Genomic DNA, 135,120 nt, shown 5'->3' on the forward strand with positions numbered 1-135,120 from the left:
AGTTGAGTGCTTGGCAGATTCAGTTTAGATTTAATGTCATATAGTGGAATATAATATAGAATAATATAGTATATATTATAGATATAGAATAATATTGTAAATATATAATATATAATAATATTTAATATTATATTAATATATATAATATATTATATATTATATATTATATATTATATATTATATATTATATATTATATATTATATTATATGTTATTAGATATAATTAGATATAATAAATATAATAAATAATATATATATTAGAATAATACAATATAATAAAGTGATTAATATAGAATAACTTAGGATAAGAAAGTGATTAATTAGCCTTCTGATATCAGTCGAGTTCCCCTCATCATTTCTCCCTGCCATGAGGGTCCGCCCATTTCAATACACGTCTGCCTTCCTTCTCTGCTTCTCAAACACAGCTTTTACTGCCTTTCTTTGTAGAGACAGAATATAAAGGACAGAGGTCCTGGTTTCCACCTAGCTCTTGAACACAAGAGCCCTTGGAGAGGATCTATTTTGAGAGAGGAGAGCCTTCCCACTGCTGGCAGAGCGGCCAGCAAGGGCAGGCTCAGTGCCGTGCCCTCCAGTCGGGCACTTGAGACACCTGCTAACAGCCTCTCCAGCTGCCAAATGCTCCTCCAGAGTGGCACAAATCACTGCCTCCACCACAGACCCTGGCAGGATCCATGGGGAAGAGGGGGGAAGGCAAAGCCCCCACTGCACACCTTCTGCACTGGCTCATGGCACGGGTGGCAGCAATGCCACCTTTCCCCTGCTGGGGGGCTCAGGACCCCTCCAAGGCTGAACATGTTGTGCTTTCAATCCACAGGGCTGGAAGAGCTGCCCAGGCTCCCCTTGCTGAGGGCAATCATTTTTTCCTCAGCATGAAAAACCCTGAAGCTGATTTTATGTCAGATGCAGAAGATCCCACAGAAGCCACTTGGCACATTTTGTTCTGTGCTCAGAATCATAGAATCATTTAGGTTGGAGGAGACCTTTAAGATGATGGAGTCCAACTGTTAACCCAGCACTGCCAAGCCCACCACTAAAGCAGCTTGTGCTCCACGGTCACATCTCATTTTAGAAAGCCCCAGTGTGCCCACTCCAGCCTTGCCTGGTAGGTAATTCCCTGCTTTTTTGATTCTTCACTTGGGAAGGTTCTTCTTGACATCTGTTCCGAATTTGATTCTCCTCTATTTAGGTTTTATAGCCCTTTTTCCTCTCCCCTTGGTAATTCAGATGATATTATCCCTATCACTTAAGTTTTTAATCACTTCACCTAAATTTTCTTATAATCAGCTTTATTTTTCCCTTTCCATATTTTTTTAGTGGTGGGTTACGCATCTTTATCCTGATTTCCCCTTTCTACATGGTTATTTTTTATTGGTGTAAACAGAGTCTATCACACTTAGCAAATAATCTGTTAAAAGAGAGCTTGAGCATATAGGCATTCTGATCCACTGCAGATCCACCCTAAAGAAGACTTTGGACCCCAGTGATGTTCCTGTCACCCCAAAATGCATCCAGCAAGCTGGAAGAAGAGCAGGCCTATCCTCCAGGTTCAGCTCAGTGATGTAGAAATGAACCCTGCTCAGAGTAAAGCTGCAAACCTCCATTGAAACCAGCTCTTTGTTGCTCTCACATATTGGAGAGTGCCTTTAAATTCCTCCTTGTCAAAACCATGCGAGCCCTTGGCATGCCTATTCTAAGAGCTGGTACCTGTTCCAAGCACTAATGCTGCTTCAGGGAACAGAAAAGCAAGGCTGAAGGCTACGATGTTCAAAGCTGCCTTAATTATTAGAGCGTGAGCTTCCAACCCCCTTGAGAAGCACAAGTTGAGTGTTGGCCTCAAAATTCACAGCGTGCTCAGAGCAGCCAGGGATCCAGGGAGGTTTGGGGACATCTTGACTGCAGTCTGTCTGCCTGGCTCCACCAGCCTTGGATTGAGTCCTGTTCATTGCAGCAGCTCTGAATTCAGAGCAGAGGGAGCAGACAAGGCTCATTGCCTATTCCAGCCAGAGAGACTGCAACAACATTTGTGGTTTTTGGTTTTTTTTTTTTTTTTTCTTTAAAATAAGGTTACTTGAGTAGACAGCCAGGAATAGACACTCAGTCTCCTCGTTCCTACACTGAGCCCGACTGATAATTATGCACAAACTGTTAGGGCTGCTTTGGGAAAGCAGTTCTAGAACTGAAGCAGCCTGACATGCAAAGCTTTGCCTGGAGAAGTGGTGTCCTCAATGACCACCAAAGTCCAGCAGGGAGAGCTGGGACCATTCAGACCCTGCACAGTGCAGCGAGAGCTTTTTCTCTTGGCCACCACTGTTCCTGAACTTGGGCAGCCTGGCCAACAGGGGCATGGATTCATGTTTGTCCTGAGGAAAAATATATTCCTGTGCAAAGGAAATCTGTGGATATGTAGGATATGTATCTGTTTGCAATGTGGAATGCGTGAGGCTCCCTCCTTGCTTCATACTCTGCTCTGGTATTTATCCTCCCAGCAAGCCATCACTGCCTCATCTTCCAGGACGGTGCTTCAACTTAGACATCAGCAATTTCCCCTGCCACGGGCAATCAGTGAAATTACCTGATTTAAGGCCAGAAGAGTCAAAAATGTTACACTTTGGAAACCTCTTTGCACAGCTTCATTGCTTTTGCACATCTCCAGGCTGCAGACAGATCCAGTCACTTCTTCCATTTTGCACCAGGCTGGAGCAATGACCACTGGTGATGGCACTGCTTTCCAAGAAGGACCCTGAGCATCTTCCACCAGCATCCAGCTTCAGCCACCCTCCCCTGCCCTGCACTGCTGGGCTCTGCTTGTCCAAAGTAAATTCAGGCAGATTTCCCTGTTGACCGTGGGGATTTTGCTTGCTCAGGTGGATCACCATTTTTATTTTATTTATTTTTCTGCTAAAAGTCTGTTCTATGTGGATAAAACCCCAGGTCAGTCACGCCACAGGTAACTCCCAACCAGGGCACAAGGATTCATGGATGTTGGTGCTGTCTCTTCATTTCTTGGGAGGGATGGGGAGAGGGTTGGATGCTCTCCCGCAGTGACAAGGTTTGCAATTTCTTTTTAAAAGCCTGTAATCATCTCACTTCTGTGAGCTATTCAAGCATTTACATTGTTTTTCAGCATCTTGAGTGCTGGCTGGAGGCAGCTCCAGGGTTTGGGGGAGTGCAGCAGGGTGGCTGTGGGGGGCTCTGCTGACAGGCACCCCCATACTGAGCAGAGCAGGGCTGTGCTCCTGCCCACAGGTGAGCAGGTTCCTCTGCATTGGCTTTTATCAGGAAAGAAAAAAGGGGGGAAAAAACCCCAACAAATCAATTCTGCTCACATGAAATATGAGCTGAACTTCCAACTAATAAACACCGAAGGATAAAGAAATGCCACGAAAACAAAAGTCCTGTTGTGACACAGCCATGGCTGAGCTTCATTCATTTTTTAGAGATTGTTTTTCCTTTTCTCCTCCTGGCTAAAAATGAGATTTTCAGAGAAGAGAAAGCATCACCAGCATACAAACACATCTCAAAAAAGGAGCTGACTTTCCCTGTGGGTGCAGCCATCTGACACAGGACACAGGGTGGACACAGAGACCTGGATGGAGCTCCCTGCAATGTGTACCTGCAGCACTGGGAACCCAAGGGAAAAACCTAGCAGGCTCTTGGGTGATATTCTTCCCCATTTATCCCATTGCAGATATGCCATCCCTCTGGCAGCGTTTTCTCCCCTAACCCATGCTGTGAGGCTGGCACAGCAGTGGGAGCATGGAAAGCCAGCTCTTGTCTCACTTATGACCACTTGGCAGGAGAGGGGGGGTCCCATAACCATTCACCTCACTTGCAGGGGTCCAAAGGACTCCCTGCTTTCCTTTAGCCACCCTACAGAAGCGCCAAGGTCGAAATGCAGCCCTTGACAGGAGTCAGTCCCTGCCCTGAGGAGCTGCAGGCAGAGACCAGAAGGCAGGAGAGCACTGATTCCCTCAGCCTGTGCCATCTCATCTCCGTGCTGTCGTGCCATCTGTGGGCTCTATCCCAGCAACTCCTGTCACATCCACTCCCATTAGCATTTCTCAGTGCTCTCCTGCCCTTTCCCAGTATCTGCTGACCAAGTCCCTCCGGTCAACCCTGCTCCTCGTCCTTCATCAAGGCTTTTCATTTCCATGCTGCTGTTTCCCACTTTTGCTGCACTCTGCCCTGCAGCTGCTCAGCACACGAGCTGCAAACCAGGCAACCCAGCTTGCTAGCAAAGAGAGCTTCCAGACAGGGATTGAGCTGCTATTAATTTATCCTATATTTGTTTTGAAAAGATGCCTGGGGAAGGTACACCATTTCCTTTTCCAGTTAGAGGCTTAACAGCCACAGGCTTTCTCCTTTCTCAGAAATGGAAATCCATGTTTATTTTGCATGTACTCTGTCAATCCCCAAGGCATTGCATCCAACAGGCCAAAATCAGAGCTCTGTCTCCACCAAAACACTTCAGGAGAAGTGCAGAGGGAGACATGCTCTACCTTTACTAGAAGAAACATCTATTTATTTGGGACCAAGGCAGCTGCACAGAGTATGAATTATTTTAATTAGTAAACCCAACAGGACTCACTCCCTCTTAAAGCAAAAAGTAAGACCTGGAACATCCATTTGCAGAGTCATCACTGAGGAGCAGCCAGACTGCAATTCCTAAGAGGCTCTTCAGAGGGTTTGATCATTCAGGATGCTCTCACATGTACAAAGTACTAATCTACCTGCGGCACCAGCCATAATCTGCTCCCTGCTAAAACTTGTGCAACTCTGCTGAAGCCAATTTATGAAGCAAACATTTAATTTAGCGAGCAGGCTCACAATCCTAAATTTAAACATATGTCGAGCCAGCGAGTGGCTTTGTTTTAATTAACTCTCAAACTTTGTGGCTGTCATTTCTTTATAAAAATGAGGATGTTCTGCCAAGGGCAGCCTGTTAGCATCCCTAGGAAACCTCCTGCTATTTCACAGCCACTTTTCAAAGAGCTCTCGCAGAGGTAAGGGGATGTGGATGTTATTATAAGGGTCCATATGGCAGTACACTGGCACTGCAGCATTAAATCAGAGGTATTGTAGCTTTCCAGCCCGGATTCTCGCAGCACCAGGTAATGTATATGTAGCTTTATTGTTGTACAATTTTAGCGGCTATGCATTATTCAGGAGCAGCCCGAGTCTCTGCACTGCCGGAGGTGATTCAGCGATGATAAAGGGAATACGCTTTGCTCTAAAGCAGGAGTGAAGGGATTTCACGGGTCGCTATCTGCTCCACCCACGGAGAAACAATGGAAGCGTTAACACTTCTGCTAAGGAAATCAGCTGGCGACAAATTCTCGTCGATAATTAAAATGAAAGCGCAAGCTGCCTTAACGCGTAGTTAGACTTAGGAACCCTAACCTGCTTTCTAAATTAAAAGCTTTCCTTGATAATTTGCCTCTCGCAGCAGGCGCTGAAATCTGCTAGAAGATGCCATCTAGTGGGTTATGGAAGTTTATTTAAGTTTAGAGCCACTTGCTGATGTGGGGCGAGGGTGGCAAGAGCTGCAAATGCTGGGGTGCGTGATGGTTTCTTTTTGTTGTCGCTCCAGGAAATTCGGCATTTCCCCGCGGGGGTTTGCATTGGAAGAGAACTAATGTTTATTTTCCCCGTGCCCAGAAGGGCAGTGAATTGTCAGAGCTTTGCTGTTGACACAGCCGAGCCTCACGGCTGTTCTGCTGGCAGAGCATCTTCCCGAGCGAGCGCCGGGGCTGCTGCTCCTCACTGAGGACACGGATCCGCTCCCAATTCTTGGGAAAGCTGGGCCGCCATTGCTTTTTTCCCTAAAACAACCCTTCAAACACTAACCCGTGCCTCTAAATTGTGTCGTTTTCATTATAGTTGAAGCCACTTAATTGCTATCCGGCTAAACAGCAGTGTTTTTGAAAGCGAACTAGGGATGGGGATGGATTTGGAGGGATGCTTCGATGGCATCTCCATCCCTGCTGGAGACTGCCTTGGTGTCCCCCGGTTATTGTGTGCCCATGGGGGCCACCCGGACCCTTTGGGGAGCATTTGCAGCCCTAATCCTTCAGCCTGCCCCGCTTCTCCCAGCCCCACTCCCATGTAAGGGGTCCCTCCCTCATTAAGGCGTTTTAAGCCAATTAACCACTGTGACCCCCTCCCCACCACCGACGGCCGCTTCGAATGCCGCTCCGCCAGACACCCCGCCGTGCCGCTGCACCCTGGGAGCGCCGTTCTTAGAGAGTCATTAGCGGGGAGTCATTAGCAGGGAGTCATTACCGGGGCTCATTAGCGGAGGGTCATTAGCGCAGGGTAATGAGCGGGGAGCGGGGCGGGGCCTCCCCGGGCGGTGGGCGGGGTCTCGGCGGCCCCGCCCCCCGCGCGAGCGGAGCGGAAGTACCGGAGTTGCCGCCCGGCGCCGCCGCCGAGCGCGGGCGAAAGTTGCGCTCCGGGAGCGCGGCGGGGGCGGCCGGACCGCGCTCCCTGCTCAGCCCGCGGCTCCTCGGCCCCTTCCCGCCGCTCGGCCCGCTCCCGGCAGCCGCTCCGATGCGGCGGAAGCAGAAGCGGCTGCTGCAGGCGGTGGGGCTGGCGCTGGCCGCCCTCGTCTTCTTGCCCAACGTGGGGCTCTGGTCCCTGTACCGCGAGCGGCAGCTGGAGGGCGGCGGCGCGGCCGGCGGGGACGGGGCGGCCGCCGCGGGGGCAGCGGCCGGGGAGGCGCCGGTGAGTGGCGGGGCTAGGGGGGCTGAGCGGCCCCGGGTGTGCCGGGGGTCTCCGGTGGGATCCGCCGGGCGAGGGTCGGGCGGCTCTCATGGGATCCGCTGTGGCACGGGGCGTGTGCGGGGCTGGGCGCGACCCTTCCCATCACGGGAGGCAGCGAGAAGCGGCAGGCGCCCCCATAAGAGGATGGAGCAGGGCAGGGAAGCCGGGTGGGCTCAGTGGACCCCGGGAAGGAGCTGGTTTGTGTATCCTGTGCCTGCGGAGGAGGAGCAGCGCGAGTACTTTCTTGGCAATTCACGGGAGGGTCTCCTCGCCTTTTTTCGGCTGAGCGTGGTAAGGGAATAATAAAGCAAGGTCTTTGCTTCTTGCGCCAGGGAGCGAGGCAGGGCTGGTCCCAGCCGTGCACAGAAAAGAACGCCGATTCCGCTTCCCAAGGGTGTGTGCCTCCGTGCCATTTCTCCTTACCTGCCCTGGAAGGGTGTGGGAAGCAAACATCACCTGTTACTCTGCCTCCCGCAGAGCTCAGGGCGAGGCCTCGCAGGGAGGACCGGGTGAAGCTGGCGGATTGTGCCCGAGCAGCGATGCTCCTTTGGGAAAAGCGGAAAACTCTTCCTGAGAGGCAGAGGATGCCCGCCGGATATGTGGCCTGAGGTTGTTGCAACACATGGCTGCTTTCCTTTCCTGTCCCACTAGTGTATAGTAAATTTCACAGCCAAACCTGTCTGTGCGGCGTGTGAGTCAGGAAGGCTGGATCACCCAAATTAGACGTTTTGGAAGCACAGTTTAGCTGCATTTACTTTTGGCTGTGTAATAGCTTTGTCCCCTTCTGGGTTTAGCTTTGTGCCATTAAGAATGATTGGGACTTGAAAGCTTGAAATGTCATTGTGTAACTATCAGTTCAGCTGCCACTCTGAAAGGCTCTGCTTGTTCAAAACCACTTAAAACTCTTATTCGTCTAAATCTTTTCCTCCTTGGAGACTTCCTGCTGTAACTGCACCGTAAAGGTGGAGAAACCTGCTGTGACAATTTCTGCTCTGAGGGAGAGAAGGCTCTCAAAGAGCTGTACTCAAACTGGGACTGAGCTCTTCTTTCCCCCAAGAAACGCTTTTTCAAATTCAAGCTTTTTAGTGTAAGTCTGGAGAAAACCATGTTCATGTCCCATGCTGCTGGGGAAAGGGATCAGCTGTTGCCTGTCACAAAACATTAATTTGCAGCAGATCCTCAAATCTGTGCAGAAATCCTTTTGACTTGACCACACACTGATCATTACATGCCTGGAGTTCCTGATGTTGCTGCCTTATGCTTGTATTTCTGTGGGATGCAGGGAGTCGATTTTGCATGACGGGTAAAAACCAAGCCCTGCTCCATAGCTTCATGTGTTAGGGCAGAATGAAGACCTTTGTAAAATCGTGTGTCCTCCAGAGTAACGAGGAGAAAGTTGGTAATTATTCTTAGGAGGTTTCAAAGTGGCAAGTTGGCTTTTATGTTTTTGGTCTTCCAAAATTGTCCTTGCACTGTAGGCTTTGGGTGGATGTAAGCCAGGCAGCATCTCTGCTGATTTCTGTGTCCTTGCAGTGATCTCAGTGCTCGGCTATCCTGAGCTGCCTGTGTTGTACACAATGCCTGCTCCATTTTTCTTTATGTCTCTGTAAAGTATGGCAGCTGTCAGTGACCTGAGATCTGCTTTTGTTTTGATGGTGTGTGGAGCTGGGCAGGAAACGCCTGTGCAACTCGCAGGAAAATTCGCAGTAAAACCTCTCTGCACTTGTGTAAATCAGAGCTGCTGGGTTTCAGGCTGAAGGCTTCATCTTCCAGTCTAATTAACGTGGAGTTATGGGCTGCAGGGGGTCTGTGAGTGAAGATATATTTGTGTTGTGAGCTTATTTTTTGAATGATTTGGCCCTGCAATGATAGCTCCAGTTACATTGAGCTAGGGAAAACATAGCCTTAAGGACAACAGGCTGTCTTGGTAAAAATAATTTCAGATGAAGCAGGATAAAAACAACTCAAATGTGATTTTGTTTTTCTGTTTAGTTGTGTGGGTTTGTTTTACTGTTGTCATAGAGGTATCTGCCAGCTGACTGCAGAGAGTTTTTTGGGTATCCTCACAATTAATTGTTCCAGCCTCCCTTCCTTGGTCCCAACAAGCATTCATGGGTTTTGTACTTAATAATCAACTTCCAGCTTGTAAATGAATATGCTGTTTGTCTGAATATTCTTCTTGTTCCTGAAGCCTTTTGAAAGAGCTGACTTCTTAATACAAAAACTCCAGATGATAGGAGAGAATATAATGAAAAAATATATTCAGAGCAGTCAGAAAAGATTTTCTTCTGTTTCTGGCTTTAATTTGCCTTTTTGTGCAGGCTAATCTTTGAATTGAGGACATTTCCTATGTACTTCAGAATTGAGCTTTTCAATGAAATCTCTGTCCAGGCTCATTCTTTCTCTTTAAATGGTGTCTGCTGTTTCAGTCAGTAGTTCTATTCCTCAGAGTAAAAGCAGAAGAGGGGGAAATGTTTTAAGAAACAGCTGAATTAAAGCTATAAAACAATTCCTAGAACCTTGTTGTATTGCTAAAATTTTGAAGTTTGAAACCAGGCAGGAGTTTCTGTTGTCTGCCTGTGCTGCATGTTACCTTCAATAACATGGCAATATATGCATCACTATAGGTGATTTGGCTTTATTTAATCTTTCTAGTGCCCGAAACAAATGTGTCAGAAAATTAAGCAATCAGAAACGATGTAAATATATTCCAGGGAAGATTATTCTAAACAGTTTCTGCGGAAGTGCCTAGGCAGCTAATTGCTTCTGTATTTACATGTTCAGGGGAAACATTATGGTGGCTGAAAATAGTGTCTTGCTTTAATAAGGAGGGTGAGGTATCTGCTCTTTCCTCTGCCTTTGGGTTTGTTCTTTTGCAGCTCTGTGGGTGTTTCTCCCTGCACAGAGGAGAGATGGAGAGAAGTCAGCAAGGTCCTGGCCTCAAGGTCGTGCTGCAGATCTGCGTGGAAAAGCTGGAGCTCTGAGTTAGTCCTTGCTTAACTGCTGTGTGCTAGAAGTGGCCTCTGTCACTCTGTGCAGTGCTCAGCAGAGGAGATGATCTGGGAAGTTCTTTTCTTCCCTTTTTTCCTGGGGTGTGTAACAGGTCTGGCATTAAATGGGGCCGGTGGCACTGAACGGTTTCTGCTGACAGCCTAGAAGCTGCTTTGACTTCGTGACTGTGCTGTTTGCTCATCACTATGTGAGTCTCAGCGTGCTCACGGAATGCAGATTGACTTTTCTGTAGATTCATCTTTTTCTTTTTTTAACAACTATTCAATAAGTAAAAGCATACGATCTGTGGGTGTGGGGGTAGGAAGAAGCAGAAGGAATGCAGCTATTCCTTTTGTCTCTTGGATCTCTGCTGTCTGCCTCAGAGGCTGCTGAGCATCCTCAGCCCAAATGTTTAATTGATGTGGATGTAGCTTTGCAGTGTGTAAACCCTGGGTGAGTTAGGCTGTGGGCTGGTGGCTTGTGCTTGGGCTAATGCAAGTGTTTATGTGGCTTTCAGTGCCCTGCAGAGCTGCTGCTCTGCTCCTCTGTGGTCAGGCTGGAGATCCTTGCTGTGTGAAACCTGCAGTTCTGGGAATGTGGCTTTTGAGCTCGCAGAGATGCTAAGCTGGAAGGTTTTTCTTTGAATTGCTGGCTGAAAGCACTGTAGCAAATGAGCTGCCTTTGGTGGCAGTGCGTTTTTATCTGATATGATGAATGCTTTATGGAGTCGCCCTGTAGCTTGTTGTAGCAGTAATTTGTGCTCAATAAATTAACTCGGGAGCATGATGGAAGTGTATAAATCACATCGGTGATTGTGTGGTGCCCTCTGCTGCCGGCTGGCTGGAGTGATGTGGGGTACACCCTCCTGCTGCTTCCTCGGCAATCAGAAACCAACTGCAAACTCGGGGTTGAAAAATGCCTGGGCAGGGTGCTGCTGTTGGAAAGTTTGGGGTGATAAACTTTGGCTTTAGTGCCAGTGAGCCTAAAGTTTCCAGCTAGCATGGCTGAAAATGCAGCCCTGGTGATGGGTGAGTGGGGAATGATGCTGCTTGTGTCCTCCTCATCTGAGGAAGAGGATGGGCTTTGCTGTTCTGACCTGGGGGCAGCTGGGAGCTTGTCAAGGTTTGTCAGCATTGTGGTGTTGTTGGAAAAAACTAATAAGGAAGACCTAAAGCACATTCCAGATGCCAGGAGCCAAAAAGTTTTGCAGTAGAAATCTTCCTACCACAAAGAAACGTCACCATTGCAGGAATTAAGCGCATATGAAGCATGTTTGAACAGCAAAACAGAACCACTTTTCCAATAACAGAAGGGAGGAGAAGGACTTGGGAAAAATTAGAGGAACCCTGTTGTGCTCTCTGCCAGCCAGAAGGGAATTGGGCAGCCAGCTTGCTGAGCTTCACAGGTTCCTCTGGTCCTGTCCCAGACCCTGCTGCTGCCCCACAGAGCTCTTGGGCACTGCTGTGTGTGCCAGGCACTTGACAGCTGATGTAAAGGGAAACTTTGAAAAGCTTGTTTTGTAAGTAAGCATAAAACAATTGGCATCTAAGGACTGGAGTGCAAGTGCTACAGCTGAACAAGTCTGTTTTAATTTAAGAGTGACTGATTGAGTGTGGGCTGCTCTGGAGTTTATCACTTCAGTGAGTGCACTTGTGAAATGAGCAGGGTTTCCTGAGCTAGGTAAGCATGTCCTGCACTTGTGGTTGGCAAAGGGAGCTGAAGTGGAGTGTCTAAACCATCTCACAGCTGTAAAGTGCAAAGTAAAATCTGAAAATATGCTTATAAAGAAAGTGGAGCTTTCAGTGGCCTTCACTCAAGGTCTCATTGTGGTGATCTTTGTTGTAATGGCAACACAGAGCTGGATGAACAAATGGGCTGTGTTGTAGGTCTCCTATGCTGTGTGAAAATAAATGGTTTATTGTACTTTGTTCATCATTGAGCAGGTCCTTCTGTTATTGGAAAAGTGGTTCTGTTTCACTGTTCAAACATGCTTCGTATGCACTTAATTGCTGCAATGGTGACCTTTCTTTGTGGTAGGAAAATTTCTACTGCAAAACTTTTTGGTTCCTGGCATCTGGACTGTGCTGTAAGTCACTGTTGAAAACCATAATCATGTGGTGATCTCCAGAGCTGTGTGCTTTTGCTGAAAGAATATTAATCAAATTGCAAGAGACAACTGATTTAAGAGCAACCACAGTTGTAAATTTCCTGGCAGATAACTACCAGGTATTTGACTTAAGAGGACTAGAAAAACTAACAGGAATTTACTTATTACCAGTGAGGAGGGTTGGTGAAATTAGGCAGAAAAATGTTATCAACCAGACTTTGTTATATAGTGCCACCTTCCACTCCCTGTTTGAATACAGGTACAGGTGTCACTAGAAAAAGTAAAAGGGCTGCAGTTTCCCTTCCTGTCACTCTGTATTTGCTTCCTTGTGTATAGAAAACTGGCAAGGCTGAATGGATTAAAAATTGTCTGCTGTGATGGCAAGCAGACATTTAATGATTATTTTAACAGTCATTCATTTAAATATTATTTCAATGTTGCTTCAGTCAGACTGAGCTAGATTGGGAATAGTTACTTTCTGTTAATTTAATTTGCTCTCTGTTCCTATTCTGAAATCAAATCAGGAAAAGCCTTTCTGCCTGGCATTTGCACTTTGTCTTAGCCTGATCTCCTGTCCCTGGACAGAAGGATTTTGGTCAGTGCTAGTGCAGTTTGGCCACTTGGATATTTCTTCTGGATACAGCTTGGCCTGGGATTCCTGTGCTTCTAGGGAGCTGTATAAATGACATTCTATCTTGCCTTCAGGCCCCAGATTGTTTGCAGAACCAAAGCTGTCGGTGGGGATTTTTAGCAGTTCAGGGATAGTGTGAATCTGTTTATCATGTTTCACAGACTCCTGAACAAATTCTGGTGCCTGAGTCACTTCCAAGAGTGTAACAGTGTGATGCTTAATTTCCAAATCCAGGGATAATAGCCCTCACTTTCTAATTTTAAAAATTCATGTTCTACTTTTGGACTGCCTTTTGTCTTGGTGGTGGTGAAAAAACTTCATTATTCTCTGTTATCTCTTAAAGAGTGTGCTTGTGGTTTTCCCTTCAGGTCATGGCTTCTTACAGCTCAGGGAGCCAGTAAGTGCTGCTGGTCTTGCTTTATTCCACATGAAGCCTGGCCCCTCAGTGGCAATGGTATCTTTTATATCAGTGTAACCAACACCTGTGGTGCTATTTCCTGCATTTGTGTTATCCTGCATGGGTGATGGATAGGCAACAAGGAATGGAGTGTTTATCTACACAGCTTTGTTAAGAATATAAGTAGTAGTGGATATCAAATTATGGCTGACTTGTCAGACTCTGCCTCTTTTGTTAGATTTACAGGGCCTGGCAAACGATTGGAGAAAGCTGCAGATCAGTAAATCAATACCAGCACAAAGAGTTGCCAGGCAGTCCTCCTTTTCAAATGCCTGGGTAGAAGAGTTAACTTCTGCTGTGTCTGAGATCTGCTGGCAGCTCTGCACCCCCTAAAATACAAGAAATTAGTTGTTTGACATGTCTCCTTATTGTTCCTTGTATAAACTTGATAAAGCTTTAACTTGCGGCTTCAAAGAAGGGAGGTCTACCAGTTTTTGGTGCTTAAGTTTGCTTTTCTTTCTAAATAATTACCTCTCTTCCCTTTTGCAGTTCCTCCATTTTCTCTAATCTTAGCTCTAGGTTATAAGAGAGCTCCCTGGAGCATATATCCATAATTAAGGCTTTTAAACCACAATTACAGTGGAGCATCAGCGGTGCTCTGCTGTGACCAATATCCAAGGGAGGAACTTGCTTCAGAAGAAAAGTTGCTGATTTTATTACAAACAAAATCTCTCCTGTCCCACTCACAGAGTTTCCTCTGATACTTTCATGCCTTCCCACTTTGCTGAGTTATCTTCCTAAAGCTGATGTCCATTAATGGCACGTCTTCTGTAGCTCACGATAAAAAGGTTTTATTTAGTCCCTGTGTCATTTTCTGGAAACACAGGCTGCCAGCTCTACTGCAAATCATTCCCTCATGAGTACATTCAGAGAACTCCAGGGTTTAAAATGGAAACCCTGTTTTAAGCAAACTCATGTAACTCATGTGGATATTTTGATTCTTCCTTTGGCCAGAAACAGAAAGCAAAGGAAGGGAGGGAGGATGGAGTTCAGGAAGGCTTGACTGTGTTGTGCTGCCCAGCTTGGTGGAGAAGCTCACTCTTAATATCACCAAATAAAATGACTATGTCTTCCAGTCTCAACTTCTTATTGATTTCTCAGCTTTAATACCTTTTTCCTTTGCAATTAGCACAAGTAGCAGAAAGCAACTTCTAAACCCTGTCTTTGAAAAAACAGTGAATGCTGACATCCTCCCCGTTAGGCTGTAAATTGCTTCTGCCCAGAGGAAACTAATTCCTGATCAAAGCATCTCCCCTCACCACTAATGTGTATTTCTCATGTGTGTGCCATGTGTAGCTGATCTAACAGTGACCTGACACCTTTCCCTGATGTAGCTTTCAAAGGGAGAACTTGTCCTGTTCTTTGTGGTTGCAGATCACAAGGCAACTGCTGAAGTGGAACTTCCAAAAGGCATATCAGATTTTTTTTTTTTAATATACAAAAAATGCAGCTGTTTACTAAAATAATGACCAGCAAAGGGGTTAAATTTCAAACAAAAAGAACTCGTGTCTTAAACTTGGATGCCTGTAAATGAAGCCTGTCTTCCTGCTGCAGACTATTTGGTCATAAAAATAAAAGATTCACAGAATAACAGTTAATCAGTCTGTCTCCTGCAAGAGTTCATTTTCTGGATGCATGGAATTTCTTGTTTGAATACTCTCCCTTTCAAAAACTCTGGTTAGATTGGCATTTTGTGTTTGTTAGTCAAGGTCTTGTGATGTTTTGGGACTTCACTAGATCTTATCTGTAAACACTGTCAGCTGTTCCTCCTCCACACGGAGCTGCCTTGCCTCAGCCCTCCTGAACAACTGGGGCTTTTTTACAAGCTTAAGTTGCTATGAAAAGTTCTGCTCTGCTTGATCCCTAAAGCCTGAAATCCTCTGCTTGCAGCTATGTGTGCAAGCTGAGGTGACTTTGCAAAGCAAAGTCATTTCATTCTCTGTCTGCTTATGATTATTCAGAAGACCTAATATTTAAATCCCCCTAGTAGCCAGTCTTGTTTTTTTCTCAGTGGGAGATCACATAGGCTTGTTTTTCTGTAAGTTGTCTTTGTGTTCAGATTCATTTGGGAGGTTGCTTTTACCAAATTGATCACACTAGCAAGGAAAGAATTTTTCTCTATGATGGCAAAGAACTATTTTTTTTCTTTCTTGAGCTTCCCTAATGTTTCCCATCCTTCAGATGGAGTCCAAGGAAGAAATGTTCACAGGGATTAGTAAGCATGAGCTGTTTCTTAATAAATAAAACAGGTGAAACAAAGTTGGAGTGTTCTTAACACTTAGACCAAAGTTTTCAAAGATGTCTTAGAGTATGATGTTGCTTTGAAAAATAAGAGTCTTAGTGACTTTGATCTAGGGTATGGGATAAAAATAACCACAACCAGGACTGGCATCCCGTAAGATTTCTTTTTGTTTGTTTTTTGGAGGTTTTTATAATATTTTTAAAAGAGTAAGCAGCTCCTTCACTTCTGCTCAGACTGACTTTAATCTTCACTCTGCTTCTTGGAAGTGGCTCTCTTTAGAGACTGTAATTTCAGCGCAGATAAATACAAGCAAAATATATTCCATCACTGAAGAAAATCTGAACCCCAAAAACTAGATAAATAAGACATAATGATGTTGTAAAAGGCTTCCATTGGGCAAGGAAGTAATTTTCTGTAACATTACAGAAGGTCACTTAAATTTATCCTGTCCATCCATGTTAGCCACTGTGTAACAGGCTTGTTCAGGATCTCAAAAAGAAGTGAACCCTGTGATTATCTTCTGTTTTCTCATTTATCTCCCTGGTGGCCTGTTGCCAGTGTTTTATGTGTGATAGCCAAGTAAGAAGGAATAACTCCTTTTTTCCACTCCTGCATGTTGGTTTTGCTGATCCACCAAATACACTCTGGGCTGTCACTTCCCTTTGATTCTCAGGCTGTGTCAGAAATATTTAAAACTCCTATGGATATCTTGCTGCTACATGCTGCCTATTTTTTTATGTGTGTTGCTGTTTTGGAAACTGATTCAAGGTACTAATTTAGCCTAGGAAAAAAAAAATCTCCCTTCAGAAAACCAGCATCTGCTCACAGGTCTTATTTGCAGCAGTGAAGAAGTTATATTGGTACTGTTAAAGTGTTTGGAGTGAAATTTCTCAAGATTATTTTGCTTGGTTGGTACTGAGGGCATGGAAGTAAACTAAAAATATCTGCAAAGTATTGGAAGACCTGGGATATTGACATAGAAACTGGCAGAATTGTATCTGGTTTTGTGTATGGAGACCAGAGAACTATCCAGGTTATCATTGTTGCTGTTGCAGCTGATTTTTGGAAATGTGATTCTTGACCCATTGTGCCCCAGATTGTGTCTGATCTTCAGATGTGAACTGTGTGCTCCGCTATGGGAGATGGGGAAAGTCTTATCTGCAATGTGTGAAGGTCCTACTTGTTATCCTTGATTTTGACTGCTGCAGAGAATCTGCGTAAAATCTGTATAAAACATAACAAGTCCTCATTCATCGTACTGCCATATTTTCTGCAAGTAGGAACTTGGGCCTGCTGATTACAGAAAGAGTCTTTGGCAAAGGAATTACAAACTAAAAAGAAAGTGTCTTGAATTGCAATTTGTGCCAACATCCTTTTCTGTGCATCTTGGCCAAAGCTGTTATCAGCATAAACTTACACCAATCACCCTGGGTGAAAGGCCTATGCTGTGGAAACAACTGATGGTTTGTGGCTTTTCAAGTGCTGATATTTTTATAATAAGTGGCTGCTGCTGGTAGAAATGCATCTGAGAAGTTATGAATTGTCATGAATACATGAGCAGAGAGCACTGGCATTGCTGATAAATTAGCTGGGAATTGTCAGTTGTGTAGTAGAACTCAAATATTGGCTTAACCTGAAAATGTGAAATTAAATAGAAAAGAACAGATTTTCTCTCTGGATACTCGAAAACAATAACAAGTCATGTGAAAACTTGTTTTAGAAATTATTTCTAGAGGGTATGAGTTTCCAAGCCTAATGCAGTGAAGTCTATTTTTATAGTCCTTGAAAACAAAACCTGACAGACCATATTTGCCAGCACTTATATTGCTCTGGTGACAGTGCTTCTTTTTAGAGCATGCCAGAGGAAATACTCTGTGCTGGAGCATATGTCAGTGATTAGTGGGACCAGTGCTGCAGGATGAAGTGGAAGAAATATGGCTGTGTGAAGAAAAAGCTGAATGGACAGAACGTGAGAAATGTAGTGGTTTATGGGTCAGGTTTAGGGTAGGAATGGAAAATAGTTATTTTTAGGGATGTCTGTATGTGGCTGACATGCTGTCTTCCAAATCACTGAGGTTTGACTCAGAGGATGACTGCTGTCTTTCTCTGTGTGTTCCCCTTAATTTCTTCTTCATGTAGAAAACTGTTTTCCCTTTGAATCGATCCCTGTTTGCATTCTGCAGGTGTTACATAATGCAGGTATTTGTATGCTCACGGTGAACTGGAAACCTCAGGAAGTGAGAGACTTTGGCACCCACCCCTTTTTGTGGATTTGAGGGCTGAGGCAGAGAATGATGCCCAGAAACCAGCCGAGTCTCTCCAGACCTGACACCCTGGCTCCAGTCAAGCCCATGAGGTGTGTGCTCATGTTTGGGTTTGGGATGGGATTTGCAGGTCCTGCTGCCGCCAGAGCCACCTTGTGAAGGGTGCTGAGGTCAAAACACAGCTCTCAGCCCCAAGTTCTGGGTCTCTGGGTATTTGTGTTCAACTCCTGGGCTGGAGGAAGAGGAGGAGGATGGAGCCCTGCAGTCCTTCTCCAGCATCACTGACTGCTTTTACTCCAGAGCTGCAGTGCAGCAGCTACAGCCCTCAGTTGACTTTGCCTCCCTGCTTTGACCATCAAGAATAACAAATATCTGTGTTCTTTGCAGGCACCAAAACGTGCAAACAGCTACAAGTGATTTGTGTGCAGTATAGAGGCACCACTGTACATAAATGTACACCAGGTGAAAAGACTGTCACAGACATCTTTTATGAAAAATCCTTTCCTTAGGATTTTTTTCCCCTGAAAAGCTGAGAGGCCTCAGGAACAAAATGTAAACATTGATTATCTGCTGCTGTGGAATGCAACAGGTGCATCTGTGTTTGCTCTCATGTGGTTGTTTCTAATTAATGGCCAATCACAGTCAGCTGGCTCGGACAGAGAGTCCGAGCCACAAGCCTTTGTTATCATTCTTTCTTTTTCTATTCTTAGCTAGCCTTGTGATGAAATCCTTTCTTCTTTTCTTTTAGTACAGTTTTAATATAATATATATCATAAAATAATAAATCAAGCCTTCTGAAACATGGAGTCAGATCCTCCTCTCTTCCCTCATCCTCAGACCCCTGTGAACACGGTCACACCTGTCATACCCAGTTGTTTTGATGGGATCCTGGAAGTCCCCACAGACCCCACTGTGGGAAACAAAGCTGGAAGTTGAGCTGCAAGATGCACAGCCTTGTGATTTTCAAGTTTCTTGTATATTTAGCCCTTGACATCATAGGTTAGTCATCAGTCAAGTGCTGTAAAAATGTTCTGCTGCCTCACCCTGCTTTTCATATCTTGTCACTCGACATTGGAGTGCTCCAAAATTTTTGCTATTCGACATAAATGGGAAGAAAATGAAAATGCTCTGTTCCCTTTATCACAATTGATGCCTGTACTTGAACTTTGCCAGTATTTGTTTATGAAAACTGCTTGTTTTTCCCTCTGAAATGTTTTTGTCAGAGCAGCTCAATACAATTTGTATTAGGGGAAGTCAGAAGAGGTTAGAGAATCCTTGAAAACTGGAAAAATAATAGATTAGATTGCCACATAGAATTACCTAACTGGTATCAAAATTAGACTGCTGCTGCAAACTAGGTATTTGGCTATTGATATTTAAAGAAATAATGCAAGAAGCCAAGCAACATTCATAAATGCAAGTTATAAAATAACTGTCTTCAGCTCACTACGCTTGTGATTTACCTGATTTAGACCTTTTTTTTGCAAAGTTTTCCCTCATATTTAAGTGTTTTAAAGATATTTTAGGTCTGGTTTTTCTAAAAAACATGTAAAGTTCTTGCTTTTGAATAACTCTTGAGATAACTGGAAAAGCAGAATTAAATTATTTGGGCCCTTTAGGGAAAAGTGAAGGCTTCATGAGATTTGATTTGTATTTCTGTAGCACACAGGAGGCCTAGTCAGAAGTCTGCAAGGAGAAAATAAGGCACCCAAAGGCAGACTGTTTCCCATAATGTAACCCAAACTGAAAGTATATATTTATTTTCCTTCCCTAAATTTGCTCTGTAGAAAATATCTTAAAAATTTGATTGTTTGGTGGTATTTGTACCAAAAAAGAGGAGCTTCTCAGCAGTGCAATAATTAGATTTTTGTACTGTGTCACCAGTACTGCATGGATTCTGAAAGAGACATCTGGATTTTCACTGGTGACGGAATCCAGTGTTTAAAGATCTTGATGTGTTCAGTCTGATATGTGGTGTCTCTAAGTTCTGTCATTGTTTCCTACTTGAATCTGCTGGCTCAGGCATGAGATTCTTGGATCCAGTTTCCTCTTAGTTTGTCAGAGCTGTGAAAGGAACTGACTTTGAAACCTTGATTACAATTCATTTTTTGCTTCCTTACAATTGTTAAAGATGTCAACATTTAGGCGGAGCAGCAGTTTACCTCATTTGGGAGTCACAGCTTCACAATGACTTGGGGTCTTCAGCAAAATGTTTTCAAGCTCGTGGAAATTGGATCCATCTGAAATGGAGTCACATTGTGTCTGCAGACACAGTCTAGGGTTTTTCTGTTCTGCTGGAGGGTGGTGGAAGCTGTGGCTCTTGGTGAAGTGTTGTGGTGTTACTGTGGACTTGTTCATCACCTGCACTGATCTCTGCTCAGGAGGTGGAAGAGAATTCCAAAGGAAATTTCCTTCCATCCTGCTTGGGAACTTCATCAGCTTAACATGAACGAGTTTGGGTTTGTGCTCAGTGCTGCTGCATTATGCAACTGGGATTCTGTCCTGCCTCCCTAAACAGGAGCAGCCTGTAAACCATCACCATTCAGTGTGTGTGCAACCTGCCTGGGCTCTGTGCAGGCAGCAAGGGGCAGGATTTAAATAATGGGATCAGATCATGCACCTGGATCTTGTTTGAAATCACAGGGTGAAAAGCTTCTAAAGCCTCTAAAACATTCTCAGAAGAGGAGAATGGTTGGCACACAAGACCCTGAAATCTGATGGGTTATAGTGTGCTCTTAAAATTTAATGAAATGTAATCCAAGGTTTTAATTGCATGTCTGGGTTTGTGCATTTCATGTTGACTTTAGCAATTCTGCTCAGTACCTAATGAGGCTGAACTCTTTGTGTAACAGTGAACCTCCTCCAAAAGATCTTTAGATGAAGAAATATTTGAAAGAGCAGGGAGGGAGAGACAGCAGTGGCAGATATCACCTAGTTTCTTGAAGCTCCTTGAGTTTTAAGTGTCCTTTGTGGTTCAAAGTAATCTTGACTTCAGTTTGTTATGAAAATTTCCTCCTTGCTGGTCTGCAGGATGGCTTGGGTGACCCATGGCAAGTGTGTCAGAGATTTCTGTGATCTGCAGCCAGAGCAGTGGAAGCATCAAACAGGCTCTGCAGCAAACATACTGCAGAACAGCTTTCCAGGGGGATTTAGAAACATCCATTTCTTCATCTGCTCCTCAGGCAGCATCCTAATCCCAAACCCAGCAGCCAGAGTGGGCTGTGATGGGCAAACACTTGGCACTGACTCCAGGAAAGCTGATGTGCTAGGAGCTGGCATCCTGTGGATCTGACACAGTGCTTGACAAAACTCTGATCTGTGCTAGTGGAATTGCCTGAGTGGCCTCAGTTTCTTCACTGTGGAGTCACCAAGGGGGATGTTTCAAGTCTGTGGGGTTGAATATTTGAATATTTGCTCCCAAGGCTCCCACCCAGCTCCAGGGTGGGAATTGTGTTCTCAGCAGGTCAGTGTGCAGCTGATGCACAAGGTGGCTGCACTAAAGCAGCACTCTGAGGTTAAAATGCATCAGGAGAATAAAGTTGTCTGGCCTTAGCACCAGTGATCATCTGAGGTGATCATTGTGTGTCCTCTCTCTTGCTTTCATGTGTCAGAATTGCTCTGGTTTCTCTCCTGGTCTGCAGCTTGAGAGGAAATGTCTGTCATGTAAACATTTTTGTTTATGTATAATAAACTGTAAACACTGAGGTGTTTTGGTATCTGCCAGTGTAAGGCACCATCCAGAAACAGTGGCATGGGTTGGATGGGCAGCTTTCAGAAAGAGAAAGTTGTCTCTGCCGTAGCTTCTGCTGCTCCATCTATTTCTATCATCATTTCTATTGCTGGAAGGGGACTGGCTGTACTTTGGAAAGGTTACAGTTGAAAGAAGTTACAAAACAGCACCCAGCAGGGTATAATCTCCTCTAAATAAGTACTTGATAAGGCATTTCAAGACATAAGCCTTCTTTAAAGAGTAAATGAAAGTTCATTGGTGTCCAGACAAAGACCCTTTGGCCATCTGGACTTGACTTACTGTTGTCTGCTCCTGGGTGAGGAAGGGCTGTCTGAGCTCTGGATATAAGGTGCTATGCAACACTTAAGCTCCCCTGACCTAATTCACTTGCTTTTTTGCTAGGGCATGGATTGGCAGTGGCTTGCTGGTGCAAAAGTAAGCAGCAGTTAATTCTTGTAAGTCAAGTCCTGTGTGGCTGTGATTTGGCTAACGCCATCTTTGTGGAAAAAGCAGGGCAGATTCCTGAAATGAAGTGATAAAAGAGTGGCAGGGGTGATCCTGGAGGCAAATACCAGCACAGCAGATGAGTTGTGTGTTCAGGTTTGGATGATGCTGGCTGCTTCTGACTGCTGCTTTCCCTTTCTAAGTCATGACTGATCTCAGCTCAGGCAGAACATGCTCCCTTGGAGGCCTTAACACATTCCACAGGATTCCAGATTGTTCTGAAAATGCTTTCTAAACACTCTGGTAATTAAAGATTTCTCTAAGTCAGAATTAAGTTATTAAAATGTTCCAGGCATTTTGTAGAAGTCTTTTCAAAGCTGGCTGTACATTCCTTTCAAAGTTGATCTACTGCCTGTTATGAGTTACGAAGTAATACTGTGCTGTTTGTGGGTTACAGATAAGTTCAAATAAACAAATGGTTTGGGGTTTTTGCAGTGGCTTGCCGTTTTGTGAACTGACATTGCTATTGAGTCATTCTTTAGGATTTTGCAATGGTGTAGCTGTAGTTCTTCAGCAGTAATGGAAGCAAAAGTTTCATGTGCCAGGGAGGGCACTTCTAAAATCCCTGGGTATGTCAGAACAGGTAGTGCTGCACAGGACAATGGGCTAACATCCATCTAAAATGCTTTTGTTTTGTTTTGCAGAACCTGTGTCTGCCTCTAAAAGACTGGGTGATCATAGGTGATAGATTTTGTATCATACAGAACAATTGCACTGTGTGGCGAGTTTGCTCCCTCAGCTGTGGTTCTGCAAGAACTCAGTGTGCTGCTGAGGTGATCTGAAGGGGACAAATGCCAAAGAGAGAAGCTGTGCTGTCTTGGGTCTGTCCCTGCCAAGCTCTGTGAGAAGAGAGGGTTCTCTGCCACCAAAATAGCAGTGACAGCCTCAAACCCTGCCCTGACTGTGGGTGTGTGTACTGACATGGATTGAGTGCTGTTGTCTGGGTTTGAATCAGGCTGTTAGTGTTTTAAAGGCACACTGCAACCAGAAATATTCTGTGTATCAACCTGAAAAGGCTGTGTATTGGAGGGAAGTGGATTTCTGTAGCCGTAAAGTGAAGTCCTTAGCTTAAAATACATGTTTGTAAGAGAGCTCTGCTTCTGCTTCCTTTGCAAATCCAAGTTCTGCATAGATTATTTTGCAGGTATTTTGGAGGAGCTTCAGTGGAGTTGTCACCTTTTCCTGGCTGGTGTGGTTAACTTCTGCAGGAAGATGATAATCAGTGTCCCCTTGACTCAGTGTTAGGAAACCTTGGCTGCTGGTTCCAGGGTAAAGTCAGGGCACTGGTGTCTTCCTGAGCTTGCAGTTTGCTTTGGCATTTTGCTGCTCAGCTCTATGAAGTTACAAAAGGTTTAAAAAAAAATTGAATGAGAACCTTGTCAGTTTATGTTGCTTTTGCCAGGACCCAGGAGCAGCTGTGAAAGAGCTGATAAAGTTGATGTTCCAGTTTGTGAGTGGAATTTGGAAGGGCATTTCAGGTTAGAAATTGGCCTGAAAACAAACGTGTGGTTATAGAGAGCACTCTTGTCATGTACATCATACAAAAATCTTTTACAGTGAGTGAAATGTGAATTGTTTTCTGTTTGCTCTGCAATCTTCTGCTGGATCAAAAGCTGTGCAATTATCTCTCCTTATTAAAAGTTCAGCAGAGGGAATGGATGACTGTGTCCATGTTTGCTGTGCAATTACTGTTAAGGAATGGGAAAGCCTGCTGAGAGGTCAGTCAGCAAAAGCATTACTGGGAAACTGCATCTGTGGAGCACATGGGAGCAGAAGACAAATCTTTAAATGTCTTTTGTGTTTTCAAAGAAGGATGGGAGGCAGCTCTTACAAACTTTGCACTGAGATCAGAGTCTAAGCAGTGAAGGCAGTGAGTGCATTAATCCATGGCGCTGAGAAAATGTTTCTTTTCCTAAGATAACAAAGTTTGACAGGGCTGTTTATCTCCCTTAAGTTTCACAGGAGGTATGAACTCAAAATACATTGTGCTCAGCCTCTTCTATCACTGTGCTAGATAATTCCTTTGTAAAATATCTTGCCCAGAGAGGTCAAGTTTTTAGCACAAGCCTTGCTCCCCTGTTCCTGCTCTGGTTTTCAGAGTGTTTTACAGATGTGCCTAGTTTGTGAGAGGTGCTTTCTCCAGGGCACCAGAGGTAAAAATGAAGTTTAGAGCTGCTTGCATTTAAAAGACAAGGCAGCATCATGGCTGTGTGAACAGTTGCTGCTTTCTGACCCACAAAACAACAGTTATTGGGGAGATGGAGTTTTTGGGGAAGGTTTACATGGTTTTTAACCACTTCACTGCAACCTGGAGCGCAAGCTGTGTTTGTTTAGAGGATTTCCATCACTCTCCCAGTGCTCTTGGTCTAGATCTGGTTGGTGGAGTGTCCTTAGTGATGCTGAGCTGGGCTCAGAGGCCACAAAATTGTGCTGAACATTTGCCATTTAAATTGAACATTTTTGACTGCCTGTAGCACAAGTTATTTAAGCTGGCTTTAGCCTTTACGTTCAGGAGTGCCTGTTTAGGGCCATAGGGGCAGCAGCTCAAGGACCTTTGCAGCAGGAAAATCCCATCACCTTGTTTGAATGGCTTTCATTCAGAGGGAATGGAAACCTGGGTCAGCACTGGGTTCCTGACTGATTTCAAACCCCTGCCCTCATGTACTTCTTTGGAAGCAGTAAGCCACTATTTATTTGAGATGAAGGTTAAATTTAAAACCCACAATGTAAATTACTTGGGAAGGGATGTCATTTTGTGCACCCATAATGGTGATAAGCTGAATAAAACAATTGCAGGAAACTTATTTCTGGGGGAGCGGCCAAGGGAGGTATTTCAGCCATGGCACTTTTATGATAACTTCTGGAGCTTGCTCCTCTTGCCAGAAAGATTATGGATATTTGACTGGTACAATCAAAACCAGCTGGATTTGGGGAATTTTAAGGGGTTGTTTTTTAAAGCATTTTTATAAAAACCCAAGAAGTCCAATTAGTAGAATTCAATTCATAGGAGTTTAAAAATTAATGGCAGCTTACCTTATGAAATATGAATCACTTGAGACTAAACTAAGAGCAGACATATGGTTTTGATTTTTTTTTTTCCTTTAAACATGGGCACGGTGCTAAGGCCAGACAACTTTATTTTCCTGATGCATTATAACCAGCTGCAGATGTTTTAGAAGTTATCGCTTCTAAATGGGCTCTGACAAATGTCTCCTGGAAGCCAGCAGCTCTAAATATTACACACACTGAATTCCAAGGAAATGTTGAAAATAAAGTTTTAGGAATTAAATGTTCAGTGTCTGAATCAAGAAAATTTACTTTCTGCCTCTCTCAGGGGGATTTGCTAGCTGAGAACATTATTTTGTGAGACAGGCACAGATGTTAGTCAAGGCACACATGGAGAGTGGAACACATATTGCCACAGATGGTTTTGCATGGTGTTATTTACTGGCCCTCTACTGCTAATACTGGAAGGTGGACACCTGAAAAGCTACCTTGGCATATAACTAATGCTGACCTGGAATTTGTAACAGGTGTACAGCTATTCAGCACTAAGGCAAAAAAAATTGAAGTATTTATTAAACCATATGGAAACGTTGTGTTTCGTGCATCAGTGAGCAGGGCATGGCCCTCTGCTACAAAAACTTGTGATATTTCACTTGCTCTGTTCATGATAGAAGTAAATAGTTTTAACTGAAGATTTTTGTGTGCTTGTCTTTTCTGCATAGCTTTGAATCACCCAGAAGGACATTTTCCCATATATATGGCATACAAAACGTTGCTTCTGTATCAGGTGTGTGGCTTTGTGGGGAGAGAGGGACCATATGAATATTGACATGGGAATTGCATCTGATGCCCTTGACTTGCAAAATTAAGACAGCTTGATTCATCACTGCATAAACCATTCACATTCATTTTTCCATACCCTCAGAGAGAGTGGGAAAATATCTGTGCTTTGCTGGAGACACCTCATTACCATGTGATTCCATATGCAGCTCTCAGGTCAATAGAAGAGGAAGGAGGTGTCCTGAGGGGACAGGCTGAGTGACTAAAGGCTGAAAACTGGGTAGCAGAAATACCTCTTCAGGCAGGGATGTGCCAAACAGGCACTGCATCTGACAGGGTTTGTTCATGTGTTAGCAGCTCACCAAGTAATGGTGGTCCTTGAAATTTTATTGAGAGTCATGCAAAAAATCTTTATGGTGTTTTAAAGGAAAATGGGAATTGCTGAAGTGTTATCAGTAACTTTTACCTTTTTTTGCGTGTGTGAGAGCTGTTTTGGTAAAAAGATATTTCAGAACGTGGTATGTACTGATTATATGTATGAAAGGGTAATGATGCATCTAGTTTGTACCACACAAGGTGACCAAAGGGAATCTCCTCGCCTGTCTGTGTTGCCCCTTTGCTCCAGCTTTGGTCTGGTTTAAATATAAGGCAGCTTGTGCTCCCTGGAATCCCTGGAGCCTGCCTGGCACTGGGGAGCCATTCCAAGAGCAGATTAGGGCTGGAAGCATCAATGGGACCTGCCTGCTCTGCTGGGAGGGACATGGCACCGTGCCCTGGGTGGGAGCAGAGCCCAGCAAATGCAGGTCTAATGATTTGGATTTTGCTATTTCACATTAGTGTTTAAAACTGCTTAGATATAATCCCCCCAGCAAATCTCTGCATGCTGTGGGATGGTGAACGTTGGCTGCTGCACGCTGGTTTTTAAGTATGAACTGGTTACTCTGAATTCTTGTGCAGCTGAACAAAGGCTCTCTCTGGTGCCTGGCAAAGAGGAGAAGTTTTCATGTCTGATTCTGTTTGTACAGCAGCATGAAATGGCTCTTTGTATCGACATGCTATAACAAATGAAACATTCAGGCAGAGGTTTGGTTTGATGCTTGCCAGTTGTGTGCTGGCTCTGGAAAGTCACAGAATGTAAGCATAAAATCCTTGGCAGGGAGGAGAACTTGTGCTGAGTTCAGAGTCCAGAGCTACTGGTTGCATGTGTTGAGTTGGACATTTTGGACATTTTTCCTTGGCTTACAAATCATTACTAAGAAAGTTTATACATTGAAAGTTGATGTTTGTAATATGAATCTTTTCTTAGTGGTTGCTCACCTAAGCCACAAAGAAGTTTCTTCTTTTGGTCACCCAGGATATTTCCACCATCTCTTGAGCTTGCTCTGGTGTCATGCCATAACTCCATCAGAAAAAAAAAAATCTCAAAGATAGAATGTGCCCCTCAGCTGCAGCTGTCTCAACATAATTATGCTCAGAGGTCCTTTTTCTCTACTGTGTGTGGAGCCTGAATCCCTCACATTCCAGATAAAAGACAAGCCACAGTTCATTTTCTGAAACATCAGTCAAAAGCACACAGTATTTTTGTAGAGCTCTTAGAAGATTGATCTGAATACTCTGAAATCCATAGAAGCTATGAACTTTGGCTTGCATCTTCTTAAGGAAAAGAAAATGATCCTACCTTTGATGGAATCTAGCAGAAGGTTGGCTTCCATTTAACTTGAAGGAATTTGGGGTGGTTTCTCATCTCTGTGGTCTAAGTGGAATATCTTGGCTTGTTCGAAACAACTGCTGCTTTTTAAAAAATGCATTTAAAGGAATTTTGGAGGTTAAAGTATTTGATTTTCCCATGTCACTCATCATGCAGTGCAGTTTCTTCACACTTTCCCCCTCTTGGAGGAAATATTCAGCTTACTGCAGTGAGAGCTGCTGCAGAAAGGGTTCCAGGAGAGTTCTTACAGAGGATAGAGGATTAAGTGATGAAAGCTTTTATAACTACATGAGCATTGGGTTAGTTTTGGGTTTTTTGGGTTTGTTTTTTGTTTTTTTTTTTTTTTTTAATGCAAAGGTCTTTCTGAAGCTTGCAAAGAAGATTAAATAGAACAGTGTTACTGTGGAGTTGTTTAATCGGGCTCTTCTTTGACTGTCACTGAGATTAAAAATGTTAACACAGGTTGGATGCAGTTCTAGAAACTAAAGCAACTGCCTGTTTAAAGTTTCATCTAGGGAAGGTGACTTAATTTGAGCAAATAATTAGATTCAACTGTTTGGAGATGTTAAAATAGGTGTACTAAGCAGACAAAAATGTGTGGAATTTCTCACCTACTAATAATTATTTGTTGATTCCTTTAAGGCTGGCACTGAGGTTTCCCTTCTCTTTTGACAGAAACAACTTTCTGCTTCAAAAGGTTTTTAACCTCTTTGGTTTGATGAGCCTAAAAGTTAGGGAGAGGTGGAGGTTGATACATGTTCCTCTATGAGGGAGTTTGATTTTTGGAGTGGTAGAAATGGCAGGAAGAATAGTAAATTGATTGCCTGAATGTGCTCTGCTGCCTGAAAAGTAAGGATGGAGTAACCAGGTCTGCTAATGAGGACTGTGATGGGGGTTGTCTCAGTAATAGAGGCAATTTGATGATCTTGCCCCCATCTTCCAGTTTACTTTTCCCTCCACTGCCCTGGTACAGCCCTGGATGGGGACTTACTGCAAGCAGATCGATGAGAGAAGGTGGGTTTGAGACAAGAAAAAAGCCTTAAACTGAGCTCTGCTTCCCAAGATGATGAGTGTAGAACAGCACTGTAATTCAGCAAACTGGTTTTGCTCAGCTGTGTAGAGTAAAAAAATTGTTGGTCTCACCCCTCCAAGGAATTTGCAAGGATTTACTTCAGACCATGGACAAAAGTGTCAGGATTTATCAATCTAAGATTAGCTTTACTTGAAAGTACAGAGCAGCCTTGATTTTTGTTTTGTTATGCAAATTGGACACTAATTCCACTGAATTGCATGTACTAAGAATCTTTCTTTTTGCTTTTTGGCAAGATTGACATCTCATCATTACAGTAAGTGTTATGGTCCTCCCTCCAGTAATGTAATTTGTGAAAATCCAGTCCTATGTAGGCTCTTCTGAGCAGCTGTCCTAAATGGGATTACTGAAACACAGACATTTATCTGAGCTTTTTGCTTTTATAATTCATAATAGTCAACTGCTCTGGCTTAGGCTTTATGGGATGGTGAACTTGTCTTGCCTCTTTGCACAATGGTAAATTTATGGAAATATATAAATATTTCCTAATCTGGGAGCATCATGTGGACGCTTAAATCTCGAAGTCTCTTTGCTTACTTCAAGTTTCAGAAGCTGTTCTTAGAAATAAAAAAGACTAGTTCACTTTATGTGTGGCCTCTGGAGTGTTCTGTGACATGAGGCATTGGAAAGTAGGTCTGGTTGAAGTCATCTGTGAAGAAGTACTGAGAGAGAAGTGGCACTTCTGTCTGAGGTGGATACTGAGGAAGGGTGAAAGTGTTTCCTGCTCTGTCTGCATGGTGAAGTGAATTTAGATGCCTCTGAAAGACCACTCTGCTTGGCATCTTGCTGCGAAATGCCAAGGCTGACTTTTAGTATGTGTTAGATATGAATTATGAAGTGATCTGGGTCCATATTCAATGTGCATCTCTTAATAGCATAAAATTATTCAAAGCTGACTTGTTTCCATGCATTAAATGTCTGGCATATTTATGATTCTCTTGCCTTTCTAGGAAAGGTGGCAACTTCCACATCTAACATTTAACATTTAGCTTGTGTTTTGGGAAGGCAGTTGCTCAGTTGCTTTTCCTTTTTTTTTTTTTTTTTTTTTGTTTTTTCATGTTACCTTAAAATATGTAGCTTGTCTCCCAGTGGTTTTGCATGTGCTGACACCCAAAACCGGCACTGTATGGAATGGATTTGGGATTCAGACTAATGTTCTTGGGCAAAACACACTTGCCATGTAGCATCATGTTTCATGATCTCATGGGGAGAGACTGCTCTCAGGATTAGGTGTGGCTGCCTGTGGTTTGGGCTGAATAATCTGCCTGCTGATTACTGCTGGTTTTGGTAACCAGTGTGGTGCCTTTTTCCCCCTGAAGCTTGACAAGCACCCATCCTGCTGCAGTTCCACCTTTATTTAAAAAGCCATCTTTCTTACCACAGCCTGTGTCATCCATGAATCCTTACCCTGAGAGCAGCACTGCAGAGGAGATGTTTTCCACAAGAGGTTAGTTGATTAAATGCTATGACAAATTATTACAGCTACTTGAAAGCAGTTGCTTCTGTCTTTAATTTTACAGTGTCAAGTTACTCTGTCTTACTCAAGTGCCAACACTCTCCAGCTGCTTTTTGTCAAGGTCATTGTCCATGGCTCACCTGTTAACGTGTTCTCTTCTCTGGGAGGGGGGAACAGATGTTTCTGCCTCCAAAAGATGCTGCAGGAGATGGTCAGCAGGCTGTCAGAAGCAATCTTTATGGGCAGGCTGGTCTTTCACAAGGAGATGTGTTTACAGAGCATGAAATGAACATTTTTGCACAGAAGCAAATAATTGCTTACAACGGAGACTTTAGTAGCAGATTTGAAGCTTGGATGATCATTAGTAAGGTCAGCTGGAGCACACACAGTGTCCATCTCCTGAGCAAAGTCATCCAGGACTTTTTAGCTGTTCTTTTGTGCTGAAAGGTTTTAAGACATCGAAATGTCCACGCCATGAGCTTGTCACTTTTGATAAAAACTTGTGATAGGCTGTGCTGCTACATGTATATCTGTAGTATAGTTTCTTGCAAAGCATTCTTGAATGGAAAACTATTTTTTGACTAGCAGGAAGAGAGGAAGGAAGCCCATGCCCATTATGTCAGTCTTAAATTAATATTTAATAGTATTCCAGCATTGGCAAGGTTTTTAAGATTCTCTGCATGAAGTGTGTGTGAAACAGGCTGTTGTCACAAGCAAAAGGGATCTCTGTGAAAGCTTTCTGTGGTCAGGAGATGGGTCTGAAGGGCAGCAGCTCCCAGGCAGTGTTGGCTGCCCCAAAATGCTCTGGTTAATGCTCTCACTCCTCAGGTCAGAGCTCTTCCTTGGGCAGTAATGAAAAATGGTTTCCGAAAAATGGCTATTGGCAAAATTAACCAGATTGATTCTTCACTTATGACACAGATCAAGACTTGAACTTCAGTCTTCTATGGTAATAAGACCAGTTCATCATCAGTAATTGCATCTCTTTGTTCCCAGCAGCTTCTTCAGCCTCCTTACTCTCCTCCAAGGTCACTTCCTCACTCAACAGATGTGCAAGTCTGGCAGAGCATTTAAAAACCACAGGGCTTGAAGGAGATGAAGTTTTTTTGTTAAAGCAGTTCTGTTTGATTGCAGTTCACCACGTTACAGGACTGAGGAAGTCTGGCTGATGTGAGCTGTGAGTGCAGACAAAAGTCAGAGCAGGGGGAGCCTCTCCCCTCTGCCCACCACAGCTGGAAATGCTTGAGGCTTGGAGTGCTCCATTTTCCAGACATCTGCACTGCTTCAGGGAGGATAAAAATTGCCAGTGTCACAAAGGCTGTTCTGAAAACCTCTTTAAAATGCTGTGTGTTACACCCATGATCTTCCCATTGCTCTTCTATAGGACATCATTCTCCAGAGGGCAGTGGCCCTTCTTCCTTCCTTCACAGCATTAACCATAACCCCTTTCAGCACAGTTATCCTTGTCTGTGCTGAAAGCCAATGAATGTGGCTCTTAAAAGGAACGTCTGAGCATTGCCTGAATACTCCCAGAACAACTGTCCTTTAGTCCAGGGAACACACAAAATCCAGGATACAAGTTGTGTCTCACTCCCTGTCCCCATTAAAAGGAGGCTTTAAAATAGTTTATGCTGCTCTGTACAGGGCTGAACAGAGATTCACCTTCAGAATTCCTCCAAAGAGCTGAAGTGGAGCTCCCTGTGTGAGCTGAGCAGCCAGCACTGTTTTGCCAGTGCTGTTTTTGCCATGAGGTGTTACACCATCAATTTTCAGAGGACTCCAGAGAGATGAACACACAATGAATTAGTCAGGCACTCTGTAACACGACCTGCTAATAGCCTGTCCTCTCTGAAACAATCCCAGCAGTGGGAACTTAATTCTTTTCTCCTGTTTAATGAGACTTGGTAGAACAAACACCTAAGCAAATCTGAGGGGTTTGTAGCTGTCATTCTCTGCTGCATCTCATGTATAACCATGCGTTTTATTTCTTCATTGATTTTTTTCCCCTTTTTGTCGATGTCTAAGCAGTATTCTTTCAATACCAGATATAACAAATTCTAGTCAAATCGGGTGCTTCTTTATCCTGGTATGAGAAGCTACAAAAACTGTATTTCAGTGAATGTCCTGCTGTACAGCAATTTTTCTCAGTCCCATGGAGCTTCATTATAGCGAGGTCAGACTATGCCGTAGAGAAGAGAATTTATATTTTATCATAGGGCTAACTTCTATGCTCTTGTAATGACCCTGAAGGACAGTAAATGCTCTAAATAATTCAGCTTCTTTGGAATTTAGTTCTGCTGTGCTATAGGAGCTAGGATAGATCTAGGAAAATATAAAATATTGTGAATATTTTAATGTGATGCCTAAAGGATGCTCATGAGGATGTTTGGCTGCTATAACTCTATCCAGGAAGTGGACATGTAAAATATCAGGAATTCAGTGCATTCTCAAGGGAGAGACCTCCCTTAAGATGCTTGTGGTGAAATGAAACTCCTCAAAGTCTAATTACCTCTTGGACCAGGATGGAATATATTAATTTCGCTTCCATAATTCCATGTGTGGTACTTCTAATTTCATGGCTTGGCCTTTTCTTCTTTGCAGCAGTATGGAAAAGTGTGAGGGCTGTTTGTAATGCATGCCTTTCCTTTTCTGCCCAGTCATCTCTGCCCTCATCAGCATCCATTATTCATCCATTATTTTGCATTTTCCTGCGTGTGATGTTTTTGTAAATATCTCAGGATGAAATTAGCTTTTTTCAAACAGCAGGACAGGGTTCCATACAGTCATGATGATAGAACAGCTGCTGAACAGCTGCATAAAAAATCATTGAAGTCTCACATTTGTGCAGCTAATGTCTTCTTTACCCTTTGGATTGTATCCTAAATTTTTGATGCTTTTTTCTGTGGCCAGGACTGCTTTTGAATTTTAATTCCATTCTCCAGTTAGCGACATCAGCAGATTTAACAAGCCTGTTTTCCATTCCACGATTGAAATCGATAGATAATTTCACAGGGTCTAGAAAGATTCTGGCAAAGATTATTTTGACACACGACCTGAATGTTTGCATCAGAATTTGTAAGTTTTTATTAGATTTGAGTGAATTCCAATCTGGATATTAACAATAACAAGACTCAGCCTGCTCAGTTTTACATCACTGAGTGGCACCTCTGTTTTCTCTCCTGCCTGCCTGGTCTGCTTGTTTCTTCCCTTTTAATCCTGACACTGCTGTAGTTAGCAGCAGTTTGTCACTTTTAAGATGACATCCAGAAGTGATTTGTCACCTTTTAGACATATACAATGTTTTGGTGTCTGCATCCCCATCCCTGCTCTTCCTCAATTCCCCAGGAGCGTTCAGCATCTTTCAGTTATTGCAAATACAATCTGCCTTCCACAGGCAGCCTAACGCTGCCAACCAGCTTCTTCCCACACCCAATTAATTGGTTTTTCCAGCCACTTTTTCCCCTATTACAGGCTCAGTGGTCACTACTGAGGGCATCTCTAGAAGGAACTTGATCCTTCCCTGTCCTTGTTTCAGCCTCACCTCATCCCCAGGCTGCAGGCATGGACAGTTCAGCCTTGGGGTGGCATAAAGATGTGTGATATTCCCAATTCCAGTGTGATATTCCCGGTTCCTTGCAGTGCTTGAGAAAAGGGCTGGAGTGAAGCCTCGTGAGCAGGTTGCTTGGGAGAGGAGTATGAGCCTTGGGAAATGTGAGGAGATGATGCACACAGGGTGCCCAGGAGTGCTGCAGGGAGCTGTGCCAGCTTTCCATGGGGAGGGAGGAGTGGGGAAGGGGTGCCAGACATTCTCCCTGGCTGGGTGCTGTGCTTGGCACTCAGCTTTTAACTGCTCACAGCCCTCTGAACATTGCTCTAAATGCAATTTATTTTTAAGCACTGGTCCATGGGATAACCTTCCCTGAGTGCTTCCTGGTGGGTTTTTTATCCATAATTCTGTGATGTGTGTGTCCTTTCAGTCATTTTTGCCACCCATCAGTGGTGACCTGGTCTCCTAGAAGAGGTTGATGACTGAGTTTGGGATTTTTGTGCACTCTGATCTTTAAGAATTTGGGAATTTGCATTTGCTGGGTGAGCAACAGTTAAATAAATAACTCCTTGGGAAGAAGAGCCCTGTTCAATGTTCCTTTTCAGTGCTGATGTTTTCAGTTTAACATTTAACATAACACTGTCAGGAAGCATCAAGTTTGCCAGGAAGGTGGTAAGGAATTCATTCAAAATCTTTAAACAGCTAAAAGGGAAATAGGAGTATTCTGTTGATGAAAGCCAGAAAATTGTGGTTTTTCTGCATTGCTGCTCAGAAAAAGCTGTGCTGAGGGTGATGCTGTTGGTGGGGATCAGGGAGTGAACCTGTTTTGGAGCACCACCTGAAGTAATAGTAAAAGTTTATTGGAAACAATGATTTTTTGCCCCTAAACTAAAGCTGTCAGAGTGGTTGTTGATTTCCCAGTGTCTGCAAGGCAAGTGAGCACTGTCAGCACTGAACGTACTGCCTGAAGAGTGTGGAAAATCAAACAGAAAAATAATTGTGGTTCTTTTTGCTTTATTGTAGAGGATCTGCGTGGTTCAAGGTGTTTGTAAGTGTTATGTAGGCAGATTAATTGTTCCTGGTAACAGGAGATAAATGGGGGAAAAGTCCACTCTGAAAATATCTGTAGGTCTCTTTATGGCTCAAGTTCTCCCTAAAATCCTTTTGGCTGAGTATTTATTGTGCACCTGTCTGCATTTCCAGGGGCAGTTTAGGGTTAAGCTGAGCAAGGTGAGCTGGCAGAGCAGCTCTGGGGAGCATTCCTGTGCTGGTGGATGCTGTTCATAGACGTTCTGCCATCCTCTGGTTTTGGGTCTGACTCTTCCACAGATGACAGTCAGATTCTGCCTCCTCTCAAATATCTGTCTAGAGATACTTCATTAATTTTATGTAACTCCTAATGATGGGTCAAGGCTCAAGGAAAAAACCCTAAAATACAGATTTTTTTTTTTCCTAGTAGCTTTCAAAATTCAGAGGAGAAACAGTTTCTAAGCATGACATGCAGCTTGCTGTTGGAAGCACTGTGCTGACATAAAACACATTCTCAGTACCTGGCACACAACAAAGTGGCAGCTACAGTTCTTATTCCAGTTTTTGAGTCATATCTGTCACGTAGGTTTTGCATGTATTGAATATATTTTTCCATAGCACTTGAACATTGGGTCTTTTTTTACCATTTTGGAGATTTTGGAGATTTCTGAAGAGCAGTATTAACCTTTCTGAAGCCAGTGTACTGTGTTTGCTGACCAATCTTTGCCCCTCACTAGGCATCAAACCTTCCATAACATGCCCTTGAATTTTGTTTGTGTAAGTTTGGCAGCAGCCCAGTTTCCATGAGGAAAGGTAAATATCTGATCTACACTGTCAGCTGTTGCAGACTGCAGCAGCTCTCTCAGGCTTATGGATGCCTTATGGTGCTCTGCCTGCTTTTTTGGGCAAAATCCTGAGCTTTTCTGTTTACTATTATGAACTATAACTGTTGGCAAGCTTTCAGACTGCCTCGCTCATCTTACCTCAGAAAACATGTTCTAGTGCAGTCTCACTTGTGCCTTTATCACAAAGTGCAGAGTGTCCTGGTAGGATACTTTGCACATTGCTAAGTCCCCAAAATTAAGTGTTTTTCTCTTGAAATGTCTGTCTCTGTGGAAAGTACTTAGAATTCTTCTTTTTCTTGTCTAGCAGCTAGATTTTTTCCTGTCCTTGCTTTAGTGATTATTGAAGCATTGGCAGCCTTATCTTTTTTTATAATTTGATTTCTTTTTTCATACCCATTATGCCAGTTTATACCAGGACCCAATCCAGTGGATTCCACTGAATGAAAGGCACAAATTACCATGTTTTATCAGTCAAATAGTAATAAATGTTGTACATTTTTCCCTGTAAGCTGAACAGGTCAAATTTGCAGTCACAGCTTTGGCAGGTCCACCTACATGCAGCACCACCTGAGTTGTCATCTTGTATTGGTTGAGTGCTAGGAATTTCACCTCTGTGTAGTATTTATGTGTTGAGAATATTCAGGATGCTATTTCGATGTATTTTTAGTGAGATTTCTGCTAATATTATACAGTGTGCTTCTATGCTTGTGTATAAAATATTTGGAAGTTGTGTTCATCTCAGCAGTCCTTTATTGGCTTAACATTCCTGTAATCTGATCTGGAGTTTATAGAGTACAGGGAATTCACCAAAATGATGGAATTAATAGGTTTTGTGTCCTGCATCTTTATTAAATCTTAATACAGATTATTCACTATTTTTTTTGCATATGCAGCAAAATCTGTAAGTCTTCCTGGAAAGTCAGATTTCAGAAACAGTGCTCAAAATTTTGCCTTTGTAGGAAGCCACTGCACCTTGTGGGCTGTTCAGCTGAGTTAAATGGAGTGTGGGTATCTGCAGACGTGTGCCAGGTTCTGCTTCAAATGGTCAAAACCAGCTTGCTCCCTCCTTCTATATGCAAGGCTGTATTTTAGACAGCTTCAGCTAGCACTGGATTCTGTGCAAAACAAAGTGCATCTCTCTGGATTTCATGCCCTTAGCTTCTGCCAGGAGTTCAGTCCTAAAGCAGCCCTTGGACATGTGATAAAACACTAAATGTGCCCTGGTTCCTTGGGAGAGCTCATCCAGTTTTATGTTTCCAGCAGAAAGGGAAGGTGGGAGGGGTGGGAAGTCTAATCTCATTTGGAATGGCAGTTGAGAGATTACTTTGTCTGCATCTTCATTTTGTGTGTTTATTGTCCAAGCCTCTCCTGCTGTTGTACCTCAGGCAAGGTGAGGAGGGGGCTGTCTCCATCAACCAGAGGCTACCAAGGGTATGAAATACTCTTTGGGAATTTTATAGGGTGTTGCTGTGTCTTAGAGCAAGGTCAAAGAATTATTCCTATTGCTTGAGGGGAAAACAGGGTGGTTTACCCCAGCTAAATGCCTGCAGGAGCTTTTTCCAGGGTGTTCCGCAGATTCCTGAAGCTCAGTGTGGGAGGTGGAGCAGTTCTGGAGATGGAGAGGGCTGTAAACATTTTAGTGAGCAGAAAAGATGAGAAAGCTCTTGTGGGCAAATGAATTCTAAAACTAGGCCAGCTGGGGTTTTAACAGCTGAAAGGAAAGTCTGAGAGTGAAACTGCTGTGCTATCACAAGATGTGCTTAAATTCAGGGAGGAGAATGCTGCTTGGTGCTCTGTGCTGACCTTGGAAGGGGCTGTGCCTCTGCAGGCCTGGGCTGAATTAGTCAAACAGTAATTTCAGAACAGCAGACATCACCAAACTATAATATCTAAAGGTAAGCAAAGAACAAAGTGTGAGGGGTTTGGCAGAGACAGATGACTAAGCTGGATGTCATGTCACTGTCCTCAGCTGATGTCTGCAGCCTTTAATCCACTGATGATCCAGGACGTTTTACAAGATGAAATTTTTTTTTGTGCTAAGGGATTTTCAGCACTTGATGTTGAATAAAACTTGTTAACCAAAGGAATTTAAAGGGAGGGGGGAAGTTTCATTTCAAACAAGTACTGTTCTAGCACTTGATCCAAAACCCTTACTGCATTAAAAAGCAGAGTCAGCTGAAAGCAGCAGGCTGTCCCATCCACTGAGTGTTCTGCAAGGAACATATTCTTTAATAACTCCAGCTCCCAAATGTCCCTGGGTGTTCTGCACCAAAGGCTCTGCTTTGTGCCTGTCTGCCCTGATCCCCTCAGCTGGTTCTGGTCCAGCTGTGGTTTCATTCTCTGACACAGGGTAAGGACTGATCCTGGAGTGCCCACAGTTATCTGGGGCTCTGCTGCTGAAGGAATCAGGATATTTCCATGCTCCAAAGCCCGGCCTCCTCAAAAACAAAGCAGAAATCTGAATTTCAATTTTTAACTGGTGTCACAGCTAGTAAAGAAAATTATGGCCAAGGTATAGCATTCTGCAGGAAAAATTCACGTCTGGTTCAAGCCTGTTGCTTGGATGTGAGTCCCAACAAGCTGTGAAGATGAACTTGGCTTTTTAGTCTTTGAAAGCATTTAAAAATTCTGCATGATGGGATACCATTTAGTCCTGCGTGTCCTTATAATAGTTCCTGAAATGTTGGAGGTATGAATTATGTTAATGTACCTTTTAAATTTTTTATGGACTGAAATAGCTTCAAAAATTAACCTTCTGAAAACACTTGGGTAGATCACACAACAGGCTTTTAGCAGCCTTTTTTTCCAGTAGTGTGCTGCCTCCTGTTCCAGTAAATGAGGAGCTTTGATTGACTGAGGTTATGCTCAGCTTCCTGACCCAGGAGCAGCCTCCAGCTGATGTTGGTGATATTTTTATTTTTCATTAGCTCATCTGAAAGTCTCAGCTGTTTTCCTGCCAGTGAAAAGGATGGAGTCTGTTTGTGCTGCGTGAGTGCTGTACCAGTTTGTTGTTCAACACTTGCTGATAGAGCTCTGACAAACCAAAAAGAGAATTTAATTTCTTCATGGTGCAGTGACACTTGCAATCTATTTATTTATGAAAAGGTTACTTATATTTGGCATGGATGGCTCCACAATCATTAAAACCTGAGTTTGCTGCAGTGAGAGGGAGGATTCCTCCTGTTTTCTCCTAGATCTGGCTTCCCTCATGTTTTGCTTCCTGAAACACTTCAGGTCCTGTAGGTTTTGGAAGACTGGAAGGAATCTGCCCATGGATGTTTTCTCTTTCTGCTTTGCCATGTCACAGAATGTGACAACTGGGTTGTTCCCAGGTGTGTGCTCTTGAGTGTTCCACTGAGTTCACCTCAGGTTGCAAGTTCCTTTAATAAATAGAGGAATGGTTCTTATTTGCTGCTTTCTCTCTCCCTGTTATTTTCCTTGAATTATTTTGGCATCTTCAATATCTTGTTTCAGGATATAAGTGCAAGACAGACTTGCTGAGGTGCTGGGATAAGTGAAGAGATCTGGAGTGAAGCAGATGCCCTGTTGGACACAATCTCCAAAAATCATGGGTCTGATTATTGTTCCTTGATTTGAAATAAAATAATAAATCAGCAAAACAAATGTTTGGAGAGAGTTTGAGATCTGTACAGCATTATGGTTAACATAAATGCTTCAGCAAATCTTTTTTCCTCATGTGTAGAAAACTCTTGGCTTATGTCTCGATCCGCACTTCCTTTTTTCTTTTATTTTGGCTGCAGCCAGACACACTAAATAGTGATTAAACAAAAAATTAAAATTCTGGTTTTGTGCATTTGGCGTTTGAACGCCGATCAATTGCTTTGGCGGCGTGTTCAGTAACAGTGTGGTAGACAACAGAAGGGGCTTATTTACAGCAATCTGTCTAAATCCATTTTCAGTGTATTGCTTAATATGCCTTTCTAGTTTAGTTCATTTTCAGTTTTTAAAAAATGAAGGCTGGAAACAGGCAGGAGAATGGTTTAAGATATTGCTGGAGAAGTAATCACTCCTTAGTGGTAAACAACTTTCAGTTCTTAAGGGAAAGAAAATGTGCTTGAGCTGAAATAGAACTTATGGGCTTGTTGGAGGAGTTACTGGATGGAATTCAATGGTGCACTTATATAGCCTGAGTAGATGATCATAATGAAACCTTCACGCTTTAAAATCTGATTTTTACGTGTTGTTTACAATTGACCATTTAAAAAACAGCAATATTTTTGCAAAATGGGAAGCTAACACAGAGCAGAAGTGAAAATTGCTGACCTCTTTTATAGGGATAGAAATTTACCTTAGCCGTGCAGAATTGGCAGCTCCAATGTTCAAACAATGGTCACTGCATTCCATAGATAAAATGCACATAAGGGGGGATGTGGTGGAGGGTTTGGACAAAAATGTTCCACCTCCTGCTATGCAGTTAGAGTTAATGAGAAATTAGGATGAGAGTGTAAATTGAGATGAAATACAGCATTGCATGTATGACATAACTCCCCATAAATGAGATGCTTGTTTAAGAGTTAAAGAAAAAGTCAATCCTAGGAAACTTGCTGTGTTTTGCAGATTGCTCTGATATCACAGTCTAGAGCATTTGTTGAAGGAGTATCATCAAGTTATGTAATTTGCATAATTGAGTCAAATCCCATGCAGCATCCCTGAAGGAAAACTCTAAAAAAAGCAACATTCTGGTCTCTGTATGCTGTGTCTGGATTTCTAGAGCTTCAGACATCTTTTACAAATAGGGGGCTGGGGGAAGAAAGCAAGAAAGAAGAAGAGCTTCCAGAATTCCCATCAATGTCAGCAACCTGCCCATTTTCCCAGGGAGAGGGACTTTGAGGACATATGTGCCCATCCTTCCTCTGCCCGTGGTGGCACCGTGCCTGCAGCCTCACACAGCTCTGCTCAGAGTGATGGCATCAGATAACTGCAGGCAGGCAGGGGGAAGGCAAATGCTTTATAGTTCACACTGACTGTTTTTGGTGGTCTGCTGAAATTAAATTGGTGTTGAAAGTGGTTTTTAACCAGAAATACAACACTGATCTGGCTGCTGCAGCTGCACCTTCCCTCCAGGGCTGTGTGGATGGGGAGGGCTGGCAAGGTCACCGAGGCAAAGACACTGATGTTCCTTTTCTAGCACTGAAAGTCACTTCAACATTAATGTTTAGACACTGTTGACAGAACTTGTCAGTGACTCACAGCAGACTCTTCAGTTACGGTGTTTTAACAGCGACCTGCAGAACCAGTGTAAGCATTGTGTGTTTGCTTGCAAGGGATACAGTAAGAAATATTCCAACCTCTTAACATTTACCCAGGCTGAATTAAATGTAATGGAGGACTCCAGTGTTGGATGAACTAAGGTAACTTCTCTGCCAAAGACCAAAAAAAGCTGCAGAATGCAGCATGACTGCCATGACCTGGAACTGTCTCTACCCTTCAGGATTCTAAAAGCCACTTGGAGGTTTGTGTACACCCAGCAGAGGTTCAGGTTGTGCTGCCCTGTGTGAATAGGACAGTTTGGTGTGAGCTGTACAGGGCAGGAGCACCATGAGCAGTGCAGGCAGAGGAGCTGGGAATGACTCACCCTGCACAGTCCTCATTTCATTCTGTCAGTGCCAGCATCAAGAAGTGTTGATCCTTGTAAGTCTCCAGACTGAGAGCAGTACAGAGCCTGTTCCCAGCACTTCAGCATCAATAACTCTCACTCTGGGCACCTCTGAAGTCCCACACTGCAGTTCAGAGAGCTCTGGGTAACTGATGCATGTGCTTCATCGTTTTCCCTCTTGCTTAATTTAAAGTTTACAAATTACTGACATGTGTGGCCCTGACAGGGTTAGCTTAACCCAGCTCACAGATGCTTTTGTGTGTAAATTTATCTAGGACTGAGAGAAATACATCTATGTGCTTGACTTTCTACTGTCTGTGTCTGGTTGGTGCAGTGGGTAATGCAGTGGCGGTCTCTGTGATTTTGTTTTTTCCTGTTTTTGTTTTCCTTTATTTTCACAGCCCTGGAGGATGGTGTGCTGCTGCCTGCTTTCCTTCTATCTCAGGGTTTAAATTGCTTGCATTAGGTTGTTGCTTGCTCTGAGGATGTTTACATGCACATTGCTGACCCCTCTGAATAATGGCTCGAAGCTGTGCAGAAAATTTACTTCCCTGTACACATTATCCTGCACTGAGCACACAAACACAAGGAGCAGCCAGCTCAGAGCCTGGGGCTGCACACACTGAGCAGGGATGGCTGTGAGTGCTTTTTAATGGCTTTTAGGCTGCTGCTGTGCTGGGACAGCTGTGTGAGGGTGAGAGATGCTCCTCCTGACCCAGCCCAGTGCTGTGGCCTCCCTCAGAGGGGTCTGGAGATGTTGGTGTGAATCTTTTGGGGTGTATTTCCAACTTCTCTCCTGGGAGCTGTTGTGGAGGACATCTCCAGATTCATCCCCTGTGCATTTCAGTGTGTTTCAGAAGGAATGTGTCTTGCTTGTGTCCCAGCTGGCAGCTCACCCCCGCCGTGGGGTGAGAGCTGGCAGAGTTACAATTGAGAAAACTCATGGGTTGAGAGAAAGAGTTGAAAAAGTAAAGCAAAAACCCCACTAAGCAAAACAAACCAGGGAATCCATTCCTTAGCACAGGCAAGTGTTCAGTCTCCCCCGACAAAGCAGGGAAGATAAATGTCATCACTGCAAAAAACCATGCTTCCTCCTCTTCCCCCAGCTTTATGCACTCCTTGTGACACCACATGGTTGGGATGTCCCTGGGAACAGCTGTCCTGCCTGTGTCCCCTCCCAGCCTCCCATGCTCTGCCACCTTCCTTGACTCTGGCTAAGCCCTGCCCAGCAGCCATAAAACCATCCCTGTTTTATCAACACTTCCCAGCACAAAGCCAAGTCACAGCCCCACAGCAGCTCCTGTGGAGAAAATTAACTCTACCCCAGCCAAAACCAGCACAGAGAGCAGTCCCCATGGGTGCCTGCAGCAATGCACAGGGGATGTTTTCAGAGGTGCCTCTGCAATTCTAATTTTAAGTTGCCCAAGTCTCAGAAAGAGATGAGATTTGAGCCCCCTTAGCAATGCTCTGTTAGGTTGGATTTTGCTGTTTGCTGGTGGGTCTGGGTTTTTCTCTTTTTCTCCAGCTTGCCTCCATTCCCTGCTCACTTTTTATGGGTTTTGGGGTGCTGGGCTCGCACAATCACAGTGGGTATTGTGAGGTTCAGGGTTGCACTGTGTGTTCTTCCTTCTGGATCCAGTCCCTGGACACTCTGGCCATGCTCTCCTCTGCAGGGGTGGGTGAGGTTTCCACAGCAGCTGCTTTTAAGGGATTTTCACACTTTTAATGCCAGCAAATGGGACAGTGGCATTGTCAGTGATTCTCCTGGTGTGCTTTCAGTCCAGAACACTACAAACAAGAGACAAAGAGACCTAAAATATAAAAATTTCAGACCTGCCAGTTGTTCCTGTGCCCATTATGATCCTTGTGCAGAAGGCTAGTGCTGAGAAAGTTGGCAAAACTCTCCTGGCAAGGAGGTGCTCTGGGCTGGGAGAGCTTTCCAGGGCTTTTCCTGGCAGAGGAGGAGACTGGTCAGTGAGCTGGCCTGGCAAATAATTGTTCTTGTAAAACAGAGGCAAAAATTTCACAGCATGGCAGCGTGCTCTGGTGTGGGTTATTTGGTGGGAGTGATGAGAAGGGGTGGCGTTATCACCAGACAGGAATTTGCAGGAGAACAGTGGTGTTAAATAGGACAGCTGGAAAACCACAAGGCAGGTTAAGCAAATTAGTTTGGTATTTCTGTGTGGTGAGTCCAGGTGAGCCCTTCCATGGCAGGAGTGTGTGGTTTTTCACCAGCTCAGCTGCTCTGGGGCTGCACTGGCCTTCCCCTGCATGATGTGAAACAATATCAGGCTTTTGCAGTGCCTCTCATGACTCCTCTTCCCTTCAGCAAATGTCAGTCTCCATCCTGAGCAGTCAGAGGGGAGCTGGAGACATTGGATTTCTGGGGATCTTCATTTGCTGACTTGTTTTCAAAGCACCCCTGGCTTGAATTTCAGGAACAACACAATGAAATAGAATCTCTAATTGGGTTCACCAGCAAGAGTCTTAATAAATGACCTTTTAAATCTTATTTTGATCTTATTCAGGTGTGGTAGTGTCTCATTAATAATGATCCTGCAGTAGGTCTCCCAGTACATCCTATTTAATTAACAAAAAGACTGTAAGATGTATTGGAGGTTTTCAAAATGAAAATGGGAGTTTTTAATAGATTCTCTGATTAAGAAATAATGTTCTGCATATGTGATGGTGCCTGGAAAAATATCACTTAACAGACACAGATAAAGTTCTGAGACAAGCAAAACTCACTTCCTCCCTCACCCCTTTCAGGCTAAAAGTCACTTGCTTGTGATGATCTTACCTTAAGGGAGATATTTAATTTCCTCTTACAGGAAGGGGAGGCTGCTGAGGAAAGATTTCATTTGTTGTGTATTTATTATATATCCAATTTTTTGTTTAAAAGGCACCACACGTGAGGCAAAAGAAAGACCCTTACTTTGCTGATGGACAAAGGAAAAAGGACTGGCACAACAAAGAAGCCATAAGGAGGGACTCAGAGCGTGTAGGTAAGATTGCTATTAAAACCTTTTAATACAGATTGTAACTTTGATTTTATTTGGTAGGCTGAGTGTAGAATAACATGTTCAACTTTAGGGTCAAGGTAATGTTCTTGACATGATGCAGCATTAAATTAAAGTTCATAATTAAAGCCAATTAACCTGTTAATATTTTAACTGTGTTAATCCCAGTTAAATTCGTTTTTCCTTGACTCCACAATAACTGTTTTGAGGTGCAAATGTATCACTTAAATCTTGGTGGTTTTATGACAAGTGAAAAATTGATTTTTAAGAACTTACACCCCCTCCCTCAAAAAAGTGTGCATGCACCTCTCCCAAAAATGGGAAATCCAGAAAGAAAGAATAAGAAAAAAATTCTGGACTATAACATTCGTGCAGGTCCATTCCATAATTCTGAGGTTTGTCTTGCATTGCAAATAAGGCTCATTTTGAATGTCACAGCTTTACAGTGATGTGTTTGCAAGGGCTCTGCCCCTCAGTGCAAGAGCACAAATCCATCTGTGCTGAGCATTCCAACAGTGCTGAGATTTTCAAACCACATGGATTCTTCCCACTGTGAAACAAAAGGCATTCTGGAGATCTTCCACAGCATTGCCAAAACCCCTTCATCTGTTTCTGGTGTTAGGAGGAAGATTTTTACCTTGGATTTGCACAGCTGAGTGGTTTGTAGCAAAACTGCTTATCAGATAAAACTGTTAAATTGACGTGGTTGACCTGGTGCTAAATGACACAGAGCACAAAACTCATAAAGTAATGTTCAAAGGACTCTAAGATGCTATTTTTTTCTGCTGTATGGATTGGTTTCTGGCCCGTTAAGCACTAATTAGCAGCAGTGATCTGTATTTACTTTCTGTCTATCCACAGGAAATGGAGAACAGGGAAAGCCTTACCCAATGACTGATGCAGAGCGAGTGGACCAGGCATACAGGGAAAATGGCTTTAATATCTTTGTGAGTGATAAAATTTCTCTGAATCGTTCCCTTCCAGACATCAGGCATCCAAAGTGAGTATACAGTTTGCATTTCTAGGAGTGAAGCTTTGCAAGCCCTAAATTACCACCTCTACAGGAATGTGTTCTTTTTTATTATGGACTCTTGTACCTTTGTTCATAAAATCCAATCTTTGCACAGCTGGGTCCTGGTATTTCCTTAATATAGGACGGTGTACAGTAATTTCAGTGGGAAATAGAAGAGATCAAATCTGGGGGAAAAAATTGTTTTTTGATTTCAAAAGACTTAAAATTACCACAAACTTGCAACCCTGCTCATAAGAAATCTTTAATGTAATCCTGAGGTTCCACTTATGTTGGCCACTAGCTGGAAATGACTGCGGAATGCTCAGGAGCAGAAAAAGATGTGAATAGCTTCACTCAACTATGTATGAAGAGTTTTACCAGGTTTATGGATTATTTTTGTGGACATCTTCCTCATAAAAGCAGCCTCATCAGGGTTTAGAAGTAGAAACGAGTTCCAATTGAATACTGACTTTAGAGTTCATCTGATTTTGGACATTATGCTGTAGGATGGTGTTGAACTGGATTTTGGTCAAGCCAGAAGTTTTTCTCTTGCACAAGAGCATCAGTTATGACTTAGCCCTTGTTTATACAAAGCTGAGAGGTTTTTAAATACTGTTTCTGAGGTTCTTAATCTGAAAGCATTGTTAGACATTTGAATATAAGATTCTTTTGTGTAAAGCTGTGTTTATCACAGTTTAATAAATCTGAATTCAACATCTACGTTATTCACGAGATACAAGTTCCAGAAGTCAGGTTTTATAATTTGTTAACTGCACAATTGAAATATTACCTCTTCAGCTGTCACACCAAACTAATCAAATACACTGGCTTGACACCCTTTCTCAATATAAACACATAAAAAAGGTAGTGAGTATAGCTCCATAAATATTTTAGGCATGCAGCTGAAATGTTTAAACATAGAGATAAATCAGGTAACTGAAGATGTTTGTGGATAGGCCCATTTACAAGTTCTAGGAAACACATTTTGAGTTTACTAATCTGAATTCTACCTGGCTTCCATTTACAGGGTCTGCCTTGGGCTGTGGGAACTTAAACATCAGATAATGCCAGTATTTTGTTATCTGAGGGTTTAATGTGTAACCTCACATGCTCCAGTGTTTCCTGAAATTGCCAACTCAATGTTGCTGATTCTGCTATTTAAACTTTTGTAGAATTATTAATTTTTTTTTTTAATTTACAATTTTTTGAAAATTACAATTTTTTGAAACGTCTAACTCCAGCCTCAGATAAAATTAACAAGTGAAGCGTCTGGGACAACTTAATCTGTGATTAATGTGCTGCTGCAGTGGTTTGCTTGTTGCCTGACAAATCCTTTCCCCCAGCACAGCAAACTGTAATTGTGGGGGTCTCAAGGAGTGGATAAACAGCACAGTGCCCAAAGGGTGCTGGGATTAGCTGGGCAGGCAGCAGGGTTTCCTATAATGGGGATGTGCAGAGAAGAATTCACAACTGGAAGGATCTGCTGTGCATTCTCTGTACCCATTAAAAATACATACATGAAATGGTGTGGTTTGTGTTACTGGAGAGGTTGAGGAGGGCAGTTTGTAACAAAGTTAGGCTGAGACCCAGCCATAGAGTTATAAGTCCATAAAGAGTATTGCAGAAAGAAGGGAGCTGTGGTTTAGAGCCCCTTACATGCAGTGAGGAGTGTGAGGAGAAGGTGTGCTGGGGGAAAATGCATCATCTGCCTTGCCCTGAGCTTTGGGGCCACACCTGGGCTTCTCCCCAGTGGCTGTCCTGGCTGGGGAAGGGCACAGAAGCAGCTGATGTGTGAGATGGTTTGTGTGGATTTAGATATACCAACCAGTGTGTCTGCTTTCTGTTAATTGTGGGACTCAGGGAGCCTGGGCACAGCATGTACTGGATCTGCCTGGTGCACACATACAATTGTTTGTTTCAACAGTCATGTCTTCCCCTGATAACAGTTCCTTTAGGCTCCTCTAGGGTTTTTAATATTAAATACTAATTTTGCAGGTCTTGTAAAGCAATTGTAGATACAGTAGCTGGAGGGAAGCAATTTCTCTCCATGCTTAATGGTTAAACTTAATAGCTAAAGTTTTCCACTTGTTTAAGTTAGCCAGAAAATGAGGATTCCAGTGTAAGAAGAGTTAGAAACAATTCAAGGGCTCTTGGTTCATATTGGAGCAGAACTGTAGCTAGTAGCTGTTGGAAGAAGGTTAGGGTGGCGATGCCAAGGGCTGGATGAAAGCAATCCCTGCAGCTTCAGTTTGCATCTTGCATCTGTGCATTGCAGCCACAGCCTGCAGGCTCTTGGCAGCACCCCAGGACAATTCATTACACCCAGAATAAGTCACTGTCCTCTCACACAGGCACCAGGGTAACTTCCTGTAGGCATAGATGTGTTGAGCTTGTATAACATAGGTACATCCTTCTCTGTGCCCTGGGAAAGGTACCAGGATAAAGCTGCCAGAGCTGCTCTCATTTCTGTCTGTCCTTCTGGGGGCCAGGGCAGGGAATTGCTGCCTGTGTGCATGGGATTGTGCACAGTGACAGCCCCCAGGGCAGAGTGACAGCCTGGGGGCTGTGCAAGGGACAGGGAGCACAGTGGCACCTCCCTGCCCTGCTCCTGGGCACAGGGCAGCTTGTCCATGGTACCCCCACACACCTCCATTCACACAGCACACGCTGGTTTGTTCTGGACACGGGGGGCTCCAGGGATGGAATACAATTTTTGGCCCCTAATGAAAAGCTACTGAGTGGTTTTGAACTACCTTGGGTCACTGTGTGGCCTTAGAGGTTACCTGTTTAACCAGGTGTAAAGTCCACTTATGGCCACACCTGCAGGAAAGTAAACACTGCACTTCATACTGCAGAATTTTATTAATGAAGCTACCTTGAAACCAACCGTACAAGGCAAGAGTTTGTTAGCCCTGTTTCAAAATCAAGAAAATTAATGCGCTCTGCGTCATTTTGAGGAATAAAGAAGTTTACTAAATTTACTTTACTAAGTTGCTTACTGGTAATTAATATGGACGTGCTGGTGTGTTTTGGTGTGTCTGGTGTGTTCTGGCAGCACCTTTTGACTTGCCCTGTGTGTGTCCAGCTGCAAGAACAAGCTGTACCTGGAGAAGCTGCCCAACACCAGTGTGATAATCCCATTCCACAACAGTTTGTTACCCCTTTTTCAAAATCAAGAAAACTAATGCACTCTGCATCATTTCGAGGACTAAAGAAGTTTACTGAATTTACTAAGCTGCTTGCTGGTAATTAATACGGAAGCGCTGGTGTGTTTCGGGTGTTTTTTGGTGTGCCTGGTGCGTTCTGGCAGCACCTTTTGACTTGTTCTCTCTGTGTCCAGCTGCAAGAACAAGCTGTACCTGGAGAAGCTGCCCAACACCAGTGTGATAATCCCCTTCCACAACGAGGGCTGGTCCTCGCTGCTGCGGACGGTGCACAGCGTCCTGAACCGCTCCCCGCCCGAGCTGGTGGCAGAGATCGTGCTGGTGGATGACTTCAGTGACAGAGGTAGGGTGGCTTCATGTGACATCCCCATCCCTGCCTAAGGGGCCAGTGCACTTGTAAATACGTGTGTCTTGACCTGAGGGGTTTTACTTGCCAGCAGCAGAGCTCAGGGCAATCTTGCTCCGGTGCATTTGAAAGCAGAAAATTCATGGTACAAATTCAGGGTGTGCTGGTGTAGCTGCTGCTGGCATGGGCTGTCCTGTGTTCTGGGCAGTATCAAAAGGCAGAGAAGCTGGTTTTAATATTCAGCTAAGGGCCTGTGTAGCCCTTAATGTAAAATGTTAAATGTTGACTCTTGAAATAACAAAAAAAAAAAAGCCAAGAGGTGGGAAGGTGGGAATAGCTCACTCCTTACATTCTACTTTATTTTTCCTTTCTTGATGCAGAACATGTAAAAGAATCCTTGATAAAAGGTTTCCATCTGGGACTGCCTATGACTTGGCTTGCCTTTCTCATGAATTTTGTGCTCCTGAAAAGTAAATGTGCAGCATCCAAACCTTTTCTCTCCCTTGCTCGGAACTTCCCTCAATATTCTGTACTGCATTGCCTGGAGTAGTTACTTTGGGTTGGGTTGCAGTCTGCAGAGGTGTGGAGTCACTGGCACACACATCACCACAAATGGAACAGCCACTTGGCATTGCAGCACCAATGTGTGCATGTAGTTGCTGAGATCTTTTTCTCTGAGCCACAAATCCACACAGGATTGCCATTTAAATGGTGCCTGATGCAAATTAAGCTGCACTTTTCCTTGTGTTTTGTACTCCTGCTGTGATGGAAAAGGCAAGGGAAGGAGGAATCAATGCCCCTGTCCTGTAGATGTTGCATAGGTGCAGAAATCCCATGGGAAGTCCTCTGACTGGTGTTGAAGAGGGCACAGTGACCTTGAGGGGTTATGGTCAGATCTAGTAACTCAGTTTTCTCCTTTAAAGTTACTATTTAGCTTTATGAGCTGCAGAGTTCAAGCCACTGATGTTACTCAAGTGAGGCAAAAGAGCTTTCTGTACAGGATACATCTCCAGAAACCTGACATCTAGGAAGCTCCTAAATGAGTTTGGAAACAAGCTTGTGGATATTTGGTGTTCTGCCCTATTTTGGCTTCCAAACAGCTGTAGTGCTTGGCCTGAAGTTCTTCTCTCATTAGTTTGCAAGCAAGGCATGCTGCATTGAACAAATCAATGTTACATGATACAAGTATTTCTTTGGAGAATTTTCAGGCTAAGGTGGGGAGAAGGAAAACCCACCTTCCTTACAAGGTCTTTTTATTGCTACTCAGTCTAGAAGCAAATTAGACAAGCTCATGCTGTAACCACAAGTGAATTGTACAAATGGATTTCTTTTCAGAGAAGTGGAAGGAATGAAATTTAGTTTCCTGTGGGTCTGTTTTCCTTGTTCTATAGATGTGCCCTAACCACGTGAAAGAGAGCCTCAATCTGTACCTGTGCTGTTTGTCCATCTCACTCTTCTCTATCCCACCTGCCTCTGATAAGACAAAAACTCTCCTCCCTTGGTCATCCATCTTTCATGCAAAGGTTGCAAGGAGTAGCTGGGATTCATTTGTGTGCAGCATCTATTTATAAATGGATATAAAAGACTCCAGATGCTGGACAGTAGGCTAAATTGTCAAGGGAAGAGAATAACACTCGTGCAAAGAGAGTATGTTAATAAAAACTGGTGTGGGGTTTCTCTTTGGGGTGGATTTTTCTTGTTTGTTTTTTTTTTTTTTAAACCAGTATTTTCCTGCTAGCAGCGTTGATTTCTGCACACTGGGACAATTGCTGGTTAGGATGAAACATCTTTCCTTCAGTGCTGTCAGTTCTGTATCTGCACTTTTCTTCCTTACTCACACTGAGGTTGGCTTGCACATCCCTCAATGGGCTTAAATAGATCCTTAGTCTTAGGGGGCTCTTAAATCCTAATTACATGATCTTGACTTGAAAGGATGATGCCTACAAACTTCTGGTTGTAATTTATCCATTGTTAAAAAAAAAGAAAAAAACAAAACCAAAACAAAACCCTAAACAACAAACACTTCAGCCCAGTAACTGAGAATTGATCATTTAATGCATCAAACTGAAATGCATGAAGGAGCAGAAGTTCCAGGAAAACTTTTACTTGTATCTTATATGTTTGAAAAGAGCACATTTTTATATTTGGACTGTTAGGCAACTGCTGTGGTTATCTGTTTCTTATTATTAAATTGGGAAGATAATAAGAGCTCCATGTCCAAGCTGATGATCATCACAGCTGTGCCACAGAACTGGAGAGCAGTAAAAAGAATGAGAAGAAATTTCTTGATTTTTCTTTGCAAATCTTAAATGATTGGTCCTCTGCATTGTCTGCAAAGCATTCTGTATTGTCCTCAAGAATTCTGTGCTTCTGTTTGAAATAACAGCCCCCTAAATTTGTAGCAGCATCTTTTAAAGTTACAGAATCGCTGTTGGATGCAGTGACAGCAGAGGCCATGGCTGAGATCAGAGGGGCATAGGAGGAACAGTAAATGTCATCTCCTTCCCTGAAGAGATCAGTAAATAGTCACCATAAACTCCAGTGAAGAGCCAAGGATGGAAAGGATAATCACTCAATAAAAATCTATTATTAAATTTTTTGTGGAGATGTTACTCTGACAGGATAAAACATTGGATATCTCTGCTGTACCTCATGCTGGCCTTTCACTCGAGGGTTGTCTAAACAGACCTCCAGAACTTTAATAACTCTTTAAAGAATATTCTTCAATAGCTTGACCTTCCCTGGCAAGGAGATTCTCTCTGTCTCCCTCCTGCCAGCATTTCTTGTGTGCTGACCTGTGCTGGGGTTAAATGTGCTGGGCTTTGCTGCCCTTGAGGTGCTGGAATATTTCTCTCTTATTCTGCTGTTTCACTGCTTTCTGGGAATGTTGGTGCTGATCCATCAGCCTCTTTCATCCCCGTGTCTCATACATGGAGATTCTTTGCTGCACATGAAGGAAAGGGGACTTTGGTAATAATGGAAAAAGTAAGTGTGGAAACCTGGCTACTGAAAGCAGTGTTTTTCCTGACAGATGTTATTTTCATGTGTTTTTCATCTGGTTTTAAGCTTGAGTGTAAGGAATTTTTGGTGTGTCTATGCAGAGGGCTGAGAAGTTGGCTAACAGAGTGGCAGGAGAGTGAAGACAGATTTCTGGGTTAGTTGGTGGCTGCTGTGGCCTGCAGCACACCTGAGGGGCAGCTGTGGCTGTGCATTATTGGAGCTCCTGGACAGATGAATCATATTCTGGAAGTGTCAGCAGCCATTTATTTCTTAATTTGTTCGAAAGAGACAACTCTGTGACCTTTAGCAATAAACATTTTTCATCCAAAAAATGCTGTCCTGATGACAGCAAATCTTAACAGGGAGCAGCAAAAGCTTTACAAGACATGTTTTTTAAATGTTTCCTTTGCTTTCTACTTGGAAAGTCAAAATGTGCTGGAACAACTTGCTGTCTGGAATGGTGTGGGGTTTTTTGTATGCCTGCAGTATAATGCAAATGGTCCAAATCTAAAAAAAGCCTAGAGCCTTACCTCACCCAAATTTTGTGCAGGATTCTGTGTCAGGCAGAGTGCTGTGGGAAAGGCTGCCTGTCCATGGGTGTGGTGGCTCCATCCCTTTGCCTTGAGCTGCAGTTTTTGTCACCTCCAGCAGCTCCTTCTGACACTCAAATCTTCCTCTCTGGGGTTTTTGGTAGGTTGGGTTGATTTAAAAGGAGCTGCTTTCCATCATGTGCCATTGGTCACAGCAGAGGGAATATTGCAAGGCTGGTTTTTACCTTCTCTACTGGTAATCTCTGCTGTCAGTGTAGCACTGCATTAAGACTGCTATAATGCTTTTCTTTTCCCCACAAACTTGATTGAGAGTGATGTAAGAACTTTCTCCCCAGTTCAGAACACTTGTCGGTATTTTCTGTGCAGAAGAAAATAGTTGAATATATAATAGTATAATAAGTTGAATATATGGTATAATAGTTCAATATATTGAAGAGGGAGGCACCAATTCAGCAAACTGTTGTTGGAGAGTAAGAATTAACCTGCCCAGCACTGGCTGCTTCTTCCTGCATGGAACAGAGAACTGCCAGAGCCACAGGCTGACCTCCAGGGTTTGATGAACCCCAGCTTCTCCAGGGTGGTCCAAAATAATGCCTCCCCTTCTGGATAAGCAGAATTCTGAATGCAACACATGTGAATAACCACTCTACAATTCCTGATTATAAAAACTCCTAGCTGTGGCAGTCCTGTGTGGATTTGTGGCTTCACTTTTAATTTCTATAGCTATTCTTTCAGTCTGGTAGGTTAAATTAAACCTTTTCATATGCTGGCTTGCAGGATACTAATTACATCCCCCCAAGCCTGTTGTTACCAGAATGGCCCTAAGTAAACTAAAATGTTTTTTCCATGTATATCAGTTTTCTCCTGGGGACTGTCATGTGAAATTTGTTTGCTTTTTGAATATCTAATTACCATGCTGCTGAGTGGGAATTTGGTTGTATTTTATCACAGAAATGGGAGGAGGAGAGCTGAAGTGGAATTGCAGGTCAGTTTGTAACACTGCAGGTTTTTCTATCAGCTCTGGTGGCATTTTGTTATTGATAGCTGGGAACAAGTCACAGGCAGGCAGTTCATGGTTCTTCAGGGTCTGCTTCAGCCCCTGGGCCTGCAGCTGAATTGCTGTGCTGAGAAATGGAGCTGTTCAGCTCTAGTGTCTGTCCTGTACTAAATGAACTGTTGGTCTCCACCTCATTCCTTGTGGACACCTCTGCTGTAAAATCTGTGTCTGTGTCTGCATGAACAGATGTAAAGCTGTTCTCTGTGTCAGCAATAAATGATCAGCCCTGAGCTGGGGGAGCAGGGATGGCACATCCCTTTGTAGGATGCTTATCACAATGTTCTTTGCTTTTCACCTATTTGGTAGCCCAGCACAGCAGTGGAACATCAAATACTCCTGCTGAAAGGCAGAAGGCAAACTCCTCTGTTTTGGAGGTGAGGTCTCTTACAGGTGCAGGTGGGACTGGAACAGGTGCAGAATCACAAATAGCTGAGTTTGGAAAGGAAATCTGGAGATCATCTAACCCAGCCCCTCTGCTCAGCTACAGCAGGTTTCTGCAGATCTTATTATTCACTCAAATTTTGAAAATCCCCAAGGATTGAGAATCCCTGATGTCCCTGGGGAACCTGTTCTGCTGTTCAGTCACTCTGTCAGTGACCTAGTTTAAAAAAAAAAAAAAAGTAATTAAAAAATACCTTATGCTTAACCAGCACTTCCTGTGCTTCAGTTTGTGCCCAAGGACTCACAGGTCCTTTTCTGCAGAGCTCCCATAACTTATCTAGGAAACACCTGCAAAATAATACCTCTAAAACAAACTAATTGTTTGCATTTATGTGCTTCTGGAGCAAACTGATATCATGGATTTTTCAGCCTTTCCCTTAATGTCAGGCATGGTAGGATTTTTGCCTTTTCACCCTTTGCAGCAATGGAAATTTAAAAATTATTCAAGACATTTGAAGCTTACTGTGTGCAGGAGGCTGTGACTTAATTGCTGAATGTCATTAAAAGAAACATCTTGTGGTGTACTTGGGGCTGGCTGTGTGCTCAGAGAAAAGGCTACACACCACACAGGGTTTATCTTATTTTATGGCTGAGCTTGACAGAAATCAGTGATTGTGGCAAAGTGCTTGAATTCCCCATAAAACTCACGTTTCAGCATTCATTTATTTGCATATTGAGTGACAGCCTGTTCTTACTTGTTTTTAAGATTACTTTGGTAGAAATGACAGTGTTTTAGAACAAATGTTGTCCCTTGTTGAAGAGGAGAACTGCAGCATCAGTCATCTCCAAAGCATGAGTTACATGCAAAGCACTCTGTTGGTACAACAATCAAGCTGGATGTGGCAGCACTGAAAATACTGCAGTCTCCAAACATCAGGATTGTTCTGGAAGTGGTAACCCAGCTGGGCCCTGTGCCCAGGGTGTTGCATGTCTGTCCGTGGCAAGATGTGAAATCTGAGCATCCCTCTCAGAGCAGCCAGGCAGAATCTGCACCTGGCAATGGGAGGCAACAAAGCTTTGGGCCCAAGTGTTTGAGTGTGTCTGACCCAAGGTGACAATGACAAACCCAAGTGTTTGAGTGTGTCTGACCCAAGGTGACAATGACATTTGCAAAGTGAACCCTCTGGTCTTTACATCAAACGCAGCCTGGTTTAGGGAGTGGCTCTGTAAATGCATTCTTGGCTGCAGTGGATTTCAAGGAGACAATTTTGTTCTGAGGAATGTGTATGGGAACTCATTTTCCCCTGGGTGGTCATTACGGAGATTTTGGACTACAGTTCATCTTCCAACACTACTCTGTTACCTTGCACCTCATCTTAATTTGTGAAAACTTTTTTTAGGAGTCTATTCTATTGATACACTCAACCATTTAAATTTTTATTTCAATTCATTCCCTATCAGAGGGGAGACACAACCAAATCCTTCCTTTTCCCTTGACAGATAAATCCCTGTGACATTTTAAACCTCTCTTTATATTGCAGTACAGGTAATTCTGGAGGTGTGGGATAATCTGAATGGAAAACCAAATGGGAGTGAGGGAACTTGGCTGAACCATGAGCAGCATAATTTGGTCTGGAGGGCAGAAGTCACTGAGGAGTGCAGTGAGGGAGAAGGCCAGGGGTGATTAATGTGTCATTTGGTGCAGCAGCAGGTATATAACAAATACAGCTCTGTTCCATTAACCACATCTGCCAGGCCTTAATTGAAAGAAATCATGTTCTGAGTATCTGAAATAGAAAAAGGTTTAATACTTGAATTCTTTTTGATCTTTAAATGGAACAGTAAGAGATTTATGCAGCTAAAGAGATTATCTTTTCATCTTCAGGCACATGCACTGTAAAAGTATTTTTTTTTTTCTCTTAAATGCACTGAAGTGCATCTGGTTAGTACATCTCAGTATGGAGTGACTGTGCTTAGGACAAAGTGATGACAGCCTTTCTTGCTGAATTATCAATATTTTCATCTTAAAGCTTCTTACCAGAAAGTATGGAGAAAAGAAGAAAAACCCAAGCTCTTTTGGGCCAAGTGTGCTTTTCCACAACCTTTTAAGTGTTGCTTTCAAGGTCTCATAAAAGTTGTTGTAAATATTGTCCCAAAGAACTGATAGAAAGATTATTTTTGTAAATTAAGTTGCAGAATAAAGAAGATTTTTTTTTCCTTGTTAGAATTCATTGCAGATCTGTTTAGACTCATGAAAAATGTCTTTGAAGTAACAGACAGACAGATCTCCCTTTGGGTGAGTGGGAGAAGATTGGTTCTTCTTGGGTGGAGAGATGTGCCATTTCTGCCCCAAGCTGCAGCATGACTGCCAGGGAGCAGAGCAGAGCAGGGATGTGAGTGTAGGAGTGAATTTGTGAACTCACCAGCATTCCTTTCCATAGTGAGCACCAAGGGAGCAATAAAATAAAAGCTGGTGCAAATGTCCCATTTTTGTTTATGAGAAGAGAGTAATTTGTTATTCTCCATTTCTGGCAGTGTCTTGTGAGTGTGGGATACTTCAGATAACAGTGACAAAGTCTGCTTTGGATCAGAGTGAGATATGGATGAAATTCAATTTTATGTTTTCCCTCCTTTGAGTATCCATTTTTAATGTGTGTTTAATGTCTGTAGTCGTGTATTCCCTTTATAAAGGGATGTCTAAAACCTGCACTGTTCATTAGGCAATGCCTGGGGACCATTAAAAGTTTATTCTCTGGTGTTTTAAAAAGTGTGAGGGCCTGTTGTGGTTGTTTACTGCAGCTTTGTTTGTGACAGCCTAAATTAACCAGTTTACTTTTCATCATCTTGTATTTGTTTCTGTAAGATCAGTTGCTGTGGCTGAAAGATTCTTCTGGAAAGGAAATGAGGTGGCTTTAAAAGGTCGAGTGTACTGTGACCTCTTTCTCAGCTAATTATTGTGTAGTGAAGGATGTCTGGCAGTCTAAAGTTAAAAAAAAAATAAATAATTGAGGAGCAGAGTTTCCATTACGGCTCATTAAGTAAATCTCAGTGCATTGCTTGCTACTAAGAAAGCCTACACATGTAGCTTCTGTTAGAGGAGCTTTGCAGGAAAACAGCTTTAATTTCATTCTCCTCACCTTGAAGTACATGTCCTCATCTGCTAGGAGTCCAAAATCTAGATATCTGCCAGCTGCAGTGCAAATCAGCATTTTAATGCTTTACAGCTGCTTCTCTATAGAAGTTAATTAGAAATGTGATTCAAACACCCTCTGCCCATATATGATATCTATTACTGGTAATCATAGCTTCTGCTATTTAAACCTGCATTTGGAGTGGTATTGACAAAGCAGCTGTTTCACACTGGGACTTTGATAAAGGTGGAAACTTCTTCACTCTTCAAAAAGCATTTAGCTTCTTCAAAATTGGAAGCTAAATGCTGCTTCAACTGAAAAATAAAGGTGGATAAACCAAACCACATTCCTTCTCTAGTTTTAATTGCAGTTATATGCTCTTAGTAAAGAAGTGGCACACAGTTCTGTCAGTGTAGCATCAGTTCCTGAGGAGCAGTGCTGCCTGTTCCCCACATCAGGGGTGCACTGATGGAACACAATAATTTAACTCTGCTGGGCAGGGGAAGCCAAAGCTCCAGATTTAAAAGCAGGGACCTTCAGCTATCAGCCCTGCCCTGTCCTCTGTCATCCAGATAAAATTAATGTGTTACTTGAGAATGGTGTTGCCCACAAGATGGCTTAGTTTTGGTATCAGTGCAGCTGGAATGGGCCTGGATTTGTGCTTCAGGATTTAATAGATTTATTGGCCTTTCTAGCAGATGTCACTGACTTACTGTGATAGCTGCATTTCTTGTGAGTAAAGTAAACCAGAGTGTTGGGAACTGATGGTGAAGAGGCCTAGAAGAAGAGTAAAATGTGAGTTTGTAAATTATACTTTTGGCATGGCAGAGTTTGTTACTGCAAGTCACTTCTGTGTGTTCTCTCTGCAGCTGTATTGCTATTTTTTTCATTTGCCAAATACATTGTTTTCTGTTCTCTGACACACAGACTACAGGACAGACCTCCTTCTGCTTTGTCATTCATGTTTATTAATGTTCAAGCATCATTGTAGGACTGAAGGATTATCAGTGAGTTTTCTAATATTCAAAGTTGGCTGCAACCCCAGAGCAAAAACCCTGTAGTTCTCTGGTATTAATTTTAGGCTTCATAGTTGTTCTTCCTCACTTAGACACTGGAGATCAGAGCCTGTGGGACCCAAAGGGTGCATTCTTACCAAATCAAAGCCACTTTCAAGTGGGTTACATCTCTAATGGACTGTTCTCTAACAAGACAAAAGTCTGGAGCAGATTTCTCTGTCAATCCTTGTGCTCTTTCTGGAATATTTCCTTTTCTGATGATTTGCACAGAGCAAATACTTTGAGGCCAAGAAGTTCTTTGCCTCTCTCAGCACTATTCATGTACAAAGCCAACCCTCTGAGGACTGGTTTGTTTTGGCATCTTTTTTTCTTTTTTTTTTTTTCCCTGCAAAACTCAGTGACTTTTAAGGCTTTAATCTTGCAACTCTGATATGTTCCAAAATGTTTCAGTAAGAACTGTCTTAACACTTCATCTGCCTGCATCTCTTCAGATGCTGGCAAGTTTTGCCTTGCTGTTGGTCTTGGGCTTTAGGCTCCTGTCATGATTCACCATGCAGAACATCACTGCCAGCAGTGGCTGTGTCCTGGAACACTCCCTGGGCACAGAGGAGGCTTTGGAACAAAATTCTGAGATGCTTTTGCACCCCTCCTTGTCTCTCCAGTGCCCAAAAAGGAGTTGATGGTGTAGGTTCAAAGCAATTAAAGATTTTGAGAGTGCAGGAATTCCTTTGGTTAAACAACTGGGCAGACAAAGCTACTGGTGTGGCCTTAAGATGAGTGCAGAGATTGCTTGGGTTGAAGGCAGGAATTTGGGACAGTAATGCCCTTCCTTGCCAGTCACCATGGCTACACCAAACTTGAGCTGAATATTAAGTGTACTGCAAGGAATTCTTCCCTGTTTTGCAGCTACAGAGGCTGTGTAGGCCAAAACCTGCATCTCTCCAGTGAGTGCGTGCCAGCACAGCAGCTCTGAGGTTAAAAGCAATCAACAGGAAATCACTGAGAGTCACAAAATACCCTCTTTAGATGAAATGTAGTCAACAGAAGAGGAAAAAACCTAAGTGGGTGCCTTAATCTTGATGCATATTTAATGAAATGGAAAGGGAGAAGAGTAAACTAATGAGAATGACTTGAGTGTTTCCCCTGGGAGAGATGGGTTCTGGCAAAGGGGGAAAAACTGATCCTGTGGGTTAGCCAGGTCAGTGTGCAGGAATTAAGAGGTGATGCACACACCACAGGTTGGGTGCACTGCTCCCAAGGAACAGGAGCTTTAAACCTTTACAGCATGAAGGAAAGATAAGTAAATGGATTTCTCTGGATTCCCTCCGAAAGCAGCAGTTGGAACAGACTCTTTTACAAATTAAACTTTCCTGAGAGATTGAGAGGTTGTGGTGTCACTGAGATGATTGCTCCCTGTGTATTTCCCTGCTTGGAATAGCAGCCTACTGAACTTTCCTTGGGGTCTCAGTGTGTTTATATACTGATGCCAGTAAGTGTGAATTTTCCCATTTTAAAATTACACCTTTGTGTCTGCATTCAGTGCTGGTACCTCCTGAAGGATTCCTGAGCAGGGTTGGGGTGTTTGCTGCAGTGTGGAGAAAGTTCCCTTTGCAAACTGAAGGGTGAATTGATGGCATGGCAGGACAGCAGAAATTTATGAACCTGAGTTTATCACAGCCCAGGCTCACACCACTGGTCTTTTCCCCACTAACTCTCAACCTGGCTTATTTCTTGGGCACCATTCTTCCACTTCTGTGCACTTTATTGAACCTGAAACAGAAGCTTGGTTTGAAACCATTTAGAAAGAGAACAAAACCAGTAAGGTTTTCAGCAAACCCTTTTAATCTTTGTTAAGTCCAAACCATGCTATATTGTCATGCTATATTATCATTCAGCTATTGTCCCCTGCACAGAAACCCCTTTCCCCCCTCAGATTTTGTTTTTAAAGTTGTGCTGGGACCCAGCACTGATGCAGAATGGGCCCTGATGGAAACTGGACCCCCACCCATTTTGGAGTCCACCCCAGAACTGTAATCAGTGAAGCCACAAATATTAATTCTCTCCCTTCTCAAGCTTTTTCCCCTTTGTAAGGAGATTCAGCTTGGAAAGCTGTGATCAGCCTAATCAGTTTTCTATTACCGAGACTGGTGCTCATAGTACAATTTGTTAAATCAATTTATTATCCTCCCAACCAACTTCAGTGATCAGAGCGTGAAAACATTGAAAGAAAATTAAAACTAGTGGAAGTGCTGCCTGTTTGGATAACAGCACATTTTGCTGTTTCAAAGGATTACTCATCTGCACCAAAACAGGGAGAGAAGTTAATTCCAATGATTTAGAATCTTCTATTTCAGGGAGGCCTGGCTTGCACATTATGATGGATTCAGGAAGAAGTATAATTCGTTCTTAAATTGTTAAACAGCACGTTGGGGCCAAGTAGCCAAGTAAAAATGAATGGATTCATTTGTAATCTTCAACAAGCATGTCTGTGTGTGGGAGGGTGGGGATGGCAGGCTGGGGTAACCTGTAAACAAATGCCAGATGCATGCTGGCACTTGAGGCTTTGCTGTCGGAAAGCAGCCAGAATAACCTGCAGAGAAGGGAAATGGTCCTTTTCTGCCTAAAATGGAATTCTGCAGATCCTCCAGCCCTGTCCTCCTGTGCCCTGCAGTGGGAGGGGGAGGTTCCCTGGGTTTTCAGAGGGCAGTGGCTCTCCCATCTCCACAGCTTCAAGATCCTGAGTGTAAACTAAAGCAAAGCACCTCAGCAGGTCCTGTAGGGCAGAGGGACCTTCGGTGCTATCCGTGGCATCTGAGTGATGTGGGAAGGTGTCTGGGAATGTTCCTTTTTCTGCAGTGCTGTTCCTTCTGGTTTGGGTTCATTATACACGTCTGGAAAAGGCACTGGAGCTGCAGATGTGCTCCACAGTGTAAAATTCAGAAACCAAATGATGGTATCATGTGAACCAAGAAATGTTGCACTGGCAGGACAGAAGTGTTTCACTCATAGTTCTTTCACAGGACATAAATCACTTTAATAGTTTCGGTCATGGCTAATATTTTTTTTTTTCTGTGGCAAATATTGGCACTCCCTTCCCTGCCAAATACTGCAGAGCTGTTACAGGGACTATAAGCTATTAAAAAAAAAAAAAAGAAAAAAAAAAAACTCCTTGGACTCTTCTGTCTTCCCCCAGTTTCTGCATATGCTTGTTTTTTTAATTTCTTAGGTGCCTCTTCATGTGGCAGAGTACAATGTTGGAATGAAAAGTCAACCGGATAGGAGGAATTCCAATCTTGGAAGGTTCTTGCCATGACTAGAGGGATCTGAGGGCAGCTCTGCTTGGATGAGGCCAGGAGGAAGAAGTACAGTGAGACCACCACAGAAATTTGACCTATGGGAAAAAAATGCCTTATTTTGGAAAGTTGAGGGATGCTTCTGTAAAGCAGGCTAGTGTTAAAGCTTCTCTGCTGTCTTCACACAGCTTTATTTACAGCTCAAAGTAAAGAAAGCAGCAGTTCTTGACTGGGATACACTGTGCATCAACTTTATTGCAAAGTGTGCTAACAAACTACCAGAATAGTTTTTAATCTGCAGATAATCTTACTCTCATTTATATTTTAGGGCTGTGTTACTTTGCCCAGCATAGGCACAGCCATTGGAATCTGTCTAGTTCACCTAACAACTTTCATTAAAGAAAATTGCCCTTGTAATAAAAATTACTCAGTGTGACAAGATTCCATTATATTTTTTTTTTAGAGCTTCATTAAATTTTGTAGCAGTTAACAGCACTTGTTTGGTTTTTTTTTAATTTTCTTTTAAAAGCAAATTTTGCTTAATTGGGACAATATTTGAAATAGAATGAAATCACTATTTTCTGTCTGGGTGCATAGAACTTGGGCCATGTGGCAGAAATGGCACAAGGGTAAGGAAATAAAAAAATCCCTTTGAAAACCACATTTTACTGAGTTTTGTGTATTGTGAGGTTGCTCAGATGTCTGTGACTCTTCAGTCAGGCAAAGCAGATGCAATAAACTCTGCCTGCTTGCAGTGCATGATAGAGAAGTCTTAATCTTACAAAACGCAGTGACCAAAGATGGATTTTTCTGCAGCAGCTGGGAGGAGCAGCTTACCTGAGCATCACCCTGCAGGACAGCCCTGAGCAGGTGTCCCTGCAGCAGGGTGAGCTCACAGGTGCTGCTGGAGCACCTGCAGCTTTTCCTTGTTCTCCCAACCATCAGGGACGTGATTCCTGATGTGTGAGGCGCTTCAGCAGTGCAGCAAACAGCAGGCTCCTCTCTGCAAGCATGGAATGCTTTGGTATTTTCTTGCTGTGGAAATGCAGTGAAGTGCTGAAGAAGCAAACCCAGCTTTTGGGAATGCAGTGAGAAGTCAGTGGATTAGACTTTCTGCTGTGTCTTTGCAGAGTGCTTGCTTGAGAAAACTCCATAGTTCCTATGCCTTCCTTTCCCAGTTACACTATAAAAATGGGGAAATCTCCATTTTGAGCTGCTTGTTCATCAATAGATACCTGTCTAAAATCACCCTGCCCTCAGTCAGTGTAGCAGAGCAGCCATCATCATCCTCACAGCTGATGTGGCCAGGTCCAGTGACTGTGTGTTCACCTTCTGGCTGTGTCAGACCAGATCCCAGGACATTCTCATGTTTGGTAGCAGGCTGAGCATGCTGTGCCTGTGTCCCTGGAGGAGTCACTGCAGCTGCCCCCGGTGTCACCTCAGATGAGATTGCACCACAAACCAGAACAGTTCAGAAAGGCAGGTGATGCTGAAATGGAAGTGATGAACACACATGTGGTAGACAAACCTCTGGGATCTCTCATAGTCTCATTTTTCTCGTTTTAATCAAAATAAAGAGCTGAAGAAAGGCTCTTTATATTTTCCATTGGTTTGGAGCTGTGGATTTTTTGAGACTTTCCAGTGCTTCGTAGATTTGGCTTGAATAATGTAAGTATTGTGCAGTCTGATCTTCCAAGTGTCTTCTGCTATTATCAATCTCTGGCTGTTGTTAGGGAAATCAGCCTGAGAGTGTCTGTGTGACAGTTCCCTCCTTTATTATAACGAGCACCAGCAGCCACTCTGGTGTTTATCTTGTCTTGGGTACATTAAGTAAAGTCTGCATCCTGGTTTGGGCTTAGCTGATTTATGCTTGAAGTGAGGATTGTTTGTTCTCTGTGATGAAACAATCTTTTGTGACAAACTAACAATGGCAAGGGATGAGCTCTGATGTTAAACACTGGTAACTTTTCTTTCTTTTTTATTTTTTTCTCTTCTCGTTTTAAGTCTACCCACTGCCTCAGGAGGAAGGCAGCTGCACTAATAATATGTCTAGTCTCTGTGGAAGGCCCTTATTTGAAAAATCTGTAATTGAGTGGACAAAATTTCTGGTTGCTTGAGAGGATCTATTCAGAAGAGACCTGAAAAGGATGAGGGAAAAGCACACTCGACATCAAGAAGTCCTAAGGGCTCTATTGAGAGGGAAACCTATGTAGATATTGTGAGACAATTACACTTGTCAGGCAAAACACTAAAGTGGATCTGTGAAATAAAATCCTGGGGAACGTTAAACAAAGCTTTGAACAGGACAGAGAGCTTGCTGGGAATACCTCAAAAGCAAGGGATGTATTTGGGTGGCGTTTGAAGGAAGGCACATGATGGCTGCTTCAAAGAGCAGGCACAGAGTGTGTGTTAGCACAGGGCTCCTGACCATTCTCACAGCTGCCAGGTCAGCACCAGGGGGAGAGCTCAGAACTAGGTTAAATTTGTGCTCCTTTGCTCTTTTCAGTGAGCTGTTGCAATGCCCAGCCTCCCTGGTGCCCTGATCAGGGACACTTTCCTGCTGCTGCCCTTTCCAGCCCCTGCCTTTGATGCCTCCTTTGGAAGCTGAGGAAGATGTGCTGTAGAGTGGAGAGGATGTGTTCCTACAGAGGGCAAATGCCCTCACAGGGTTATTTGTATTTCAGTGATTGCCTCTAGTCAGGTTTTGTTGTGTGAGATTTTAAGGGTTGCTTGCTTAGATGTAAGATAAGAAGTTTTGTCTAGTGAGGCTTCTTTCCTGCATCAGTTACTGACTGCAGTGGGTGGTGTGGGGCATTAATGAACAATCTCTGGCACCCTCTGAATGGGCTTTGCTGTCAAAACTTCAGATGCCTGAAAGATCAACCCATTAGTGATGAGGCCAGCGTCAGCTCAGCCTATTTTTAGGTTTTTCTTTGCTGCTTCACTCTTTGATGTAAAGACAGCTGTGTTCCCCTCGCTCGTTATGCAGACCAAACTTTTTATCTCCACTTTGGAACAAGCTGTCCATTGTTTTGATCACTCAGTGATCTCTCTCTGCAGCTCTCCTGTTTGAATTCTTGTTAATCGCGGTGACTGCCACTGTGTTAATTCAGATGTGGCTCCAGTCCGTGTTCAGTTGTGTGAATATTTCCATATTTTAATGCAAATTTCTGATAAGCATTTGAGGAATCCATCCCCATACACAATGTGGCTGTGCCTGCCTTGCACGAGGAGTGTCTGACTAGGCTTTCTCTGTTTTTTATTTATGCATGAGTAGATTGTTATGTTGTGCGTTTTGAAGAAACCACACAGAACTTAAATGCTCTGAGTGTGGTTTACTTCTGAAAACCAATTCCCCTGTGTCTTTTCTAAATTACAGTGGTTTTCCACAAGTGTCCAAGAATCCTGGCTCAGCTGTCTTTTTATTCCTCTTTCTCTTCCTCTGCCTCTTTCTTTCTCATCCTATACTTTTTGTTCCTTTTTTTTGCCTCCCTCTGTTTAATTGCTTCTATAATTTTGGAACATCTTCAAAAGATGCTTAGGCACAAGTCTTGCTTAGGCAGTTATTTTTTGACCTTTAAAAGCAGTAGGTTTTATTTCCTTTTTCCTGTTACTGCATTTGTTACCTCTCGCAGACATATTTTATGAAAAATCCTTTTGCTAGGATTTTTCTCCTAAGAGAAAAATTTCTCTCTTCTGAGAGGCCTCAGAAACGAAATGTAAAATATTATTATCTGCTGCTGTGGAATGCAACTGCTGCATCTTTGATTGGTCTCATGTGGTTGTTTCTAATTAATGGCCAATCACAGTCAGCTAGCTCGGACTCTATGGTCAGTCACAAGATTTTGTTGTCATTCCTTTCTATTCCTTGCTAGCCTTCTGATGAAATCCTTGCTTCTATTCTTTTAGTATAGTTTTGTGACAGTGTTCACAGGGGTCTGAGGATGAGGAAAGAGACAGGGATCTGACCCCATGTTTCAGAAGGATTGATTTATTATTTTATGATATATATTATATTAAAACTACACTAAAAGAATAGAAGAAAGGATTTCATCAGAAGGCTAGCTAAGAATAGCAAAAGAAAGAATGAATAACAACGGCTTGTGATTGGCCATTAATTAGCAACAACCACATGAGGCCAATCACAAATGCACCTGTTGCATTCCACAGCAGCAGATAACCATTGTTTACATTTTGTTCCTGAGGCCTCTCAGCTTCTCAGGAGGAAAAATCCTAAGGAAAGGATTTTTCAGAAAACATCATGGCTACATAGTTTTAATATAATATGTATCATAAAATAATAAATCAGCTTTTTGAAAACATGGAGTCAACATTCTCATCTCTTCCCTCATCCTGAGACCCCCTGCGAACACCACCACAGTTACCTGTTGAGTCCACACTTCCAAAAGCCATCTCCCTGTGGTGAAGCCAGAGCAGGATTTTAAGGAATTGTTGTTTGCAGCGTGCCAATGTCTGCTTTGCCCCCAGAGCACCTGAAGAAGCGGCTGGAGGATTACATGGCGCAGTTCCCGCGCGTGCGCATCCTGCGCACCAAGAGGAGAGAGGGGCTGATCCGCACCCGCATGCTGGGCGCCTCGGTGGCCATCGGGGACGTCATCACCTTCCTGGACTCCCACTGCGAGGCCAATGTCAACTGGCTGCCCCCTCTGCTAGGTGAGTCAGGGGTGCTGAAATTATTCCCACCTGCTGCTTTCCCCTCCCGCTGTAAATGGGTAAAAGAGAGAGCAAACCGACCACAGGGCTCAAGTGAATTGTTGGCAATTTGTAGTGTTTAGTATGAGGCTTTTTTCTGTTCTGGAGTCCTGCACTGTGCAGTAACCTTGTCATATGGTTTTGTTAATTAAAGAGCAGAAATCATATTCTTCTCATTAAATGAAATAATTTGCATCTTGCTAGAAGAGTAAACTATCGCATCAGCTTGCAGAGAGGAATGGCTTTGTGATACAGAAAAGATACATACATTTTTTTTTAACATACAGTTTTTGAGTAGCTTTTAAGGGTTTTATCTCCTGTATAACTATATTTAACTTCATAGTCTGCAAGGCTGTGAAAAATACTTCTTGTGAATGAGAGCTGCTGGTGTGTATTTGTGGAACATGGGCACCCCTTTCCAAGGCAGCCCTCCATCTTTGAGGAGGTGTCAGTTCCTTTCAAGGATGACTAATTGAAGGGACAGTGCCTTCTGTTTCTGGTACCTGCCTGCCTCCAGCCAGTACCAAACTCCTTCACAGCCCTGCTGCCAGTGACCTGTCAGAGCTCTCTGAGGTGTGACTTTCTCAAATAGGCTGTGGCAACAATAGTCAAGCAGAGGTCTAAGAAAGAGTCGGATTTTCCTGCAGGATTGATGGATGGTTGTCCTGTTGCTTTCACTACAGTTTATATTTGGCAATAGTTTGAAACATTTGCAGCTTTATGAACCCCGGGGAGGGAGGACAGAATTAGCTCCAGTGCCATTTAAATGAGAACACAGAGAGGATGCTTTGGTTTTTAAAGCACAGAAAGGATTTCTGTGAGATGTGTTTTGGAAGCTGAAACATCATTTTACCCCCTCTGCTCTAAGAGCTAACTTCCAACAAGAGACCATCTCAGTAACAAAGTATTTAAGGAATTCCAGATGTTTATGCAGGAATTTATCCTGTGTTGTATTATTTGGTTGGAAGAAAAGGCTGGAGGGGAGGAGGTAACACTTGCATTTCTTGAGCCTGCTGAGAGTACTTGTGCCATTAGTCTGAAATGCTTCCTGCCAGATTCTGGTGTGGCAATTAGGGCTGGGTGGTGCAGTGGGTTATTCCCTGGATCTGGATCTGCACAGAAGGGGTTCACATCCTGGTCACCTGTGGAAATGAGGATTGCACACTGAGTACATGAAGTCTGGTTTTAGCCTGGCAGTCAGTTCTCTGTGCTAGTGTGGCTGTGTCTTCCCAGTCTGCTTCTGGCTGATGGGTGCCTGGTGTTTTTCTCTCAGTGATTGCAGAAGTAGCAGATAAATTGATATAAATTGGAGCATCTGCTCACGAGAGAAGGAACAGGAAGAAAGCTCTGTCATTCTTGGACAACTTCATATTTTGATGCTCTTTTTTTTTTTTGTAATTTCATGGAGAAAGGAACCAGCTGGTGCAGGTTTTTCTGACATGTTTCTCCCATCTTCAGATCGCATTGCCCGAAACCGCAAGACCATCGTCTGCCCAATGATTGATGTCATCGATCACGACCACTTTGGATACGAGACCCAGGCTGGAGATGCAATGCGAGGGGCGTTTGACTGGGAGATGTATTACAAGAGGATCCCCATTCCTCCTGAGTTACAGAAACCTGATCCCAGTGATCCCTTTGAGTAAGTCACTGAAGCTGCTGGGAGCCAGCTAATGAAATAACACCCTGCTGCAGGCTTGGTTTACACCTCAGCACAGCAAAAGCCAGGAGCTGGTGTTAAGCTACTTGCTTTTTTGGCAGCTGTTTGCTTTTCTGGTTTAAAAGAAATGCATTGTGTAGTAACTGTGAACACTCTCCTTTTCATTGCTGTTTTTTGCCACGTTAATTCCTGCAGAAGTTAACATTTCATTGAAAACTCTAATGTGTAACAATTAATGCGGTCATTTATTACTGAGATCTTTCAAACATAACTTAGTATCCCTACTGCTCTGCCAAAAACAACAAATCAATGGTGGGTTATGTGTCATTCCCAGATGGGGGAAGAAGAAAACTTAGCAGAATAATTACAGCAATTTTGATTATTACAGTGCACTGCAGAAAAAAATCTGTGATCAAGTTGTGCTCTGCTGTTGCTCTGCTTGCCAACATTGAGACAGTTCTGCTGTCCTTTATACTCTGCAGTGTTTAAAAAAAACCCAACCAACAAAACACTTTTTGAGGTCAAACTCAAAGACTCGATCCTACAATAGAAGCAGAGCTGTGTGGAGCATTCAGGTCCCTTGGGCTGAGGTGGTGTCCTGTCACTTTATGGTCAACTCCCTGCTTGGAGGAGAGGCATTGGCAGGTTCTGAAGGGAGCCTGCTCTGTTTCTCCTCATTTGCAAGTGGGAAATCAGTAGATAACACCAAAACAACTGTTTGATGCACTGACAGGGCTGTAAAGGCACTGGGAACACTGGGTGGTGGAAAGAATATTTGTCAAATCTTGCTTTGTTCTTTTAAATGTTTAGCTAGAGATCTGTGTCTTTGTAATGTGTTTGTAATATGGAGTCTGGTTTTTCCTTAAGGTCTCCTGTAATGGCTGGAGGACTGTTTGCAGTCGATAGAAAGTGGTTCTGGGAGCTGGGAGGGTATGATGCAGGTCTGGAGATATGGGGAGGAGAGCAGTATGAAATATCCTTTAAGGTGAGCCATGTTCTCTGGAAATTACTTTTGTTTTGAAAAGTAAGAATTTGTTCTGAGGCGCAGAATGTGAATGATCTGTCTTGTCCTTACTTTTGTGTGTGACTAAAGGTGAAAGAGCTGGGAATAGTGAGATAGTGCCCAGAAGAATGAGCACTGATGTGAGCAGTGACTGTGAGGGTGAGTTTTGGAGCAGGATTAGCTGGGCTGTGCCTGTTCTGTGGTCACAGCTCCAGTGCAAGCACTCTTCACAGCAAGGGTAAGTCAGCTGTGTGGAGCTCTCTGCCTCTGGGGCTGCTTATTGCTCACCTGGCAAGATGTGAAATTCTCTTCTCCTTGAGGGAAGGAGGATTCCAGTTCCAGGAGGACTTCAGTGCTCAGCTTGAGTTCTCAGAGAGGAGAACAGCTTTGTCTGAAGTCAATCCAGCTGACCCTGGCTGTGAGGAACTCAAGCTGTTACTTACCCAGGAAGAAATCTTCAACAACTGCAGTCATTGCTGTGTCTGGCAATGACTTTGGGTCATTATCTGCCTGGCCTGGGGACAGTTGTGCCACTGACTGATTGAGCTGGTCAGTGGAGGGCTTTAAGAGTTAGCCAGCTGACCAGAAATCCATACAAAGAGTAACAAGTCACTGTAACCTACCAAGACTGTTGGTACCTGTGCTAGGTTGAACTGTGGAACTCTGAAATACAATTTGGGCAACCCACCAGAATGTCCCAAACCCCTGAAGGCAGGTGCCCAGTCTTCTCTTCAGTGGGGGGAATCCTTCCCATAGCCTGGACCACACTGAGTAGAGATGTCCACATTAAACTCTGTTTGAGGTTTCTTTCAGAAGTTGAATATTTGATTTTACAGGTGTCTGCATGCCACTGATCTAAGCTAGCTGACCTTAGCAGGAGGCTGGAGGATAGCAGGGATGTGGTGCACAGTTTGGCTTCAGCAGCTGAAATTCTGTCTCCCCTGACAAGTCATGGCTGATATGACAGCCCTACAAAATCTTACAGAACAGATGCCAGAATCTCCATGCCTCTGTGCAGTTCAGAGAATATCAATCCTCAGCAAGCCACGTTGCCATACACACACCCCATGTGCTGCTGGGCAGAACACAGTGGGAGAAAAGACCCTGATTTTGAGACAGCCTTTTCTTCCATCATTTCCCCACCATAACCCACAAGTCACCTTGGTTGTCCCTTGTCCTCTGTAACAGTGGCAGGAAGGGAGGGCTTGGGCACCCTCTCTGGGGGTGTCACTGTGGTTGGAGCCATTCCACCTTTGTGTGTGGTGTGTAATGAAATTGTGTAAGGCACTCATTCTCTGCAGGAGGGGCAGCATTCAGGCTCTTCCTCTCTGAAAATTCTGGTTTGCAAGAGTGATGACAGTGGCTGGGCAAGCCCTTTGTCTCCAGTGCCACAGCAGACAGTCACACTGCTTGATCTGCAGGAAATAAGACTGCTTCATTCATCTGTTTGCTTATCCCCTCTGAAACATGCTGTGTTTTATTTCAGTCCAGAGATGGTGATTTATGGAGGGATAAATTTGCTTTAATTAATCTTTGCAAAGACCCCCTTTTTTCTTTCATTGTGCAACAGAAAAATGAAGTTTTCACTGAAAGAGGCTCAGTGTATTTTCAGAAATTAAGATAAATTGATACATTCATCTGTGGCTGATAGATTTAATAATTCTGCTGGAATTGCAAAAATAGAAGGTTTGTTCATAGAATTTATGAAGCTATGACATTTCCTGGTGAGCTTAGAGCGACGTTTTTACCTTTAGAAACAGACTGAGATTTTGTAGTTAAAGGTGCACTGTCAAATAATTTAAAGCTCTGGCTTCAGGTGTGGGGTACCTGCTTTCACATAATTTATTATCTCATGGGAATTCAGATTATAAGCACACCAGATTTACAGGCCACCTTTAATAAAGAATCTGTTCCTGTCCCTGGGTGTTGTGGGTGCAGGTACTCTTCTGTACTGCTGGCCTGCGACCCATGGCATTGGATCTGGTCTTTTTGAGCCTCACCAGGAGTAGAGGACTTCTGGGGGAGGTTTTTTTTGATTTGGATTTATTTTTGCCTTAAGCATATTCTTTTTTTTGGCCATTCATGGACTGTGCTTTGCTGGTTTTGCCTTTATTTTAAAATACATGGCTCTGTTGCTGAGAGACTGGAAATAAACAAGTTTATTTAGGAACCTCTTGCCTTTCTTTATAGAAATCGTACATATTTCTGTTATTGGCTGGCTCTGCTTCCTTCTGAGCAGAAATTTTCAAGCAAGCCAACAGAGAAAGCATCAGTGTTTAACACCTCAGAAAATATTTAGCTAGAGGGTAGATCAAACTCTAGAAGCCTTGCACTTTGTATGAAACATGTGCATCAAACATCATTAGAAGACATTGCATGTAGGAGGGACAAAAACTTGATGTGAACTTTCTAACCTTCACTGCTAGTTTGTTGTTTTCTGGGTGTTAGCAATCCCTTAAAACAGAAGTTTCTGGTTCAGAAAGGAAGGAGTTGACCTATCCATTTCACATTGAAGCAGAAAACGGGCACTGCTTCCTTCTCTTGCCCTGAGTGCATCCGGAGCAGCCCAGGGTCTGTCTGTCAGGGGGTTCCTGCTCAGACACAGCAGGCACATCAGTCTGCACTGTGGTTACAGGTGAATTCCCAGGTGCTGACCTTAAAATGTGTTCTTTTATTTTGGAAAGAGGGTAAACCAGCATTCCCAGCTGTCTCTATGGGGAGTTTGTCACCTTTCCTTTCTGCTGCCCCCTGCTTCCTTTTTCATCACGCTTCATTCAGGTGGGGTTCTCTGCTTTTTTGGAGTCACTTCTCCTCTCTTGCAGTCTTTCCTGATCTTTTTTTTTAATCTTCCTGATTGTGAAAACAAAACTCAATTCTTTACCCAAAGTTATAATGGAGCTTTCCTCTTCTAAACACAGTTTAACAGCTGCCTATGTAAGCACTTCATTTTTTTTTGACATAAGCGCATTTAATTTGGAGCAGTATGTGTGAAGCATTTAAACTGTTCTCTTCTGCAAGTGCTACTTTGTACAGCACTTATCTACGCTCAGTTTTATTTGAGATGGTGTTGCCTATTTTCCAGTATTTTTGTGGCTTCTATTCTGTTTGGCTTACATAAATCTTCACTAAACTGCTTCACGCCTCTCTTCCATAAATACATCGTCTCTGATTTTTTTTGGTTATGGGGAAACAGAAGAGTAAAAAGGGATATGTCTGACTTGTGTAGGCATAAATAAAATATAGATGTACTTTGTATCTCAGATCCAAGTGATGTGGTTCTCAGTCCTTTATTTGCACACTGTACTTGAAGAGTAAAGAATGAGAATCCAGAATGTCCCTCTCCAGGTGATAAATCATTCCAGTTTTAGAGACGTTTGCTTTGTAATTTGGAGATTGTAAAGCCTTCATAAAATGCAAAGGGCTCAGTGCAAACAAGCCAAATTGACAGTTTCCCTGAAAAGAACAATTAGAAGGGAGACAAAAGAGCTGGTTAGTACTTGGGGTCTTCAGTTCTTGCTGCAGCAATAGGAAAAGAGCCATTGCACTTATTCTGGTCATTGAAGGTCATTGCAGATCATTGCATTTTTCCAGATCCTTTTCCCAAGCCATCAACGTGGATTGCTTCTGATTTCCACAGCTTAAAACATGTTCCATGTTTTCCAACAAATCCAAGTGCTGCACAGCTTCTGTTCACATGTCTAATGCCTGCCTCTCCTCTGCCCCATGCCAGCAGCACATTTCTGATTCCCATTTTTCCCCTGGGCTCTGGCAGGTGTGTAGTTTGGGTGCAGCTGCCAAGGGATCCCTTCTGACAGCATTTCTGCTTGTGTTGCTGAAGTTAGTGCTGATTGTGAGCCTGCACTGCTCATTCCAGGCACATCCTCACTCCACTTTGCAGCAGCTCACGTTTGCCCACCCTGGAACAGGCCAGGCATTCTGCTGCTTTTTTTGTGGTTTTTTTTTTTTTTTTTAGCCCGCACATGCTGCTTAATTCTAAGGCTCTCAGCTGCAGTACAGGGTGGCTTCTTTCTCCCTTCCTATCTGGTGATGCACAGTTCAGTTTCAGACCATTTCCTTTAATTTTTTGCCTCTGTGCACCCTCTCCTTGGTTCAGGTTCCTGAGCAGCCTCCCACCAAGCAGCAGCAGGGAAGTGCTCCCCTCCACTCCCTGAAATGTGATTATTAGAAAGTGCTGTCATTGCTCTCAAATGGTGCAGAGTGTGAGGAGGGGCTGTACTGGTGTGTGGTGTGTGAGAAGGTGCTGTGCAAACACACAGATCCCAGTGCCTCATGGGCTGCCTTAATCTCTCAGAGAGCACCAAGTCCCAGCAGCAGGAGCAGCTGATGCTTCCAGTACAGAGGATTACAATTTCCCTGAGTTATTGCCCTTGCTTTCATCCTCTCACCTGCTTTGTTATAAAGAGAACCCCCTTGACTTATCCTCTGTGCCCTTTTCTTCCCACCTTTCAGTGTGTGCTCACACAACCAGCCAGCTGCTCTCTGTTGGTCCATCCCATGGTCTTCATTTCTGTTGTCTCTTGCAGAAGCAGCTTTATTTTCAAGACTTAACTATCCTTTGTGTTTTTCCCCTCTCTTGGGAAGCATTGGCTCATCATGGTGCAGTCTTTGGAAACCATAAACCTTGTATACCCAGATAATTTGTGTTCGCACACCAACTGCAGCATTGTATTGTGTGTTTGAGAGGAGAGGTTCAGCTGTCTTACCTGACATTGTTTTCTGAAATTGCAGAAAGGGAATTGGATCAGCATAACATTCCCATGTAGAGAATAGGTGGCATATTATCTGCTGCTTTCACAGCATACTGACTGAATCAAAGGCTCTGGAGTCAGTTTATGAATATGGAGTTACAGCTCTCCAGGCTGCTGGGAAGATGGAAGCAATATCACCAGTGCTACTTTATTTCCCTTGTGTAGTTTTTATTATTAGGGTGAGATTGTGGCCTTAGCTAAATCTGCTCAGTGTGCCCGTTGACCTCAGTGTAGCCAGGTTTTCCTTTAATTCTAGATCTGTCAGCTGCTGGACTCCAAGCCCAAAATGAAGATTGGCAAAATTGTGCCTGAGGAGGAAGAGAAATTTCCTGTCGTCTCTTGATGAGATCTGATTAGATTATTGTAAGAAGCCCTGTCTGCCTGACCAGCTTTAATTCTTGTTCTTACGGCGTAAATGGCTGTTTGAAATCAGGTGCAGGTTCAGGCTCTGAGGTTTTCTGTCATGTCAGCTGAGGAGTGAGGCAAGGTGTGTAAAACACCTAGAAGAAACAGGCCTAGAGAAGGCAGCAAGTGACAGTCAGTGTTGTGGGGAAGGCATGAGGTGCTGCCCCACAGCCCAGCACCATTTCAGCTCTCTGACAGCACAGTATTTTTAGCAGTGTATGTTCTGGTGTGTCATGCCTGGGAGCTGTACTCTTGTTTAAAAACAACCAAACAGCAGTAAGTGAGTGGAAGCATTCCCTCAGCTAGCACACAGCTATTTTGGGTTTGCTTCTCTTGCATTTACTCTTTGACAGACCCCTGGATGCGATTCTCTGACCTTTAGCTCTGGCTTTCTAATGTTTTTGTTAGCTGTGTTTTACCAATGCATATCACGCTCTTTCCCTCTCCCTTTTCTTCCAGTTGTATAGATAAGGACTGGTAATTGTCTTTATGGAGGTTGTAATGAGTTCTGTCACCACACAAAGCAGCTCACTAATAAAATAAATCAAAGCAGCAACGAATGAATGGAAAGCATGCCTTTAAAATTAGATTTGTACTGCGGGTGCCATTCTGTCACTTGCAGTGTGAGGCAACATTAAAAAGGCACAGAGGTGACAAAATACCTTGAAAGGGTCACTGAGCTCTGCTGGTAGGGATTAGGAAGCCTTCCATTGCCTCCATTGCAGCATTTTAAAAGCATGAGCAAGAAAAGAGTAAGTCAAACTGTTGTTAGGTTTTACTTATTAAGCAACTCAGTTAAGTAGCTTTTCTGATCCCATTGCATGTGTTCTTGTGATGTTGTCATTTATGCCTGGAGTCTTGTACCAGCTTGGAGCTGCTGGCCCATCAGTTCTGTCCAGCTTCCCACTCCTGCTGCCTCTCCAGCTGTGCAGCACAAGCACAGCTCTCTCCTCTCCAGCCGTACCGACTGCAGGGCTCTGCTGCTCAGCTTACACAGGGACATCATGTTCCAGAAATCGGGATTGGTGGTGGCCTGGCTGAAAGCCCTCCTTAGAGACAGGGCGGGTGAGGCATCCTGTGGGCAGGCAGCAAGGAGAACAGGCTGTGTTTGCAGCCAGGCTTGTGTTACACCAAAATGCAGCTGCTGTGAACCCCTCAGGCTGCTTGCTGCAGGGTGCAGTGCAGGTTATTGAGGAGTTTGTGTGTCTGTGCAACTGAGCTCTGGGCTTCTGCTGCTGCTCCTGAGGGTTTTTATGGTTCCCAGGTCTGCTGCAGCTCTTACAGCCTTGCACAAACCATTTCTGTCCTAGAAACACAAACCATGTCCAAATTCTTGTTTTCTCAGCCTGTTAATTTCCCAGCAGTGAAATCACACTGGCCCTTTGCAGCCAAAAGCACAGTCACTGCAGAATAAAAAGCATTTCTAATTCCATAAGAAACTTCACAGAAGCTGAGTGCTAGTTTCTTTTTCATCTCTTCTGCACCAGCCTCTCAGGACACAGCAGGGACAAAAGGAAGGAAATTCTGTAGGAGTGTTTGTCAACTTTCTTCTTGTCTCTCTCACCATAACGACATGTAATTAAGTACCTTGAACTTTAGAAGTTGCCCATGAAAAATATTTCTCTAGCTGAGAGCAACCAAGCTCCATTAGGTTATATGCAGTCAGCAAATGACTGTAATTATTAGGGCCAGCAGACAGAGCTGAAACTCCAGAGGACTTTAGTGTCAGAGCTAATAATTATGCAGCAGCCTTGGCCAAATATTTCTCTTCCGAGCTAAGTATTTAATATTGTCACTGTAGAATATTAATGGAATTGCCTGCTCTGTGTGAAGCTGTTGACTAAGCTCATTGTACAGTGAACTCTGGTGGCTCAAATTAGCCCCAGTGAACAGGGAAACCAGGAGCCCTGCACCAAAATCCACGGCCTTTGGGGCACTCCCATGGGATATGGGGACAAACAGAAGGGCAAAGGCAGTGCCTCCCTTCAGGAATTCAGAAAGTCATTTTTTTGGCAATCTAAAGGGTACTTTTTCTTTAAGTATTGATTGGATATTTCTGAGAAACACAGAAATATTTCTTAAACCTAATGAGGTAGATTGACTGATTTAGAAAGCATCTCCTTTTGTTTCACTTGGACAAAATTCCTACATCCACACTATACAGAATAAAAGAAAGTTGTTGCAGAGTGCTGGCACAAAGTGAAATCTTCCCAGATGGGGAAGGAAGCTTTTGGGTCCGCTCTAGACATTAACCAAGCATCAAGGTAGTCATCTCCAACTTAGCAGTGTGTTCTAGAGACTTCCTGAGGACTTTTTTAAAGCTATTTATGTGTTCACCAGGCAGAGATTTCCACTTAATTGTAAGGCTGCAAAAGCAATGAATGAATGTCAGCAATGAAACCATAAAAGAGAAGTGATAACCACAGGAAAAAGTAGCAGTTTCTTCTGATTTCTGGCACTTGAACAGGCTCATGAATTCCCTGGAGCCTTTTGCATAACACATGACCACCTGTACTGGGGAGATGGCCTCCCTTTTACAGCCTCGTTACACAACCCACACCCAGGGGTTTTTATGGCAGCCCAGTTTAACTGTTGTGGTTACTATTGCTGTAATAACATATATCAGTTTAAAGCAAGGTGTGTGCTGTTTTTTCATTGCTTGGATTTTTTCCCCTGCTCTTTTCTGTATAGAAGGCTTGAGAGCACTTTTGCTAAATCAAAGCTTGCTGAATGGCTCTAAGCAGGTTGTTATAGGATTTGGGACTAAGGCAGGGAGGGGAGGGGATTTGGGAAGAGTGTACTTTAATGTAAAAATCTGGGTTAAGTTTTTTTAGTACTTGCAAGTCTTTTCTTTTTCATTTTCCTCCATAAAGCCAAGACTGAATGTGTTTGCTGTTCCACAGGTATGGATGTGTGGAGGTCGCATGGAGGACATCCCTTGCTCTAGAGTTGGTCATATCTACAGGAAATATGTTCCATACAAGGTTCCCACAGGAGTCAGCCTGGCAAGAGTAAGTGGCAGTGGCATTGCCCACAGCAGGAGTCTGGCTGCAGTGTGACTGTGCTGCTATCTGCTCTCACCCCTCAATGGGAGGCAGATTTAGGGGTTTTGTCTGTAATTTGCACTTGTACAGTGTAAGCTGAGCAGTTTTGCAGTGGTGGATGTGTAGCACAAAGGGAAGAGAGCCCAGGGAGCTGCAGATGTGTGTGTGAGCAGCTGCCATGCTCCAGACATCAGCTACTGCTGGGCAGGGACTTCGTGATCAGGCACGGGCTATAAAAACAAGATATGGCTTTATTTGTATAATAACTTGAGTCATTTTATAGCTGTGCTCTCTAAGAGCAGCAGGCTTCAGCGTGGTGATTGGTTTTGGTGATTGAAAGACCTCTCAACTTCAAGCATCACAGACCACTGAATGGGCAAGCTGTAATTTTCCACAGTGGAATGTTCCATGCCATCTTATTTCCTAATCTGGTGTAGCCCAAAGAAGAAAGAGCTTTCTTCTATCCTGCACTGGGTTTCTCTAGCTAATTTTCAAATTGAGGAGGGATTGCATTGCCCTCTGGTGGGAGAAAAACATCCTAGGAGCAGGAAGGCTGCAAAACTAAAAACCTCAGAGAGGTGCCCTGCTGTTCTGAAATCCTAAGGCTTGCACAGTGTTACAATGCTTTAATGGCATCACCCCAGTTATAGATCTGTATTTATTCCTCAGCCCAACATTGACCTGTCAGAGCTACAGAGCACTCTCCTGTCTGTGCCATCTCTTCAGGAGGGAGCTGGGCTTCTTTTGATTCACAGTATTTTGATTTCAAGTATTTGGCTCTTGTGAACTCCCACAGTGCTGGAAGGAGACAGCAGAGAGGCAGGAAAGGCTGTTCCTTGGCATCTTAGTAGACACCTTGAGGTAAAACCTGCTCCTGTTGTGTGCAGGTTGCACTGGGGGCAGGATCAGCACGCTGCTCCCTCTGAGCTTCCCAACTTCTTTGGCAGTAAATGATCACTGCTGGACTGAGCAGCTTCAGGTGAGGAGTCACAGCTGCACTTGGCACATTACCAAGGGGCACCAAGAATGTGCCTGATGTTGCCAGAGAGCAGCCCAAGCTCCAGCACTCTCAAGGGCACTGTGACAAGCAGGTTGTCTTGAGTGGGTGGTGTTTGTTGCTGTCTTGGACGTGCACAGGGGATTAAGTAATACATGTAATACATGAAATGTGCTGCTGGCACAAGGTAAAACCCTTTGCTTCTATTCTTAAGGGTCATCACCTGAAAGCTCTGCATTCCTGAGGTATCTCAAGAGTTTTACCCAAGAAAATGGAAAAATAGTGCTAAGAAAGAGTATTGTGAACTAGAGCTTTTCAGAAGGGAGTACTTCAAATCACATTCCTAGATGGATATAAAAGATGCAATAAGAAGGATTTAAGAAAGCAGCTTTTTGTCAGAGACCTTTGAATGTCCTGTGGTATTTACCAGCATCATGCTCTGACTACTTTCCTTACAGAAAAAAGGAAAGAAAAACAACTTTTGATTAATGTTGTTTTTCTTAGCCACAAGGAACTAGATATAATGGCCAAGTGCCAGGATTCTGTTTTGACCTCAACTGAAAATATCTTTCTAAAAGTCCCTTGGAACTACAGAGTAATAAAAATAATCTTTTTCCTGAAGCTGGAGAGAAAGAGTGGATGTGAATGAAAATCCTTTCTGAGCAAAAACACGCCAGCTGCTCTGAATGCTAATGGTGGCTTGTGCAGCTCTCTCAGGTGGTTTCCCCTCTCACTCTCCCTCCCCAGAACCTGAAGAGGGTGGCTGAGGTGTGGATGGATGAGTATGCAGAGTACATTTACCAGCGCAGACCCGAGTACCGGCACCTCTCGGCGGGCGACGTCGCCGCGCAGAAGGAGCTTCGCAACAACCTCAACTGCAAAAGCTTCAAGTGGTTCATGAACGAGGTGGCCTGGGACTTGCCAAAGTTCTACCCACCAGTGGAGCCTCCAGCAGCTGCCTGGGGAGAGGCAAGTTTGTGCTCTGGCATCTGCAGTTTGGTTTTTTAAGGCTGCCCATGTGCCTCGGTTGCTGTGAGTAAGGTGCGAGCGAGTGTTTAAAGATCTGCGTGATGTTTCAGAACCCAAAACTCCTCTACCATTGCTCTGGCCTGATCAAAGCAGGCAGTTGGGCAGGCAGCTGCTTCTATTAGTGCACAGCTCCAACGAGAGTAGAGACTTGGCTTGTTCTGCATGTTGTGTATTTAGTAGAAAGCAGAATATGCCAGAGGGAGGATTAGGGAGTAGTGGCAGCTGAGCAATAGCGAAATCTTGTATTTCCAAAGGGCTTCACAACTGTGTTGAGCTACTCTTGTCCTTAGCTTTCCCATGTGAAAGGCAGGAAAACCAATTGTATTTTTGAAAGTCAGCTGTGATCTGGGAGTAGAACCACCCCAGCAGTGAGGCTGTGAATTGTTACACACAACTCTCATGGCTGAGTGTTTTGGGTCACTCAAAGAATCACTGACAAAGATGTTGGCAAAAGCAGGTGTAATATAAAAGTGAAAGCATGACAAAATTTATTGGTAAGGTTCACTCTACTACTTTCTAGGAGGTTAAAGCACACAGAGAAAAAGCAAACTAAAATCTAAAATCAATTAATCTAAAATTGAAATCAGCCTGTGTGAAGACTAGGGATGGAAAAGGGTAAGGATAAAAGAGTAAGGGAGATCCTCCTGTGGAGACACAAGGTTCAGAGTGGACTCTCTTACTAAACTTAGCTCTGAACTCAACCAACAGGTTTAACAGCACTTAAACTTAACAGCACTTAATCTATAGCTTAAGTTATATAATTCAACAAAAGCTTCATGTAGAATTTACTATAGCACAATAGTAACTCACAGATCTGAACTACTTAAGAATCTAGAAGAGAAGCGTTCATTGTACATTTGCTACAGAATATTCACACTGGTACAGACCTAAGAGAGGAGGTACAAGGTACAGACCTGTGGAAAATGGCACCACCAGACAACCCAGCCCACAGTGGGCTCTGCAGCCCTGTCACTGCTGGGTTTTGCTGTGTGCTGGGGGTACAGCTGGATCCCATTTTGGGTTCTGTGTTTTCTTCCAGCTGGTACTGTCCAGCTCAGACTGATAGTTAAGACAGGAATCTTAAAAACTACCTTCATACAAATACTGGTGAAATTTGAGATTATTTGAGCTTTCTTTCCTGGTTAGGAGTAGGAGATTGAGTGATTAATTCACTATTTCAGAGATTCAGTGATTAATTCACTATTTCAGATCCGCAATGTGGGAACTGGACTGTGTGTGGATACCAAGCATGGAGCCCTGGGATCCCCACTGAGGCTGGAAAACTGTGTGAAGGACAGAGGAGAGGCAGCGTGGAACAATGTGCAGGTAACAACCTGAGAAGTCATCAGCCCCTGAATCTGGGCAGGGGCAGGATCCAAGGAGCAGTGCTGAAGGAAGGAAGGACATCCAGAGCTGTCAGGTGCACCCCAAGGCTCACATGCTGCTTGTGCTTTGGGACAGGATGTGGCTTGTGCTTGTGGCACAGGGGGTCTGGAGCCTGGCAGGCTGTGCAGAGCTTTTACTTCTGCTTTGAAGTTTTCAGAGTGAACAAAAGAAATGACAAGAAAACAGTGTGCCAAAACAATAAACCAGTAACAAGGCAGCTGTAATATGTAACAAAGTGAATATTAACTTCAAAGGTTGTGCTGAAAGAAGTGATAGAGGAGCATCATGCATATTAATGAACCTGAGGAGCATTCAATAACTGTTCACTATCATCCTCCTGACAGGAGGCAAATGCATTATAAACACCCAACCATTGCTGGGGAGATGAAACCAGCCAGGTTATAGATTCACCCTCTCAACATATGAGGTGCCAGAAACGACAGCTTTATTGTAACAGAAGGGAGGAAAATATTACTTTGCCTAAACTGTAGCAGCTGAGCTGAGAAAGAATCAAGAAAACAATGCCTCTATTACAGAGCCATGCATAACTCTTCAGGGAATGGCTTCAGTAGTAGGAGACAGAGGGTTGTTGCATATCAATTTGATGCGTGAAAAATAGAAACAAAACCAATTTACTCAGGCACAGTCCAAAACTAAGCCTCTGTTGTGTCAGGAGGATCTTGAAAATTAGTTTTGGCTTATGTTTAGGAAGAGAATGTGGCTTGAACTTCTGAGTAGCATTGAGCCTAAATGATTGTGGTAATTTCTGTCTCAAGAGGGATTTAAAAGACAGCCAAGAACAAAGTAGTTTCTTTGTTCAAAAGTTTTTGGCCACACTGCTTCAAATAGCAGCACCCTGATCATTACTTGCCTTTCTGAGTGTCCCGTGAGAGATCTCTGAGGAGAGTGCACCTCCAGCTGCCTCCAAAGGAGCCTCCAGAACAGCCTTTTCCTTAGGGACTGAAGGGAGGCATGCTGGCCTGCAGAAGCACATGGGCCAGGGCTGCCCTTTCAGCAGGGACTGCATTGCCAGGCATAGATGTGCTCAGTTACTGGAGTTAAAACTCCTCCTCTGCTCTCCAGAGTCCCTCCTTCATTTCACCTGGGAGTGCTGAGAGTTCACTGCAGGGTCAGTAGAAGGGAGCATCAGGAAACCACGCCCCAGTGTTTGCCCTTCCTGCACTCCTGTGGGTGGGGTGGGAAGCTGTGGCTCCTGCTCTCCTGTCCCAGGGGTGTGGGACAATTTCTCAAGGTGACTGCAGGCTGCCTGTGCAGCCTCTGGTGTTCACTGCCTGCGTTAACTCTGAGCTGCTGGAGCTCTCTGACTTTTTTTGCTGGCTGGGAAGGGCTGTAATTGTCAGCTGCTCACTTAATCCTTGATGTATGTCTGCATTGCAGAGACATCCAGGGCTGCTCTGGTACCCAGGCTGACCAGCATGGCTGGCTGCAGCAGCACAGTCTCGTTTCACATGCTGGTACAGAGTCCCCTGCTCAGCAGTCCCTGTCCCCAGAGGCAGCAGGAGTTTTTCCTCTAGGAGATACTGTCTTTCCCTTGAAGCCATCCCCACCCTGTGGGCACAGGGAGCAGCATTCTGCCAGTGAAAGTATTATACCCAGTACCAGCCATTGTGAGGGTCCTGTTTGTCCTGACAGGTTTTCACCTTCAGCTGGAGAGAGGACATCCGTCCAGGGGATCCTCAGCACACCAAGAAGTTTTGTTTTGATGCCATTTCCCACAGCAGCCCTGTGACCCTCTATGACTGTCATGGAATGAAGGGGAACCAGCTCTGGAGATACAGAAAAGTGAGTCTGTGTGTGTGGGTGTATTCTCAGCTAAGGTGTCAAATTGCCTGAGGCGCTTACGTTTCCTGAAAATGTCACCACAACGTTTTATTCCTTCTCTTCGTGTAGCTGTGATAAGAGAATGTGCAGACAGCCTGTTATTGGTTAAAAAGAGGTGACTCCCTGTTTGAGTGGTTAGAAAGGTGAGGACCCCAGGGTTCCTGAGCAGGGGACAATCTCTGTGCAGTGTCCCCACAGCTGACAGTGAGGTGGTGCAATGCCCTTGAGTTTGCAAAGAGGTGTTCTTAGAGTTGGTTTGTTTGAGCACTGCAATGTCCTGCCAAAAGTAGATAAGGATTTATTCATTCTCCTACTAAGCAATGCTATTGTAGGCCACAGGTAAGTAAATTCTTGTCTAAGTGCTGTGTCCTAGTCCTTGCAATCTGCTGGCATGGTGCCCCAGAGGGATGCAGCAGGATTCCAGGAGAGCCCCTGGGAAGCTCTCGAGGGTTCCTAGTGCAGGTGAGAGATGGGGCTGCATTCTCTTGGAAGGGGTGGGAATGAACCCAGACCCTTATCAACCAGTTAAGTGTGGAACAACTTCACATACACCCAAGTGACATAATTGGTTTTTAAGACTTCTCTTGGTTTTAAAACAACTTTTTTTCTCCACTTAAGCAAGCTGACATCAAATTTCTCTCCTCCAGGACAAGACCCTCTACCACCCAGTCAGCAGCAGCTGTATGGACTGCAGTGAGAGTGATCGAAAGATCTTTATGAACAGCTGCAACCCTTCATCTCCAACACAGCAGTGGATATTTGAACACACAAACTCAACCATCTTGGAAAAATTTAACAGAAACCTTGATCTTTAAAAGACTGAGAGAAAATATATATATATATATTTTACAATTATAGTTTTTACTGGGGAGGGTTACAAAAAAATTTTTTAATACTTTTTTTTAAACACTTAATGAAGGTAAAAGGGAGAATCTCAGGAGAAGGTTAATTAGCAGGCCAGTCTTTATTGTAAAGATGCTGCATCCTTCTCTTCTGGGGATGGTGGAATTTTAAAGGCTTTGCCAGAGCCACTTCTGTGCTGAGACTCAACAGAAACTCTGTTTTTAGAGGAGTCTGAATGTGTTTCAAGTGACACTTTTAATTTTTTACCTTTTTTGTTTTATTTCCCACTGGGGTCTGGTGTTAAATGATTTTTGTTATCCAGGATCCTGCAGGACTTTTTGTAGCTGCTATACCACCCACTGAAGCATTCCCACATAGGTGCTTTATCTTCCAAACTCCATATAAGTAAAATATTGAAGACAAGATTTAAGCCTCCAATCAAAGAAAAAAAAAAAAAAAAGCCCATTATTGTAAAATGAAGTGTGTATTTTTTTGCCCAGAACCAAATATATTTCAAACAGGTTGAGTATTATTACTTTCCAAATCATAGCTCTGATGAAGGAATGAGCTCTAGTGGAAGTGCAGCCAAGTGTTGGGAATATGGCTGTTGTTATTAGCCATGAGGAATCTGAGTTTCTGCTCCATTCACTTTGCAGTCAGTTTGTCACTCACTGTTGAATCTTCAAGGTGAAAGATTAGCAGAGGGTTTTTAAATAATAAGTTCTTACAGGTAAAGACTTTATGCTAAGAGCCTTTCGATATCAGGTTCCAAATTTGCCTCTTATAACCTTTTTAGCACAGACATCTCTAGGATTTCTGAGTTAAATCTACTGCGTGAAGACAATTTCCACTCTTCCTTTAGAGCTTTGAAGGCTAAGTTAATTTACAGTTGGTGTGAGCAGATTAATTCAGGATAATTAAGTTAGGGCTGAGATTATCCATTGGTCTTTATCCATTTGTTCATCAGTCTGTAGTTTCTTGAGTCCTGTGGTCAGTGGTGTTCTAGCCTTGTGGAAATGTGCTATTAATCTCTCATTTCCCAGCACCCACAGCACTGTACAGTTTACTGTGACTGCAAATCTGTTTGCTTTAGCAGAGACATGGGACTGATTGACCCATTTCCCTGGTACCCTCTCCTTTGTGCAGTGAATGAGCAGTGCAAGGTGTTACCCCTTCTGGTTTGGCTGTGGGATCTGCCAGACATGAACCAGGATTGTCTCATCCCAGGAGCTGGAACGTACTGACACTAAAGAATGAATGGAGGACCATTGGTTGAAGTCTATCTGAAGCAAGTATTTTTTAAAAATCTGGTTTAAAATGAAGTTGTTGCAAAAACACATTTACTAGTTCCCTTTACTGAAGGGAGCAGTGGCATTTTCTGGTAAAAGCTGGGAATGATGATGCAGTGAGCAGATGCTGTGTAAATTAGTGACCAGGATTCCTTTGCCAGGAATTGCCCAGCTCCTTGGTTTGTCTAGCTGCCCATGCAGGGGTGTTGCAAGAGTAGGCAGCAGGCACCCAGTTCTGGGGTCACGAGGAGGGAACCCCTGTGGGATGCTTGATGAGCATGGTTAGAACATTGCCCCTCCTCAGAGGCACAGGGCAGCTCTGCTCTGGGATGTCTCTCATGTGAAGGCAAGGAGATGCTTCCCTGGTGTCCCAAAACAAGCAGGGTAGCTCCCTCTGCAGAGCTCCAGAAGCAAAAGCCCTTTTGTTGCCGGTTGTAGGGTTGTGTCCCATGTTTCAGATGTGCTGGAGGCCATGTGGTGCTGTGCCTGGCAGCTGGGAGCAAACAAGGACACAGCTGTCTGTCCCCAAACTCTCCAGTCTGGTGTATTGTGTAGGAGGCTCAGAATCATTTCCACCTCTCATCCACACAGCTGAGGCCATGTCTGACCTTTCCTGCCAACTTAGCTGGTCCATGGAGAACATGAAACATGGGCACTGCATTGCAGCTGGGAACAGGCTTTGCAGATTTTTGTATCTAAGATTTTGGGAGTGAAGAAATAAAAAACAGCCCTAGACTTCCCTTGTGACAGCTCTGCAGCAGTATTGGATGGGAGTGAGACCAGCTTCAAGCAGAGTTGACATCTTATGTTCTCAGTTACTACAGTGTCTGTCATTACATCCCTTTGCATTTCTGTGGGAGCCTGAGTCACCTTCCAGCACTTTGTGTCTGACTGCTGCTTTCCCTCAGTTATTAATGCTCTCATTAGCAGAGTAGTGCTGACTGTGGAGCCACTAGATGGCCTGACTAGATGTCTTTATGAATGTTTTAATGCCTGTGGAACAAGAAGCTGTTTGTCCATGAGCAGTGCTAGTTTTTTATAACTGGGACACAATCAGCATATTCTATAAATGGACTGTAGGTTGTTCTGCTTGCAGGTTGCAGCTTTGTGTGTCTTAGTTTTCTAATGAGAGGATTAGCTTCTGTTTCTAAACTGCATGGCTTGCTTTGTACTTGGGCTCACCTTGTGAAGGGAGCCCTTGCTTGGCTCACTGGATTCTTGCTTCAGAGAGAGCTGCAGCAATGAACAGGTCTTTTACCACTTGGTAATCTTAATTTGGAGAGAAAGGTCAGCTCTTAGCAGCTTGCACCAACAGATTAGGCAGTAGTTGAGGCAATTCTGTTTGACAACCACCACCAGTACACAGAAACCAGAGATTTGGTGTCAGTGTTTGTACCAGGTCCATCTCAGTGTGGTTGATCTCTTTTCTGAAGGTTTGGGATCTGAGTGTGGCAAGAGCGTCACAAATTCTGTATGCTTCTGACTAGCTCACTGGGCTTTGAGCTATTCATTATTTGCATCAGTTACACTTTGCAGTACCCTAGAGGCTTTGTTGACTAATGCAAAGACTTAATATTAGCCAACCATCCAGTGATTGAGAAATATAAGCTGTATTTTATCATCTGCATCTTTAACTGAGCCTTTGCAGGGCAATCTCGTTAATTATTCTAATTACTTTTGGTTATTTGTAAGCAAAATCACTAAAGCATGAGTACATAATTAAATCTTCACATCTGCATGCAAGTCAAGACTGGAGATTAAATACTGGTGATTATCTAATGCCAAATACATGTTTTCATATTTTCCCCCCAAAGGTATTGAAATACTCCTCTCTTCGTGGTTGTATAAGTTTTGCTGCTTTTAAGTATCAGAATCCCAGACTACAGGATGTGTGTTATGTTGCATAAAAATCCTTTGATTTGCTCTTGAAGCTGTTGTTGATCTATACTGGTGCTAATCTCTAAGGCCTACAGACAGTAAATAGGTTTGGGGCTCTCATATGTGCAAGGTGTCTTTTCTCATACCTAGGAAATTAATTATCTTTTTCAAACCACAATAGAAGAAAGTGTGAGCCTTCCTGAAAGGGGAATACAGCATCATTAAAATAAAGATGTGCCTTTTTAAATGTAAATGTACAGCAAATGCTTAAACTTGAACCATTTCCTAGTGCCTTGCTGGACAAGAGAGGAGAGGGGAAGGGGTTGGGGGATAAGGATGTAAAAGAAAGCTTGACTCCTGCAGGGTTTGTGTGTGGGATTTTTTTTTTCTAAATGTCTGGTTTTCAGTGCAAAATTTGTGTGAACAATAGTAATTCAGAAGCTCCTGGGCTCCCTCTGTTAAATCAATGTGGTTAATGACTCTGGGGAGGTTTGTCACTCCTAATAGGGAGACTTGGAAAGGTTGGCAGCTTCTCTGGGTGTGCTGTAACAGCTGAAGCTGTACTGGGAGATGTCTTGGTGAGCTGCTGGATGTTTCACCTCATGGTGAAGGCTCATGATTTCACTGGCATGTAGGATCCTGCATTTTATTTTCTAAGTATGCAAATCACAAACAGTCCCAAAAGCATATAAAATCTGTAGCAGAAGTGTCTTTCAGAAGAAGCTGATGCCTTCCATCACTGAGAAACTTTTTCAAGAGTGTATTAAAATCTCTAATACAGAAGTAGCAAGAAAGCAATTTCTCAGCCTGACTTTCTTCGTGGCTGGCTTTACAGCAGTCTATGTACAGGGCTTTGCTTTCCTGTACTACTGGAGTGTTTCAGTCAGCAAACTCCTTTTCCCTGAGAGTCAAATAGGCTCCAGCAGCAGTGCAGGAGCAGCACAATGCTGTGGGGCTGCTGCAGGGCTGAGACAGCAGCTCTGCTGGCTCACATCACCCAGGGGAGACATCTCCTAACAGTCAGGCTGGGCAGTCATGGAACTGCCAGGTGAAAAGGGAGAATTTATTCTAAATTGTCTTTCAGGATACAGACAGGGACTTGGAATTGATTGGAGAGAACAGCCAGCCTCTGGCAGTCAGCCTGTCATGCTTGCAGTCAGAAGAGCCCTGGTAAAGCCAAGTGTGAAACAGCCCAAGTGATGCAGGTGTACCTTCATCCCACAGCCCCTTCCAGCTGCTGGGGCTCATGGATTCTGGGTGCTTTCACAGGTTACAGAGCAAAGGGGAGCTGGCTGGTGAGTCAGGAGCACTGGGTGCTCCCCAGCTGCCATGGCCTGTTACTTACCTTAAGCAAGGAAAGTCTGTGTGCTGCAATTTCCCAGCTTGTGTAGGATTCACCTTTAAGTGCTTTACTTTCTGACCTAATGAGTGTTGAGTCCAGATTTTAAAACAAGCTGCACATCTTCACCTGGTTCAAGTGGAGAGATATGTGGTGGGTGGAGAATGGGAAATGAGATCTGAAATTGCCATCAGCATTCAACACAGACTCATCAATTCATTTCATATTCCTCATTAACCAGTCAGATTGATTTATTCACATTATAAATTTGAAGTGTAACCAAAATAAGCTCACCTCCTGCTCTGATTTCTACTTTGTAGTGCCATGCTTTAGCTTGGAGAATATGTATGGAACTAGGCAATGATAGATCCTGGAAACCCTAATAAAAAACCTGTGTCTGTTTTTGACTCTGCCTCTGCTAGCTGAGTACACTCCTTAATTGACTGCATTTGAGCTTTCTTGATGCTTCTGTATGACCCAAAAGGCTTCAATGATTCCAGCAGTTGTGAGTGATTTGGGAGTTTATATAAAGCAGTTGGATCAATGTGGTTTTAAATATACTAGTTCAATTCTTGGAGAAAAGTCTTAATCCCTGATAGTGAGCAAACAAATGTGAACTTCAGCCACAAAACAAGATAAAAACTGATCAAGCTAACAGCCTGAAACCTTAGCCCTTACGATAACAACAACAAATAGCTTTAGCCTCTAGGGTGGAGAAGGGAATTGGTTTCAAAATGCATTCTCTAGGATCTCGGTGATTAGGTCTAAGTTTGTCTGTACCTTGTACTGCATGCATTTTCTCTGTAAAACTGGATGGTGCCTCTTGAATCAGTGTGTATTTATTTTGTGCGTATTAGGACCAACAGCCTAATATCTGGGGGTGGTAAAGGACTTGTAGCACTTTAATGTAGTAGCTTTCATAAATTGGGAATCATTGATAGAATGCCTAGTGTTTTTAAAGTTGAATGGACTTCCTTTTATAATATATTTAAAATAAATTTTTAATGTGTTTTCTGAAAACTGTGTATGCAGATGTGACTGTCCCCGCCTGCTTTGCTCCATGATTGATTTCCCTTCTACTTGTGAGAATAAACTCAGCTGCCCTGGTGTGGTGTTTCCCCAGCACAGGTTTCCTGTGGTGCAATCCTGAAGGAACCATGGATATAATGGATGACTTGTGCCCAGGTAGGACCTCCCTGGGGTGCACTGGCCTTGGTGGGGCACAGAGGAACAGAAAAACACGGCTGTGACTCTTCTTTCTCTGCCTGTTGGCCTTGGGAGTGACTGCTGGGAGATCCATCCCCACCCCTTATTTGCAGGGGAGGGCTTTAACAGCTCATGCCTTGTGGTGAGCTGGGGGTCGGTCTCTTTCTCCGGGCGATAACAGATAGAACAAGAGGACACAGTCTCAAGTTGCGTCAAGCGAGATGTAAGTTAGAATTAAGAAGCAAATATTTCACAGTAAGAGTGGTCAGATACTGGAATCATTTACCCAGTGAGGTGGTGGAGTCATCATCCCTTGAAGAATTCAAAAAAAGACTGGATGTGGCACTTGCTGCCATGATCTAGTTGAACAGTTAGAACATCGACTGGACTTGATGATCTTATAGGTCTCTTCCAGTCTTGAACTTCTGTGATTCTGTGATTCTGTGTTCTGATCTCCACAAGAGAAGTGTATCAGCATTGCTCATGTTCCCACTGTGACCCTCAGTGCTTCCTACTGTCACCACTTCATTTCTTCAGTGCCCTTCTCAATGCTCCTTTTTACTCAGCACCACTGGGGGGAAAATGGATGGGAGACAAGCATTGAAATGTGTGAAAATGTGTGTGTGGGAAAAGGAGCCTTTCTGGGGGGACCAGCAAGGCATGATCCCCAGGAGAGACTGTGCTGTGATTCTTGGCCACGGGAACATTGCCCAGGGTAAGGATGTGCCAAAAGCTGTGACAGTTTAAGCATTTTAGCAGGTTCAATATGTGCAACCCTAGAAGAGTGCTGGGGAGAGTGGGAGTCTGGGGGAAGGTGCCAGAGCAGTGTTTTCATTGGCCTCCCCAAGGTACTGTGGAAGGAAATGGTCTGATTTCTGATGATGAAAAGTTTAGAGAAACCTTCTTCCCAGGACATCTCAAGCAGCACAGACCACTGGGAGAGAAGTATTTCTGTCCTGAGCCCCCTGAATGGCTCCATTAAAATACTAAGTTCCAGATGACAGCTACACCACTGACTTTTCTTCAGAGGGTAGTGCTGCTCCAGGTGAGATTTACAGGCCTGCACAGGCTCCTCTAATTTGATTAGAGGCTGACTGGGCTGGCCAGGCTATTACTGCTTCAGAGGTACTAAAGCTGCCTGGGTACTGATGGGTTTATGAAACATTGTTTCTCACTTCATTGCAGCTCCCACAAAGAATTATTGCATCAGGTTAGTGATAGATACCTAATAAAGAATGTCTCGATGAGGCAGTTTATTTTGCAGAAAGCTTGTTCCAGACTAGCAGACTGTGAAATCTGGAGGTTCCCACGAGGATAAATATGCTGAAATAAACTCCAATTATGAAAACACCTCCATGCTTTTTTTTTTTTTTTATTTTGAAAGACTGAAAAAAGTGCCATCGTGTTAGCCTGAGCAGGAAGTAATTAGCATAGAATTAGCAAACAGACAATGACAAAAGCTGGGTTTTTCCTTCCAGTGAGCATTGCAAAAGGACTTAAAACCTTATCTGCAGGCATGAGAGGTTGCAGCCCAACATGAAACACAACCTGATGGTCAGTACCAGCCTGTTCTGACACTTACTGTGCCTTTTTCTTCCCAAAATACAGTCAGGGAGCACCTGCACAATCTCCTCCTCAAGGGGACAGGAAGAAGTTCTGCTTGTTCCCCTTTATCTCCTTCCTTGCTGTTATTATCATCTGTCCCTACAGTCTGTGGGTTTGGCTTCCTGAGTGTCAAGATAATCCTTCTGCGAGATTTCCTCAGCCAGCCATTTGATTTTTATTGGTAATGTTAAGATAAAGCCAGAGAGCTTGTTATCAGCAGCTCTGAGATCTCTGTCAGCCTCTTGGTGTTTTCCCTTTCCCCCAAACAAGGGAATATCTGCTTGGCTTTGCCAGGAGGATATTACTTCAGGCAGGCAGATTCCAATCAGTTTGGTCTGGGGCTTTTATAAGCCGTGGTGTTTTACTGTTTTAGATCTCTTTGCTCTTTGCTAACTGCTTGTTTGCTCTGTGGGTAAAGCCATTTGTTTCCAGCAGCCTCCCGTGAGAACGGCCGGCTCCGAGGGAGCGCGTCCCCGGGAGGGTGCACTGTGGTTCTCTGCTGGTCACATGCACAAACAGAAATTACCGCTTGCCCGAGGGCACCCGCAGTGAAAGCCAAGACAAGAGGCGGGACTCTTGAGGAGTACGAAGTCTCTGCCCTCCAGATCTATTCTGAGGCTTGTTTGGTATTCTAAGGAGTGCCTGGAAAATACAGATTTTGGCTTTTCTCAGTTGTCTTGTGCAGAGCATGCAGAACTGCTTGCCAGCGTTGCTGTGTGGAGCAGCCTGAGCTCATGACCAAGGGCTTTAAGGAGTCTCTTTCTTTCAAAGGTATTTCGTGTGATTCAGCACAGCTCACCCAGTGCTCGCTCACATTGTTCCATGTGCAGGATTTCAGGCTTTGAAGTCATTTTAGTCTGTAGAACCTTTCTTCTGTCTGAGCAGAAAGTCCTTTCTTCAGGAAGATGAAATCCTTTTCCTTTTAGAGCTGCTCAGGAGCTCTGACAACAGCATTTGCTGTCTGGTGTTACAGAAGTCACAGCATTTCCAGAAGTTACAGCTTCCCTTTACAAATCAGCAGGAATTTCGTTCTTTCCTCTTTTCTTCCCTTTTTCATTTTTGGGGAGATTTGGGGGTTGTGGTGGGGTTTTTTATTGTTTTTTAAGGGTTCATTTTGTTGTTTTTTTTTTTTTTCCTTAAGATGAAAAATGCGAAGTTTAAAGTCACATTGCTTTGAGAAACAATCCTCCAGGTCCCATCTTTTCACTATCCCTGCCTTGTGACCAGGAAAAGAAAAAGAAGAAAAAATATAAAATAAATACTGTACTTCTTATAACATAAAAAAATTACATTTCAGCCAGGAACTCCAGCCTAGGCGATGACCCTATAACAGGCATTTGTGGCTGTGCCGCCCCGAGTTCTGTACGAGGGCGGGGTCGGAGCCGCAGCTCCAGGCCTGTTACGGGTCCGGGTCTGGGTCTGTCCCAGGAGCGGTGCCGGTGCCGCCGCGGGCGGCTGCAGGACCCCGCGGTCCGCGGCTGCATGCGGGTGTCCCGTGCGCGTCTCGGCAGCAGGGGAAGCTCCAGGCCAGCGGGGTCCGAACTCCTCCCGCCTCCTCCGGGGATACCAGGCCGGCACCTGCCGAGCAGCGCGGGGAGCGGCCGCGTCCCCTCAGCGCCGGGCGGCCGGGCCGGCCGAGCCGCCGCTCCCTCCGCGCGCCCCTCACGGCGACCTTCCGGCTGCGAGGGCCGGGCGGCGGCGGCGGACGGACAGCTCCTGCAGCCAACCGGCGCTCGGAGCGGCGCGGGGGGCCCCGCCCCTCCAGCCGCGCGGGCCAATCAGAGCCGCGCCTGCCGGCCGGGGGCGGGACTTCCGCGGCCGGGAAGGCGGTTTTGTGTGTGCGAGCGCTGCGCGGTCCCGGCTCCCCGCGGGCGGCGGCGCTTGGGGGGCCCGGCCCGGCCCGACCCCGCGGGCAGCGCTGAGCGGCGGCGGCGGAGGGGGGCTCCCCTCCCCTGCCGTAGTGGGGGGCCCCCGCGGAGGCGGCGGGGTCCCCCCGAGGGCGAGGCAGTGACGGCGGCTCGTCCCCCGGTTGGTCCCCCGGTTGTCGGCTCCCCGCGCGGGGTGAGGGGCGGGCAGGTGGGCGATGAATGGGTTCAGCACCGAGGAGGACAGCCGGGATGGGCCGCCCGCCGCCCCCTTTTACGGCCAGAGCTGCTGCCTCATCGACGACGGGGACCGCTGCGTGCGCCCCGCCGGCAACGCGTCCTTCAGCAAGAGGATCCAGAAGAGCATCTCGCAGAAGAAGCTGAAGCTGGACATCGACAAAAGTGTGAGTGCGGCCTCGGCCGGCGCTGCCGGGCGCTGCCGAGCCCTCCGGAGGGGCGGCCGGGCCGGCCCCAGCCGCCACCGCACTGCGGTGCCTCCGGGGAGATGCGGATCCGCCCGGCGAGTTGAGCTCCCGGGCGGCCGGGGGGGATCGCGCTGGGGCTGGGGCTGTGTGCGGCACACCCGGTGCCTCCGGACCGCGTCTGCCCGTCCGCAGCCTTACAGCGTTCGGGAAGGGGAAGGACGTGCCTGGGTGGACCCGGCTGTTCCCCGGGTGCAGAGCCGGCTTTTCCCTGTGGCTCTGCCCGCCGGCTGAAGCACGATGTAGCTAAAGCGCTAAACGCCGTGTTTGGGAGGCGGGCGGTGTGCGGGGAAGCCAAGGAGAGAGCTGTCAGTGTTCGGAGGCACGAGTGCTGTTCCCATTGCGGGCTCGGCTTGGAGAGGCTGCTGCTGTCAGGTGAAAACAGCGCTGTGCTGCTGCTTCAGTCAGGCGGCACTGACGTTACTTCTTTAATTGGGAAGAATTGGTGTTGTGGTGAAGCGGGTTAAAGACCGAGCTGGCGGTGAGATGTGCTGCCTTCTTCATTCAGCAGGGTTTATCCGCACACAGAACAGCCCGGTTTGCCGCCTAATGACATTGACAGCTGTCAGCTCGAGATACAAACGGGTTATTTGCCCAGCAGAGAAATAGGCATAGCAGAGCAGATCACAGAAGGAATTTCTCAGAAGTGACTTCGTTAACGGAATTCAGCTCTGCACGCTTTTTTTTCGCCTGATCTGTAAAGATCAAAACCACTGAAAACAAAGCAAAAGCAAAAAAAAAAAGGTGAAGTTTTGAGTCAGTCTGTTTGGCAGCTCCCCCAGTTGGTTGGGTCCCTTCTGCACAGCCGAAATGCATCGTGTCACGGGAAAAGTGACTCAGTTTGAAACATATTCTTAAAAAATAGAGCATTTCTCCCAGTTGTAGTTCTCAGCAGATTTGTCTAGTGGCGTAGTAATTTCTTACATTTTAGAAATGAGTCTTTGTTGATAGATGCCAGGCTTTAGAAACAAAAAGGGGAAATGAGACTAATGCAGTCAGAACAAAGGGAAAGTGTAAAGCAGGCTGCATGGAGTGATTTTTGATGTAGGGTGCCTGTGTTATCTGAAGATATTTTGCCCATATTATAGATACCAAATAATTTTGATCATTTGAAGTCCTTTGTTTTGCTAACTCTAGCGGGATTATAGTTGTTAAAAGGGAGATTCCATTGCTAAACAAGCAATAGGAAGGAGGCTATTCTGCATTTGATCTGTTTGTTTTAATTGAGGTGATCAGCCCAAGTTTTATTTGTCAAGGTTTTGAAACACTTGCCTTAATAATCTTTTGTACTATTCAAGCCAGAAAGTTCACAAGAATGGAATAGAATAATACATTTTTTGGTAGTTACCTGCTAGTAAGTCCCGAAATAAATGCACTTCCTCCAGACAAGCACCCATTTTTTTTCCTGACATATGATTGCAACCATAAAAAAGAAATTTATTATCTCCAGAGGTTCAATTCAGCTGGAGCTTGAGTTCTTTGTTTTCTTTGCCTTTAGTCTTTGTAAGGTGAGTTATCTCTGAATAAAGAGTGTGATATCAGGGCTGGGATTTAAGATTAGAAATTCCTTGATGTCAGTCGGTCATACCAGTCTTGAGGGATGCACCTGACACTGCTGTCGACGTGACTGCTGTTGGATGCTGTTTCACAGTATCCTTTTTGATTGCTTTTTCACCACTTCTGGTTCTCAGGTGAGACATCTGTACATTTGTGATTTTCACAAGAACTTCATTCAGAGTGTTCGGAACAAGAGGAAGAGGAAGACGAGCGATGATGGAGGCGACTCTCCTGAGCACGACACGGATGTTCCAGAGGTTTGTGAGCTGCTTTACGCCTTCTTAGCGTCTTGAAGTTTCGCTTGGATGTTCTCATCCTTCAGAAAATATTTATATTTTAAATTACAAGGCCACTGAAGCTGTTGTGGAGTTACTTTCACTTTCCAGGAGGAGTTTTTTTCTAATGTGTGGTGTCCTAATTTTCTTCATTCCCCTATGAGTTCTTTGCCCATGTAAAGTTTTCTATAAAAAGAGGTGTGATAAGGTAACTTCGTGTACATACAGTTAAAATCATATTTTATACTATTTTTTAAGGCATTTAAAGTTATTTTTGGTGGTGTCTGATGCCCCAATATAATTCCTTGTTACTTAGTATGCATCATTTTGCAAATACACTACAGAATTCAATAGGTCAGTCTCTTTGATTGGGTATTTGATACCCAGAGATATTGAGCTGCTCCAGATATTTGCATGGATGGTATTTTTTAGCACTATTTAAATCTACCTTTAAATAGTTTGTAACACATTTTTATTTTCAGGAGATAGGCCTGGGGGAAGTTTTCTGTGATAGGATTATTCTAGAGTTCTCTTTCTCTGTGCCGCTGCGTGCTGCACTTGCTTCAGTGGTGTTTCTGCCACTGTTGACATGGCAAAAGTTGTGCAGAGGTGATGTTCAGAGAAGCAGAGCGTGGCCACAGTCAGCAGAGCCCTCTGCTGGAAATGCCAACCCTTTTGGGAAAAAGCTGTTTATTTCTAAAAGGAAAAAAAAAAAAAGCCACCAAGAGTCATTTTGCCAGCAAAGCTGTGTCTTGGTGCAAAGCTGGTGCACACACCTCCTGTGTGGAGGTGTTGAGAGAGTAGCAAGTTTTTGGTATGGGTTTTTTTTTAAGATAACCTGACCTTTTTTTATCACTGTTCATGTTTCCATTCTACACGCTTCTCCATCAAAACTTTGCTGTTCAAGCTTTGCAGTAGTTGCCAGGGTGATTGCTGAAGACCCAGCTGGCATCTAAAAATGTTGGTGCTGTAGAGCACACAGAGTATTTGGTGCCTGAAACCTGAGGGATGCACGTCACCCAGCTGAACTGGGAACTCTGCACCATTTTTTAATGTCATTTCCCTCTCAGTTTTCAGCAGGGATTCCTTTTGTCTTTGAAACTTGGCATTTCCTACATGATCTTCATCTTCCTTGCTGTAACCTCGCCACCACCCCCTTTGCTTCTAAACTCTGCACTTCCTATTTAAGTATTTGAATTTCATTTCATCTCTGTACTCTGTTTTATGTCACCAGCCATTTATTCAGTGCCTGCTAAATTGTTATTTCATGTGTGAGCTTTTTAAACCTTGTGGGAACAAAAGGTTCCCCTTTGCTTGGAGGTTGCAGAGGTGTAATTGAGAGCAGAAATTGGCCAGCAATTCTGTTGACAGCATGTGAACCAGAACAAAAATTTCTATTTCCCTGGGGCAATTTTGGTCCTTTAGCATTAACAAATACAAAATATACTTAGGTTTGTCAGTAAGACAAGCTAGTGTGGTTCTGAATGCAAGCAAGGAGAAGTGCTGTTGAGGAAGAAGTAGTTATTTTTAGATGTTTTTAGATAAAATAACTACTCACAGAAGCTAAAGGTAGTGCTCATGCCCTCTTTATCACTTCCAGGTTGACTTGTTCCAGCTCCAAGTGAACACCCTGCGACGTTACAAGAGACATTATAAGCTGCAGACTAGGCCTGGACTCAACAAGGCTCAGCTTGCAGAAGTAAGTGAGACAGCAGTGATGTTGTCTCTGTTACAAGGAAACTTTTTATCTCCTCTGTTCAAGAGCAGATTTTGTGGGCATTCACACCTGTGGGACTGACTGGTATGGACCAAGTGCCCACTGGAAGGTTTCAGGGAGTGATGCCAGCAAAAAGCTGCCTGCTTGCTTTCACCTGAGACAGGCTTGGAATGCACAGAAACTGGCTGTTCAAAGCCTGTTTTAGTAACTTGCTTGTCTCTGCTTCCCTTCCCACCTTTTTCATAGTCCCAGTTGGTGCCCTTTAGGGAACAGAAACAGGATCCAGTTGTTGGTGTTATTTGGGGATGGCTGCTCAGCTGAAACTCAGATTTAACCCACTCATCGTCTCCCTAAGTGCTCCTGTTAGTTTCTCTTTCCTCACAGGCACTTGAACTTGTTGGAATTGCTTATTATTGAAGGCAGCATCACTGTCCTTGCATTCAGAGTTTTCATTTCCCTCCCTTGTCCTGACATTTCTGTGTAATAAAAGGCTTTTTTCTTAAGGGCCTCTGCTGCTTTCTCACCATATGGGCTTTTTGTTCAGAAAGAACTCTCTGTATCTCTCTGGTATTTGGGCAAGTTGTGCTTGCTGTGCTTCTCCTCTGCTCTCTTTCCTGACTTGATCTGAAGCCATGCTGTGGAAAAAATCTTCTCTAAACTTGTAAAAACTGCAGTAGTTACAGATTAGTACTGAGGTTGATTTTGTAAGTTGTGGCTTTCACAACTGTCTGCCTAAAACTGTCTGGTTTGCTTTTACTTTTGCTTTAAAGAACAAAAACCTGACAGACCAAAAAAGTCAGCAAGACACTGTCTTCCTCTCTTTCAAAGTCACCCAGGGAGTGAATATATAGAGAATGTGCAGTATAGGGCATGTAGGAGTAAATGGAACAGAGTAGGGTGGTGTTGTTCCTCATTAGCAGTCCTGATTTGTCATATTTTAACTAACCAATTCATGTCTGTCAGCTGCCTCCTGCCATGAAGGACTGCCTGCTTAAGGAATTTACCATGAATGTACCCAAGAGGAAAGAAAAGATCAATTACTGTGCAGGCAGAAAATAAAGGGAGCCTAACTTAAAGCTGTCACAGAGTTCCCAGATTTCCTGTGAAGCCTGAGCAGCTTTGACTCTCTGCTGGATCCTCATCCAGCTCCCGTGCTTGAATCACTGCTGCCTGAGGCTCTTTCACTCCTCATGCTATCCCACTGTAAGGGAAACTCAAGCTTCCATAAATCTCCTTGGAGTGACTTATTGCTCAGCCTGCATCAGAATCCTATTCTAGAGCTGTGTTGGGTACCAAAAAAAGTTTCTTCTATGTGAGGAGCAGATCTTGTCCAGCTCCAGCATGTTTTCTCCATTCACTTTCTGAGGAAAAATCAGCTGATATTTCAGGGCTTATGCTACTGTCAGAGAGGGGCAGCCCTAGCCAAACCCTAACCCTCCCATTGCAAATGTTCATTTCAGTGAAAACTTAAGAGTGCAGAGGAAATCTTTTTGGATGAAACTTTGCTCCACCTGGTTCACACAGCAAAGTGCTGCAGTGTTTCTGACACTCTCCTTCAAAACACGGAGGTGCAGGGGAAACTCCCTCGCCAAATAATCTCAGCACAAAATGTTGCTGAGGAGAAGCTGTGCTGCTTTGGCAGGAGGACATTCTGGCTTCCAAATTCCTCTTGTAGGTTGGCTGCAAATCCTGCTGACATAGCAAGGCTATGCTGTGTTCATACACACATTCCAGCTGTAAAGAGAGAGGGAGGTAAATGAGGACTGACAGTTGGAATTGGTGCATGTTTCACTCAAAGGATAATGCGCTCAGTGGCCATAAAATCGTTTTTGGAAAGTGAAGAGAAACCCTGTCCTGATTATTTCTAGTTTTTAATTCCAGCATTTCTGTCTCTTTACCTGTTGTCCCTCTAGACTGTCAGCCGTCATTTCAGGAATATTCCAGTGAATGAGAAGGAGACACTTGCATATTTCATCTACATGGTGAAGAACAACAAGAGCAGGCTGGACCAGAAATCAGAAGGCAGCAAACAACTCGATTGAAGATTGACAAGGCTTGGAATAAGAGAGACCTTGAAGGAATATGTGGTATTGTGCATTTTAGGTTTATAAAAACTGTTAAAATATATTGTAAATTTTTTTAAATGCAGTGTCTGGATGACAGAAAAAAATATAGACATTCTTATGAGGAGTATTTGAAAACATGTGCCCATCATGTTTCCGAAGACTTCTTCCCCTCATTTCAAAGTCATATTGGAATAAAGAAATGAGGATAATGGGGAAACCAAATAAATCTGTAGAACTGTGGAGTTCGTCAACTTGGTGTTTTAAACCATTTCTGGAAATCTACATCTCAGTGCAATTCAAATGCCAGATGGAATTTTTTTCACTGAATTCAGGCTGCATCACAAACCACCATGCAGTTTGTCTTGGTACAGGACTGGAAGAGCAGCAGAGATAAAATTCATTGTCAAGGTGCATGGGTCAGAAGTTTGTCTGAAGCTTGCTGCTCACCTACACATGCTCTGTCTTGCCTTGAGTCAGTGCTTCAAGTCCCAAACTTCTACAAATGCTCCAGCTCAGCAGATCTACTCCAGTGAATGCTACTTGACCAGTCTGAAATTGATGGGGGTTTTTTTGCCATTTTTTTCCTTCTGACACCATCCAACACAGATGCCAACCAACTCTCTGCAGTCTCTTTTCTAATTTCTTTTAAGAACTCACTAATTAAATTTTCTGTAAGCATTTAAAATTTTCTGCATTTCTCTGAATGTGGTATTAAGGCAAACACAACCTATTTGCTGTATCTGATCATGTTGGTAGAAGTGCTTATTTAATTGATTTATGCATATTTCAGTGATAGTAGGTGAAACAATGGCTTGAGACATCAGTCTCTTAATTTCTGTGTCAGGTCAGTATTGCTCACAAGTGATGTGCATTTTATACTGAAGCTTTAGCAGGTGGCACAAAACTGCTGTGTGCATTCAGGGGCTCTGTTTAGTATAAAGCAGATTTATGGGTGAGGCACCATAACCAGGGCAGTGATCTGACTGGAGCATTTCATGATACATTTCATTATACATTTCATTTCCCTTTGCAATGGGCAAGAAGCATCAAAGCATTTGCCTTTCATGAACATTACATGTGCTTTCATGAGAGCTGTGTGAGTGAGGGTGGCAGGGCACTGTAGGAGATCACCCTGATTTTATTCAAAGCCGAGGTGTCCTTACAGATAATACAATGATTATTTTGGCAAAAGGAGCTTTTAAAAGTGTTGGTCATGACTGACTGTTCTCCAGTGACCTCAAATTCTCTTCAGGGGATCTCATGATTTAAAGCACTGCCCTGTTTCTTTGCTGTCCTGACCAGTGTCTCCATTCTGGTACAAGATGCCAAGACTCCACATAGAGAGGATATTCTTAACAAGCCTTAAGCAACGAAATGAACAGTAGAAAACTTCAGCTAGCATTTTGTAAATGGCAGGTTTTATTATTTCAAAACTGGATGAAGCTTTGTTTAAGAGCTGAACACACTGGTCACGGTCCCAGCTTAGCACTGCATTGTGTTTTGTAAGGCATGAAGGGTTCACTTAGTGAAGCTCTTGTTAAAGCTCTCCCAGGGTCTCTTTAAAATTGAAGTCACAGTTTAAAGCAAGTTGTTCACATCACTCTGAATTGTTTGCTAATACTCCAAAAACATGTTCAACCACTTCAACATGTCTTAAGTCCTGTGTCATGGGCAGAAATACTCTGTTATGGTACATGTCCCATTTGTGACATCTGGGAAGTGTGATTATTTCAGCATTTCCTCGTTCAATTCTGTGTGGATTTTTAGAACATCATACAAGAGAGAGGTTCAAGAAATGAGGAGAGAATGTCTTGTGTCAGTATTTCACAAATGTTTAAAAATTTGCTATTTCTGCTGGTCCTTTCCTTATTGAAAGGGTGGAGTAGTTCCCAGATCAGTCAACACGATCTGGCTTCTCTCACTCAGGACAGATGGTTAGAAGGGTGCATTCTCTGACTGCATGTGAACCTTCAGAGTGCTCATGTAATCAGAGGATCCTACCAAGGGAAAATGAGTTTCTGAATTGAGAGGGTTATGCCTCAGAGTGATTCTTCCCCTCCACTGGTCACTGGTGAGGCCACACCTCGAGTGCTATGTTCAGTTCTGGCCCCTCAATTCAGGAAGGACATTGAGGTGCTGGAGCAGGTCCAGAAAAGGGAAACAAAGCTGGTGAAGGATCTGGAGCACAGGTCCTGTGAGGAATAGCTGAGGGAGAGGAGGTTCAGGGGGCACCTTCTCATTCTCAGCAACTCCCTGACAGGAGGGTGGAGCCAGCTGGGGCTTGGCCTCTTCTGCCAGGCAGCCAGGGACAGGACAAGGGGAAATTGCCTCAAGCTGCACCAGGAAAGCTGAGGTTGGACATTTGGAGGAATTTCTTCACAAAAAGGGTGATTAAATATGGGAGTGGGCTTCCCAGGGGGGTGGTGGAGTCACTGTCCCTGGAGGTGTTTAAGGAAAGACTGGCACTTGGTGCCATGGTCTAATGGACACGGTGGTGTTTGGTCATAGGTTGGACTCGATGATCTCAGAGGTCTTTTCCAACCTAATTGATTCTGTGATTCTGTGATTCTAGACCAAAACTGTAAAAATGTAGTTTGTTTGGGATTTACTTTTTTTTTTTTTTTTTTTTTTTTTTTGTGGTTGTATTTTATTTTGTTTTATTTTTAAGAGTAAATAAATATGTTGGGGTGTTTTAGTAGCCAGCAGCAAAATGATTCTTTTCAAGGAAATATGGTGGCAGGTTCCATCTGTTCAGGTGTATTCACTGGAATGCTTTTGTGCCGAGGTGGTATCCAGGAAACTTTTCTTTTTTTCCTGAAATAGTCAATTGATGTTAAACGTGATCCTTGTTGGTTTCACTTCTAAAGCAATTCTACTTTTTTGAAAAAAAAAAAAATTCTTAATGAAGTGTGATGATGAAGAGATGTTTACCAGCCATTAGCAGTTGTTTATAAGGTGGAAAGCTTGGAGGCAAGACACCAAAGAAACAGAAGAATCTTTGGCTGTCAGACCCCATGGCCTTATAAACCCCTTGCAAATGCCTTATTACCTTGTTCTCAACTTAGCTAGAGCAAAACACCTTGAGCAACAGAAAGCTGATGGTCTTGTTGGAAGGGTCAGCCACTTGCTGGCTCCCGTGCTATGAACTGAAACCACATGTCAATTCAGTAGCAATATCCATGTTCAGGGTGCCTGTGATTCTTGAAAAGCATTTAGTGTCTAATAACCAGAAAACGCAACAATGCAATTGTCGTGTACGATACCGTGCTGTGTGTTCGACTCCTTATGCTGCATGCCAAGTAAAAACAAACAAAAAAAGACTTTCCAACTTTTTATTTTAAATGTCAGATTAAATGTGTTTGAACCTCACACTTGTGAAGCCATGAGGTGGGACATTTTCTCAGCACTTTTAGATGGGACTTGTTGGAAAGGTGTAAGACCCAAATCGCTTTGGCTGGTATGATAAGATTTTTTTTTTGCATTTTGCTTTTCACAGATGGGCCTTAAATTCTGTCTAGCTTTGAACCATGGAGCACGAGCCTTGGGGGCATGGAGGATGACCAGATGTCATCTTCTGTTTATGATAGTGGAAGCTTATTTCTTACAAGCCTGCATAGGTGACATTCACCCTGGGGCAGAGGAATTGTCTCTGAAGGTCTCCAGCCATTATATATAGCCTAATGCAATTCCATAGCCTAGCTCAATTCTCATTGCAGAGTTCCATTAACTTAATTAGAGTTCTGAATAGATCCAAAGCCATTAGTATGCAATCCAAATAATGCAGAAACATCTCTTCTGGGCTTAATTTCATCCTATATGCTGACCCTCTGCTCACTTCAAGGGAAGAAGAAGAAATCATTGCTGGTAGTTATTGGCTTGAGCTCAGCTCAGGGGAGTTAGAAGCATGCAAAGACTCGAGTCAGTAGCAGCCTGATGGCTGAAAAGTGCAAACACATCCAAGGAGGCTCTGTTAGAATGCAGTTTTTAAAATTTCATAATCTGAAAGATTATTGTATATCAACCTGAGATAAACAGTTGCAGTAAAAAGTAATGTTTCTTTTGCCAGGCACTTTAGATGCTCAGCCTGAGAAAAGCAGAGCTTTGTACCACTTCTCTCCAGTATTCTGGTGTCCCAGTTTTCCTTAGAAATGTGGCTGTAAACCACTAGATACCCCAGGGTGCAAGAACTGACCAGAACATGTCAAGCCTAGCATTTCAAGTGAGTCAAAAGTGCAAGCTGGGTTCAGAGAGGCTTTGAACACAAGAGCTGAAATAATCTACAGTAAATGGGAGTTTTCATGTGGGTCGTGATGGCACAGGGAGGATGGAGCAGGACATGGCCCACAGGGAGACTGAACAAAACACACTTCCACAGCAGCAGCAGCGTGGAGGGAGACTTGTTCTGTGTCAGCTCTTGTGATGGATGTTTTATGAGAGGGGGAGGAGGGTGAGCTGTGCACTTTACATCTTTTGGTTGAGCCAAATGTAAATACCAATGGGAGATCTTCAGCAGGAACTGCGGTTGGAGGGGAGAGCAGGGCTCTGCTGAGGGACTCTTTGTTTAAGTTTGCAGATCCCTGGCTGCCTGGAGCACTAGAGTCACTTTGTCTCTACAGTTTAGAAACCTGGGTAATACAAGGTGGCCTCCCTTCCCAAAGGAGTCCTTGTGCTGCCCAGAGTAAGGACAGAAGAGTCCCAAAGGTGAAGGAATGTTATTGATGCCTCACTGCTCGTGTCACTGATGCCCTTTAATCATGTCTAGTTTATCAAGTTAGGGAGGTCTCATTTTCCACTTTGGAAGTGCAAATGAACTGTTAGGATGTAAGATACTCCTTGCACTTTTCACAGCTGTCCCTGGTCTCCTGTTTTTGACTTGCTTGTGAACACAGCTGGTTGGGATGAACTAAATGCTTGAACAGAGTGTGGGGAGAGGGGGAGGCTCCTGCTTTGAACCTGAACTTCCCTTGCAAGCAGCTCTGCAGGCCATCCTGTGCACCAGCACCTCTGGCTCACCTGAGCCTCACCAGGGCTGGCTTTACTCCTGTCCTGCCCTCACCTCTGCTCCACAGCTGCTGCAGGGGACATGGGTAGCAGGTGACTTGCAGAATGGTCTGGAGTCTTTTGGCAGGCTTACTGGGAGAGAAAACTGTGTTCCCTCTTCTGTTTCTGGCCTCCATGTGTTGTGCTGATCTTATGCCAAATGTTTTGGACACCTTGTATTTTTAACTGTGTAATATAGCTGTGTATTGTTAAAGCAACTTAGTAACTTATAGCAAAAACTGTAGAACTCATTTCTCTGAGGTGTAGGAAATGTCCTGCTTCCACTGTGTATGAGACTTTAACTCTGTACTGTCTGACAAAGATAAAATTCTGAATTTCACTTTAATAAATGATCTATCTAGCAACCAGGCCCACATTCCCTTGTTTGCCTTTCTGCCCTCAGCACTGATGGTTCCAGAGCCAAGAGAGTTCTGCTTTGTGTGGATGTTTTGTGCCAGGCTTCTCAGATTCTCTGCCTTTTCCCACCCACCTCTCAGGGCTGAAAACACTGCAGACATGGAGCAGAGAGTGGCACTGCCCATGGGAATGCCAGGCCTGCAGTACAAATCTCAGGTGATGGGATATTTCCTGACAAACCCAGGTAGGTTGCACAAGTGCAATTCATGGAGTCTTTTGAATGCAACAAAAATACAACAAAATACAATTTGCAAGAAATACAAAACTACAACTTGCAAGAAAGAGGCTGTTGAAGAGCCACATGCCCTTGCATTCTGGGGAGTGTTTCTGTGATGGGAATTCCTCCCCTCCTGTATCATGAAGCATCTGTCAAGTGCAGCTTCTCATTTGATTCATGTTTCCTATTGAATCTTCTTTATGTCTAGTTCAGCCCTGTGCGTCTGCTCCTTTCTCAGGCACATCCTTGGCTTTGTTTCATGCATGATTTATGGCTCCTGTTGTCCAGAGTCAAAGCTGCATGCCCAGCTGACAAGGTGGGCACTGCTCCAGAGCAGTAATGACATGGACCATGCCAGCATTCAAGATCCTTTGCCTTGAAATGCTTTGTTTCATTCTTTTTCTGATATTCCTCCTGACCATCAGCCTTACAAGCAAAGGTGCCTCACTTTTTTTGCTGCACTGAAGAAGCAAGTGAAAAAAACTGGGACTTGAGTATTTGTTTGTCTGAACTCTGTCATGGTGTTTTTAAAGGCTCTGCTGGCACTGTTTGAGTTGTGCTTTTAGCCTTGATTTTTAGCCAGGAAAGAGGTTGTAGTGTAGCATTTCACACACTTGGGTTCTCACAGAGGAGAATGATCAGATGTCAAAAGATTTACACCCAAAACAGATCCTGGTGTCCCCAGTGCCTGCCTTTGTGGATGTGCCTGGAGGCCTCAATGAAGCAGGATAATTTTAGAACACGCTGCTGTGCCACAGGAGGCTGTCCCTGCCTCGGGGAGCTCTCAGGTGAGGAAGGCAGGACCAGAGGTGGCACAGGTGGGCACCAGAGGTGGATCACCTGTGTCTGTCAAGGGTTTTTAGGGGGTTTCAGGGGAGGATAAAGGCAGCATAACCCAGTGAAGGGGAAAACTGTATTTGCATTCCCAAACTGATGACTGGGGGCTCTTCTGCCAGCACAGTGAGAGGGAGAGGCTGAAGGAGGACAGCTGTAAGCAGCAACCTGTTGTGCAGGCACTGACTTTAGTACAAGAGGGCATAAGGGAAATTTGTGACAGAAATAAACTACCAGTTAATCTGTTATTTGTATAGAGTAATGAATAATGCTACTTAATCTCATTAAACCCACAGAAGATTTCAACCTCGAAACCAAGGCGGAATCTGCTCGGTCTTTTTAAGATACTCACACAGACAGACAAAGGAGCCAGCAGATGGATGCGATGGCCGGGAACAGCACACCCTGTGCGCTCCGGGCTGCCGTGCGAGGGCAGTGTTCGCTCAGCAAGGCGGAGCGGGAATCGCTGTCCCTCGGAGCCAGGGCAGCCCGGGGGCACCGGGGCCGTGTCCCCATCCCCAAAACGCCTCCTTGGCAGGAGCTGGCTGTGCCTGTCAGGGACCGGAAGCGGGATGATGCTGTGCTGGGATGTGGAGATCATAAAAACGCTTTGTTTGGGTTTTCAGGGTTTTTTTCCTGGTTGGACGTTGAAATTGAACACGTCCGATCCTCTGCGTGAGCCGTCCTCGCAGCCTTGATGGAAACCAGGCATTGCTTCCCTGCTCCCCGGCAGAAAGGGCAGCACAGAGGAGCAGGGAAAAATGTGAATGTGCATTTAATGGTTTTGTGTCTTAGACATGTGGCTGTGCAGGAGGAGTGTGGGGGGAAGAGACTCAGGGCTTGCTTGCTTTTTTTTCTCTGCTTTAAAAAAAAAAAAAATTCTCCTCTATTCAATAAGGAATAGCTACACCTTCACCAGCACTCAGTCTCACTTTGCCAGGAGCTGGAGTCAATTTTACATCTCTTATCCTTGCAGGCAGTGCTGGCTTCTTCCCTAAGTACCTGAAAATGCCCCAGTGTGCTTTTACTTAATTGCCTTTTGCACTTTCTGCAAGGTCTGTTCCCTTTACCTGTTGCAGGAAGCATCACAGCACCTTCAGCAGGAGCACCTTGGTGCTGTGGGGAAGAGGGAACTCTCAGGTAGCTGAGGTGGCTCTGCTGCTTCTCCTACACTGCCATGGCCTGCCAGAGAGCAGTGATGGGCACCCCACAAACCCTGGGTCTCTTCCTGGCCTTGACACCTGTGTGGGCAAACCCTGTTGGATCCAGCTCCTTGGCACCTCACTTTGCTGTCTGGCTTCTCAGCAGCTCCTGCACCCAGCCCAGCTGCTGTGGCCTGGGAGCAACCCAGGTGAGCAGAGGAAAGAGTTTCAGAGTTCCTAACTCGAACTCAGAACTCCTTCCCACATCTCAGTTTGGAAGGAGCTCCTGGCCATGGCAGGTAAACCAGCCTGCTCTGGCCCCTGCTCTCCCCTCAGCTGCTCCTGCAGGTCAGTCACAGGCCATGACAATTTTGTCAAGGTAGCTGCAGTTTGAGGGGGAAAAAAATGCTTTTCCTCTCAATCCCTCAGCCTTCAGCTGCTGGTGATGCCATAAATTCCCTTACTTCTCTGGTTACTGTAAAGTTTTTCAGGGTGGTCAGGACCTGAATTCCTCACACAAAAGAAGAATCAGGGGGGAAAGGAAAGAGCGGGAAGGGCCTTTCCTACCTTGGGGATCTGTCACAAGGGCTCAGCGAGGCTCCAAGCCTGTGCTGTAGCTCTGCAACCCCTCTGCTCTTAGGTGACTGCCTCTCCCTCCCCTCTCACCAGTGCACATCCTCCTCCCAGGATGTTCCACAGCTCCCCACTCATGTTCCACAGCTCCATCTGGCTCTTTGGCCCCTCTGATCACTCCAGGGCTCCTCCAAACCTCCAAGTTTGTTATTGCACTTCAGCTTTGGAGTAACCAGGAGAGACAGAGCTCATCCAGCATCACAGGGCTGTGGCACTGAGTGCTGCTGAGCAAAGTGCCTGCATGGTTCCTGCCCTGAGCTGTACAGCTCTGATCCTCTGCCACTCCTTCCCTCCTGGGCCTTAAATCCAGCTGCTGCATGAGACACAGGCGGGCTGCTGTGCCACCCCACACCACCCACCCTCACCTGAGATGTCGTGGCAGATCACTGGGAAATTGCAGCAGAGTCAGCACTGCCAGGGAAGGTGTTTGCTGTGGGGATTGCTCCACACTGGGCAGGACAGGAACAGGTAATTCTGCAGAAAGCTGTAGGTCTCCCATCCTCTGCAATGGAGAAAAAGCCTTTATGGAGTAAAGGAGAACTGCAGGTTGGGTTTGGAGAGGCAGGGACATGGGATGGATGATGAGTTTGTCCACTGCTTAAAGGTTGGCCCAAGGTGCAGGGCTCTTGGTCTTCTCCCAACAAAGGCAGCTGCATGGAATAATTTACCCTGGGCAGAGCTCAGTGCAAGCAGAGCCAAGCAGGAACTGCCACAGGGGTGAAAACCCAGAGAGTTTGGATTTGGTTTAGAAAATAAAATAAAAGCAAGCAAGAAAAAAAAAAATCAGTGTTCATCTACCTTTGGCTGCAGAGTGTTCCCGTGCTTGGACATCATTCCTACAGGTAAGGACTAGAAATGCATCATCTCCTTAGATGGGTCTGGGCATCATGTGAGCGTGGAGATTTGAGGAAGAACTATTGAATGTCATGAACTTTGAGGCTGGGCGGGGCCTGGCTGGATGAAAACCTTCCCACCTGAGCAGGGCTCCCAGGAGCCAGCCTGGCTTAGGAGCCAGCAACTGGCCAGAGAGGCTGCGAGTGTTGGGAGAGGATCAAAAAGCTCTCCTGGCAGTAAATCTTTCACCTGCCATGTGACTCACTGCGGCTTGTGGCCATTCCTCCGGGGTCGGCCCCGGGTCAGGATTTCTCCTGTCTCTTTAGCCCCCCAAACCTGGAGATTTTTGTCTTATCTTTGACGCCATCTTGACACCGAAAACAAATTATGGCCCAATTACCCTTACTCAGAGGGGCTGGGCTACCTTAACTGGCTACAACTCCCAGGCGCTTCCTTAAGAGCGGTAATTAGGGGGGCGTGGGGTGGGGACGGGGCAAGGGCTGGGGGTACCCCTGGCATGAGGGTGCTCTGTTTGCCAAGGCAGGAGGGGACATCCCATCCCATCCCATCCCATCCCATCCCATCCCATCCCATCCCTGCTGCGCTTTGGGCTCGCTGGTGTCCGGGCTGGGGGCTGCCCTGTCCCCCGCCTCCCCAGCTCTGTGTCACGGCTGGGCCAGCCCAGAGGGGCCCCATGACGGGAGCAGCAGCCCTGGCCCTGGCCGTGACCTTCGGGACGACCTCGAGCGAATCCCTGCCCGGGCTGGGGACCGGCTCTGCCTCTCATCCAGGCTGGGACATTTCCGTGCTCGCCCCGAGAAACGCGGGACAGCAGCATCACGGCTGAACCGCCGTAACAACCGACCTGAAATTTCTAAAAATTATTTTTCTTCCCATCTTTCAGTGTCATTACCCTGTCCTCTCCTCTGCTCTGTCCCTGAGCATTTTTTGCCCAGGGTTGTGCTGTCTGCCTGAACCCAGCGGCTGTTTTGGGAGCTGGCAAATCCATGAGCCTGGACAGTCCTCATGGGTGGCTGGGTCTTGGTGTTTCTTTCTTTCCCCCCACCCCTTTTTTTTTTTTTTTTTTTTTTTTTTGGCAGATTGGTATTTTATTTGGCTCCATCCTGTCTACCGAGCTGTCCAGTGTAACCCTTCCCTTGCTGCTTCTGAGATAAGAATAGGCTCCCCCGAGATCAGATAAACAGGCCCATAAATACCTGCAACAACAAGAAGCGGGGTCTGGGCTTGGCAGGAAAGGAGGGAGAAAGAAAAAAAAAAACAAAAAAAAAACAAAACAAGTCAGAAAAGGAGCCATTCCTTTGCATGCCAAACCAGGGGGGCAGAGAGAGGAGTGGGAAGTACCCAACAGCCTCCTTGCCCATATCATTGCTCCCATGGCCGGACAGGGAGCCAGGGCTAAGCGGGGCTGGCAGTGTCCCCTGCCGTGTCCCCTGCCGTGTCCCTGGCGCTGGATTCCAGGGCAGGAGCCTGGCTCGTCGGGCGCTGCCCCGGGGCCAGGCGGTCCCTGCGTGCGTGTTCCTCTGCCCGGGCCCCGAGCGGCTGCTTCCCAGCGGCATCAAGTTCACGGCAGGGTCGAGCCGAAGGTATGTGCAGGGCCATTCCCCTGACCGATGAGCTGGGCCCTTCGATGGCCAAAATCTCAAAGCTGGTGGCCAAGCCGCTCTTCCAGCGAGTTCTGGTGCCACCGGAGCGCTGCCGGGCGCCGCTCCGAGCCGGGGCTCGCTGCCGGAGGAAGGGAGGCTGTCCCTGGGCAGGGCTCCCATCCCCTGCAGCTCCTCTCCCTTTGGGGGTGACCCCATCCTGGGCTGGAACAGCGCTGAGCTGGAATTTCCACTCCCTTTCCCGACCCCGGAGTGGCTGCGCTCCGGTGCGGAGCTGGGCTCGGAGCTCGCTGCTGGCAAACGCAGCCCTTCCAAAGCGTTCGGGGCAGCGGGGAAGCCCGAGGCTGCAGGAAATGTTTGGTGAGGTTTTTTCCCCCCAAACGCTGAGCCACTACCTCACAGGAAAACCCCTTTGCTGGGCAGGGAAATCCTCTGCAGCCGCGGAAACCGAGAGCGCTTTCACTCGCAAAACCCCGAGGGGCAGGGGAGGCTGGCACTGGGGACCCTTCCCCAGCAGTTTGCAGCCAGCAGGCACCACCACCAGAGACCTGTGGCAAGAAAAGAAAAACTCCTGCGGATGCAGGCAGAACATCGCCCTGGCTGTTGTGCGTGCCCCTGCCCAGAAGCGAAATTGGAAACACGCGGGGTAAAAACCAGCGGAGGTTTCTGGCGGGGTGAAAGGTGCAAGGTGCGCAGGATGAGAGTGATGTACCGTGGTGTGCCGGTACCGGGGACACGAATCCCGGGCAGAATCACCTTTGCCTCACAGCAGAGCAAGTCCCGAGTCACCTTTCAACCCTTTCCCTCATCGCTGCCGAAGGGCAGCCCCGGCTGGCGCATATGAACAGGACTGCGGACACATTTATGGGGCGCTGGATTGTAGTGTTAGTGACAGCTTGGGAGCTTTCCCATAAAAACTCAGCCTTTAGGAGAGTCTGAAATTTAGACATAAAATAGGATCTTTGAGGCTGACTTTCTGTAGGTTTTCTTTTTTTTTTTTTTTTTTTTCCCTTGAATGCATTCGGGTTTAGGAGTGCCCTACTCTACTTCACTCATGGAAGTGCTATCATGCTAAACCTCTTATAGCTCAAACAAAAAAGTACCACTGCGGGCGAGCACTGCTCTTCTCTGGCAGTCAATTTTCATCTCAGCCTCGCTCAAAGGGATCAGAAAATAGATCAGGGTCAAGGAAGGCAGCCGTGCAGCCGCTCCGGAGTGAGGGAAGGCTGATTTACGCAGCCAGATTCTTCTTCGTCGAGGGCTGTACCCTCCAATGTTTGTGTGTCCCTCCGTCTATATTTGTACACATACACAAAGTGGCTGTAAAACCCAAGCCGCTTCCCGATGGGTGAACTGGAATATTCTTGGTGTGTGCCGATTAATCGATGGGTCAGTATTTTACAGACGTTGCATCATTATTTCTATACCTTTAGTCGCAATCAAAAACTTGGTTTCTAACAGAAAATGTAAACGTCTCTGCTGTGAGCCCTCAGATTAGCCCTAGAATAATGCACACATTTCCCCGTGCTGTTTTTCTTTGCCCCAAGCAGCCTCCCGAGTGTCAGGGTTTATCCCGGTGTCTCTGGGAATGGCGGCGTGGCCAGGCTGGGAAGGCAGGATCAGGATCAGGATCAGGCTCCGAGCCCGTGCACGCACCTCTTGGAACTCCGGTGAGAGCACCGTGAGCGCACAGCGGCGAGGATTTGGCTTTAATTATGAAGGATTATTAAGGATTCATGCCTGAGTGGTGACAGAATTCGGGCTGCGTGAGCGTTGCTGTGTCTGAGGATGGTGGCATCCGTTCGGATGGCGAGGAGGGGACGCTGCTCCTTCGAAATGTGGCCGGGGCAGCGCCGAACAGGGGATCCCTGTCACAAAGCGCTGCCGGTGCCAGAGCCAGGGGCCGGGGCAGCGCCGAACAGGGGATCCCTGTCACAAAGCGCTGCCGGTGCCAGAGCCGGGTGCGCTGCCCCGGCAGGACGGGGGAGCCGAGCCCCGGCTCTCTGCGTGGCAGCAACAAAACCCGGGGCTCCACAGCTCTGTGGTGCCTTCAGACGCTGGAAAGGCCTGATCCTGCCATCCTTCCCCAAGCCAAATAGGAGCCCAGTCCCTCTGGCTGGGCTCCTGAGGAGGGGAGGGAAGGGGTGGTAGGGCAGGAGCAGAGTCCGTGCCCTGGAGGAGGTCCCGGGTGCGTTTGCAGAGCTCCATCAGCTCCTGCGGTGAGCAAGGACGGCATAAACATGTCTCAGAGGATCCCGAGCTCCTCAAGAAGGAATTCCCTGGCATGGATCGGCCCCACAGCAGAGTACCGACTTCAGGGATGTCTCTAATCCCGCAGCATCCCCGTGGGCAGCGCAGGGGACCCGGCCAGAGCAGCGCGATTGCCGGAGCAAGGGAAAGCAGAGGGTTCGGACCCGAGGCCGTTTGCATAAAGTTTAAATTTTATTTTATTAAATTTTTTTTTTTTTTAGCTATTCAGTTTTAAATACGTGGTGTGGCGCGCTCGGTCCCTCGGGAAGTGGTCATGCAGATCTGAGGTAGAAAACCCGGCACAGGAGTGTTCCCAAATGCACCTCTAGGTAGTTTCACCGCAGCCACACGTCGGGCAGGCGGCGGACGGGGACAGGGGATCGGGGGCTCGTATTTACAGCAGCGAACGAATCGAAGCGTCCAGTCCGGCCCGGCGGGGCAGGAGCCGCCGCTCGCTGCTGGCAGCGGGAGGGAGCAACGACTACTGAAATGCGGGAGGGGGACGGGGAAAGGGCCCGGCTGGTCCCCGCTGCCTTCGAGGCGGGCAGGAGCGAGCCCGCAGAGCTCGGGGAGCATCCGGCCGGGCGGGGGCGGCCGGGCCGGCTCCCCGAGTCCTGCGCCTGGATGGGCTCCGGGCCGGGCTGGGCGCTCTCCGACATTGCACATGGAGGGGCGGGCGGGGCGGCTCTCAGGGGTTCAGTTCCAGAGCCCAGACCTGCTGGGGCCAGCCCGTCCGGCCCTTCAGCTTCTTCTCGCCGTGCCCCAGAGGTTGCGAATAGAGCTCGGGCTGCTGCGGGAGAGGAGATGGGGAGAGGAGAGGAGAGGAGAGGAGAGGAGAGGAGGGAGAAAGGAGCGGTCAGGAACGGAGCGGGGTCCCGGGTCGCGGGGCTGCAGCTTTGGCAGCCCGAGGACAAAGAGGGGCTTCAGAGGTGCCCACCCCGCACCCGCCCGTGCAGCACGGGGAGAAGCGGCCGCCCTGGCTCCGAATCGCTCCTGGGAGAGGCGAAGGGCAGAGCGGGGCAGGCTCCAGCCCCGGAGCCGCGGGCTGAGCCCTCGTGCAAAGAGCTCGGAAGCCCATCCGGCCCGTCGTGCTATTTTTCCTTCACAGATTTGTTATTACTATTATTATTATTATTATTGGTAAAACATTCTTCCGCGAGGCCGGGAGAGTTTAGATGGTTTTTTCCCCCCAGCCCCGGCGTTTTTCCCGCCCGCTCCTGGCCCGCGGGGAGCAGGGACGGGGGTCCCGATCCGCCTCTTACCGTGTCCCTTTTCCTCTTGTTCTCCCTGCCGTCCGCCTTCTTGAGCTCGGCTTTGAAGCCCTCGGTGTCGCCGGGCTGGCTGTCTTTGGCCAGCACCTCCATCAGGTAGGCGATGTAGCTGGTGGCCAGGCGCAGGGTCTTGATCTTGGAGAGCTTGGTGTCGGCGGGCACGTTGGGGATGCACTCGCGGAGCTCGGCGAAGGCGCTGTTGATGCTCTCCGTCCTCCGCCGCTCCTTCTTGGGTCCCCCGACGCCTTTTCGCCGTCCCAGGCGGCCGCTGAGAGCCTCCAGGCGCCCCGGGCCGGCCGGGCCGTACTCGGCGGGGCCGTAGTTGGGGCTCTGCCCGGCGAGCTCGGGGGTGGCCTCGGCCGGGTTGAGCACCCAGCCGGGGAAGTAGGCGCGCTCCTGGTGGCACCGCGCCGCCGGCCCGAAGAGGAAAGGGTCGTGCAGCATGTGGTGGTGATGGTGGTGGTGGTGGTGATGCTGGTAGCCCCCCACCAGGTTCATGATCCCCTCCGCTGGCCCGGGGGCCGCTCAGCAGCGCTCCATGGCCGGGCGGGAGGCGCTCCCGGCGGGCTGCGGGGAGCGCGGCTCCGGTGGCGGAGGCGGCCGTGCGGTTTGGGGTGGGGGCGGTCGGGGTTTGGGGTTTCGGGTTTGTTGTTTGGGGTTTTTTTAACCCCTTCTGGAGCCTCCCGACCCTGCCTTTATATAGGGCCGCGGCCCCCCCGCCGTGGAGCCAATGGGCAGGGGAGGATGCGCGGAGGCCTCGGGGGGAGCGGGGCGGCGGAGGGGGCGTGCGCGGGGCTTGGGGCTCACACCTCCGCCGCCTGCCCTGCGTCCCGCCCGCTCCTCGCTTGCATGGGCAAGGGGCTGAGGGAGAGCCGAGGGGCACCCCAGCCCCGTCCCGGAGCGCTCCGAGCCCCGCTGCCTCCCCGCTGCCGGGGCGGGGGTGTCCGAGCCCCCAGAGCCCCGCGCCCGGCCCGGGGAGGAGAACGGGCAGTGGGGCGGGGGAGCCGCGGCTGTCCGGAGCCCCGACGGCCCGGCCGAGCGAGCGGAGAGCAGCGGGGCCGGGGGATGGGGAGAAAAGGGGGCGAAGGTATCGGAGTGAGGCGGGTTTGGGCGGCAGGAATGGGGTGTGGGCTCCCTCCCTGCACATGGGGCTCCTGGCCCACGCCTGAGGTGCACAGCTGCACAGGGATGTGCACTGCACGCGTGTACAGCACACGCCCACGCTGTGCAGTGCACGCTGCACAAATCCACGCTGCACTGGTGTTGGTTACGCCGTGCACTGCTGCTCACACCTGGGTACTGCACGAGTTGCACACAAGCACCACGAAGATGCTGCATGGACCAAACAATTCTGTGCTGTGCTCACGCTCCACAAACATGTTACACACCCATGTATGTTACACACACCAGCAGCACGGATATGCCACATGCACAATGTCACTGTAAGTACATGACTGACACTCGTGTGGCACATGCACACCTATCACACACATGGCTTATAAACACACGTGTGTGTGCTGCTCACAGACACTGCAGAGATACATAAATATATTAAAATTATACTGTCCATGCACACAAATGTATTTACAATGGGGAGAGGGGGACCTGCCCTGCGTTTCCCTGTCCCAGCCTGGCCACGAAAGTGCTGGGGGAACCCGCTGGGGTTGGGGTCCTGTACATCACCACAACCCCAAACCCCAGCCCGGGGAGGGGCCCTGGAGTGGACAGCACACCCTGCTCGCCTCTGCGCCCATGGGTGACACATCCCCGGGACGATGTCTCCCAGAGCCCTCACCCCCATCCCAAGGGCGGCGCTGGGGCTGGCCCTGCTCTGCTCAGAAACTCCAGAGAGGACAGGCCGGGCACGGCAGCGGCGATCACAGCTCGGCGGGGCAGGAAGGGGCTTTGGGCCCGAGGTATGTTAGCGATTAGCGGCGCTTTCCAGCGATTCATCTTGCAGCGGAGGGTGGAAACGTTGGAGGGTTGTTTGCAGGCGCTTGTATTAATCATCCGGGCTAACACACCATTAACGTCCTCCTGCATTTTAAAGATGACAAATTTTATTTGACTTCTCTCAATCACGGTTCCCGGGCGGATTCGGGAGCCACTTAAACGCCTCGGATTTTCCATCGTTAGTTGTTACGAGGCGGGCTGCAGAGGCGGGAGGCTGGGGGGGCCGGGCAGGGTGCGAGCGGGTCTCGGTTCTGCGGCTGGGGGGAGCCGGATCTGCCCAGCTTTGTTCCCCCCCGCTTTGTTCTCAGCTGCTGCAGAGACCCCGCTCCCCCACCCCCTTTAAACGAGCGCCCTGCGAACATTTGCTAGTGATTACTCTCCTGTTAGAGCCAGCCTTGGGTAGGGTAGGGCGCCGTGTCCCCGCTTTCCTTCAGAACAGCCGTTGTTGGGTGGGGTCCCCGAGCCCGGTGGGAGCTGGTGGGAGCCCAGTGCCCACCTGGGAGAAGCTCAGGGGTCCCACTCCATGCCTCACCCCTCCATGCTGGCAAAGCATCACCTGTGGAGCCCTGCTCCTCTTACAAACCACACAAGCTCCTCACTGAGCTTCTCCCCAGCCCTGCAAACTGCCAGGTGAGAGTCTGTGCCACCCAACCCCAGCTCTAGAAATACCTCCCAAAAATACCCCTTTCATCCCCACAGCCCCGCATTGATTGCACAGGCCACTTAGAGCCACATCCAGCTGGGAGATGTCACCTTGAGCCGTGCACCAGAGCCACCTCCAGCTGCCAAGCCAGGTGAGTCCAGCCCAAGCCCGGGCATTATCTTCTTTAATCCACCCCCTGATGGAGTCCCTGGGCCCTGCAGAGTTTGGAAATGCTCAGCTGAGCAAATAGTGGGACCAGAGGGTTGACTTTTCCTTTGGAAAATCATTCTAATCTCTCGTGTTTTAATAAAATAATAAAACCAGAGCCCTTTTCATGCTGACACCTTCTAAATCAAACCAGACTGCCTTTGTCATGGCGTCCAAATTTAGCACTTCTCAAACTTTTGGTGAGTTCCTTTAATTTCACATCTCCCCACTCGCATGGGGGAGAAAACCCTGAGCAGTTTGGATTAGGAGATTTATGGTTTGCATGGCAGGAGGAACCACGTTTCTCTCCACCTGTTTTCCTTCAAATCAGAGAAAGATTTCCTTCCCTCACAGCCAGGTGATGGTGAGGGGGCTGATGCTGTATGTTGGGAGTGAGGTTATCCCAGGTCTCTGTGAACCCCAGCCCCCCAAAGCCAGCAGGGCCACCAAGCCCTGCATCCATCCCCATTTCTGGGACAGGAGCTGAGGTTTTGGCCCTGGCCCCTCAGCCACCTCCTTATCAGCGCCCAGCCCGCGGCAGCCCCGCTGTCCTGTGACTTTGACGCCAGCTCTGCTCCCCCCCTCTGGCTCCCTTATCTAAATAGGAGCGTAAATCAGGCCCTTGGCAGATGCCCTGGCAGGACAGGGACTCCATAAAAAGGGGCTCTGCTCCAGCTCTGTTTACATTGCAGCCCCGTAAAATATTCCCCTTGTCTTCCCTGTTAGCGTCTCCCTGCAGCATCCCAGCACCCTGCTGCACCCACAGCCCCCTGCCCCACGCTCCTCCGAGCCCCAGGGTGCAGCCAGGAGGGTCCCAGCCCTGTCACCCCCCAGCCCCACACCGTGTCCCCCCTCAGGTTGTGCCCAGGGTACCTCCTCACTCCTCCAGAGCCTCCGATCCCCTCCTCAGGCACTGCGGGCGCAGAGCAGGGCTGAGCCAGCTCCCCTGGGCAGCTGGGTTGTGTCTAAAGGTGCCCCTGGGTATTTATAGCACTTGCCTGAAATAATGCAATAATAATCACTCAGCACCTTCCTAACAGTTCTGCTCTCAGAGGCCTCCGGGTACGGTGGCAAAAACCCTTGGGAAACTGAGGCATGAGCAGAGTCTGCTCCAAGGAGAGCTGCAGAGGGGGATTCTTTTCCTCCTGGCAGTGTGAGGAGCAAGAGAACCTGCAGCAGTGAGTGGAATCAAGTCAGTTTGGTCAGCAATGAACTCAGCTCTGGGGTCACAGCCCAGGCTGGGCTGCAAAAGCCCACCCAGGACATCTCTCCTCCCCAGCAGGGTTTGCCACATGTGTTCTGCTGTGCCAGGATGGGTATGATGAGGTTGATTAAGAGAGGGTAGTTAGTCATGGGAGATGGTTTGGGTTAAGCTAGGGAGAGGATTTGAACCTCTGAGTTAAAGGACTTAAGCCTTTTGCATTTTCTGAGCTCTGCCACGCTAGCTGGTCCTTTTCTTGGATGTGGTGTGAGGGGTGCAGAGCTCATTCTTGCTGGTCCCTGTGCCCTCCTGTGCCCACACACTGCCTGGGTCCCCCAGACTGCATCACTGGGCTGCTCAATTCTGCATCAGCCCCACAGGAGCAACTCCCAGTGATGTGCAGCCTGTCAGAGCCCCAGGGATGGAGTGGGAGGAATTGGGGATGAACACAGGGCTGTTCCTGTTCCTGCTGGTGCCTGTGCCCTCCTGTGCCCACACACTGCCTGGGTCCCCCAGACTGCATCACTGGGCTGCTCAATTCTGCATCAGCCCCACAGGAGCAACTCCCAGTGATGTGCAGCCTGTCAGAGCCCCACAGAAGGAGCAGGAGGAACTGGGGGTGAACACCTGGGGCTGTGTCTGGATGTTCCTGTTCCCAGCACAACCCACAGCACCTTCCTTGCCCACACCCCTCCTGTGCCGCCCCTATGGCGACACACAGGATGACAGCAACCATTGCCCCTCAAGAAATGCCATCTATTTATGGCCAAACAGCCACTGTCTTGCCTGGATAAATCAAAAGGAAAACAAAGCTTTACGGAAAAAAGTATTAAATTTTCCATGTGCTCCTGAAGGGATGGGCCAGGCACTCGCTGTTTATTTTTTGGGCTCTCTCTTTGCTAGTACTGTAAGTGACATTGTGTTTACAAAAGTTTTTATGTCATCAGAGCAAAGTCACAGCTCAGCTTCCTCTCCTGTGTATTTTATGTAGATGGATGTGTCTGTGAGGAACATTCAAACTAAACAGAGAGCTGGTTTATAGGAAAATGTATTTATTTGAAAAATCGTAACTCACAATTTCGGCAAAACCGGGCTCCACATTTATTGCTGCTAATGGGGTGTGGCGGCCATAAATTAACATGCAAAATTGCTGCAGCCATTTCAACAATGGCTCATTGTGCTGATGGAGCAGCAGTTCCTCAAAGAAGGCTCATGTCAATTGGCAATTAGGTTTGGGAGCAAACAACAAGTAAAGGGAAGGTAACAGCAGCCACGCTGCTGGAACCAGCCCCAAAATCATCACCCTAGGCTGGCATGGGTGCCCTGAGTCTCACTTAAAATAGAGCTGTTCCCTCATCTGATTGCCATGGAAGCCAGTGGAAGGAGGCTCCACCTGCCATAAGGGGAATTTCTATTTATATTAAATTACCTGTCATAGACTTGTAATTGTAGATGACAGAAAAACCCAGTCCATGAGCTCTGACTGGCAGCCCAGGTGAGCCACTTGCATGGAGAGTGGGTCCAGTTGTTCCCTGGTTGACCTCTCTTGAAGGAAGTTTTGCACTGAATCAGGAGTGATGCTCCTACCCTAAAGCCTCTTCTTTCCCACCCAGATTCCTTGCTGAGACAAGCACTGATCCCCAAAACCTTGAGGCTGGCTGCTGACCCTGGGGAACAAGCTGCCACTGTCATTGTCCCATCCTTGATCTGCTGGCTCAGGGCAGGGTTTGGCTGCCGGCTCCTGGTGACAGCTCTCCACTCGTGGGGAGCAGTGGAGAAGCGCTCCTGGAGGATTCAGGTCCTGACAAAAACCAGTGCCTTTCCCTCTCGAACCACTTTCCACTCCTGAAGAAAATTTACAAGGGCTCTAGAATGTCCTGCTCCAGGGCATCAGCCAACTGCTAATGGCTGGGGATTGGGAAAGACATTTCCTCTGCTGAGGATTGCATAAGCGCTTATTAAGGCAGCTCCTGGCTCTTCAACAAAAGCATCTGGTTTGGGGCATAGCTGGAGACAAGCTGCTGGGTCTGGGTGGGCAGAGCTGGACTTGCTGCTTCCAGCCCTTGCCTTAGTGCAGGTTTGGGTCATCTCCTCTGTGCTGGTGAGGAAAGGGAGGTGGGTCATGGCATGAGATGTGTCCTGCTCCCTCTCCCCTGCTCCATTAATCCTGGTGGTGCCACTGTGGGGAATTCTCTTCCCATTCCTTCCAACTCCTGGAGCTCAGGGACCTTCCAACCCCAGGAACCACGACACCACGTGGTTTTCATGAAGGGTTTCCCTCCTCCCTGTTACACCCCCATCCCACATTCCTTGAAAGAGGAATTCCCTCCTGTCCCATTGCTGCTGTGCCTGGCACACAGACTGGCCTGGCTTGGTGGCTGAGCTCCAGTTCTGCACCCTGTCTGTGTGACACTGCAGGTAAATGCCTTTGTGGTGAGAAAAGGCTGCTGACAGTGGTCCTGACCACCAAAAAAGGCTGGGATGCTTTAAACAGGGCTCTGCTGTGTCACAGGTTCAGTGTGACCTGCTGGCACTGCAGAGCAGCCAGAGCCAGGAACAGCATCCTGTCCATGTTTCCCTGTGGTGGGACCATGTCCTGGCATCCCTGCTTCCCTCCTTCCTCTCTGTGTGGATCCACATGGGGTTTTTGATTCATTTTGTCTCTAAGATTTCCAGGGCAATTCCAGTTCTCATCACAGTGTCTTATGCCAGGTCTGGCTATGCCTTCCCAGCTGCGTCAGGGTATGAGGATGAGGACTATTAGTGGTGCCTTATTATCCTGGTTATACTCAGCTCTCTCAGAATTCCAGGTTTTCTCTCTGCTCAGGTGCAGGAGTTACTGCTCACTTCCATGGGAGCAGAGGGACTGATTTTCCCTTGGTTCCCCCCACTGCATCCTGAGATGTCTGTGCAGCTGCTGGGCCAGCCATTACTGCAAGATTCTATAAGATGGGTTTTATAAGATGGGTTTTCCAAGGTTGGATTGAGATGGTTTTAAGAATTAACAAGCATCTGTTAATACTTTTTTTGCAACAGAAAATTATTTGGGAGTTGGGGGTCTTAAATAATTTTAGTGCTTTTTCCCACCCTTTCCCCCCCTGTTTTATAAATGGGAGGTGGCAGAAGCCTCCCCAGAGCTCATTATTGCCCATCCCAAACTGGGATCCAGCACCCAGCATGGCTGTGCTGCTGCCTTCATAGGCATGGGGGGAAGTTGGGGGATTTTGGGGCAAAAAGGCCCAGAGATACCGAGTGTCCTTTTGTCAGTGTGGTCCATGGTGTCACCATGGATATTTTGCCTCCTTGCATCCAGGCAGTCACAGGATGGGGACATGCTGTAAAAAGTGATTCCAGACCTCCAAAGAATAACACTTTTATTGTATATCAATATCCACAGTAAATATGTGACTCCTCCTAACATGCTCTGGAGAAAAAAAAAACCTGTCTGAAATGGAGCTTATTGGAAGGAAATAAATTGCTCCCATAAAAATGCTGATCCCTCCCTACTTCTCAAAACTGAAACAAAATTGTTTGCTGTGAGCTGAAGACCTTTCTTCTCTTGGCTCCTGGTTTTCCAAGAAGAGCAGGGAACATGAAGGAAAAACAAGCCTTCCCCATTAAAACCTGCTTAAGTGAAACTCCAGTTTTCTCTTAAACTTTGCTTGGAAACATTTGGAGCAGCTTCGTGCAAACCAGTTCTGCTCTTTGAAAGGCCATTAAAATAAAAAACACCCAACCCAAAATAGCCACCTCTGCAAGAAGCATCTTGTTTGGACAAAAGTGGTTTGTTTTACACCCTAAATCCAAACACTCCTGGGGAAATGTTGTGAAATCCACCAGGCTGGCGGTGCGGCGGCTCCAGGGATGTTTTGTGGGACATGGACAGAGCTGGTGGGTGCTGGCAGGGTGATGGCCACCACCAGCACTTCACTGCTGGTTATCCCAGCTGCTGGAGTGTCCCTGGTTTCAGCACAGTGCATTTTCCATCAGGGTGAGTTCTGGCAGGGAGGGATTTTGTACCGGTGTTCAGCCCCACTGTGTTCTTGCCCCAGAGCTCCTGTGGCCTCTCTGAAGGGTCCATCATATGCAGGAGCTGAGAATACTGGGACAAACAAAAACCATTTTCCAACACGGTGTTAAAACCCTTAATTTTTTTTTTAACAGACTCCATGTTATACCCAGAGCATAAAAAAACCCCACAGTAATTCCTAAGCCAGCAATACACACACCAGCAACCCTGATAGAGTATTTATACATATATATAAGAATAAAATTGCATATATAAATAAATATTTTACTATATAAAAATAAAATAAATGTAAGTACAAATATAATTATGATTGTATTTGTAAATACAAAGACATATATGTAGCGCGTGTGTGTATATCTATATATAGTGCTCCTTTTTCTGCTAGTGGCATCAGTCTGTGATTTAGGAAATCACAAATATTTCTATGCCAGGGTCTTTGGCAGTGAAGTTTTGCTGTACAGCTGCCCCTCCTGTGCAGCAAGCCCAGCCTGGTGAAGCCCTGCCAGGAGCACAACACCCATGGAGTTAGGGAGAATTGTTCCTCATGGATTTGCATGAACTTGCCAGTTTATGGGGCAGCTGGGATCCTCTGGATGGGCACTCCACCTCGCTGTGGCTCTCCAGAAGGAAGCTGGCCCAGCCTCATTTGCTTGGTGTGATGCTGAAATTGTGGGGCGGAGGGTGTGAGACCCCAGTGCTGTGTCCTCCCACCCCAAGAACTGCTGCCCCACCTTTCCTCTGGAGGGGATGGGGGGAGAAGGGGCTGCATCACTGTGAAACTGCAGTTTTAGAGGGTGCTGATTGTTTTCTAGGGCCAAAAGGACAAGAAACATCATGTCTAAAGATGACAGGCTCGATTTGCTGTGTCATTAACCAGAGCCGAAACTCTAGATGGGCTGGGTCTCCTGTGAGCTGCACGCTGCTTCCCCTGCTGCTGCTGAGCTCTGATTCTGACAGATAAAGGCATTTGTGGATGCATTTCTCTTGCTCAGACCTTGTTTTAATTCCATGGATGCTATTATGCTGTCTGTGAGATGAGGAAGTTGTTTCTATCCCACTCCCACACGTATCTGAATGTGCCCCCTAAAATGCACTGGCTCCCCAGCACACATGTGCTGCCCCAGGTGCTTGCAGGGGCTTCAAATAAGGACAAAGCATAATCCTCCTTCTCACCAGGAAAAAAGCTCTCATTCCCAACCTTCCACAGCCTTGAGATCTCATGGAAATAAGCCCCAAGGTCCAGCCCAGGAGTGATGGAGTGACAACGGTGTGAGATGCAAACAGGCAGCAGAATCAGGAAGCCCCCCAAAAGCCCCATGACCACCAATCTCTTGGTCCTGGCTGTGGTGACAAACCCCATTCCAGGTTAAAAGCAGCTGCTGAGACCGAGATGTGGTGGATGAGGAGAGTAGTCACCAACCAGGTGAGCTGGGCTCAGCATTCAGCCACACCAGGGCTCTGCTGGGCTTATGGAGACACCAGCACCTAAACACAGAGAACTTTTTAAATGAACAGGGGTGCTCTGGGCTCCGAGCAGCCCCTGCCTTTGCCAGCAGAAGCTGGAGGTGACAGGGCTCACAGGGAGGTGGCTGGAAAGGGAGCAGTGGAGCTGAGTGTGCATGAGCAGGCTCAGAGCACAGTAGGAAAAAATACCGCAATAGGCAAAGCATCTCCCGTTTGCCCCTAAGCTCTGGCTCTTCCTGTGCTGATAACAAGCCCAGTAAATCTCCTTCCAGCAATGAGACATTTTTTTCCCCTCTCCTTCCCCTCTCACAGCCTTGTCAGACCGTGCTGGCTGCAGGAACTGGGGTGGGACTGCCCTCCTCACCCCTCTGTAGGGAAGTGTCCCAAAGCATGCAGCCCCCCGAGCATCCCAGCAGGTTCCAGAGGTTTCCAGCCCTGCCCTGAGGTGTGGGAAGGAGCTGGGTGCAGGCAGGAGCTGTCTCCTCTCTAATTGCCCCCGGAGCCCCATGGCTGAGCCACTTGCTGCTATCTCAGGCCATCTCAGCTGGTGCTGGGCTGAGTCAGGAGAGATGGAGGCTGATACTGACCCTCTGTCCGGCTGACAGGGGTGCAGGGCAAGAGTGGAGGCAGAAAACCTGGGATGTACATGTCCAAAATCCCTATGGCCTTAGTGCTTTGGCTGAAATAGGGAGCTCAGGCAGTGAGCAGGTTCCCATCAGCAGTTTGGTGCTCAGCCCTAGGCTGGATGAGCCGCAGTGACCTGCCAGATGTAGCTCCTGACCCAGGAGAGTTTAAGCCTGCCCAAAACCTGGCAGAGAGAGCATTGTTGTTCTGAAAAAGCAGCTCTGGATATGCTGGGCAGCAGGATGGGATTTACTCAATTTAGGAGTTGTGGTGGGACACAGGGCCACCATTTCCCATGCAGGAGATGGCCACAGAGCTTCCTCCCAGTTCTCTTTTTATGGCTGAGGGCCGGGACCCCTTTCTGGTCCCACCACGCTGCTGTTCCCTCTCCATAGCCAGGACCCTGACACTGAGTTGCTCCAGTAAATGCCACCACGCCATGGCTCAGCTGCTGCCCTGCTGGGATTTTCCTCCCTCGTGCATCACCAAACACTGCTCATTCTCCTCTTCCTCTCGTGAATTCCTCATAAATTTCCCGCTGCCGACTCCACCAGCGCCGCGTTCCCATTAAACCTTGCAGGCTGATTGCATCTGTCAGTGTCACTGTCTGGGGCTGGAATGTGTCACCCTGCTCCAGAGGAGTCATGTATTCAGCCGTGGCAGAGCATTTCAGGACAAGGCACTGGGTTAGATCACGGAGGGACAGTTTTGCTGCAGTGGCAAGCGCTGATCCATCTCGCGGAGCGGGACGAAAGCACCGCCTCTGGATTCTTTCCTATTTATTTTTCCTAAACAGAGGGCTGAGAAGTGCAAGAGTCACCTACCAACACGATCCTGAGCTTTGCTGGAGTGTCCTAAAGAAAGGGAGTTTGCTTTAAAAAGCCTCCAAACCCCATGAATTTGGAGCAGTCATATTTTCCACTGTCCCTGTCATGTCTTGCCGCTTTTGTCTGGATTCTTGGGGTGGCCCCAGAGCTGCATGTACTTTGGGGTCCCTGCTGTGTGGTAGCAAGGGCTGTGGTTTGTGGGGTCTGGAATGTCCCCAGTAGTGGAGGAAGCAGGTACAACCATGACCCAGCACCTCACCGTGTCCCTGCAGGCAGTGGGACAGGGAAACTCTGGTGGTGACAGTGCAGTGACCATGGGGAGCAGCCAGCTATGACACTCCCATGCCCACACCAGGTCCCTAATGCCGAGGAGGGGGGTCTCTTGAGATATTAAATGTGATTATCAGACTTTCAGAGTTAAAACATAAAATGAAATTATGCTTCTGCTCTCTTTATCGATGTAAGTGTGGAGCTGCATGTAGAAACCCCACATTCTGGGAAATACTTCATCCTGATCATCAGGAGCTTCATCCCCTGTCCCTGCCTGGGGAAATCTCATCCCTGTGTGTTTGGGTGGGGCATGGGGTGGATGAGGAGATGAAGGGACGCTGTAACCTCGAGGACAGGCACCCTTGCACAGCAGCTGTGCAGCAGGAGCCTTCATTCCCTGCACAGTGATGGACTGGACTGACTTCCTTTGGGATACATATCTTTGGATGGTCCCATGCCATTGGTAGCAGGTTTCCCATTGTTTTTCCTCAGTTACCTGTGCTGGTGTCCTCCAAGGGGGGCTCCGATGCTCTGGGAAGCTCCTCTCCCCAGGGTGCTGCCCGGTGACCTGCCTATGGTAAGGGTGGAAGAGACAGTCAGTCTGTGTTGCTTTGTTTATAAGAACATATTTGCAGTGATTGATGTCTGAGCTGGGGAAGTATGCTTGCAAGTGAGACTTTAAAACATGAATCAAACAATGTTTGGAATATGTATGCTGCTCTGTCAAACATTTCTCGGCGTTTGGAGTCTGCAGAGCCTGCGCGTCCAGAGGTACGCAGAGGTGTCTGCAGGGAAAGCATCCACTGCACTGTGAGGGTGAGTGTGGGCATCCTTCAGCCTCACCATCACCTCTCTATGCCGGGAGGCTGCAGGGAGCAACTCAGGGTTTGCAGCATGGCCAGGGGTGCACGTGGAGGCGTCCCGTTAAGCGCCGTCCATCACGGGACATTCCTTCAGGCGACGCTCCTCTCTGCCAAATCCTCCCCTGGGCCTGCTGAGGAATGAGAGCAGCCCTGCAGGACAGAGTCAGCTTCCAGGCTTCCTTCCCCTCCAGATAACCCCACTGCCCGTGGAGAGAAGAAAGGTCTGGAAGGGGAGGGCCACATCCAGATGTTCGCTGAGTGCATTAAGACCCTCAGCCAGAGGAGCACATGCTTCAGGTTAAGCCCCTGAGCAGTCCCAGCTGCAGCAGAATTAATAAAGTCTTCACTTAATCACTTACTGAATGCTCTCCCTGATAAGGGCTGGGGTAGTTTGTAGTGGACAGGGAATCTTCTCAGGGTTTCCCTTTGCATGTCCTGCTTGGGCAGTCCTGTGTGGGCATCCCTGCACGCTGGCATCCCTGCTGCCATGCCAGCTCCTTTGCCCATGGAGCAATGTGGGTTTCCCAGTCAAGAGAGCTGCCTGCACTATAATGCAGGTTTGTGGACCTCATCCCATATTTTCTGGAGCTCTGCTTTCTCTTCTATTCATTGGGATGTTCCACTTCCCACTGCCCATGGAGTGGGGCTGGACGTGGCTCATATCAACAGAACCATCTGTGGAAATCACTGCCAGCTGTTGGAACAGCTCTGTCCCAGCTGCTTCATCCCCCTTCCTCCAGCTCCCAGGGGACACCTTGCTCTCCTAACCCCAAAATTGCCCTGGGCCACAACCCCACTCCACACAGAGGATCCAGCCATGGATCCTGCTGATCCAGCTGAGGGGAGCGATGTCCTCACACTCAGGAACTTGCAGACATAACCTGATGGCGCCAGGTGCTGTGTCATGCTCAGAGAAGCATCATCACCCCAGTACGCTGTCCTGGGGGGCAGGATATCTGGGGTGATGCCAAGCCCACCTTTCCTGGGAAAGGGATTGGTTGGGAAGAGCCTGAGAGGGGCCAGCTGGCTGCCATTCCCTGCCCATAAATGATGCATCCAGCCCCACACTGGGTGAGCCATTTGGAGCAGAGAGGGACACCAGAAACTGGGCATCCCTTCAAGATGGGCAGACCTTCCTCCTCCAGGCTCTCTGCCCACTGCTGCCCACAGGGACAGCAGGTCTGCCTGTCTTACCCCTCCTCCCAGCCATTATTTATTTATTTGTTTTCCACAGGAATCCCAAGAAAACCATTAGAAATTCTCCTGCTCCTCCACCCAGGCACACCACCCTTGAGTGAAGTCTCTCTGAGTGCATGCATGGAAAACACATCCCACGAGCAGATCCCCTTCTCACGGGCCCGCTGTCGTTGCCTTTTAGCACAAGGGAGATTTATTCACTTCACGGGTATTTTTAAAAGGCATTTTTTTTTATAGCTGGGCTTCTCCTACTTAGGGGAGATTAGGAGATCGTATTTCATGACTTCTTGTGGATCCCCTTTGGCAGGCTCTAATGAACTATGGATGAGTGACCATGGTAATCCAGTCTGGGCAGGACCTCATTAAAGTCACCAAGGCCCTTATAATAACTGGCTACATCTGATCACGTTACTGCTTTAAATCGCTGATTCCTCTGGTATATGAGAGCCCTGCTCTTAGCCCAGCACAGGCAGCAGCAGCTTTGCTCTGGGCTCTCACCTCCTGTGCTGCTAAGGAGGCACAATTTGATTAACTCACATTGCAGAAAGGCCACAGGATTTCCCTTCACTGTTTTGCTCAGCCAGCCCCAGTCAGAGCAGGCAGTGTCCCATCCTGCTGGGAGCAGGTGGATGGTGCAAAGAAAGGATTCCAGCATTTCCCAGTTATAAACTGAACTCTGGGAGAGGGCTGGCAAGTGGCTCTCTGGGGCCACATCCAATGCCTGTGTGATGGCACCAGGGGAAGCAGCACTTTCAGCTCCACACCTTGTGAAAATCAGCCTGGAGCAGTTCTGGCTGTCCTGACTGGCAGCTCCCTGCTCCTGTGCTTGCCACCCCAAGCCCACAGCATGCCCACAGTGGCAGGGCTCACAGCCCCAGAGCCATGGAATGGATCCCATGCCAGAATCCCAGTAAGATGGAGCTCAGCACTCCACTAAAACAGGCATCAGCCCCTCTGGCAGTGAGGTTTGCCCTCCTGCCCCACACTGGGGTGGTGATCCTGACCCCTGCCTGTATCCCATCCTTACTGAAAGCAGACACAGCCAGCCCAGCAAATATCCACAGGAGCAGGGTGGGGGGAGAAAAAAAAAAAAAAAAAGCCAGATCCATCTGCAGAAATGTTTCTTTGTCTTGGAAAGTGTCAGCAAAAGAAATTCCCTTTGAGGGTAGGTTTGTGTTTGCAAGCCTTCAAACCCCTCATCTGGACAATAACAGCTCCTGTCTCAGGGAATTGCAGCCCGAGGTAGCGGCCGAGCCCCAGGAATGAGAGGATGGGGCAGCAATTAGGGCTGTGGCTGATAAGGGTGCAGAGCTCAGGCACCTTGGGCTGGCTCATGCCAGAGCAGTGAGTGTGCACCAGGGCTGTGTGAGGCACCAGGGTTTGTAAACAGCCCCACCAGGGCTCTCCATCCATCGCTGCCCCGCTCACACCGGCTCCCTGCACCCAGCAGCAGTGGGATGTGCTCAGCAGCCATGGCAAACACCTCCTCACTGGCAGAAAACACCAAACCTTTAGTACAGGGGGGAAAAGTGATTTTTTTTTTTTTTTTCTCATCTTGGCCACCCATGCTGTGCCAAACCCCCGCAGCTCCCGCTCCACTGCGGGTTTGCCATAGGGCACCAACTCCTGCCAGCTCCTCCTGATGCACAGGCACACCCAAACACATTCAGGACCAAAAAAACTGGGTTTTACAGCTGCTGAAAACCCAGGATCTGCCTTGCTGCCTTCTCAGCCCCTGGCAGGGAGCCCCAGGCTGGCAGGGGCTGTGCCAGAGCTGTGCAGCCCGGGCTGCAGAGGAGGAGGTTGATGCTCAGCACTGCAGGCAGAGGAAGGCTGCCTGGGGACTTCTGATCATCTCATTAACCACGAGAACGGCAGAAAATAATTGCTCGTGGTTCAATGCAGTCCATCTGTGTGGGATTTTCTCCATAATAAGTGCATACGGCCTGGTTTTAATGTTTTTCAACGTTTTTTAAACTGAAACATTTCCTAGTGCCGAAACCTGGGCAAAAATCAGTTCCAGCCCTGGGGGCAGTGAGGGGATTTAGAGGCACAAGTCTCAGGTTGACTTTTTAACAGGGTTCGTACAAACTATCCTGCCCATAATGCTCGTGTAATTGATGCTTTTGAGTACTCCAAGGAGGCCAAGGTCCTCAGAGGCTTTGAAAGTATGTTTTACAGTACTTTCTGATGTGATATATAAAAAAAACCCCTGATCATGAGTCAGGCAAGCAAAGCTCTTGAGACCGACTTAAAATTATTTACATGCGCACACACCCTTTTTTAAGTGATCACACTTAAATATTTTCAATTTTTTCTTTCTTTTTTTTTTTTTTTTTAAGAAAAGCTGATTTTTCATGCAGAAAACAGAACTTCAGGACTCTGGCAGTTTTGCTGTAAAAGCTGCAGGGATGCAGGGAGGGCAGGACACATAGACTGGAGAAGATTGGGCTGTACTTTCCTGCAGAAGGGTTCATACCCAGAGCTGATTTGTCTTATTTCCCTGCAAGATGCAGTTTGAGGCTTAACCCTGGCCAAGCAGCAAGTGACTGTGAGGAATTTTGCTCACTGGGATGGATGAAGCAATGGGCTTGGTCCTTTCCAGTTTTTCCCAGTCCATGAAAGCCAAGCAGGTACCTGGGATAAGGGAACTTCACGGGCACCTTGCAAACACACACATGCTTGTTAAAGTCATGGCTGTAAAAGTGGTGCTCTGACCCTGCCAAAATTCTGTCCTAATAATTTCTAATAATGTGGTGAAACTCTGGGAATTTATTGTGGCTTTGCTCTGCCACTTTCTCCACAAAGAGAGAGCACAGGGGGCTGCACACCCTGCCCACCCCACAGCCCAGCCCCAGCCCTTCCTGGAGACTGGGAGGGAGTTTGGGATAACCCCCCTAGCCCCTTATCAGCCCTGTGTGCTTAATCCCCCTTTTAAGTGGCACAGAGCTAACCGTCTCCCTTTGCTGGGGCATTGCTCAGGGGAGAAGAAATTCCCCCCAGGAGGGTTCTGGTGGCCCCCATGTGCTGGATCCCACCCATGTGAGGGTGCCAAAGCCCTGGGAGCAGCCAGCCCTGCCTGTCTCACCTGGATTTTTCCTTTCGGGGCTGCCTCCATGAGCCAAGCACTCCCTGTCCCTCCTGTCCCCACTGTCCCCATTGTCCTTCCCACCCCAGAGCCCCCATGGGCACAGCAGTGCCCACCCCAAGGTGGGCACACCCACACTATGGGTTCAGTGCCACAGATGGGGCTGTTTTAGGGAGGATTTTGTCCTGGGCAACCATTTGGAAGCTTGAGCAGCACAGGAGTCAGAATCTGGCCTGAAGCATTTCAAATATGCCTCGCCTGGGCTGGAGCACCGAGCCTGCCTTAAGTGGGCAAGGGATTTAGTAATCACAGCCTCCCAAAGTCCTGCCAAGGGCACAGGAGCACAGCTCTGGCTGCCACAAAATACTCCCTAGAGGCTGAATATTGCACAGTTCTCCACCTACCTCAAAGCCCACAGTGGGAAATTGGGGCTGAGCTCAAGCTGTGCCCCCTCCCCAGCTGGGGCTCACATGATGGGGGCTTGTGGGGTTTCCTTGGGTTGTTGGTTACTTGGATGATAACATCACTAATTGTTGTGATTAGTGATAATCCAGGAAAGAAAAAAATTGGATTTTTAGGTATCTGTGCATCAGCCTCAGAGAGTCCTTACAGCACAGTGGGGAAGAGACAGTGTTGCACTGAGCTCAGCATTTTGGGAACTGAACCATCAAAACTGAGACCATCCCTTTCCCTCACACTTACTGACTGGTCTGGGTTGCACAGCTCTCCCCAAAAATACCTGGCAGGGAAATAAGGAGATTTTGGTGCAGGAAAACTACCAAGAAGCCTCATTTAAAGGTTGTGATGCGCTTATGTGATCCAAATTATACTGGTTTGGTTTGGTTTGGTTTGGTTTGGTTTGGTTTTGGAGGAGACACTTCCCAGATTTAACAAGTTTTTGCTGAGTCCCTTCAAGTCACGGAATGTGAACTTTGGGCACAGAGGAAACATCTCCTAGACACCAAGTCATGTTTTTAAATGTCACTTGGACTTTCTCAGCCCATACTCCAGGCATCCAGCTTTGCCTGAGCTGCTTAGAATTTACAAATAATTTTGCTTACCTCCAAATTTACACTTTTTATAGTGAATATATATTTCTCCAACAATTTTTTTTTGCTGATGCGCAAGGGCAGTTTTGGCTATGAAAAGGAAAGGGTGGCAATGGATTTTTTCCTTACATGGCTTTGCCAAGAAAAGGGGACTCCCTGAGCAGTGGAGCCTGGACAGTGCCCACAGTGGGGACATGCACTGGGAACAGGGTGACCCATCCTGGAAAGGGGGTGACAGGCTGGAAACGGGTGACAGGTGCTGGGAAAGGTGTGATGCACGCCAGGAAGGTGTGACACGCTGCAAATGGGGTGACACATACCAGGATGGGGATGTTACTCACTGGGAAGGGGGTGACACAAGCCAGGGTGGTGGTGACACAGAGGCAGAGGAGGGTGTGACACGTGCCAAGAACAGGTGACACTTGCTGGGAAGGAGGTGATGGACAGCAAGAAGGGAGTGACAGACATTGAGAAGGGGGTGACACATGCCAGAAGAGACGTGATGCCCATCAGGAGAGCAGGGCCATGCATCCCAAGCCAGCAGAGGGCACAGGATGGCAACGGTGTGCAGCAGCACAGCCAGATCCTGCAGGGACAGCCACCTCAGCTGTCACACACGTGTGGAGCAGCCCAGCAAGGTGCTCTCCCCTCTGCCCAGCAGCAATACCCACCTCTGGTGCTCGAGCCGTGGCTAATGTCCTTTCACCGTGTATTATACAAATAATATAAATAACTCCTCCTCGGACTTCAAACATGCCACTTCAGATGTATGGTGGGAGATTACAGAGTTTGTTAAAGCTCAGCTCTTCAATCATCCGGGCAGCTTCGGAGCTGCTCACTAAAATACAGATCAATGCTTCAATTTTATGGGAGGCCTGTCCCATGTGACCAGCCTCAAATCCCCTATTTTATGGCTTGCTTATACATTCCTGGTGAAAAACGGTTTACATTTTGGGCCCCGGGAGCTCTCCTAAATCAGCTGCCAGGTTTTTGCAGCTGGTAGTGGAGGGAGGCGCTGTCATCGGCTGCAGGAGGGGAACAAACGAGCCGGCACTGACGGCTGGCCTGACCCCAGCAGCTCCCCTTGGGCTGTGCTGCCACAGGGACACCAAGCAGGCAGGGACAGCCTGCCTGGGACACTCTGGGCACCCCCCAGAGGTGCCATCCCCACGGCAGCATCTCCCCCCGGGAGACCCCAAAGCTTCAGGGCGTGGGAGACACTCGGGCGAAAGGGTTAAGCTGGACTGGCCGCTGGAGAGGAGAGGATGTTAATCCTTCAGCTCTGGGTCTGCTGGTTATTTGCTGATTCAGCTGCTGAGCAGGGCCCGGCTCCAAAGCCTTGGGCCTTGCCTGCTGTCAGTTTTGGGGTGCTGGGGCTTGGTGTTGCCTGTTTTGTCCCAAGAGCAGAGCTGAGCTCCAGCTGTCCTTCTGTCCTGAGAGCAGCAGTGTGTCAGAGCCAGGCTTTGCAGGGAAACAGGCACAGCTTACCCCTGGGCAGACCCAAAGCAGTGGTGATTTTCTCCTCTTTCATTTTCCAGTGGTGCTCCACCCTTTCCCTTCACTGGTGAGCGTGAGGAAGGGTTCCAAGGGCTTGGTCCTCTTGGAGGATCTTTTCCCTTTACTGGTGAGGGTCAGGAAGGGTTCCAAGGGCTTGCTCCTCTTGGAGGATCCTTTCCCTTCCTGGTGAGCACAAGGAAGGGTTCCAAGGGCTTGCTCCTCTTGGAGGATCCTGAGCCCCAGCAAGGAAAGGAGCTGCCACCCACCATGATGATGCAAGGACCTGCAGGAATGTGAACTTTGGGCACAGAGGGCAGAATTTGATAGCACACCCACCTTTTCTAACCTCATTGCTCTCCTCCTTTAAGGATCTCATCAAGCTCCCAGCATTTTCTGCCATCCAAGATCCCTGAGGTTACCCCTAAGGAAGTCCCCTCCAAAGCCCATAAAGCCATTGTCAGTTGTCCCCTCACCCAGGCAGGCTGAGCACTGAGCTCAGGCTGTGACACAGCTCCTGCCAGGGGAGCAGAGGTGCCATTGGTAGCAGGTGGTGGCTGCAGCTCCCACACATTCAAACATCTCCTTGCCTGGCTCCTTCTGCACAGCACTGTGACAGAGAGCAGCTGCTTTTGACAGAAAAGCGAATTTTGGGCTGCAGAGTAGTGGAGGTGAAAGGAGCCTGAAGGATGAAGGTGGATGAAGGTGCCCAAATGTGCTGATGGGGTGTTGAAGCCAAGCAAACCTGAAGCACTGGGGGGATGTGAGGACGGCTGAGCCTTTCCCAGTTTTTCCTCAGTTTTTTCCTCATCTATCCCACTCCCTGGCTTCCCTGCACAAGGTTTGTCTCTTCATGGGGTTACCACAGATTTTCCACACAGTACATCTGTGACACAGTGGTGGGATGAGATGCATCCAAAACCTACCTGGGCTGAGCTCCTGCAGCACCTACACAAGGGAGCTGCCACAGTACCTTGGTGGCATCCTGAGGACACCCAGCTCCTTTGCTCTGGCTCCTGACCCCATGGTGCCAAGGTGCTGCTTCCCTGCTCTGAGCAGGGCTGGGTACAATGCCAGGTGATTTTATCCCACCCTTATTAAACAAAGCTGAATTTCCATCTTCAGGAAAGCAGACAGCACCCTCCTGCTTCCAGCTATTTAGAGGATAGCTGAAGGTTTTTGTTTTTTTTTCCCTGTTGATTCATAAAGAACAGAAAAAGAAAAAGTAAAAAAATGGCCACATTCATCTTGCTTTGAAAATGCTGTAAATAAATCAGTTCACTCCCAGAATAAGCTCTGCCTTCTTTTTGTGGTTGACTCCTGCCAGTGCTAATTGGAGCCAATAGGCACATCACGAGGGGAGAACCCCCTTTACAGGTAACACTTCAGCCTGGCGAGCATGTTTACAGTCTTATTTCAAAGCCTTAAGGAGGAAGGATCTGTCATAAACCCTGGCAGCTTTTGCTGAGCAAACAGTGCTGCTAGAATAGTTAAACCCCCGGCATTTGGGTGGAAAAAATATAGAAAACACGTGTGTTTCCATGTGAGCTCTGTGCTGTGCAGAGCTGCACTGCAGGGCATCTGCAGGGCCCAGGTGATGAGGAGCCACCTCTGGCAGGGCTTGAGGACATTGTTAGGTCTGGGTGACCCTGAGGGCACCCTGGGACCCTCACCCTGCCCATGGAGGGGCATCCATATAATCCCACTGCAAGGCTCATGGAGATATATTCCCTTTACTGTGTTTGTCATAAAATAAGCCCCTCAGCTTTTGGGGTGCCTGAAGACAACGATCTAGAAGAAAACCACCATTCCCAGTTAAGGAAGGAGTTAGGTGCTGGTTTGTTTTTCTAAAGAAAAAAATATCTTGGGGAAACTACAGAAGTTAGGCAAGATATTTTCAGGATTACTTTTATCTGTAATAAGAAGAAAATAAGGAGAGATTTCCTGTAGTAAAGACATCAATGAGGTTTATAGGGAAAGCTCTGTGTAGGTGTTGATGAATGTGTGAAGGAGCCATGCTCTGGGATTGGGATGGGGGGACCCTGGCCCCCACCTGCAGCTGATGCTCCTGATGCTGCATCTCGTGCTGCAGGGCCATCCTCCCCTCTAACACTTGGGCATAAATTCAGTGTAAATAATTAGCACTTAATCAGATTTTCCTTGCACAGACGCCCCTGATGGTGCCCTTTGTCACCGCCCCTGCACACAGTAGCTGCCACTTCCCACCCTCTGCAGGGTTAGGACCCCTCTGTCCCAGCAGGGCAGGGAGCAGGAGGCTGGCAGGGCTCAAGCTTTCCCCCAAAGATGAATGGCTGCCAGTTTTCTTAATCCAGCCACTTTGGAAAAATTGTTTGTTCTCATCCTGTTTGAAACAGCTTCAAAGTGGCTCCAGTCTAGACTGTGCCAAGATAAATTACAAACCTAAAGCACTGATATAAACCATAGGGGAAGCAGTCATTTGCTCTAATGTAATTAAAACAAGATATCATAATGTATGTAAGTATGTATATGTGCAGGCAGGCTCTCCTGGCACGGAAGGAGCAGGATGCTGCCAGGCCATCCCCAGCAGAGACTGGACCATCCCTCCTGGCCTGGGGGCTTTGTCCCTTTAAGGGGTGGTTGAGCAGGGAGACCACGCCTCCAACACCTGACAGCCAATCAGCTGTGAGAGGTACCTGTGACATCACTACAGCTGCTATAAAAGGTAAGGGACTGAGCTTTGCTGGGTGGTGTTGGACAATGTTGGTCCAACAATGGTCATGGTTGTGGTTCATGGTCATATTTCATGATCCCAGCTCATGGTGGTTGGTTGTGTTGATTACCCTGGTTCATGGTGGTTGGTCATGCCCATGATCCTGGCTCATGATGGTTATATCCATGTTACATCTATGTTATATCCAGTTATATCCAGTTCATTGGTTATATCCATGATCCCAGTTCATGGTAGTTGGTTGTATCCATGATCCTGGTCCATGCTGGTTGATCACATCCATGATCCTGGTCCATGGTGGTTGATCACATCCATGATCCCAGTTCATGGTGGTTGATCACATCCATGATCCTGGTCCATGGTGGTTGGTCATGCCCATGATCCTAGTTCATGGTGTTTGGTGACATCCACAATCCCAGTTTATGGTGTTTGGTGACATCCACAATCCCAGTTCATGGTGGTTGGTTGTATCCATGATCCCAGTTCATGGTGGTTGATCATATCCATGATCCCAATCCATAGCGGTTGGTGACATCCATGATCCTGGTCCATGGTGGTTGATTGTATCCATGATCCTTTTGTTGTCATTTTGTTGACAAATAAAAGAATCCTTGATAAATAATGGTTATATAAATTTAAGAGACTTTTAAAAAACTTAAAGATTTATTTTTCACCATGACTTGGGATACAAAGATCAATGAAAGTTAATCCTATGATAACAGGCAATTACCAGCTAGCTCAGCTGTGTGTCATTTTGTTTTAATAGCACAATGACACGTGTGAATTGAGATACCTATATGTACAGTTGGAATTTAATAAGTGTATGAACATATGTGTATGCAGACGTGCCCAAGGTGCGGTGGCAGCGTGGGAGGGCTGGGGCAGCACCGCGGGATGCTCGGTGCGGTCCCTGATGGATGCGATGGGCCTGGAGTTTCGGCTGGGGCCACAAGAGGTCTCACGGATTTCATCGGGACCGTGGGAGGAATAAAATCCCGGTTAGTGCGAGCAGGGAGGAATAAAACCCCGGTTAATGCCAGCGGGATGTCATGAAACGCTCATGGAGCCGCTCAAGTACAGGTGGAGTGTGGTTGTGTCTTACTTTCCCCGGGAACAGCCCTAAATTTGCCTCCTGACATCCCAAAAGCCTGTCCCCAAAGCTACTTTGTGCCTGTGAGATGTTGCCTATGAACAGCAATTGTCCCTCATCATTGCTGGCAAATCCCTTGGAGCACATTTCTATGGGAAGGTTTGGGAGCCCTTACTTTCCTCGGGAAAAAGCCCTAAATCTCCCTCCTGCCATCACAAAAGCCTGTCCCCAAAGCTACTTTATCCCTGTGAACAGCAATTGTGTCTCATCATTGCTGGCAAATCCCTTGGAGCACATTTCTATGGGAAGGTTTGGGAGCCTGCAGGCACAGAGAGGACACGGAGCAGCGCCCTGTCTGGGGCTGAGCTGCTGCTTTCCCCTTTTTGTGCCCATGGCAGTGCAGGGTGCCCCGCTCCTCGCCC

At 46.2% G+C, this 135,120-nt stretch overlaps 3 protein-coding genes across 4 annotated transcripts; 2 read left to right on the forward strand and 1 right to left on the reverse strand.

The window, feature by feature from the left end:
* Nucleotides 1–6,490: 6,490 nt before the first annotated feature.
* Nucleotides 6,491–88,017, forward strand: GALNT10 (polypeptide N-acetylgalactosaminyltransferase 10). The gene is made up of 12 exons (XM_058815302.1): nt 6,491–6,744; nt 43,690–43,792; nt 44,669–44,807; nt 48,160–48,326; nt 65,247–65,432; nt 66,930–67,113; nt 67,999–68,116; nt 76,212–76,319; nt 78,097–78,318; nt 79,588–79,704; nt 81,418–81,567; nt 82,254–88,017. The coding sequence occupies exons 1-12, from the start codon at nt 6,571–6,573 to the stop codon at nt 82,419–82,421; spliced, it is 1,836 nt and encodes a 611-aa protein (XP_058671285.1). The 5' UTR covers nt 6,491–6,570; the 3' UTR covers nt 82,422–88,017.
* A 3,612-nt stretch (nt 88,018–91,629) lies between these two features.
* On the forward strand, nt 91,630–97,967 carry SAP30L (SAP30 like). Of its 2 annotated transcripts, XM_058815292.1 has the most exons (4): nt 91,640–92,035; nt 93,805–93,927; nt 95,546–95,644; nt 97,576–97,967. In XM_058815292.1, exons 1-4 carry the CDS (start codon nt 91,850–91,852, stop codon nt 97,702–97,704), a joined length of 537 nt encoding a protein of 178 aa, XP_058671275.1. In that variant the 5' UTR covers nt 91,640–91,849; the 3' UTR covers nt 97,705–97,967. The 2 variants fall into 2 exon arrangements, with proteins under 2 accessions (XP_058671276.1, XP_058671275.1); XM_058815293.1 differs by lacking the exon at nt 95,546–95,644 and having other exon boundaries at nt 91,630–92,035.
* A 13,129-nt stretch (nt 97,968–111,096) lies between these two features.
* On the reverse strand, nt 111,097–112,486 carry HAND1 (heart and neural crest derivatives expressed 1). Its single transcript, XM_058815506.1, has 2 exons — nt 111,980–112,486; nt 111,097–111,507 (listed from the first exon to the last, which is right to left on the reverse strand). Exons 1-2 carry the CDS (start codon nt 112,484–112,486, stop codon nt 111,406–111,408), a joined length of 609 nt encoding a protein of 202 aa, XP_058671489.1. The 3' UTR covers nt 111,097–111,405.
* Between the last annotated feature and the right edge of the window lie 22,634 nt (nt 112,487–135,120).

The sequence above is a fragment of the Ammospiza caudacuta genome, chromosome 16 (genome assembly GCF_027887145.1).
Source record: "Ammospiza caudacuta isolate bAmmCau1 chromosome 16, bAmmCau1.pri, whole genome shotgun sequence".
NCBI classification, from domain to species: Eukaryota; Metazoa; Chordata; class Aves; order Passeriformes; family Passerellidae; genus Ammospiza; species Ammospiza caudacuta.

Coding starts and splice junctions, on each gene's coding strand:
- HAND1 (XM_058815506.1), bottom strand. CDS start 112,486: ATGAACCTGGTGGGGGGCTACCAGCATCACCACCACCACCACCATCAC. Junction 111,508..111,979: donor ACAAGAGGAAAAGGGACACG/GTAAGAGGCGGA, acceptor CCTCTCCCGCAG/CAGCCCGAGCTCTATTCGCA.
- SAP30L (XM_058815292.1), top strand. CDS start 91,850: ATGAATGGGTTCAGCACCGAGGAGGACAGCCGGGATGGGCCGCCCGCC. Junction 92,036..93,804: donor AGCTGGACATCGACAAAAGT/GTGAGTGCGGCC, acceptor TCTGGTTCTCAG/GTGAGACATCTGTACATTTG. Junction 93,928..95,545: donor ACGACACGGATGTTCCAGAG/GTTTGTGAGCTG, acceptor TATCACTTCCAG/GTTGACTTGTTCCAGCTCCA.
- GALNT10 (XM_058815302.1), top strand. CDS start 6,571: ATGCGGCGGAAGCAGAAGCGGCTGCTGCAGGCGGTGGGGCTGGCGCTG. Junction 48,327..65,246: donor GGATGACTTCAGTGACAGAG/GTAGGGTGGCTT, acceptor CTTTGCCCCCAG/AGCACCTGAAGAAGCGGCTG. Junction 78,319..79,587: donor CAGCAGCTGCCTGGGGAGAG/GCAAGTTTGTGC, acceptor TCACTATTTCAG/ATCCGCAATGTGGGAACTGG.